Genomic DNA, 144,179 nt, shown 5'->3' on the forward strand with positions numbered 1-144,179 from the left:
ATTTGGTCACTCAATCCACGACTGTTTGTGGGACACTGCTGTGCAAAATACTGTTAAGCGATTCGAGGCGTCTCAAAGACGTGATAAGGAGCTATATCATATGCAAGGATTATTATTATTATCCATTTGTTCCAATTCCATACCCTTTTCCCTACACTTTTTTTTTCCAGTTTTGTTTTCATAGTCTAAGTCTCCTTTGTCTTGTACATTTGTTTTCACTGAGCTGTTCTTCCACATCACCTTTGAGACACAATTGGCGATCAGTATGTTGAAGGTAGCTTGTTTCTTTTTTTCTCCATGACTTCAAGAATAATCTTCGCTTCCCTGTCTCAAAGTTACATTTCCATCTTTGGCAGGTAGGTACCAGCAGAAGGTAGACTTTGTTAATTAGAAACAAGTGTCATTTGTCGCATTAAGTAACATTTACAGTGGAAGATGATGACAGAAATACTGCAGTTTACCTAACATGTGGTTATATAGTCCATGTGGTGCAGTCAATAATCTCATTCGTACNAAAAAAACCCTATGCAAAACAGTTCTGAACAAAGGTTATCGACCTGAAACGTTGACACATTTTCCTCTCTTAATAGATGCTGCCTGACCTGCTTCATGTTCCCAGCGACTTCTGTCTTTATTACCTTTATTTGTAAACTGCATACAAAAAAATATGATGTAGGTAGAGGGCAGTTGGGTGTAAGATGATAAATGGATTCGGTTCTTTATTAGTGAGAGTCTTACTAAAAAGTGGTGGGAGTAAAGGGTGCATTGAATTAGCAATGACACATTTTGAGATCCAAATCTACTGCAGTAGAGGGCTTGGAACTGTCCACCAATCGCTACCAAAGATCTGCAAGCAATGTGAGCTGTCTCTTTCACAGAATGCAGTAATTTAGCAGATTACAATTCTGTGTATGTACCAGCCTCGGAACCAATTTAACATTTTATTGACAGAAAAGTATCTGCTGCTAACAGCATTTTCTTTTTCTTTTGTTAAAAGAGCTCAGGGATTCTCTGTGGAAGTTTCCCATAAGTTGACATTAATAGGCAGTTAATTCTCAATCTCAGTCACAGGGTCATATGCATGGCCGATGATGGGCACATAAAATCTACACCATTGCAATGTTTCCAATGAGATTTTCCAATGAGATGTTTTTTTACTGTAGATCGCAGCAAAATAGCTCAGGAATCTTTATGCTACATGAGTTAATTCAGAGCTAAATGCTTCTGGCTCAGACCTCCTCATAATTTTAAGGGTTTTGTATATGGTGGGTCTTAATCCATCTTATTCTATCAAATGGGTTCAAATTCACATTACAATTATTTCCCATTGGGACTTTCTTTAAGAAATGAATCCAGTCTGGTTTTGATTTGGAGTATAGACATTAATTGTCCTTCTCCAATGACCAGATATTAGATAGAGTAAGTTCGCTCACATCCTTCACTAAATTATTTGAAGAATAATATCATTTTCCTGTCTAAATGAAAGATGAAAAAGTCTTTCCTTTCTTTCCTGTACCAAGGGATTTTTTGCATGCAATAGGGATTTCTCTTTGTTTTAATCCATCTTATTCTCTCAGCAGGTTTAAGGTCACATTACAATCACTACCCAATGGGACTAAGGATCTACTCTGTGGATCAAATATTGGGTCTCCAACCTAGCAAGAATCGTTGATGTACGAGGTTTGCTACAGGAAAGGAAAGAGTATCCTGTCTCCCACTTACACAGGAGAATGAATAGTATTCTTCATGTGGTGGAGAAAACCAGACAGATTCCTGCATTGAAGAAGGTGAGAATATTTGCTCCACCCAAAGTCTGGTTAATGACTTTGATTCCTCTTCATCTGAGGTCATCTCCCAGAGGAAGGGTACCTAGCTATTTAACCGAGTCAAATACTGCAGGAACTCAACTGTTTCTATGGAGTACAGATGTCTTTTGGGACATTTTCTTGCAAAATCCCAATGTCTTATGGATTTACTTACAATTTTTTTTAGCATCCCACACACAACTAAACATCTCAGGTATGAAGACACTTTCTCAACAACTATGCGTTCTTGTAGATTGGAGTTGACCTCATTCATTATTTTGGTCTATTATACAGCAGTAACACTCTGACCCACTGCCATAAAATGTGTTCAGCATTATTTCATTTCATGTTACTCTACCCTCAATGCTCCCAAATGTACACATCAATTCAATCAGAATTCTTAACAGCTCCTTAAAGTTAATATCTAATTATTTGAGAGGACTTAAATGCTTCAATCTAGATTTTTTAACATGACAGTACTTAGAGAGCAGCTTTGATTCCAACAACTTAAAGAGTTATTAGTAAAATAGTAATAATCCTTGCAATAATAAAGTGCTTTGCAAAGTTTTCTGCAAAGTGTGGTGGCTGCCTATTTGTAGGCAAACACCACAGTTTGCTTACACACAGCAGTGGCCCATGGTTCGGGGATTACTGGGAGAAGCTCCCTTCCATGAGGATCTTTTAACGTCCACCTGAATAGGCAGATCGGACATTGGTTTAACATCTCGTTCAAAGGAAAGTACAGCAGACAGTGCAGTATCCCCCCAATTCGATTGGAATGTCAATCTCCATTCTGAGCCAAAGGCTCAATGTGGGGTCTGTACCCACAATCTTTTGACTCAGAAGCAAGAGTGCTACCAACAGAGCCAGTTGGTAGCACTCTTGCTAATAATAAATTGACCAATAAATTGACTAAACGTTAAAGATTGCTGGTGAATGTGCTACAGCATTGCCCTTCAGCTTCTGATGGTCTTCAAGTGACCCCGAGTTTCAAATTATTTTCTTTTATGGTTATTAATGGTCCTCAGCGAAATTAATTGAAGCAGTTTTAATCCAATTCCCGCAGAATGTAAGACTACAAATTTGCCCTCACCATTAACACTGAATCAACACTTACTCAGACAGCGTATGGAGAACAGGAATTGGGCAGATAATTGGTCTGTCACTAGTTTAGCGTCTAACTATTGCGAGCGAGAAAAGTACCAGTATTGGATGTTGAGGCTATTTTAGCTACCTTTAATGCAGCTCCACACAATATGGGTCTAACACAAAGAAATGATTACTGTCACTAAATGGAACCACAATTCAGCCACTTATGGGAGTCGGATTTAGTTAATTTAAGTAATGCTACATATGCCAATATTTGAAAACCTTTAAACCATCATGGTTATAATTTCCTTTCATGCTTTATCAATGCTGCCGAATTTAAGGCTCTATTTATCATCTTTTGTATACTTGGCAGAATTTCCAATGTGAAATGAATGTTCGAACCTCACTAATGCATTTTGATGCACCATAAAACAATATTAATGAGTCATCACAGAAGACTTGATGAACACTGCTAATGTTACTTCTTATTGATGAGTAACTGTAAAGACAGAGAATTATCCTTACTAAGAAAGAAAAGCTCAAAGGATGTGCTGGATTCTGAGGCCAGAAGATTCAAGTGCTTATTTATGTGAAGTACTTTGAGATGATCTCCCAGTGAAGTGAAAGGCGTTATATCAAATGCAAGGATTATTATTATTATAAATGAAATTTATTACCGTCAAAATTATTTTTCAATGTGTACAGTTTTCATAATTTGTAATGTTATAAGTTGTGAACATGGTGATTGCTGTCCTCTGCCTTTCACAGCATCTCGAGTTTGTTGTGCACTGGTGGCAACCAATGTTCTGGTGCCAGAAGGATAATAATAATCCTTGCATTTGATATAGCGCTTTTCACATCTTCGAGACGTCTCAAAGCGCTTCACAGAATACACTGTAAAGTGAATTGACTGTATATTTGTGGGCGAAACGCGACAGCCAATTGTGCACAGCAATGTCCCACAAACAGTCATGGATTGAGTGACCAAATTCTTATTGTGGTTTTTTTTGAGTGATTTTTATCAGACATGTCGGGTAAGGAAACTTGCCAAAGGTTTCGCCCTGCCGGGATACGAACCAAGGTTTCTCGCTTGCCAGACGAGCGCTCTAACCACTGAGCTACAGGACTCACGACTACAAGATAAGTTTGAGTGCGATGCTTTGCTTTAATAATACAAAGTCCCGTGTGATTTATCTTTCATTATGTACACTTTACAGCCCCAGTGTAATAACTCATACTCATTTGCACAAGGCAAGCGTCTGATTCCCACTCGTTACATGGTTCAATTACTGCGAGCAGTAATTTAAAATGCAATGAATTGTGTTAACAGCTAGATGCCAACTCAACATGGTCAATGATGGAAGTATGTTTGTACCAGATATTCGGAACAACTGCTCGAAAGTCTCACAGGTAACCTTCTCAGGTGGATTATATGCTGTAAGCAAAGGATGCAGAGCTTAATTGAATAACGTTTACGATGTTTTAGGCCTGGCATTGTGTTGATTTAGGCCAACATAAAGACAGTGGAGATGACCACCATTTGACTATTTTAATACATTCTAGCTCCTAATACGGTTTCTAAACTATTTTGCTTGTGGAATATGTGTTTCCCGTCTTGATGTGCCAAGAAGGGAGTGAAATTTCTCCTCTACCTGACCGCAAAGGGAGTGAAAAGGCTAATGACAGGACAGTTCATCCCATATCAACCTGTCCGCTCCCTCCGCTCAGCAGGCCGTGGTCTGCTCTACGTCCCCCACCATTGGCGGTCAGACCTTCAGCCTCTCTGCCCCCATCCTTTGGAACTCCATCCCACATTGTCTCGCTCCCTCCCTTGCCTCCTTCAAGACCTTCCCCTTCGATCGTGCCTGCGGCCACCCTCCCTGCCTCCACCCTCCTCAATTCCAGCCCACTCGCACCCAGCTTGGGTCCTCCCGATGTGAAAGGCGCTATACAAGTGTCATTTTGTATTGTATTATTACTGGGTGCTCTAGAAGTCAGAGGGCTAGCCTACTCGATTGCTTACAAAATGGAAATCTGGGGAAGGTTTTTCGGCAGAGGCACCTTCAGTAGAGTGACCCACAGGAAGGAGTAGCACTCGAGCGTCAGAGTGACAGGGTGAGCTCCAACATTCCCCTCAGCATAACCTCAAGTGCATCAGAATGGTAACATCTTGCTAAGGTCAACAACAACAACAAAAACAACAGCATTTATGTACAACAACAACAAAATTACATTTGTTAAAGCGCCTTTCACGTCGGGACGATGTCCCAAGGCGCTGGACAGTCAGTGTTTCGGACCTGAGCTGGGGGTCGGGATTGGGGAGGATGGAGAGCAGGGGGGGAAGCAGGGTGATCAAAGGCACGGTCGAAGAGGAGGATGGCAAGGGAGGGGGCAAGGTGGAGGGACTGCAGGATGGAGTTCCAGAGGGTGGGGGTGGAGTGGCAGAAGGCCCGCCTTCCAATGATGGGGCGAGCAGGCGGGGGACGTGAAGCAGGCGGGAGCCCACCGAGCAGTGGGAGCGGCCAGATTGGTAGGGGGTTAGGAGGTCTCAGAGGTCAGGGGGAGCAAGACCATGGAGGGCTTTGAAGGTGAGGATCAGGATCTTGAACTGTATCCTCTGTGTGATGGGAAGCCAGTGGAGTTGGACAAGGAGCCTGGTGCGGGAGAGGACACGGGCTGCAGAGTTCTGGATGATCTGCAGCCTGAGGAAGGAGGAGTTGTGGAGGCCGACAAGCAGTGAGTTTGCATAGTCAAACCTGGATACTATGAATGCATATGTGAGGATCTTGGCGGCCTGCGGTGTGAGACTGGGGCGGAGCTGGGTATGGCACGGATGTGGAAAGGAGAGTCAAACAAGACGCCAAGATCAAGGTCAAGAGCTGCTTAAGTGCATAAGAAGCACATCACTTTGATTAAGAGAGAAGATCCGCTGTAAATAATAATAATAACAGTAATAATAATTCTTGCATTCGATGTAGAGTCTTATCACGTCTTCGAGTCGTCTCAAAGCGCTTCACAGAAAATACGGTAAAGTTTGGGCAAATCTCGGCAGCTAATTGCACAGCAGTGTCTCACAAACAGTTGTGGATTCAGCGACCAACTTATTATTTTCTTTTAAAAATATTTTTTTTTGAAGGGATTAAAGAAAATGCGTCACATCTCAATGCATGTCTCTATGCCTTCACAGCACAGCACCCACACATTTCAATAGCCTTCAACACATGGGGCTAAGTATTCCCTCTCTTAGGCTTGTGTACTGCTGTGAAAAACTAGATACTGTGAAACATACTTGACTTTGCTGGATGGGAATGATTATGAAATGAAAAATATAAATGTTGTTCCCACTTCTAATTGCTGTACTGATCTCCTCCAGTGAATAATCCTCTGTTAAAAGAGGATGAAAATTTGTTGCAGGACACGCTGATTTGAAGTGAAGGCATTTACCTACAAATTGCACAGTCCCTACACTTTATAGCAAAATCATGTGAAGTGCTTTGAGACGGCCTCTCGATGTGAAGGGGTTATCTCAAATGCAAGGATTATTATAAGTATAGACATTCGATACCTGATTTGCGACGTACAAAATCAGATGTAACCTCCATGCAACCAAAGAATGCAGAGAGGAAAGGAATGAGACATAAAAGCTAGCCAAGGATTCTTTTACCAAATATTTTGAATCAATACGTTCCTAAAGGTGTGCCCAGTTGTAATGACCCTAATGGAACTCATTTGCCTGAAGGTGAATGATCTACCCATCAGTGAAAAGGACTTCTGTAATGTGGTGCTGCAATATGGATGATTCCCCGAAACTGACACCACTTAATGCCAGCCGATGTTAAAGCAGAAAGTGGAATTTCAGAAACAAACACCTTACATCTTCTAGTCGTATGCTGTAGGTTCTCTAATGCGTGAATGAACAAAGATCTTCCCGGACAACACCCGCTATCGGAAGATCAACTCCTCATCTGATTAATGTGGAACCGTATCCCGCCAACAGAAAATAGCCTTAGCATAACAGCCTTTAAATCATGGTGTAATCTGGAATTTCAAAACACATTATGGAATAATACAAGTAAGTAATCATTGCACGGAGAGATGGTACTGATATTCTTTCACTTATGGCATCTAATTTGGCTGGGGTGGTTAGATTGTTGGACTGTCTGCATATTATGATAAGTGTCTGGTCTAATGTTACTCTCCTAACTGTACACAACAGCATTTTAAAGGCAGACTCTTGACTCAACAACAGCAACAGGCTCCACTGCAGCCAGAATTGAGAGCCGAATTAAACACAAAGAAGTGCATCTTCCTGTTGAAATGGCAAAAGCTGATTTCATGGATTACATTAGCATTGATAAAGTTGCTCTGTGTTTTAGGAAGCAAAGCAATCCGAAAATCCTGGGCAAAGTCCAAGATGACAGACAGACAGACAACGAAGAAGTGGAAGTATCCTTAAGCCACAATGGATAGCGATGGGTTCCTGCCTGATCCTTAAGAGATTTCATTGAAAGCGAACAGGAATTAAAATCTTACAGTCAGACTGCAATGATTTTTTTTTAACACCCACAGAGGCACATAAAATAGAGATTAATAAAATAATCCTTAGATTTGATATAGAGCTTTGTCACATCGTCAAAATGTCTGAAACGTTTAAGAACATAAGAAATGCTGGACAGAAAAAAGACCAAGGTCCATCTAGTTTGCCTTCCACCTTCCTGGCGGTCGCATGCACACATGCCCTGAACTACCTATGTACTATAGGTAGTACATAGCCCATAATGTTATTTCCTGAAACTATCTAATCTGTGTTTGAAAGAATCAACACTTCCTGCTTCAACCGTCTCCCTAGGGAGCCTGTTCCACAGGTTTATTATTCGCAGTGTTTCCGTAGATTTGTTCTGAATTTACAGGATGTATTGTAGAATGTAGCGACTGCATTTTGTAGACAAACTCACTGTGAACATAAATCCAAATCAAATTGCTGAGTTAGTAATATTATTGTTATTCAATGTTATTGAACTGCTCTTTACAAGTGTCTCATAGAAACATAGAACATTTACGCACTTGTATGCACTCTGAGATGTGCTGATCACTTAGGCCACTATGGATAGGGAATGGTTTAAACTCCTTATGAAGCACTTTTTATTAAGTGGGACGTCCTCTCAATGTGAAAGGAGCTATATAAGTGTAAACTGTATTCAATTATATTGTAAATATGTGTGTAAATATGCCTTCAGCTACTACACCCCGAAGCTATGAAACTCCCTCCCTCAATCCCTTTGCCTTGCCCCCTTTTTCCCCATTTTCAGGTTGAAGACCTTCCTCGTCGACCGTGCCTACGGTCACCTTCCCCCTCACCCTGGCTCGGCATTGGGCTCCACTCTCATTTGAGAAATGGCTTGATGCGGTGATGGAAAGACAGTGGGGTTGGTATTCTACAAGGATAATAATAACAATAATGCTTGCATTTGATAGCAGTGGCTTATCACGTCTTCAAGATGTCTCAAGGATGAGATAAATGGGGGAACAACCTCCATCGGAGCCTGTCGAGGGATAATGTGATCTCCAATGCATCCAGTGTATCTGGCATTCTAAAGCTATTTACGATAGCGCCTTGGGACGTCCTCCTGACGTGAAAGGCGCTCTATAAATGGAATCTTGTTGTTGTTGTTGATATCTGTGTTACTACGCAGTTTGGGAGTGTCTGGTTATATGCTGATAGTGGACAACCAGCTGGGCAGTTAGGAAGCTGCTGTTCACTACAAAATTACCAACTGCTTCCATTTGATCCTGGCGTAACTATTCCAAGGCTTGTTGAGTCAACTAAAGGCCTTACCGTAGGTTTTTAGACCCAGCTTGCACTCGTCCCATGGCAAAGTCCCACCCAGGAGTTGTAAAAGAGTAGCCAAATGTATTTATTTAACCATAAGAAATGTTTTTTCTTGAATGATACATTCAGTTTCACAAGGTTATATATATTTATGAGTTTCTTATATTATTGGCATTATGAATTTCCACTAACAGTGAAAAGATTGCAACTTCATTACATGGTTAGGATTAATCACTGAAACAGAAGCAATTGGAAATTGCATGAAAACTCACTTGCTTTGTTCAGAATGCCTATTGTCTGAAAGTACCTAACCACTTGGTAATTTTGACCAGTCTTTTACTAATAAAATAATTTGTAGTTCTCGAATAGGGACTGATATATGCTGAGCACATATTAGAGTGGAATGCATTCATCTCTGTCAAGCATTTTCAATTTAATTCCCCGTAACACAAAAGTCCTAGGGGTAGAATCCACTGTGACAGATACACAGAAAATTATGTAGCTTTCTCCCCTATCAGCCGAGGTGGATAACCTGTTGAGCTCTTTGTAAGATCTTGGCTGCCTCCTCTGATTGCACACGATACCATACCTTTTTGTCATCTGCAAACATGACTACTTTGCATTGAGTTTGCAAATCCATGTCACGTATTTATACTGGATTCTGTAGGGGTCACAACATAATCCCTTGAGGCACTCAACTCAATTTATTTTGACCTTGTTCCCTGAAGAACTACTCTTCCCTTCCTTCCCTTAAGTTAGTTACTAATCCGTCTCCATGACTTATCATGAAGGTTTTTTCTATAACTGTGAGTTATAGCACTAGATAAAAGGGATATCGGTCTGTCTTCCTTCTTGGCTAAGGACAGTTATGCAGTGACTCAAAACAGTACAAGAAAACTAACATTTTTGTTTTGTTCATGACTAGAAGATAATCTATCATGATTTCAAGAGCTAACAATATTAATCGGACTAGTTGCCTTAGAAATAACTGCAAGAATGTCAAACCCTGCTCCTCATACCAAAAAAGGTAATACAAAAAAGTCAAATATCATCAGCTATTTGTATGGATCAGTTGATAGTATTTGACACAATGAAATGAACCTTCATTAGTATTGTCAAGGGAATGTAATATTTCAGTAGAAAATCTCTGTCACAGGCTCTTCAGTGGCTCTTTGTCTGAACTCTAACCACCCTTGTCAGTAACACACAAATATTAAGAGAAAACAAAGTGATTTAAATCAGAACGGATCGCAGAAGGGCTACACTGCGTTAATGAACAGTATAAAATGCCACTTATTTCTCCTTTTCAATGTCAATTGTCCTTTGGTTGGAGCACATCCTATGTTATATTCATGCGGTAGTTTACAGAAGATTCAGTTTCAACGAGAAACAACGAGTGAGCCTCACAATGTGGCCTGTGGATAACACTGATGGCAACGTAAGGCGGAGTGCTTTGCTTTCTCACCATCTCACTACCCGTCAGTCTTTTGTTGTACTATTTTTTGGGGGGTTGGTGGGGGGGGGCGGGCGGTTTGGGGGTCGGGCAGATGTCTGACAGATGTGGAAACCCACCACCGTTGCTTAAGAGCATCCAAACCAAGGTGAGATTTCCATGCATCCCACCTACACGTAGAAATACCAGAGAAAGATTGTTGGAATGAAACGCGCTCTCTCTCCCTGGAGGGACGCATCCTGGTTGCCCAATTCCGGAAAGTATTGGGGGCAGGTTGGCAAGAGCCGAGGCTTGTTGACCTGAGTGTAGGTTGGGGTAACTGTTGGAGTCTAACCAGCTAAGACCGAATAGCTTGCCATTGTTGTTCCATCACGATCTGCCGGAAACCATAGTTTGGGTGGGTGGTGGGGTGAGGGGTGAGTGGATAAGGTTAATCGTAATAACAATAATCCTGGTATTTGAGGGGACATCGAGAGGACGTCTGCAGAGGTCCCAAAATTCCACCTACTCTTAGCCTGCATTTCACTGAACCTCCTCAAGTCCCCTCTCAGTCGTATCATCTCCTGGAAAAGCCGATCGACCTAAAACTAAGTAAGCCAGGAGCGTCATTTCACGTTCCATTCCAGATACAGACAATAATAATAATAATAATAATAATAATAATAATCCTTGCATTTGATGTAGCACTTTTCACGTCCTTGAGACGTCTCAAAGCGCTTCACAGAATCTGCTGTAAAGTTACTATTATTATTAATTATTATTATTAAGTGAATTGGCTGTATATTTGCGGGCGAAACGCGGCAGCCAATTGCGCACAGCAGCGTCCCCACAAACAGTCGTGTTTCAGACAATTTCGGTGCATACGTCAGTGGAGCTCTCAGGCTGATCTGGAACTCTTGATCATGATGGCCCCACGGCTTCCTGCTCGCGTGAAGACACCCGGCTGACCACCCCCCCACCCCACCGCCCACCCAAACAGAAAGGGACAGTACAGACGTTCCAGCCACAAAAACATTAGCGTTTCCTTGAGAAGCCACATGCAATATCCAAGGTGCCGGCACCTTGGGACGTCCTCCCAACGTGAAAAAGTGCTATACAAATGCAATTTGTGGTAGTCGTTGCGAACAAACAAGGATTGCTACGTCACCCGCTGAATACACGTAAGTCAACACCTTACGCTTTACCACGTGCCGCACGAAGAAGCACTTTCGAGACTTCTCCACGACGTGCTAAGGCGCCAATTATCGTACGCAAGGATTACTAGACACTTTGACCAAAACACCAAAGGCTTTTTGTTTTCGTTTGGAGGGCAAAGATTTCTGAACGGGATCGAAATAGGGGTGGTCCAACTACTGCAAATGGGCAGTAAGTAGATCCAGATAGAGGTCTCTTTGTGGACAATCTCAGCTGGGACTCCCGACCCGTACGATGGTCATTGCAGCTTCCGGTGATCCACTCGAACCTCAGGCACTGCTCACCAGTGCATTCTAGTGGCTTTAGCGAAGAGCAGCAGTGAATAACAATAATAATAATAATAATCCTTGCATTTGACGAGAGCGCCGTATCGCGGGGTGATACGCTGCAAAGTGAATCGACCGCATATTCTAGTGGGGGCGGAAGACGCCTGTGTTGCCTGCACTGCCATTCTCCGCTCGAACACCGGATACCGTTCCGGTCGAAGTCAAATCCCAGCAAAGTGAGGGAAGAAGAGATGAAACGCCGAGTCGCTTCGTTGCGGGTGAAAACAATAATGTTTCCGGCGGGCGATTAAAAAAGGGGAAGCGTTTATATCGGCCTTTTAAATAAAAAAAAAACCCCTACGTTCTTCTGTAACTGATGCAAGCTGGAAAATCTGCGGCGTTTTGCTATTGTGACCGAGAGTCATTGACAATCACAACCAATGTGCAAGAAAGAGGCTGTTGTTGGTGTTGTCGGGGTTGCATTTGCAAGCAATCACCTCAATCAATCGCATTGCAACAACCACGCTCGTTCGATTACACCCACTGCGCTTCACCCACACCCGATGCAACCATCTCATTGCACCCAGTCACTGCACCCACTCTGATTGCACCCAGTCATTGCTCCCACTCTCATTGCACCCACTCTCATTACACCCAGTCATTGCACCCACTCTCATTGCACCCACTCTCATTACACCCAGTCATTGCACCCACTCTCATTGCACCCAGCCATTGCACCCACTCCCATTGCACCCACTCTCATTCCACCCAGTCATTGCACCCACTCTCATTGCACCCAGCCATTGCACCCACTCCCATTGCACCCACTCTCATTACACCCAGTCATTGCACCCACTCTCATTGCACCCAGTCATTGCTCCCACTCTCATTGCACCCAGTGATTGCACCCACTCTCATTGCACCCACTCTCATTACACCCAGTCATTGCACCCACTCTCATTGCACCCAGCCATTGCACCCACTCCCATTGCACCCACTCTCATTCCACCCAGTCATTGCACCCACTCTCATTGCACCCAGCCATTGCACCCACTCCCATTGCACCCACTCTCATTCCACCCAGTCATTGCACCCACTCTCATTGCACCCAGCCATTGCACCCACTCCCATTGCACCCACTCTCATTACACCCAGTCATTGCACCCACTCTCATTGCACCCAGTCATTGCTCCCACTCTCATTGCACCCAGTGATTGCACCCACTCTCATTGCACCCACTCTCATTACACCCAGTCATTGCACCCACTCTCATTGCACCCAGCCATTGCACCCACTCCCATTGCACCCACTCTCATTCCACCCAGTCATTGCACCCACTCTCATTGCACCCAGCCATTGCACCCACTCCCATTGCACCCACTCTCATTACACCCAGTCATTGCACCCACTCTCATTGCACCCAGCCATTGCACCCACTCCCATTGCACCCACTCTCATTGCACAGTGATTGCACCCACTCTCATTGCACCCAGTCATTGCACCCACTCTCATTGCACCCAGTCATTGCACCCACTCCCATTGCACCCAGTCATTGCACCCACTCTCATTGCACCCAGTCATTGCACCCACTCTCATTGCACCCAGTCATTGCACCCACTCTCATTGCACCCAGTCATTGCACCCACTCTCATTGCACCCACTCTCATTACACCCAGTCATTGCACCCACTCTCATTGCACCCAGCCATTGCACCCACTCCCATTGCACCCACTCTCATTCCACCCAGTCATTGCACCCACTCTCATTGCACCCAGCCATTGCACCCACTCTCATTGCACCCACTCTCATTGCACCCACTCTCATTGCACCCAGTCATTGCTCCCACTCTCATTGCACCCAGTCATTGCACCCACTCTCATTGCACCCAGTCATTGCACCCACTCTCCTTGCACCCAGTCATTGCACCCACTCTCATTGCACCCAGTCATTGCACCCACTCTCATTGCACCCAGTTATTGCACCCACTCTCATTGCTCCCAGTCATTGCACCCACTGTGATTGCACCCAGTCATTGCTCCCACTCTCATTGCACCCAGTGATTGCACCCACTCTGATTGCACCCAGTCATTGCACCCACTCTCATTGCACCCAGTCATTGCACCCACTCTCATTGCACCCAGTCATTGCTCCCACTCTCATTGCACCCACTCTCATTACACCCAGTCATTGCACCCACTCTCATTGCACCCAGTCATTGCACCCACTCTCATTGCACCCACTCTCATTGCACCCAGTCATTGCACCCACTCTCATTGCACCCAGCCATTGCACCCACTCTCATTGCACCCACTCTCATTGCACCCAGCCATTGCACCCACTCTCATTGCACCCACTCTCATTGCACCCAGCCATTGCACCCACTCCCATTGCACCCACTCTCATTGCACCCAGTCATTGCACCCACTCTCATTGCACCCAGTCATTGCACCCACTCTCATTGCACCCAGTCATTGCACCCACTCTCATTGCACCCAGTCATTGCACCCACTCTCATTGCACCCAGTCATTGCACCCACTCTCATTGCACCCAATGATTGCACCCACTCTCATTGCACCCAGTGATTGCACCCACTCTCATTGCACCCAGTGATTGCACCCACTCTCATTGCACCCAGCCATTGCACCCACTCCCATTGCACCCACTCTCATTGCACCCAGCCATTGCACCCACTCTCATTGCACCCACTCTCATTGCACCCAGCCATTGCACCCACTCCCATTGCACCCACTCTCATTGCACCCAATCATTGCACCCACTCTCATTGCACCCAGCCATTGCACCCACTCCCATTGCACCCACTCTCATTGCACCCAGTCATTGCACCCACTCTCATTGCACCCAATGATTGCACCCACTCTCATTGCACCCAGTGATTGCACCCACTCTCATTGCACCCAGTGATTGCACCCACTCTCATTGCACCCAGTCATTGCACCCACTCCCATTGCACCCACTCTCATTGCACCCAGCCATTGCACCCACTCCATTGCACCCACTCTCATTGCACCCATCATTGCACCCACTCTCATTGCACCCACTCTCATTGCACCCAGTCATTGCACCCACTCTCATTGCACCCACTCTCATTGCACCCAGCCATGCACCCACTCCCATTGCACCCACTCTCATTGCACCCAATCATTGCACCCACTCTCATTGCACCCACTCCCATTGCACCCACTCTCATTGCACGATGCGTTGCAGTGAGCTGACGGGCAGATTGGGCCCCAATTGGGGTGTTTTGTTTCGTGCGAAAAAAAATTCAATCTTTGAAGGATTGTTTCTGACAGTTTCTAAAAGCCCTAAAACATAATAATAATACATATATATATATAATCGGCCACTTCTGCTGCTGCCCACAGGACGCAAGGTGTCAGATTGGGCTACTTTTGGGCTAGTGATGGCTGGGCTTTGGGCTACTAACGGCTCCCTCTCGCGCCGGTGACGGTTGGGGTTTGAATTTGAATTTGAATGCGGTTCCTCTCCTCTCTCTGTCAACCGTCTATCTTCCCTCCTTCCTTCCCTCTCTCTCTCTCTCCTCCTCATCTCTTTCTCCTCTCCTTCTCGCTCCTTCTCTTTCTCCTTGTCTCCTTTCTCTCTCTCCTTCCCTCCTCCTCTCTCTCCTTCTCTCCCCCTTTCTCTCTTCTCTCTCCTCCTGTCCCACCTTCTCCTTCTCTTCTCTTTCTCCTAACCTCTCTCTCCTTCTCTTTCTCCCAATCTCTCTCTCCTTCTCTTCTCTTTCTCCCAATCTCTCTCTCCTTCCCTCCTCTCTCTCCTTCCCTCCTCCTCTCTCTCCTTCTCTCCCCCTTTCTCCCTTCTCTCTCTTCCTCTCCCACCTTCTCCTTCTCTTTCTCCTAACCTCTCTCTCCTTCTCTTTCTCCTAACCTCTCTCTCCTTCTCTTTCTCCCAATCTCTCTCTCCTTCTCTTCTTTTTCTCCCAATCCCTCTCTCTCTCCTCTTCTCTCTCCTCTTTCTCCCAATCTCTCTCTCCTTCTCTTCTCTTTCTCCCAATCTCTCTCTCCTTCTCTTTCTCCCAATCTCTCTCTCCTTCTCTTTCTCCCAATCTCTCGCTCCTTCTCTTTCTCCCAATCTCTCTCTCCTTCTCTTTCTCCCAATCTCTCGCTCCTTCTCTTTCTCCCAATCTCTCGCTCCTTCTCTTTCTCCCAATCTCTCGCTCCTTTCTCCCAATCTCTTGCTCCTTTCTCCCAATCTCTCGCTCCTTCTCTTTCTCCCAATCTCTCGCTCCTTCTCTTTCTCCCAATCTCTCGCTCCTTCTCTTTCTCCCAATCTCTCGCTCCTTCTCTTTCTCCCAATCTCTCGCTCCTTTCTCCCAATCTCTCGCTCCTTCTCTTTCTCCCAATCTCTCGCTCCTTCTCTTTCTCCCAATCTCTCGCTCCTTCTCTTTCTCTTTCTCCCAATCTCTCGCTCCTTCTCTTTCTCCTTCCCCCCCTCTCTCTGGAGTTCCTGGCTCTTTGCCAACATCAAAGGTATCTTCAGGCCACGACCTCCACCTCCTCTGGACCATGAGCTTGGACAACCTGTTCGAGGAGATACTGGCCACGGAGCAGAAGGTTTTGGAGAGAAGACAGTTCCTCCAGGGAGGTGAGACTCCATTACTACACACCAACAAACAGCAACGCCAACAAACAAACAAACAACAACAAACAAACAGCCACAACAACGACAACAAACAATTACAAATAAACAACAACAAACAACTACAACAAACAGCTACAGAACACTTACAACGAGAACAATAAACAACTACAACAAACAACAGCTACAAACAACTACAACGACAACAAACAACTACAAACCACCACAAACAAACAACAACTACAACAAACGACAACAGACAACAATGACATCAAACAAACGAGCGCCTTTCCCATCGGAAAGATGTTCCAGCCAAGGGGGTGTTTCAAACCCGAGCTTGGAGTTGGGGAGGGGGTTGGGGGGTCAGAAGGGGAGGAGGGCGGGTGGGACCCGGGCCGAAGGCTTGGAAGAAGAGGAAGGTCTTCGACGAAGAGCCAGGTCCTCAGACGGGACTCAAAGGAGGTGATAGGTTCCCAGAGCCTGGAGCGGGAGAGGACACGAGCTGCGGAGTTCTGAATAATCTGCAGCTCTTGGAGGGAAGAGTTGGGAAGTCCAGCGAGCAGGCAAGTTGGCGTGACGAAAACGTGGATCAGGGTCTTGGTGGCCTGCAATGAGAGGTGATGGTGGAGACGGGCAATGTCGCGGAGCTGGGGATAGGCGAAACGGATCACGGCACAGATGTGGGGTTTGAATGATAGCTGAGGGACGAAGGCCACCGCGGTTCCGTATTGGCTCGGTGAGGAGTCGAATACAGACGTGAACAGTGATAATGTCAGCGGCTCAGGTGAGGAGGCGCTGCCAGGAGCCAAGTAGGAGGGCCTCTGTCTTAACATTCAGCTTGAGGAGGTTGGCTCTCGTCCAGGACTTGATGTATAAATAAACAACAAAAATATTTAGTGAGATTCTACTAAATATTTAGTTCACCAGGTATTTTAATATTCATATGTAACTTGGCAGTGTTATTGGTCTGGCTGACCTTGAAATCCATTTTGAGATTACATCTACAGAGTGATTCAAACTTAATAATACACATAATATTACATTTGTACAAGTGCGTCGGCCTGGCGCAGTAGTGGCACTCATCTTTTACCGAGAGGTTTGTCGGTTCAAGCCCCACGTCGGCACTTGGAATAAGATAGTCTAAGATGACACGCCAATGCAGTGCTGAGGGTGTGCCTCATTGTCGGAGATGCCGTCTTTCGGATGAGGTGTTATATATACTAAGGTTTGTGTTCAGGTGGATGTTAAAGATCCCATGACACTGTTTGAAAAGAGAAAGAGTTTCTCCCTGTGTCCTAGCCAACAATTTCCCCAAATGAAATTGGCCACTCACTTCATGGCAGTTTGTGGGACACTGCTGTGTACTAACTGGCTGCTGCTTTTCACCCACAAAATACATAGTCAATCCACTTTACGGTATATCCTGCAAAGCACTTTGAGACATCTTGAAGTTGTATATCAAATATATATCCATTGCATGCATTATTATATTTATACTAGGGTGACCATATTTTGTAAACCAAATCCACGGACGTATAAAAAATCAAACTCGGCACAATTCCTGATGCTGACGATACTGGAGAATGTTGTTGGTTTAATGGCTGCATTTCCTTGATTTGTGTCTCTGTCTTTAGAATGTTTTTGTGAGGTTTGTTGCTTATCCCAAGACAGGGGACATTTTCCCAGGGACACAATACATTATCCAGCGATTGCCCCCAGATATCAGGGACGTGTGATCACCCTAACTTATACAACACCTTTCACATTGGAGAGAATGTCTCAAAAGAGCCCGATGGCCACTTGGCAAAGCTCCCGGCGCGGTAGCTGGGCGGGTGTGTGTGTGTGTGTGTGAAAGGTGATCAAACGCAAGGCCGAAGTGGTAGCCCTGAGCCAGGTCTTGGACAAGGGAAGGAGTTGGAGGGAGTCCGGCCAGTATGACGTTCAAGAGAGCAAGAAGCAGAGCGGCTGAAGACTTCCCTGCCTCATCCAACCCCCACCCTGGATTCGCCGTCGATCGTGGGGTGCCACGTGAAGCAGAGCTGGTGCTTGCTGTTTTGCTGCAGGGGGTGACAGCGAGATAGCGGAGGGATTTGACCTTTAGAGAGCAAGGATCTTGAATTTGATTCGCACCGAGTCGAGCACAGTTGGGTAAGCTGGCTAAGCCTGGTGTGGGAGAGGACACGGGCTGCAGAGTTCGGGATAAAGTGAAGTGTAGTGAATGTGTGTTTTGTAGGCAAAAAAGCTCTGGCGCTTTTGCAAGCAGCAGTGTCCCACAAAAAGCTGAAAGCTCGCTATAAGTTTGTGTCTACAAGAGACACTATAAACTGCAGGACAAGAAAACAACCCTTTGTGGTTGGAAGAGGACCATTTTCAACAACTCAAGGCAAAATATCATTGCAGGACACAATAAAATCATTTGATTATTAAACTGCATAAAGGATTTCTTTATTAAAAGCCTCAATAGCTGCCACTTGGAAACCGCAGCAGTTCTCAATGTTGTTATTACAGCTACAATAATATTGTTGAGTTAGTAAGGAGTGAAATCAAGGGATGCAGCATAAGAAGCATTTACACATTTAAACTTGCACACCCATAATGTGCTGTAAAAATCAATCCGAAGAGCTGTCATAAACATTAAGCAAATTATGTCCATCACAGCATAAGCATCGAGGAACATTTCTGAGAGATTGATGTACTCGCTCACTAAATCATGCAACAATTTATTATAGACATTGAAAATGCTTCACACTCATCATCTTTGCCATCAGATGAGCACACAAAATCATATGCTTTGGAGAGAGTTGTCATTTTGCTTCATGATTTAATGATTAAAGCTGAGTCAGCCTTAATCCTGTTTTGATGTGCAAAAATACCCGTGCCACAATAGCTTCTCAATCTACTTAATCAGTGTAATTGCAATACTGCTTTTAATTGTCATTGTGTAATTGAAATGCAAACTGACAAATATAATGACCTCTGAAGGCATACAAATGACAGATTCTAATCAATCTTAAAAAAGGTTTTGCATGAATTTTGTTAGTAAAATAGTAACTAGTGCCCCCCCACACCCCCTCCCAAATGAACAAAAACTAATTTGGGGCAATGTTCTTGAAGAATTATGCAGACAAATACCAGAATAAAAGAATACACAATGATTGGCCTCCATAGAGATGTGTTGCAGTGAGAAATATTGAATACAATAGTAACAAACCCTAAGTTCATTTTTTAAAGATAGATTCATAGTTAGTGCACTTTATAAATTTTAATCCTCTCTGGGGAGGCATTTCGAAGGTATACTTTTTTATCAGGGTTCAACAGATGCACACAAATCTTGTGAATTGCAGACATAACTCTGGGATTATGGTCTGAGTTCACTGAACACTCAAGATTTGTTTTAAGTGCCGATCTGCTGACATACGATAAGTCTTTCAATTTTGATCATCTTTTGTTTCTTATCTAGTGAATTTATATTCCTTGCTGTGTCTGTTGCAGTGAAATCAGAAATGATCAGATGTAATGAAAAACTCAGAGAGGTCAAAGAAGAATTATGTGCTAACAGAATGACATTAGAGTTAAAGGTGAGTGTGTTTATTTAAATTGTGAAAACTAAGTTATTTTTAATAAGACATCTGCATATCTTTGAGCTATATAAGGCCCCCTCCCCCCCCCCACCCCTACATTTGTCTGTCCAGCCAGGGTTTCTCTGTTTCAATTCCTTAAAAACTAAATTGCTATTGAGCCAATTTCCACAATTCTGCAAAACTTAAATTTTAAGACAAAACTATTTTACAGAAAAAGACTAGGTGGAATTTTGGGCCTAAAAAAAGTGAACAAGCAATCTACTCCCAGGTCTCCATAGATTCTACTCTAAACCATCTGCTAAGAAACTATTTTTTTTAAATGTTGTATTAAAGGCTATATGCAGAACTGGGTCTTCGTACACTGAGAAAATTGATATTGGCTTACAATAAATAACTTTATTTTGTCAGTTTTTCACACTCACCCATTCACCACAACTGGTTGTTTTCTACTTGTACTTTTAAGGTTATTCCTTAAGTATGAATTTGCATTCCGTACTAGAAACAAAATACAGTACTGCAGTTCAATGTCTGAAAAATATCACAAGTAATCCTCTTTGTGTTTTCAGTTACATTAGAGTTAGCTTTTTTCTCCAATTTAAATTGAATTGATTTTACAATTTAGCAAGGAACAAGTCTATAATTTCATCATAGAAACATGCTCTGGACTGACAGAATATCTCCCACTCATCATTTGAATAATTACAAAATATTGTATTATAATTGTACACTGTACTTAATTATTCTGTTTTATGGCAAAGAATAAATGCTATATCAGCATTTTTGGTTTATTTATTGATATTTTTAATAGGACAATAATTAAATTTTAAAACTTGTCAGTTGGTTCACTGGTGTTCAAAGCTGAAAAATATTATTTTCACCCTTGTTCTGGCTGATATCCATTTTCTGTGCACCTAATCTTGCACTTGTCTATTTTCAATTTCGAGCCCTGCCAAAAAACAATTTTGATCCCCACCAATAAAGCCAAAAAACTTTTCTTCAACACTTCCTAAACTTAAATAAGAAAAAAATGCCAGAGATAAGTGTTCTTAAAATATATGCCACATTTGGATTCACAGTTGATCCCAGAACCTATTAAGGATAGAGCCAAGGAAGTAACTAATGCACTACACTAGAACCTCAAAGGAGTTAGAAAGAGGATGAATATATTTGTCAGATGATGTTTTGAATATTGTTCAACACGACATGTAAAAGGTATATTACCATTAGAAAAGTTATAGACAGACCAACAAAACTGATCAAAAGTGTAAAGGGACTTCGTGGAGTCCTGTAGCTCAGTGGTTAGAGCACTCGCTTTGCAAATGAGAGACCTGAGTTCAATCCCAGGCAGGACGAAACCTTGGGCAAGTTTCCTTACTCCACACACCTAATAATAATCCCTCCAAAACCAAACAATAATAAATTGGTCATTTTCAATCTACGACTGTTTGTGGGACATTGCTGTGTGCAATTGGCTGCCGCGTTCGCCCACGAATATATACAGTCAATTCACTTTACAGAATGTTCTGTGAAGCGCTTTGGGACGTCCTCCTGACGTGAAAAGCGCTATATCAAATGCAAGGATTATTATTGCTGTGTGCAATTGGCTGCCGCGTTCGCCCACAAATATATACAGTCAATTCACTTTACAGAATGTTCTGTGAAGCGCTTTGGGACGTCCTCCCGACGTGAAAAGCGCTATCAAATGCAAGGATTATTATTATTATTATTAACCATGAAAAAAGATTGGAACAATTTGGAAAGAAGGATATAGTTGGAGTATACAAATATAGGGTAGGGAAAACCTAGACTTCTTATAAAATAAACCATGACATTAGTACCAGAGGATCTAAATAGAATTGTAAACATGTGCAACACAGAAGGATGCTATCCGATATGACTTGTCTGTGTTAATGCTTCCTCCCTGCTGGAACTATCTGTTTTAAATCCATTCTCTTGCTCTTTTCCACAACCTTTCATATGAATTTTCCTCAAAGCATTTAACCAGTTTTCTTATAAATCCTTATATGGACATGAACTTCAGGAGACATTTGATAAATCATTCCACAGCAAACTCATTTTGATTCATGGTCTCCATATAACATTAAATTCATCTTTGTTCAACATCCTCTGCAAACTTTGGAGACTGTCACTGCTGTTGACATTATTAGATAGATTCTGCTATAAAAAAAATCACGAGAGTGACACTTCTAAAATATTACACGTTTGATACCATTTGTTTCACGTAAGGTAAATAAAATTACCCCCATACAAACCACACAATCAATGCCACATATTTTTTTCCCTGAAAAGATATTTATTCTCCATTTAGCTGATCATTTCCTTGATTTTCTTGTCTCAGTTCTAAAAAATCATATGGTGCCAACTTTGGGTAGTTAAATTTGAAAGAAAAACAAGTAAAAGAAAGTAAAAAATAACTATGAAATATTTTCTACTTTCTTTTACTTGTTTTTCTTTCAATATTAACTACCCAAAGTTGGCACCATGTGATTTTTTAGAAGTTTCTGGACAGATATTCTACATCATTTTCCTTCTTCAAAGATTAATAATAATCTTTGCATTTGATAGAGTATCTTATCACGTTGTCAAAACCTCTTAGTCTGTTCTTCTGGCTCCGGTCTGCTCCACATCCCCCGCCCCAACCGCCCTATCATCGGTGGTCGGGCCTTCAGCCTCTCAGCCCCGAGGCTCTGGAACTCTATCCCCCAGTGCCTTCGCCGCTTCCTCCCTTTCCTCCTTCAAGGCCGGTCTCAAGACCTTTCTCTTTGACTGTGCCTTCAGCTCTCCTCTCCACTCTCTACCCCCTCCTCGCTCCCTCCCTTCCCTCCCCTCACCCTGACCATTTCCCCCCAATGCTCGGGTCCTGACCCAACTGTCCAGTGCCTTGGGACGTCCTCCCAACGTGAAAGGCGCTCTATAAATTGAATCTTGTTGTTGTTCTTGAAAAATTCATAACTTGTAACCTTATCACACAAAATTGTTAATTTCGTATTATTGCAAAGAATTTTTATATTAAAACAGTTTAAATTTCCCCCACTAATATTTATTGCTTTAATTATTGCCTATGATTTGTTTTGATATAGATTGGTAAGAATATGGAGTCTCTCTATCAATGGTAGTAGAAACTTGATGGGCAGAATGATGGAAGAGTGTAGAATACATTTAAATTACAGCAAAGCCCTGTTACAGTGTGGGAGTTGAGGGCCATAAAATCCCAACCAGCCTTATATAAACACAAGCATTAGCTGATCAGTTCTTCTGCACTATTACATGACTTATAACTTGGCCAGTGACATTGCTCCGCATATGCCTACAGAAAGCTAGCTGCAAGTCCACAGGGCAACCACTTCCTAAGTATAAATCTGCATTATAATGAAGTCCTTTATATTAATAATAATCGTTGCATGTAATATAGAGTTCTTCACAGAATATTCTGTAAAGTGAATTGACTGTACACTTTGTGAGCGAAACACGACAACAAATTGTTTGTGTCCCACAAATAGTCGTGTACTAAGTGACCATTTTTTTTTAAGGAATTATTTCTCCCAGAAAAGCGATCCGCCATTCGATTAAACAGTCAAGTTCTTCATTACTGCTAGGTAAACAGAGGTGTGATGTAAGGAAACTTGCCAACGTTTCATTGCCGGGAATGGATTTCAGGTCTCTCGCGTGTGAAGCAAGTGCTCTAACCACTAAGCTACAGGACTCCACAGTAATGATGCTTTACTGTATTAAATTGAAAACAATGTCATATTGTTTACCTATTATTTGATAACAAAGTTTATCAACTTTAGCTTGATATGGATTTACCACATAGTTGATGATTATTGAACAATTGACTACTTATGAAATTCACAAAGGCAAGAAGCAAAAGATCTTACTTATTTCGATTCTTATTTCTCTACATTCCTATTTTTGGTGACCTGAATGTAACGTTTATTGGATTCTTCAAAGAAAATGTCTGAGGATGTTTAAAAGCATAGAGCAAACATTAATTTGGGTGTTCTGTGAAGGCAGATACCATATAGTTAGAATGTGAATGATAATATTTGCTTTTCATACCTGAATAGTTGCCTCACAAAGAAGATGTTGTTGTGCTGGTGTGAGATATTCGCTGGAGTTTAAATAGCAACATAACCATAATTATTCATTGACCTTTCCAGGCAGGACGAAACCTTGGGCAAGTTTCCTTACTCCACACAGAGCCTAATAATAATCCCTCCAAAACCCAAACTAATAATAAATTGGTCATTTTCAATCTACGACTGTTTGTGGGACATTGCTGTGCGCAATTGGCTGCCGCGTTCGCCCACAAATATATACAGTCAATTCACTTTACAGTGTGTTCTGTGAAACGCTTTGGGACGTCCTCCCCACGTGAAAAGCGCTATATCAAATGCAAGGATTATTATTATTATAGCATTTTTGTACTTTTTTTTCTGATGATGTTATCTGGCATTAAATCCATTTTAGAATATACATTTTTTTTCAGTGAATCTATGCTCTTCACATACTGCAGGGAAACTTGCCTAACTGAAAGGATGAAATTGAAAACTTTGAAACTTTGTACTGAAAAAATTCCAGTGTTCCAAGTTTATGAATAGTTTTCACTGGAATAACTATTAGGGTCGAATTTTATACAATAAATAATAATGATAAAATATTAATCCTTGCATGTGATATATCACGTTGAGAGTTTTGAATTATTTGGATTTTGTGGATAGTAGAGCTGGGGATTGCAATAGTCAAGGCCGGAGCTGACAAAATGGATGAGGGCACCGGTTGCATTGGTTCTAAGGTACATTATTCGTGAATCTTCCACACCCTGTGATCCCACTCTGGGTCGCAGTAGTTATAGGAATAGTGTCTTTGTAACTTCGAGACTATGGGTAAAAAGAAATTAGTTCATGTTGTTTGGGGCACCAATTATACATTCCTCTCCACGAATGGTTTTTCCTCCGGCCCCCGCACTGTCTCGTGCGGTGTCCCTCAAGGCTCTGTCCTCGGTCCCCTCCTCTTCACCCTCTATATGCTCCCCCTTGGTGACATCATCCGCAGACATGGGGTTCCACATGTATGCGGATGACACCCAACTCTACCTTTCCTCCTCTACCCTCAACTCCACGACCACCGATGTCCTGACATTGAGTCCTGGACGAGAGATAACTTTCTCCAGCTCAACGTGCGCAAAACTGAGGCCCTCCTGATTGGCTCACGTCAGTGCCTCCGCACCTCTGGCGCTGACAGCATCAGCATCCAAGGCTCCACTCTCCACCTCTCAAAGCAGTCAGGAACCTCGGGGTTCTGTTCGACCCTGAGCTGTCCTTTCTCCCTCATATCTGCGCCACAACTGGCACCGCCTTCCATCACCTCCGGAATGTCGCCAGACTACGGCACTACCTCACCCCTCACGCTGCTGAAACCCTGGTTCACGCCTTTATCACCTCAAGGCTGGACTATGGGAACTCTCTCCTCGCCGGCCTTCCCGGCCCTCCCTCCACACTGCAGGTCATTCAGAACTCTGCAGCTCGTGTCCTGTCCCGCACCAGACACCGCGACCACATCACTCCCACCCTCGCCCTCGCTCGCCTCCACTGCTCCCCATCCCCCAGAGGATCGAATTCAAGATCCTCATCCTCACCTACAAGGCCATTCACGGCCTCGCTCCCTCCTACCTCTCCGACCTGCTATCCCCCTACCTACCCGCCCGTACCCTCCGTTCTTCTGGCTCCGGTCTGCTCCACGTCCCCCGCCCCAACTGCCCTACCATCGGTGGCCGGGCCTTCAGCCTCTCAGCCCCGAGGCTCTGGAACTCTATCCCTCAGTGCTTTCGCCGCCTCCTCCCTTTCCTCCTTCAAGGCCGGTCTCAAGACCTTTCTCTTTGACCGTGCCTTCAGCTCCCCTCTCGACTCTCTACACCCTCCTCGCTCCCTCCCTTCCCTCCCCTCACCTTGACCATTTCCCCCCTGCTCGGGTCCTGACCCAACTGTACAGCGCCTTGGGACGTCCTCCCGACGTGAAAGGCGCTCAATAAATGGAATCTTGTTGTTGTTGTTGTTGAAGTGGATCAAGTGGAATCGAAGGGTTCACATGGGTGATACTACTGATTCTATGACAAATTATATCACGTCTTAAAGGGACATGAAGCTCATGATTTTTACCCAGGTAAATGTATCTACTGGTGTCGGAGCTTCAAACATTATGTGGAAAGGATTTAACTGAAGTCTCGCCAAGTTTGGTGATGTTTTTTTCAGGCCGATAGTCATGCCAGTGTGTGTAGCGCTATTGAATAATAGTCTGTGATAGTCTATAGATCATTCTTCATATGAGTAAACTGCATCGCTGTCAGTGAGTAGTATTTTATGTATGTTATCACTTTGGTCTTTGCATGAAGACTTTTTAGATTGAAGAGTTTGTTGACAGATCTGTAAAGGATACATAGTCCAACATCAAGATTTATGGTGGCAATAGTATTTTCAAGCATATCGGTGAAGAAGAATCGACATACATATGTGTGATTACATTTTTGGCATTTGCACACCACTTGGATGTTCAGAAACTTCAAGAAGTCAAGGTTTGTAAAACTGATCATGGAACGTTACACACAATGACAGTCAGAAAAGTCAAAAATGGATGGCAGACTGATATTGAATTATGGTGTGGAAACCTATCTTTAAAATGGATTACTATTCAAAGGCCTTCGACTTGTTTGATGATTCCTATATGAATGCGTTCTGCGCTGATCGACAGAGTACGTGTTGGAAACCGAAAGATCTTACAATGCAAAGGAGCTAAGTAATGTATATGGTGGCATTAAGGGTGAGTTATTCCAAAACAACCCTAAGCCAACACACCTTTCCTATTTAACTTTGCCGAAGATTGTGTATAAATTAAGGTTAAAAAATAGTTAGCACCCGGACAGGGTTGAATTTCTTCTACAAATACAGAGTCACTATGCTTGATAGTAAATCATGTGAAGCGCTTTGAAACATCTTGACAATTTGCTAAGGTACTATATCAAATGGAAGGATTAATATTAATGTTATTAATTTTTTCTTGTAGAGAGTAATGAGAATTTGGAATGAACTTCCCCAGAAACTATAAATGAGAAATCGGTTGACTGATTTAAGAAACAGATGGATGCATAATTGAGGAGTAGAAATATTAATGCATATGGCAAAAGTGGGATTAGGGAGAATGTAGTATTTGCGCAATGGAATTATCTGTACTGAATGATCTTGATGGGCCAAACGGCTCTCTCCTATACCTAAATTCCTTTATTTCTGTGAGGACTCATCTGTCTAAATGTCCACTTCATAGTATCTACTACTCTGGGAAACCCACTCTTGACATTAACCTATTGATGCATTTTCGATTGTTATGCTCAATTCTATAACATCTATATGAGTGAAATAGCTGTAACGAGCGACATGCAATCTTCTATGGTTGATGGAATAATGCCATGTAATTCTGAAAAGCAAGCAGTGTATAAAGTTCCCATAACATGAAACGTAATACTGTAAGTCTAGCTGCTGCCACCTTCACAGTAAATGACAAAGCAGTAATAATTATGCACTGAGTTTCCATGTGACTACAGTTACTCACATATGGCAGTCAGATTTTATCTGCTAAGCTTTAATATCCTACACATAAAGCACTGCTTTTCTGAAATAGCCAAATATATCGTTCTCAACTGGTGAAATGTGTTCAGAGGGTAATGCTGCCTTTTTTTCCCTTTACTCCACTTTTATTTTCTGGGTGTATTTAATCCAACCTCTGGTACTATAAGTATCAATTGGTAAAAAAAAGGACATTTTGAACGATTCAGTGTTGAAGAAGTGTTGAGAAAGCAGAGAGAAATTTAAACAAGTGGACTCAAAACATCTTGAGCATATTCATGGTTGTTTTCAGATCCAGTTCATCTTGAACTCTATTTCCAGTTTGGTCAGAGAGCAAATATAAAACATTGAACATTACCATGATAATATTTTAAAAAAACAATTTCAGTAAGGATCTTAGATTTCTGGGAAAGATATCTAGGAATCTCAAAAATATTATGTACTGAATGAATGTTTTGAAACTTGAAGCATTAACATTTAAAATGTTGAATTAATCAAAATACCTGTTTTTCAAAGAAGTAACTAAAATCCAACCAGCCTGCTCCCTTCCCTCCCCTAATCTGAAACATAAAAAGAATCCTGCACGCTCAGGCTGTAATTTAGAAAGTAAATTATCTGTGATAATTGAAGTGTTTGGTGGTAAATACATCAGAAAATCAGAAAATAGCTTCAGCGGAAGGCAGAAGCAACTAAAGTACAATATTATTAACGTTCCAGCTTTCTAGAAAAAAGATGCATTGAGTTAATTGTAAACAACCATTGAAATAATTCCAATAAAACACAAGATAGGTGACCACTTTATACTGCTAAATGAAAAATATCAATGCACAAGAAGGACATAATGGGTATTTACTGTCACTGAATGCCATGATAGGTGCCTTAGATCCTTCTGAACAAAACTCAGTGCACATGTAATGTTGAAACATCTCAAAGCCTTTTACAAGTAAATGCAGTCAAGTGAAGTGACTATCTATTTTAGGTAAACACAGCAGCCAATTTATGCGCAATCCTGCAAACAGCCAAACTTCAAGAGCTAATGAAATTTCACTGGACAGCGAATCTTACTATGCAGTGTTCCAGGGCACTGCGGATGACAGCACAGCCAGCCTGGCTCATCAGCAGGACCTGGAAGGGCAGACCAGACACTGGGGGCAAGGAGTCATCCCAGTTAACTGCAAACCAAAGCGCTAGGTAGGATGATCATAGCTGGACAAGCAGCGGGAAAGCTTGCCAGACAATGGCAATCAATGGCAAGCTATGCGGTTTTAACTGGTTAGGCTTCAGCAGTTACCCTAATATCCAAGCCTTGGCTCTTGCCAACCTGCGCCTAATACTTTCCGGAATCAGCGAAGCAGGATGCGTCCCTCCAGGGAGAGTGAGCATTCCATTGCAACAATCTATCTCTGGGCTTTCCATATGTAGGTGAGAGGCATGGAAATCTCAGCTTGGGTTGGATACTCTTAAGTATGGTGATGTCAGACATCCGGCTGATCAAAAAAAATTACTTTGCTTAAAACTTATTTTTGTAACATTTACATCATACATATTAATCCTTGCATTTGAAATAGAACATTATCAGGTTTGAACATCTCAAAGTGCTTCACGTTGTATTCTTTAGACTTCAGTGATTGTATTTATAGGCAAGCAAAGTCACACTAACATCAATGAAGTGAATAATGAACATTTTTTCTGTGGTAGATTGGGGGCTAGGACACCAGGGTAAACTCCCTTCTCTTCAAATTATGCCATGAATTCTTTAGTATCTACTTTAAGAGGCTTTCCAATCTATTCCTGCTAATTTGACTTGAAGCTATAATCTTCGTAAATTCTGTAAGGCACTTTGAGACGTCTTGATGATGTAATAAGGTGATATAATCAAATACAAGGATTATTACTGTAACTAAAAATAGAAATAAGATTTCAAAATAATGTTCTTTTCTAGATATTCAAAGAACATGGAAATGTTTTTCACTTGTATGGGACAGCCTCCCGAAAATATTACTGTTCAAATTGAAGGGAAGATTTGTAATTGTTTTGGTAATTATGTAGATCTCTGCAGCATAGGTATCAATTAACTGATCAATTTGTGTCACTGTATTTCACCAAAGAAACAGGAGTTCTCAGAAAAAAAATTCCATTTGGAACTACTAAAGAAACGAGAGGAAAGCTTAAAGAAACAAAGAGAAGAGATAACTAGAGAAAATAATATCTACCTCGAAGCACTTGTAAGTTTTTAATTCTTGTGTTTAATGCATTTTCTTGATTATTGCAGTTATGTTTAGCATATTATATAAGACCAAAGACCATAAGGCATAGGAACAGGAGTAGGCCATTAGGCCCTTCGAGCCTGTCCCGCCATTTAATAAGATCATGACTGATCTTCTAACCTAATTCCATTTACCCGCCCTATCCCCATATCCCTTAATCTCTCTATTCTTTAGAAATCTTATGAACCTCAGTCTTGAATATGTTCATGGACTGAGCATCCACATTTTTTTGTAGAGAATTCCATAAATTCATTAGCCTCTGAGTGAAGAAATGTTTCCTCAACTCAGTTCGAAAAGGCTGACCCTTAATCTTGAGATGATGACCCCTAGTTTTAGATTCTGCAACCAGGGGAAACAGTCTCACGGCATCTACCCTGTCAAGACCCTTAAAAATCTTATAGGTTTCTACAAGATCACCTCTAATTCTTCTATATTTTAGAGAATATAAGCCTAGTTTACTCAACCTATCCTCATAGGTCAACCCCCTCATCCCAGGAACCAACCTAGGGAATCTATGCAGCACCCCCTCCAAGGCGAGTATGTCCTTTCTTAAATAAGGAGACCAAAACTCCACACAATATTCTATTGGTCTCACTAAGGCCTTGTACAACTGCAGCAAGACTTCCTTACTCTTGTACTTTAACCCTTTTGCAACAAACACCAACATGGCATTAGTCTTCCTAGTTGCTTGCTGTACCTGCATAGTAACTTTTTGTGATTGGTGTACAAGGACACCCAAATCCCTCTGAACACTAACACTATCTAGTCTCTCCCCCTCTAAAAAATAATCCGCTTTTTTATTTTTAACTACTTAGGTGACTAGCTTCACACTTCCCCCGTTATACTCCATATATTGAGAACAAAACCATAAAACTTTAAGACCATCCATGGCTTTGCCCCTTCCTACCTCTGACCTGCTGACTCCCTACCAACCTGCTCGCTCCCTCCACTCATCAGGCTCCGGTCTGCTCCACGTCTCCCGCCTGACCCGCCCTACCATCGGTGGCCGGACTTTCAGCCTCTCTGCCCACACACTCTGGAACTCCATCCCACGGTCCCTTTGCCTCGCTTCCTCCCTTGCATCCTTCGAGGCCGGTCTCAAGACCCTTCTCTTTGACCGTACCTTTGGTCTCCCTCCCACCTCTCTGATTTCCCTCACCCCTACACCACCCCTCCCCCATGCTCGGGCCCTGACATCTGACTGCTCAGCGCTTTGGGACGTCCTCCCGACGTGAAAGGCGCTCTATAAATGTAATTTTGTTGTTGTTGTTGTTGACTGCCAGTTAGGAAACATTTTGTGCCGGTATATTTTAGCCGCAGAAATTTAGATATTGTGTGCTGTGTGACACAAAATCAGTCCTCAGATACTTTCATTAATATTTAAATTGAAAACGAATGCAGAAATGTACACTATATTCCCCGTCAGTTCATATATTTCTGCATATCTTTGTTTTTGTACTATGTTTAAAGAAAAGTCAGATGGTATAGGGCATTGGTCCTCCCATTAAAGAAGGAGTGATGCAATGGTTTTTCTTCTCTGCAGTTGCTTTAATTTTGCATTTCTGATCTTCATTATACTGTCCGATGGTATCCTCAAGTAGTCTGGCAGGTACTTTTGTGCAAGTAGATTATTAATATCATTCCCTGGCTGAGCAGAAGAAGGTAAATTGACTATGGCCATTGGTGTCAAACTTGAGAGTAGCTCTAGTGGAGGCTTTTTACACACCTGCTCCGCCAGGGAATGATAATAATAATTCTTGCATTTGATATAGCGCCTTCGAGACATCTCAAAGCGCTTCATAGAGTATACTGTAAAGTGAATTGACTGTATATTTTGTGGGTGTGTACACACCTGCAGAATTCTGAAGAGGGGAAGAAAAAATGTTTGTAGAAAATCATGTTGGTGCTAACTGGTACAAAAATGCTCAAGGAAAATTCAGTATTCAAAATTCTAATTGATTTACCTCAGAAGAAAAGGCTTCGGCTCTTAGAATTTTTGGAAATAACTGATCCGGTATGTTTTTCATCATTAGAATTGTACTTAATTCTTTCTTGTAGAAAGAAAAGAAGAGGAAATATACTGAGGAACGAGAGAAATTTGTTAGCGAGATTTCAGAATTTAACACCGAGTACGACCTACTAAGTAACAGAGCAATTGTAATTGAAATCAAAGCAAAGACAAAAATATGTGACTTGGAAGCAGAAGCCAGGTGCCTGGAAAGTGGTGAATATATTTTTTTTAATTCAATTTTAAGCATTTTAAATATAGTCAGAGCACAATTCATAAGATAGATTTTAACCCACAAAATTTCTACTGATTTAAGTCGATTTCCACAGGTGTAGAGGGTTGCTTAAAGATTGTTTTGTGGGTTAAAATTTTCAATTGAATCACAATTCGAAACATATAGGAGCGTAGAATGTATATGTTTGAAAAAGACAGCAACAAGAAATTTATACAGTGGCCCTCAAGCAGGGCAGCTTCCCAGAGCGTTTGACAGTGGCAGGGCACGACGCTGAGCTGGGGGTGGGGGTGGGGGTGACTAGGCACGGTTGAATAGGAAGGTCTTCAGGCATGACCCAAAGATGGGGAAGGAAAGGACAAGGCGGAGGAATAGAGGAAGGGTGTTCCAAAGTTTCCGGGCATAGTGGCTGAAAGCACGGCACGAGGGACATGGAGAAGGCTGGAGCCAGTCGAGCGGAGGCAGCAGGTTGTGGGTTGGGGGATAAGCAGGTCGGAGAGGTAGGGAGGTGCCAGGGCATGAAGGGATTTGAAAACAAGTGTGAGGATCTTGAAATCAATCCATTCGATAATGAGGAGCTAGTGGAGCCCTGGCTAGAGCTGGTGTGATGGTCCAGAAGGCCATTCTGGACCATGTGTCCAGGCTTAATGTAAATAAAAATTCATACATTACTCCATCCTTTGTATTCTTAATTGATTTGTTCACAAAACAGCTGTCTAATTTTCGGCCTCCACCAACTCTCTAGGTGAGCTATTACACATGTTCACCACTCTCAGTTAAAGTTAAAGTTAAGCTACATTCTTCTGAGCCCATTTGCAGAGTCTTTGACCATGTCAAACATTTAGATTTAGAATCAGGGCTCAATTCATCTGTATTTTTAGGATCTTGAATAAACCAATAAGATCTCCCTTGAATCTTTCTTCAGTGTGAAAATTCCTAGCTTATGCAGCCTCAATTTGTAATTCAGGTATCTAATTACAGATATCATTTTTCTTCCTTTTCTGTTACTCTTTCCTTCTGTCAAGATATCGGTACATTAATACAGCAACCAGATTTACGCATAATATTCAAGGTGAGGCTGAACCAGTGCTCAGTATGAACCCAGTATCATTCCTGTGCCAACGCCTTGGGACGTCCTCCCGACGTGAAAGGCGCTATACAAATGTAATTTGTTGTTGTTGTTGTTGTGACATACATTTTGCCCTTTTAGCTATACACATTGATACTTAAAGCAACACAAAACATTTAGAATTTGGTTGACAGTGTGGCAAACTAAAGCAGTCAGCATCCCATAGCTGAAAATCTCATGGAGCATTACACACAACAATATTTTTTAATTCTCTTGATCTGTCATTATACAATTTGTGCATAAGGCACTGGTTTAACAGTGCATTTGATTTGTTCAGTGAAGTAGAAACTAACCTGCCAGTATAAATTTTGTTTGTATTGAATCGATGTGTTTAACTTTCTAGTTAATGTATATAGTTAGCACTGCTGCTTCTTACAGACTACAGCAAACAGATTGAAACTTCATCTGAATAAATTAATATTGCACAGTTATTAAGCAGAATTGTATGCGCAACATAACATTTTGATTGATATCTATTTGCAGTAATCACATGGGTTTGTTAAATAAAGCCACAGAGTTATAATTCTGACTATAACTTCTTTACTCATCTATTCACCTAGCGTAGGTCGGCAATACAATTGGAGAAAAATCCCCAAGAGACACTTTCCTTTAGCAATTCCCTCCATCACTGTACACATACAACTCTTGAGTCTCAAATTCATATCCTCTGAGTTCCCCATCTGGTCTGGAACCAAGAGATGTCAATAACCTTTAGTTATCCCTATCAACACTAGAATCTGTGTGCTGTTTTTTAACCATTCTGATGCAGTTTGTTTTTAATATTAACTGACAGTGAGTGTCAGCTAAGTATGCGTGCAACTCAGTGTTATTCTATTGGCAGCCAATATTTGTTTCTCAATTGTTCTGGTCTAGCTTTCCTTTTAGAATGATTTAGGTAATATAGTATTTCAGTTCTCCGCTGCTATAAGCTTGTTGTGATGACTAGATTTAATAAATGGTTTTGGACTGGTACTTAAAGGTCAGTCTGGCCCAGTTCAATATTGAGCATGTTTTTCTTGAATCTTATCAAATATTGGTGCACAAGATGCAGAAATACTTGACAAATTATAAACTGTTTTCATAGAAGATAGTTCTACTTCAGGTCTTAGGGTCAATGAGCTCTATACTTTGGAAGATGAGTTGCCCTACCTCATTTAGCAGGAGCATAGAGTCAATTTCGCCCCCAATTTCACCCACAAATATAGTCAATTCACTTTACAGTCTATTCTGTGAAGCGCTTTAAGACATCTAGAAGATGTGAAAAGCGCTATATCAAACGCAATGATTATTATTATAATACATTTCCTACATCTCAAAGGTGATTTTGGAATTACTTCCTCAAACATTATACTTTTTCTTACTTATCCAATACCTCATGAGTCATACAAGCTATATTTAATTCAGTAAAGGATCCTCTCTTGAATACAATTAATAGGACAGAAAACGTCAAAAGAAACTTAATAATTTATATTCTCAAAACCTCAAGTTGAATTAATTGTCCTTTGTCACATTATTTAGAAGTAGGCTTTATTTGGCTGGAGCAATAGTTATTGTAACGCCATGGGTGAGGAGTTAATGGCAACCTTTTGAAAAGACCTATTGCTTTGTTCTTGGTAGAAAAAAACAGAGATTGATAGATAGTAGTTTGATGTATTCTTATTCGTGCCTCCCATTTTCTGGTGAGACTTATATTATGAAAAGTTACCCAGAGTGTGTAGAGTATAAAAAATGAGTAAGCAAGGTAGATTATTCACCTTCAGGTGTAAAAGCTAACATTTTCTAAGTCACTGCATCATATCTTCCTTCTCGGTGGTTTCATCTCCTCAGGCTACAATTACAAAATCTCTGTGCATTTTAGTCATACCATACATAGTTTATCTTTACAGGAAAGAAAAATAAAATATTTATCTGGGTATTCAGTCATAATAGTTTTTCTCTCAGTAAAAAAGCCACATTAGTTGTATTTAGAGCTTAATGGTTTTAATAAAACCAAAATTCACTGTAAAACACTGCAAAACAACAACGTTAAAGAATGAAATTCAAGGAAAAGGCAATAATAGTCTCAACAATAATTAAGTTTAATGGTTTTCCATTTTGTGGTTTCAGATATGAAATGCCTTGAACAAAAAAACGTTCAGCTGAATGCACTCAAACTGCAGAAAAATGGGGTTAAAAAAGAGATTCTGCAACTTCAGGGCAAATATCAAGGTTAAACAACTATAAACTGTCTCCTACTCTCGCTCTGTCTCCTACTCTCGCTCCTGTCTCCTACTCTCGCTCCTCCCCCTGGTTCACCACCCACCTCCGTTCACTGAAGAGCCAGGTGCGGGCCGCTGAACGCACCTGGGTCAAATCCGGCCTAATGGTCCACTGACAAATCTGGCTGGACCTCCTCAAAATCTACCGCTCCACTCTAGCCTCGGCCAAATCGTCCTTCTACTCCAGAATAATCCTGGAGGCGAAGGACAACCCCAGGCTACTGTTCTCTACCACATCCCAACTCCTCCGTCCCCCCCGCCACCCCGCGCAGGTCATCTCCTCCAACCTTCACTGCGAGGAGATGCTGGATTTCCTTGAATCCAAGATCAAGGGAATCCGCTCCGCGGTCACTTCCCCTCCAACATCCGTCCACCACCCACCCCTTCCCTCCCACACTCCGACTCCTACCCATCCTCCCCTACACACCTTCGTACCCGTTTCCCCATCCTCTGTCACCAAACTCATCCTCTCCCTGAAACCTACCACCTGCTCCCTTGACCCCATCCCCACTCCACTCCTTATCTCCCAGCTCCAACTCCTTGCCCCACATATCACAGACCTTGTCAACCTGTCCCTCTCCTCTGGCTCTATTCTCATTCCCTTAAAAACTGCCACCATCACTCCCACCTTAAAAAAGGTGGGAGTGATGGTGGCGTCGCAGCTATCAAGCTACCGGCCCATCTCCAACCTCCCCTTCCTATCCAAGGTCCTGGAACAAGTTGTCGCCTCCCAGCTGCGCTCTTTCCTCTCCAACCATTCACTATTTGAACCCCTTCAATCGGGTTTCCGTGCTGCCCATAGCACAGAAACTGCCCTGGTCAAGGTCACCAATGACATCCTGACCATCTGTGACCAGGGCTCCCTCTGCCTCCTCGTCCTCCTCGACCTATCAGCAGCATTCGATACAGTCGAACATGCTATCCTCCTCCACCGCTTGTCCTCCCACCTAAACCTTCAAGGCCCTGTCCTTGAGTGGTTTAGGTCGTACCTCTCCCACCGTCTTCATTTTGTCTCCACAAATGGTTTTTCCTCCGGCCCCCGCACTGTCTCGTGCGGTGTCCCTCAAGGCTCTGTCCTCGGTCCCCTCCTTTTCACCCTCTATATGCTCCCCCTGTGGTGACATCATCCGCAGACATGGGGTTAACTTCCACATGTATGCGGATGACACCCAACTCAACCTTTCCTCCTCTACCCTCAACTCCACGACCACCGATGTCCTGACAGCTGTCTGTCCGACATCGAGTCCTGGACGAGAGATAACTTTCTCCAGCTCAACGTGTGCAAAACTGAGGCCCTCCTGATTGGCTCACGTCAGCGCCTCCGCACCTCAGGCGCTGACAGCATCAGCATCCAAGGCTGCACTCTCCACCTCTCAAAGCCAGTCAGGAACCTCGGGGTTCTGTTCGACCCTGAGCTGTCCTTTCTCCCCCATATCTGCGCCACAACTGGCACCGCCTTCCACCACCTCCGGAATGTCACCAGACTATGGCACTACCTCACCCCTCACGCTGCTGAAACTCTGGTCCACGCCTTTATCACCTCAAGGCTGGACTATGGGAACTCTCTCCTCGCCGGCCTTCCCGGCCCTCCCTCCACACTGCAGGTCATTCAGAACTCTGCAGCTCTTGTCCTGTCCCGCACCAGACACCGCGACCACATCACTCCCACCCTCGCCCTCGCTCGCCTCCACTGCTCCCCATTCCCCAGAGGATCGAATTCAAGATCCTCATCCTCACCCACAAGGCCATTCACGGCCTCGCTCCCTCCTACCTCTCCAACCTACTATCCCCCTACCTACCTGCCCGTACCCTCCGTTCCTCTGGCTCCGGTCTGCTCCACATCCCCCGCCCCAACCGCCCTACCATCGGTGGCCGGGCCTTCAGCCTCTCAGCCCCGAGGCTCTGGAACTCTATCCCCCAGTGCCTTCGCCGCCTCCTCCCTTTCCTCCTTCAAGGCCGGTCTCAAGACCTTTCTCTTTGACCGTGCCTTCAGCTCCCCTCTCGACTCTCTACCCCCTCCTCGCTCCCTCTTTTCTCTCCCCTCACCCTGACCATTTCCCCCCGCTCGGGTCCTGACCCAACTGTACAGCGCCTTGGGACGTCCTCCCGACATGAAAGGCGCTCAATAAATGGAATCTTGTTGTTGTTGTTGTTGTATTTACGTTTTACTGCAGTCATTAATTGATGGCATGTACGAGTTAGTGAAGCAATACTTTTTTCTGATTCTAACATTAATTTTATTAAATGTATTAATTTAGGAGATTTTTTAAAATCCCTTTTAATCTAATCTATATAATGTGAAGCTGTTTAAAACTGAGTATCCCAAAGAAATTTTTAAAAAGTTTGAAAATATAGCTGAAATTATATAATATATTTGACCTCCCACCTGAGTATTGGGTTGGCAAAGCCTTAAGATAGGAATATTAAATGCACTTCTAATAGTCATTCTAACACTGCTGTGAAGAATAGTTGTACAACCCTTTCAACTTACTGGCGTAACTCTTGGTTTCTTCAATGGAAAATCACATTAAAACTTTGGGAAGTTTACGTTTACGTTTTGAAACTGTCTTCTAAATATATTCAATTCTTTCATTGTAAATGTTTCAAACAAGTGAATTTACCACTACTGTCACTAATTACCATATTCAAGAGTTGATGTTTCTCACAAATGATTGATTCCTATTTGCCTATTAACCTTCACATACTATGGTAATGCAATCAATGGGGAAATCAGTGTGGATACATATTCCTATAAGGCAAGTTTTTCTGTCAAGCTGTTCTTGGAACACATAGTAAAACCCTCATCCAAATGCTCACTGAAATGTCTCACATTGACAATCAAAGTAAATTTGTGTTGCCAAGAACAATTTGTCTGTTGCAATGTAGTTTCATTGTTAAAATCACAAATTTGTCAGGAAAGATATTTCCTACCTTAATTCCTACAAGTTTAATATGAATGTTTGTTTAGTTTGCTGGAAGGCTTACTTATGAGGATGTCAAAAGTTTGATTCAGCTGGACTCCACATTACTGCCATCTCAAATAAGGCACTGAATATTAGTTGGGAGCAGTCCCAAATGTGTTCCAAGTAGTATGGATTGTCTGAGTTGGATACCAGTTCAGTACATATAGCCATGCAACTTAAAACCCCTTGGAGCTTACACACCTCTTCTACAATCAATGAGCTGTCTGTCCATCTTTCTGTTTGGCTACCAAAAATAAAGGAGATTTTCCCTGTGTCCTGGCCAACAATCCCCCAGATAAAATTTTTCATTGGTCCTGGCTGTTCGTGCGACATTGCTGTACTTAAACCGATTGCTGTGTTTGCCTAAAGAATACAGTCGCTACACTTTACTGTAAATTCTGTAAGGTGCTTTGAGATATCCTCTCACATGAAAGGAGCTAAGGATTATTTATGATTTACCAAACTATCAATGCCCAAAGCTGACTCTGACTCAGTCCTCCATGATCAAGTCTTCAAATGGTGCCATCAGCTCTAATGACCAGTTTAGCTTTGGCAGATGCAGTTACTTCTAGGTCCAGTCTGTCTTCTAGGTCCTGGCCAGAGTGGCCAGGTTTTCCAGTAGATATTCAGGGAATGTCAGTGTTTCTAACAGCTTTCAGCTTCAGTTGATGCTTTGATTCAGGATCTGAATGATGATCCATTCACCTTTGATGATCCATTCATTTTTGATCAATACTTTCCAGTAGCTAATGTCTTCTGGCAAGGAGGCTTGTTCACAAATTCTAACATATGCCTTATTAGTGGTAAAACATAGCCCCCCCCACCTGCCTCTCCTCTGAATCTTGTGAAGAATTAGTATTATATCCCCAGTCATCAAAACATATTCCAATGTGTAGCACACCATTCTTGCAAATATTGACCATGTGTTCTCTTCCATTTCTGATTGTAGCCTACAGGGCTGTGTACAGCACTAATATGAGATAGAGAGGGACTGGCTGGCTATTATTCAGCAGCATTGTTGTCTTTTGTCCGAGGTGGATTGACTGGTTCAAAGAGACCAGTTCCATTAAAGTAAATGGACTCACTCAGTCCCTCCCCCATCAGTGAGAGCGCTAAAGAGACCTAACAGAACTGAATGCAGGTCCCAGGGCTCCTTAAAATGCAGTCCTTTCTCATCAGAGTATAATCAACAAATCTGATTTAGCAACTAATTGTGAGGCAACCACAATCAGCAAATTACTTTTAGCTAGAGACTTCAGGATAAAATCAATCAGCATGGGACTGATAGTGAAACTGCTGGACATGAGTGAGATGGGTAGAAAGATAGTACAAGAACAAGGTGCCCGACAGGTCATCAGTAGCAAAACGTAGTGCAATTTAATATGTCTGATTAAATTCAGAAATCATAAAACAAATGTTTTAAATGCAACTAAATTGCAGGTAAATTATCAATGCTGTGTACTGTGCAAATCACTCTATGAATGCTGGAGTCAATGAGAGTACTAAAGAACTGGTCTGTTTCATGTTGCTTGCAATCAGGACTTCTAGGAAGGTAACACGTGTACACGATTGATTCCGTTCTTAAAATAATTGGTAGTGAATTTTGGTTAAAATTTAAAAAAACGAATATCTTAAGGGACACCGTTTTCTGGTAAAAGAAAAAAAAGTCCTAAAGTTATAACATCAAAATATCCATGTTAACCACGTTTTTTATCGATTTGATTTTGTGAGTTCTATGATTTTTGCAACACAAACAGATCAATGTAACGTTAAGAGCTTTTGATATGAAGTTATTGTAAACTTATGTTCCAGATTTTAAAGATGAACTGGCTGCAGCTTTTTCTCACACTCAGACACAAGAAGCAGAAAAAGCACAGATTTGTCAAAAACCACAAACAGATCATGAGTTTTTAAGGTAAGCATACTTCTGTTTGAATCAGTGCATGTCCAACTATGATGTGTACCCACAAAGTGATTTGGCATAGAATTTATTTTAAATGCCATTTGTCCAGTCTGGTGACTACCTTTCGCCTAATTGATTGGGAAAAGTGGATGCAATGGATTTTCTTCTTTGTTATTCAAAGCCTCCACACATCAATACAGTGGACAAGTACTGTGCAGAAGATAAACAAATGAGAAGCTTTCCTTTTTGCAAGAACAACTGTCTTCATCTGTTAGTGCACTTCCTTAAATGTTTTTGATTAAGGCACACAGGGAAGCACTGCCAAAACATTAACATAGCTTAACTTTGTCACTCAAGGGAGCAATTGGGAAATTTAATCATTCCCAAGACGGAATTGTTCCTACTAATTACCAGTATTTTATTACAAGTTTTGAGGTCTTTGTCTCAACATTGAGGTAGGGTTCTAATCCAAACCAGAACTTGTCTAGCCTTGTCTTGTCTAGCTAGACAGACCAGCTGATGATATGAGAGCTGGCCATCTTGTCAACAACAACTTGCAGTTTACGTTGGCTTTCATGCATAAACAGACTTCAAAGTACTTTCAAAAGTGGTGGGGATCACCTTGCAGGAAGGAAAGAAGGGGGAGTTTTTGGTTTTGCAAATATTCACCAGCAGTCAGAGGCTATTAATGTGCTCAGGTTGGAATACAGTATGTGTATAAAAACCTTATCATCCCAAGTGTGAAATGGTGTTACAAGCAGGTAATATTAACACTGTGCTATTTGCTTATTACAGTACTTCAAAATGGTAATAAGCAGTAGCGAAACATTAGAGCTTAAGAACATAAGAACATAAGAATTAGGAGCAGGAGTAGGCCTTTCGGTCCTTCGTGCCTGCTCCACCATTCAAATAAGATCATGGCTGATCTTCTCACCTAACTCTGGTTAGCTGCCCTATCCCCATATCCCCTAATCCCTCTATTTTTCAAGAATCTATCAGTCTCAGCCTTGAAAATGTTCAAGGACTGAGCATCTACAGCTTTCTGGGGTAGTGAATTCCATAAGTTCACTACCCTCTGAGTGAAGAAATGTTTCCTCAACTCTGTTCTAAGAGGCTGACCCTTAATTTTAAGACTGTGACCCTGGTTATAGATTCTTCTACCAGGGGAAACAGTCCCTCTGTGTCTACTTTATCCAGCCCTTTAAAAATCTTATAAGTTTCAATAAGATCCCCCTAATTCTTCTGTACTTTAGAGAATACAGCCCCAGTTTATTCAGCCTATCCTCATAGGTCAGTCCCCTCATCCCAGGAACCAACCGAGTGAATCTAAGCTGCAAGTCTGAATCTAGGGCAAGTATGTCCTTTTTTAAATAAGGAGACCAAAACTGCACACAATACTCTAGGTGCGGTCTCACCAAAGCCCTATACAGTTGCAGCAAGACTTATACTACTAAACCTTTCGAAATGAACGCTAACATGCCGTTCGCCTTCTTAGTTGCTGCTGCACCTGCAAACTAACTTTTTGAGACTGGTGTACAAGGACACCAAATCCCTTTGAATACTAACACTATCTAACTTCTCCCCTTCCAGAAAATAATCTGTTCTTTTATTCTTGCTACCAAGGTGAATAATTTCACACTTGCTAACATTGAATTCCATCTGCCACCTACTTGCCCACTCCCCGAGCCTATCTATATCTTGTTGCAATCTTTTTGCATCATCCTGAGAGCTCACTCTGCTACCTAGTTTAGTATCATCCGCAAATTTAGACACATTACATTCAATGTCCTCGTCCAGATCATTGATGTCAATGGTAAATAGCTGAGCCCCAAGCACTTTACTAATGTTAATCTCCCTAAGTTGCTTGCTAACATTGTCTTCTCGGTCCTCTATTTTTGGTATGTATCCAGTGTCTTCTACGGTGAAGACTGTAGAAAAATACTTGTTTAATGACTCTGCCATGTCTTTGTCCCCTATTATAATTCCTCCGGTCTCTGCCTGTAATGGACCCACATTCACCCTCGCTAGCCTTTTCCTCTTTATATATTTGTAAAAACTCTTGGAGTCTGTTTTTATGTTCTTTGCCAGTTTGCCCTCGTAATCTATTTTCTCCCTCTTGATCAATTTTTTGGTCCTCCTCTGTTGTTCCCTAAAGTTCTCCCAATCCTCGGGTTTACTACTCATCTTCGCTGTTTTATAGGCTTTTTCTTTTGATTTGATACTTTCCCTAACTGCTCTAGTTAGCCATGGCTGCACCACCTTTCCCATGGCATTCTTATTCCTCAAAGGAATATGTGCTCGTTGGGAATTTTGCACTATCTCCTTGAATGTCTGCCATTGCTGGTCTACCGTCAAATCTTTAAGTTTAGTCTCCCAGTTTATTCTGGCTAAATCCTCTCTCATACCAGCAAAGTTGGCTCGATTTAAATTGAAGACTTTTGCTTCAGACTTAACTACTTCCCTCTCTAACTTAACGCTAAATTCCATCATATTATGATCGCTTTGCCCTAGAGGAGCCTTAAGTTCCAGTTTCATTACACAAAACAAGGTCTAATATGGCTTGTTCCCTGGTCGGCTCCTCAGCATATTGATCTAGAAAATTATCTCTAATACATTCTATAAACTCCTCTTCTATGTTACCTTTCCCAATTTGGTTGTCCCAGTCTATGTGCAGGTTAAAATCACCCACAATTAGTGTCTTTCCTTTGCTACATGCTCCACTAATCTCTTGATTTATACCTTGAGCGATACTTTGACCACTGTTTGGGGGTCTATAAACTACTCCCACTATAGTTTTCTGCCCCTTGAAGTTACGTATCTCTACCCATACTGACTCTACATCTTGCTTTTCAGATTTAAAATCTTTCCTCTCTACTGTTTTTATCCCATCCTTTATTAGCAGGGCCACTCCCCCTCCTCGTTTACCACATCGCCTATCTTTCCTATATACCACGTAGCCGGGAATATTCAGTTCCCATCCCTGATCACCCTGTAACCATGTCTCGGTGATGGCTACTAGATCATACCGGTTTGTCTCTATTTGTGCAACTAATTCATCTATCTTGTTACGAATGCTTCGTGCATTCAGATATAGTGCCCTTAATTCTGACTTCCGGCTATTAACCCTATTCACCAGCACTCTATCACTGTACTTCCTTTCCCTGCTTGACACACTTTGCTCTTCTCCCTTGTTAATCTGCTCTCTTGCTTTTGTTGATCTCAAGTTTAACTGTGGTGGACTATACTTTACTATGTTTTTACCTCCCCCCCCCCCTTAGTAGTTTAAAGCCCTTTCTACCTCCCTATTTATTTGCGTAGCCAGGACATTTGTCCCAGCCCTATTTAGGTGGAGCCCATTCCTTTGGAAAAGCTCCCATCTTCCCCAATACTCGTGCCAGTGGCCCATGAATTGGAATTCCTGCTCTCCGCACCACTCTTTTAGCCAGGCATTCAGATCTATGATCTTCTTTTGCCTGTACCAATTAGCTCCTGGCTCAGGTAACAGTCCCGATATCATCACTTTGGAAGTTCTATTCCTTAGTTTAATTCCCAATTCCCGGAACTCGCTCCTTAACTCGTCCCTACTGGTCCTACCAATGTCATTGGTCCCTATATGTACCATTACGATTGGATCCTCTCCCTCATGCCTCAAATTTATCTCCAGCCCGGCGGTGACATCCTTCACCCTGGCCCCAGGAAGACAACAGAGTCTTCTTGTCTCCCTGCTACGGCTACAGAAAACTGTATCAGTCCTCCCGACTGTCTCATCCCCAATAAGAATTACATTTTTAACCTCCTGCACAGGGGTGTTGGGGTCAGTTTGCCCATCTTCCTCGCAGATTTCCTTGTCCACACAGGTTGCCAATATTTTATACCTGTCAGACAAGGCTAAAGTCTGGGATTCTTCAGCCCCTCTCATTCGGGAACGCTTGCCTGCCCGCCTGACTGTCACCCAGTCATGTCCGTCGCTGCTACATTCTTCTTCCTTGGGACTCAGGGGAGTGTCCGGCTCCAGGATAAAGCTGTCTAGGAAGTTTTCTCCATCCCTAATGCTGCGTAGCGTCTCCACCTGAGACTCCAGCTCAGCTACTCTCAGCTGGAGCTCTCTGATTTCCAGACACTTGCGGCAAACGAAGTTGCCCGGACTTAAGGCGCCCTCCATTGACTCCCACATGTGACAGACCTCGCAGTTTACCTGCCACACCATCTTCACAAACTTTATATAGATACAAAGATATATAGCCTGCCCCCACTTCCCCCTCTGCACCTAATTCCCACTCTCACCAAATTCCCTCACACTCTGGCCTCGCCTCACTCCGGATGTAGCTCACTCTGGGCTCTCGTAGGCACAGTGGTCTGAATAGTCTAATTGTATGCAGAAAAGTTCTATATTAGAAAGTTATGGAGTGCCCAAGATATAATTGGAATAAAGATATAAACCTTGTTATCAGAATTTTCTTCTCAGTTCCTGTAAAATTTGCAGAGCTTATTTTTGTCGAGTGTTACAACGTAATGAACCAAGGATCAATACTGAACTTGTGGCATGAATCAAATGAACCATTTCCTTCTCGTAAATCATACAAAAGATTTTTTTGATTACAGCAATACAAGGAGCTGTACATTTGCTTAAAATCACCTAAGGCATCATAGAAATTAATGGTTTGGAGAAATTGGTTGATGTGAAAATTAATTTAATGTTAATTTCTTCTGGGCGTGACCCATCAATCACAACAGTAATATTCTGGTACAAACTGTTTTACAGAAGTAATACTTGAATCAAAACATTTACATTTTTTTATGATTGAAGCTGGTACTGTTTTCACAATATTATCCTACAGTTACATAAGACTGCTCAATCTATTCATTCACTAGGGTGGAAATGCGTCATTTCTACCTTTCTCTTCCTTGGGATTCCCACACGAGTAGTCATTCTGTCACTTGTTCTACTTTCCAGAGGTAATCTACCAAACAATCCATATTCCACACAGTTAGAAAGTCATGTTGCTGACAGTACTTGGTTCAACTACAACCACAGTGGTATGAAATAATGTTTTTAATTAGAGTACTGTCTGCTTACCTGTCATATCAACACTGACCACAAAAGATATTTAAGCAAGTACAAATCTTAAAAATTTAATATTCTTTCCAATTACAGAATTTTACAATTATTTCTGTATTGTAATGAAAATTCTGCTCTGTTGGCAACAACAACAGCTTGAATTTATATAGCACCTTTAATAAACATCTCAAAGCACTTCACCGAGATAAAAGGAAAGCACTGAACAGGAATGTGAATTTAAAGGTACTGTCCAAAGAGATATGTTTAGAATGTTTGAAAGCAGAGAAAGGAGAAGCAAAGCAAAAGGATTTGGGTTGAGGATTAATCAACAGCTTCAAACCAAAATTAATTTACTTATAATTGGATTCTACAAACATGGATGAAAATATGCTATCAAGATTAAAAAGAATCATAATGTTAATTTCTTATAATTTTTGCATACAAACATAATTGCGAAAGACTAGTTTCAAAGTGAAGAATATACAGTATTTTCTGTTCTCAAAATGTTTCAGGCTAAAGAACGAGTTGGAAATGCACAGAGAAGATGACTTGGAAAGCGTTTGTGAAGCTCTTCGAACGGAGATACAGTTCCTGCAACTGGTAAATTGTGTTTGTGTAATTCCCCAAACTATTTGGCATATATTATTTGCAACTCAGCTAAATATTAAAATGTTCATCCAAGTAATGCCGGCCTTCCCGGCACCTCCCTCCACACTGCAGGTCATTCAGAACTTTGCAGCTCGTGTACTGTCCCGCACCAGACACCGCGACCACATCACTCCCACCCTCGCCCTCGCTCGCCTCCACTGGCTCCCCATCCCCCAGAGGATCGAATTCAAGATCCTCAGCCTCACCTACAAGGCCATTCACGGCTTCGCTCCCTCCTACCTCTCTGACCTACTATCCCCCTACCTACCTGCCCGTACCCTCCGTTCCTCTGGCTCCGGTCTGCTCCACATCCCCCCCCCAACCGCCCTACCATCGGTGGCCGGGGCTTCAGCCTCTCAGCCCCGAGGCTCTGGAACTCTATCCCCCAGTGCCTTCGCCGCCTCCTCCCTTTCCTCCTTCAAGGCCGGTCTCAAGACCTTTCTCTTTGACCGTGCCTTCAGCTCCCCTCTCGACTCTCTACCCCCTCCTCGCTCCCTCCCTTCCCTCCCCTCACCCTGACCATTTCCCCCCTGCTCGGGTCCTGACCCAACTTGCTCGGGTCCTGACCCAACTGTACAGCGCCTTGGGACGTCCTCCCGAAGTCAAAGGCGCTCAATAAATGGAATCTTGTTGTTGTTGTTGTTGTTGTAATATTGCCTCTTATGATATTACACAATATTATTATAATGTATGTTTTTAGACAGATGTCTTAAAAGTGGTAGTGAGACAAAATTAGTAAAGGATATACCAATACATATATGGATTGTTAAACAATATCAAACAGTACTCTATAAGAATAAACTGAGATGATCAAAACTGGGAAGAGGTATCTAGTCCTGTTATAACAGTGTGGATATGGAGATGAGATAGATGGTCTAGAGTTTTGTTTAATTATTTTGAGGACTGGGGAGTAATTATGTACAATTTGCCTCATGAGAAGAGAAAACAGAATGAGGAAGAGTCCATGAATCTGTAGATTTTTGCATTATCTTGAAAGAAGTGGACTTGGTAAAGTGAAGACTTCATCTGAAGAATGAAGCCAGTGGCAACAATTGCTTGACAACAGTGGTAGGACAAGAAGAAAGGAAATGGAAAGCAGGGGTGAAAAAATTCAACACCAACACAAATTTATGTCGCACACTTCACATAATGTAGTGTCTCAGAATGCATTTGTAGGAGCAGGGTTGGATGCCAAGCAGGTGGAAGAGGTCATTGGCCCGTTCGAAGAGGTAGATAGGATGTCAGGCGGGCGTGAAGACAGAAAGAGAGGGAATGAGACAGAGTAGTAGAGGGATGGAGTTCCAGTGGTTAGTGGGCATAGGATCTGAAGGCTCAGTCACCGATGGTTGTACGGAGAGGATGGGGGACTTGCAGGGTAGCTTAACCACTTCATTGATCCTTCTACTTTGCGTTACTGCCTTGTTACTTTACTCCTTTTAGAAACTATCTCAGGGCAAACAGCAACAGATGAACAACTCGCGTGTCACTTCACAGTGGGGAACATCTGAATTGTCAAATGAGCAAGAACACGGTCTGAGCCAACAACCATAATCTGACAGAAGAAGAGAGGTAAATACGAACTGAGGCCTTGAAACGTGGGAAATGATGTTCTTCTGAAGCCTAAGTGGTTTTGATAGGAAACTGAATGGGATTCGGTGAATGTACGACTTAGGCGTTTATATGATTTATAAAGATAAGATTTATGCATGTTTTACTGTATATGCAAAAGAAAAAAAGGTGCTTTTTGATGTAAAAGTCCCAGCCACACCGTAGAGTGAAGCTCAGATATCGGTCCTCTGTTTTTCCTTCCTCAGGATCCATAATGTAGACGTGGCATTAGCCACATGCTGGGGTGTGCCTCAATAACAAAAATGGACTCTGCCTCATAGCCCCAATAAAGATGCTAAACTCATTCGAATCATGTTTATATTGCAGAATAATTAAGAATAGGTCAGATAGAATTAATTCTGAACAGCCATGAGCTGTTGATGCTGATTTTCCTCTGTCCAGCTCACGGCCATTGAAGCCAGTTCCAACTGAGAACAGCAAACTTCACACTGGCCTTAGAACCTGGATAATCCAACTTGCTACTTTTGATTTTAGCGCTACACCTTATACTACAAGGTCTTTGAATCCTGTTAGCTTTAACTATTGTTTACAAAGACTAATTTAACTTTATAGTTATTTGTTCTACTGAGTTTAGAAGTCACAGGACTTATTTGTGTTATACTGATAATGCTTATTTTTATCTACAGGATCAATATTTGGAACGTCATCAACAGATTATACCGCTGTGATGCATTGCCAGAAGGATTAACATAATTGTTCAAACGTTTTAAATTAAAAATACCGTTCGGCTATTTTCAAAAACACTGTGTGTTGTTTATAGGTGTATACACAACATGGAGTCCTGTAGCTCAGTGGTTAGAGTAGTCGCCTCGCAAGCGAGAGACCTGGATTTGATTCCCGGCAGGGCGAAACCTTGGGCAAGTTTCCTTACTCCACACGCCTGATAATAATCCTTCAAGAAAATTAAATAAATAAATAGTAATTTGGTCACTCAATCCACGACTGTTTATAAGACACTGCTGTGTGCAATTGGCTGCTGTGTTTCGCCCACAAATATATAGTGAATTCACTTTACAGTATATTCCGTGAAGCGCTTTAAGGCATCTAGAAGATGTGAAAAGCACTCTATCAAATGCAAGGATTATTATTATATAATAGTTGTTTATAATATAATATTTTTATGTTATTATAATAATACTTTGGATTTGATGTAGCCCCTTTCACATGAGAGGATGTCTCAACGAGTTTCACAGGATTCACTGCAAAGCATAGTAAATGTATTTCTGTAAGTGAAATAAAAGCTTGATGCAATGACATCTGTAATATAGTATTCAAAGTCTTGACTAACACAGGTACTCATACCAGTTTAAAATCAACATTACCATTCTCACATAACCAAAAGTTTAAGGCTAGATACTGCTTTTATTTTCACTTTGTTGGCTTCAATGATTTGATTGATGGTTTAAGTTTTTGCCCCCTTTCAGACCCATTTAAAGCTTTGAGACATCTTCTTGACTTGAAAGGTGCAATATAACATAAATGTAAATTTTTGTTATGAAGGGATGCTCTGTTGTTTCCTGCTTTAAGGAGAATCTATCTGACATGAGCTATACTTTCAAGTCTGACATTCCATGCAACCATTAGCACAACATACACAATGGGATAACGCTCATTAGTTTCTTGCCTGTCAGTTAAGGCTTTATAATTAAATCCATCAGCAAAAGAATATGTGCAAAATATTTTATTTCCTTGTAGCTTTCTGAAACTTATATCACTAAATTGAGCATTTCTTCAAAAATATTACAGATACCAGTTGGTGTCTTGTACCCTGTGGCGTCGCACACCAATTATTTCATTACCTGAGCTTTTTTCTTGTTTTCAATGATTTCAACAAAGCAGGCTGTTCATTATTTTCATGTTAGAAAACAAAAGTACTTTTCATGTATTATATGAAATAAAAGATGACTAAGTAATGAACTAGAGGCATCTGTTGATGTTTTGGAGGTATTTTGTGTCTGAATAATTAACTTAGGAGCTGATGGTTCCAGTGTAATTTACCTTAGTACTGCAGTCTGTTATTTANTTTTTGTGCATAATGGGTTTCAAATTATCAGATGACGATCTGTAAACATTATGCAGGGCTTCAGTAACAAATGCTTTTCATATTTAATATTGCCTTTGCCAATGTGCTCAAACAGAAATAGAAAATATTACATCTTAGTAAGAAGTTGAGGCATTTTCCCTGTTCCTGTCTTTTTATATTTACTTTGAGCACCAGTCTATTTTTTTAAGTCATTACCCAGCTTTATAGAGATTACTTTATCCTGTTTTACTTCTGTCACTATTCCCTTAGCTTTTTTTTATTTCCTATGTCTCATCTTTTCTTTCCTGTCATATCTGCCTTTTTGAGGATGTCTTCTTTATACCACAGAGAATTTGTGGTTGAAATCAGTTGCAAGAGTGGTTTAATGTGTTTCTCCCTCTGATTTTTTTCCCTCTCCACAGAATCTTTGATCTGTATTCCCATGTCTGTCTGCTTCTCTCCCACTTGAATTGTCATTCTACAATGTGCACTTACCTGCCTTTGAACGACTAAAAGCTTCAAAATAAGTCAAGGGCTTTGAATTCTTCAAGGTAAATCTGGTCATGCCATTCCTCCAAACTATTCTTGCTGATTTCTGCCAGAGCCTAAGAACCGAGAGAATCTTACAGCAAAGACTGAGGCCATTCGGCCCATCGTTCCTGTACCGACTCTTTGAAAGAGCTATCCAACTAGTGCCACTCCCCTGCTTTTATCCTGCAAATTTTTCCATTTCCCTTTTGAAAGCCATTATCGAATCTGCTTACACCACCCTTTCAGGCACTGATGAAGCTACTTCTGCCCCTATGTGACATCAGCTAACGATCTGGGTATCGAACCTGGAACTTCTTTGGTCTGAATGATTCAGTTATATCATTTGTCACTGTGTTTTACAGCGAAATCCTGTGAAACCCTACGAGTTGTTTCGATGACTTGATCAGGGGCTATATCAAATGCAAGGATTATTCTACACAAAGCAGTGGATAATTTAACTGAGCTATTGGGGAAGCTCTTAATGATTATAAAATTTAGCAACATGAACTTACAAGAAATGGACTCAATGTATAGGTTTTTACATGATGTATTTCAGCTCAGGCGGACTATTAGCTGGATTTCAATCAGCAAGGCATGGCAGATATTTTTGAAATGTTAAAATGGAGCTGGATGGGTTAGAGAAATATGATGTGATAACGCCATCTTGTGGCAGTGAAATGCTCTTCAAATTAACAGCCCTCACTCAATATTAATGAAATAATCATAATCCTTACCTTTGATATAGCACCTTATCATGTCATTGAAACATCTCAGAGTACTTCAAAGCATTTTATTGGAGCATGCATATTATCGTGGAAAGGGTTGATGCAACATTTTGTTTTACCATATGAGTGTGATTTGCAGCTCTCCGAGACACGTATCTTGTGTGAAAGACGATACTGTATATAAATGTAAGTTATTATTATTGATTATTCAATTCACAGAATATAACGAATGGATCCAAGGTCGATGTCTAACTGAAAAATATGTTTTTCAGTGTAAGTACAGTTTGACATCCAAAGTTGCTCTTTCAGCCATCTGCATTTTTATTGCAAATGAAATTACAGCAACAAATCTGATATTGCTTTAGTATCTGCTAACGTCATGATTCTGCTTGGGTTGTTTCTCTTCACTTAAAAGTTTTATTAAACAGTTATAAATAGAAGTAGATACAGACATAGGCATAAGTAATTGACTACACATTATTATAGAATGATCTGTTTTCATGTATCTTAAATAATAATAATTATCCTTCCATTTGGTACAGTGCATTATTATGTTATATTATGTTAGCGCTTCACATGATATACTGTAAAATGGTGTGACCATGTAGAGCAGGGGTCTGCAACCGGTCGATCATCTCTAGGTGGCGCTCTCATGTATGATCAAAAAGAACAAGAGGAAGGATCGATGGAACTACATAGTTATTTCGTCCAATTGAAAATGAAGCCAGAGGCACAAAGTACTTTGTACATCTCGAAATAAAACTATAACTTTATTATTTAAACTGCGGTAAATCTTCCCTCCACAAGCTGCAGGTTATTCAGAACTCTGCAGCTGGTTTCCCATCCCTCAGAGAATAGAGTTCAAAACTCTCGTTCTCAACCCTTTAAAGCCCTCCATGATCTTGCTCCTCTCTGACCTTCTAACCCCATATCAGCCTGTGCACTCCCTCCTAAGTCGGACACCGACGCAATCAGGTCCCCCGCACTTCCCGCCCCACCATTGGAGGTTGGGCATTCAGCACCTCTGCTCCCACACACTGGAACTCTCCCGCAATCCCGCCACTTCACCCCCTCTCTTGCCTCCTTCAAGTCCCGTCTGAAGACCTTCCTCTTTGACTACATCTTTGGCCACCCTCCCACCCTGCTCTCCACCCCTCTTGACCCCAACTCCCAGCTAGGACCAAAACTACTGACTGTCCAGTGCCCTGAGATGTCTTTCCGATGTGTAGGGTGGTATACAACTGTAACTTATTGTAAATACCGGTCATTCCTCTGATTTCATTGAGCATTCAACGAGACGACACCTAGTGGTGATCGGCCCCTGGTGTCGAGTCACAGTAAATGTGAAATGCTTTGAGACATCCAACATGAAAGGTGCTATATTAAATGCAACTCTTATTAAGTGAGTTCATATGAAAATGCATAAATAGAATGTTTTCCTTTAAATTCTCGATTACATTTTTGACAAATCATTAATACAATATTTACACAATCGATTGCTTTTGTTTCCAAAAACTTACAGAGACTCTTAAGACTATTTACACGTTGCACAAATCACAAATCATTGCATGGGTCTCTGTTGCAAATGATCGACTTCATATTCACATAGTCATTATTTTGCATATGTCCCCTTAAAAGAGACGGACCTTTTTTACGTGGCCTTGGAGGACCATCCATGAACACCTGTTTTGGCACTGCGTAGTCATCTGCGATTGAATTGTATGGATATTCATAACCAAATGAGTCATTGACTGTACCTTGCACTTTCCACGCTTCGGTCAGTACCTTTGCTTCATCATAGAGTGAAAAATCATTTTGAGATGCAACTTCATCGTATATGGGCTCTTTCGTCTCCTGTTCGGTTGTTTGTTTCTTTAACGCCTTTAAGTCTCCCGCTGCTTGGTATCCACTGTGCACAGCACCGTAAACGGTTTTGGAACAATCAGACATTACAATAGAAGGAATTTTCTTTTGAGCCAGGTTAATTTCAGCAGTGTCACGGATATGGGTTTTGGTGGAAGACCTCACAAAATGCTCGTTGGTTTGGTGTGGTGGGCTTCCCCCTTTACTGTATGTAAAGCTATTTGTTTGCTGTCTGCCTACTTGTCTCGGCAAGGACTTACTGTTGCTTGGTCGTTCCAAGGGCACTGTCAGATTAGCGCCTCGTGAGCTGGGTTTCGAATGGAACATAGTTCTGTTCTCCATCGTCTCTGTGGATAATTTCGAACTCAATTCACCACGCGGTGAATTTAAAGGGCTTGTTGGGAAGCTGTACTGAAACCTGACTGGTGATTTCCTCAGTGGAGAGCGAGCCTCATTATCTGACCCATCTTCACAAGACAGGTGATGTATGCCTTCGAAAACATCTAACACTGCGGAAGGTATTTTTTTAGATAATTGGTACTTATGTTCCTTGGGATACCTGCACATTTCTGACAACTTGCTGACAGACTGTGGACTGCCTGAATGTGGCTTGTAAGTGGCGGATTCAACGGTTAATGAATTGTCGTTTTCTAAAGAATCAAAATGATTTCGTTCTTCATCGCTGTTTTCTCTCTGGATTTTCACAGCAGCGTTTACTGAACAGACGATCTGTTTTCCGTGTTTGGTTTCGAATTCAAACTTGCCTGGACCAGATTTGGAACTTCTTCCAGATTCAAATGAGAATATTCTCTGAAAAACACACACATTAGGATTGTGAAAAAATAAGTAAACGTTTCTGATATTACCTGACGTGAAAGGCGCTATACAAATGTATTTTGTTGTTGTTGTTGTCGTTGGACCACCATTTCACAAACACAAACACTTATTATCACAAGCAGCCAACGCAAAAATATTCTTCTGCTCGGATCCAGTGGTGTCATAGCATTTTCACTACTCTGCAATGTAATGCCACCTAGAATTGTAATTGTAAAATAGTACAATTCTAAGAATAGACACTTACTCACAGTGAGGTTTTGAAACTGGTATGATTCGCTCTAAATTTCCCACGTCACAGGAAAGGTATATTTGTGGGTTTGACTGCTTTGCCTGCTTTGACTATATCTGACCCTAATATCTGTCCAAACCGAGAGATTGTGAAACTGCAGAAAAAATAAAAAGGTTGCCCGGTTCCACATGGGGGTAGTTTATTAAAATTATTCAAAATACAGTGCAACCAAAGTCCAAATCTTCCACTTAAAATGCAACTTTCTTTAGCCACCGTCTGAATGATTCATCCACTTTATGGACAGAAATTTGACATGCTAACTTGGAAGAAATGGCTTCTTATTCTGCTAGAGAATTTAAAACATATTCATTTAGTGAAAGTTCCCCTTTACAATCTCACATTTTTTTTCCTGCTTAAAGACATTAAAGATCCCATGGTGCCATTCTTAAAGATAAAGGAGTTTCTCCCAGTGTTCTGGCTAACAATCCTCCACATACAGCAACAACAGCAAATTTGCATTTATAAAACTCGTTTCATGCAGGATTACATCTTAGGTTACACTTGCCATTGGTTTTAGATAAAATTAGTCATTCGCTTCATGGCTGTTTGTGGGACGTCGTTGTGCATAAATTGGCTACCACGTACACTTAGAAATACACAGTCAAATCACTTGATAATAAAATTCTGCGAAGCGATTAGAGATGTTTCTATGTTGTGATAAGGCGCTATCTCAAATAGTTTTATTTTGTCGTCAGCGTAGTGTGCGTCCACAAAACCATCAACATATATCTAAACCAGACAGAGCTGTACATGTGTATGCCACCTACAAATGGAAATGTTTCTGTGTCTGGAATCCATTGCTATATCAAATGCAAGGATTATTATTGTTATTATTTGTTATAAACCATCAATTCATTATAATTTTGTTTTAAAAATGAGGCTTACCGTGTCTCCGCCAAATCGCCTTAGATACCGGTAAGGCCATTCGTACACCACTTCTTCGGAGACAATATTTTTTAACATCAACACTTCCTTGTCTAGCGTTAAAAAGTACATTCCGCTGAGTTCACATCTTTCCGATGCGTCTGTGCTTCTTACTGTGACTGTGTAATCGTTTACTGTCGAGGAGAAGAAGAAACCATTTTAGCAAGAACACATTTTAACTAAAAACGTAACTAAATGTATGCGAGTCACTGCCAATATTTGCATAGTGATCGGTTCTGTCCTCTCTCCCATCACTGCACTCCCCATTTATCTTTCCCTACTCTCTCTGGCAAACCTCTGGTTTCATGCCAAAATGATCATTTTTTTAAGCCATGGCCTGGACTGTTCATTCCGCTCAGCAAACGCTGGCCTACTTCATGTCCTCCACCTGAGCCACCGCCTCACCATCAATAGGTGAGCTTTCAGTCATTTTGCTCCTACTCTCTGGAACTCCATCATGGAGTCTGTCTGCCTCACCTCCTCCTTCCACACCTTTAAAGCCTGCCTTTCAGACCTATCTTTTTGACCACTTTTTGACTATTTTCTTGACTTTTCGGTCACCTTCCTCAACCCCACCCCAACCCCAGCTTGGACTTGTGGTCTGATGTGTGAAACACCTTGAGATGTTCTCAGGACACGAAAGGCATGATGGAAGTTGTTGCTGTTGGACAGTGGGTGAGGGGTGGGAGTTATGGGCGAGGGAAGAGGAGAAGGGTAGACTAAACATTGTTCAGGTCAATCCCAGTGTCTTCACCTACAAATGCACACTTTTCAGTAAGGATCACTGGATAATGATCAGGAGTGAGAATGCTGGTTGATTTTATTTTCTGGTCCCAAAGCCTGGAGATGGAATCCCTACTGCCACATCACCTAAGAACAATCATTTTTTTTTAAGAGATTTTGCAATGGTTCAGCATCACACTTCTCCTAACCCCCTACCATCCTGCTCGCTCCCTCCGCTCAGCGGGCTCCGGCCTGCTTCACGTCCCCTGCCTCGCTCGCCCACTATTGGCGGACAGGCATTCCACCACTCTGCCCCCACCATCTGGAACTCTGTCCGCAGTTCCTCCGTCTCACCCCCTCCCTTGCCACCTACAAGCCCCATCTCAAGACCCCTTCGACCGTGCTTTCGATCTCCCTACTTCCCCCCTGCCCCGCCCTCCACCCTCTCCCACCTCGACCCCAAGCTCGGGTCTGTAACTCTGTCTCTCCAGCGCCTTGGGACATCCTGTTGTTGTTGCTACATTGACCCACTTTGTCGTGCTCCGCCACTGTCAAGCGCTCTGGGACGCTACCCTGCTTGAGGGGTGCTATATAAAGGCAAGTTGTAGTTGTTGTTTGCCACTTGGGGTCTTGCCAAAGCCACAATCAGCAACCAATGTATTCAGAGATTCAAGCCCACAGCCTGTGTCTCTACCAATACATTAATAAGTACCCCTGATATATTTCTAGCTAATTATATAGGAGTTGTTTGTGTTGGGTATATTTCACTACAACTCACTCTACTGGAACTTTGAAACAGAGAATTTAAATATCTGGGGCAAAGAGGAGCGTATTGCAACATGCTACGTGTCAGAATCCTTGTACATATCCGTCCTCCTAAGCTGGAACAGCAGGGATGTAGATATCACAGAGGCTCACAATTGAGGGCTTAATTCATTTGCCGAACAAATACAATAAAAATATCTAATAATCACCTATGCCTATTTATACCCTGATGTTTCAGGCACTTTTTTCTCAGACACAGGAAAGAGCGCTTGGTGCCGAGGCTTGTACGAGAGCTACGGTAGGTCATTTATCTTAAACCGCTGAACGCATCTGTGTGAAATCTGTCAAACGGGCGCAAGTTCAGCGCTGAATCAGTAGGTGAGGCCAGCTACAAACTTGACTTGGTGTGTTCAATTTCTCTTGCCTTGACACGAGATTCCCTTGACTGATGGGTCACGCGCAATCAGAAATGTCCTTGACCTTCCCACCAGTCCTGTCGAAGGGTGACGTCAGGTTGGCATAACCAGTACAATGTGCCGTTTCCCCCTTCTGAAGATTGTCACCTTGTCGCAATTATTTAATTCTGCTCTGAATGGGACTTGCTTCATTGCTGTTTTTTGACCAACATCAAGGGCGCTACATTAATGCCAGTTATTGAATTAGGAGGTTGTGTGTTCAAGCCCCATATCTGTACTTTGAGCTCCTGTAGCTCAGTGATTAGAGCACTCGCCTCGCAAGCGAGAGGACCTGGGTTCGATTCCCAGGCAGGGCGAAACGTTGGGCAAGTTTCCTTGCTCCACACGCCTCCGTTCGCCTAGTAAGTAGGAACCCGGTTGTTAATCGGTTGGCAGATCTCTTGTCCGGGTGTAATAATCCCTTCCACAATAAATGCATTTTTTTATTTAGAAAGTAATAATACAAAGAATGCATCTGGTAAAAATCAACCCAACTTTAGAAGGGAAACGTAACACTGGAAGATTGGTAGTTTACGAACTGTTGTAAATGTTGCACAAACGCATTTAGGTGAGCCAAAATATTACTCGCTTCAAATTTAAGCACGGTGGAAAAAAAGGGAGAAAGCCTCTCACTTCAATCTTAAAGATTTTCTAAGTATTTTCAGAGCTTTGCAACCTTTGATGGAAATAATTGCCACTACAGTAATCTATTTTAAAATAAGGTTAAATTGTTACAGATATAAACTGTTTCCTTCATTACCTCTTCCTTCCTTATGTTAGAGAGACAAATGGCATTATTTTCCATTGAGGTCGACTGAGCCAGTGAAAGAGTTGCAGACAAATGTGTTGATGGTCGTATGTGATTGTATGGTCAGACTCATTTATGCAAGTTTTTAAGTAACTTTGTTTAATTGCACTTCTGTCCTCTAACAATAGAAAACGTATTTCTCTCTCCCTCTCTCTAAACCCATTCATTAACTCATTATTTAGAAAATGTAACGACTGGAGTCATAATTTAAAGGATTACACAAAGTAAAATGCACATATTTTTGATAGCTCCATGCACACATGCAATTTATTTTCTTTCTTACCTTCTCAAATCAATATTAAGATATGCAACATTTCCAGATTTTAAAAAAATTACGTTTTTGTTTTAATGATAAAACGTTTTAAAAAATTAAAAGCTTCGAGAATAAATATCTTTATTGATGAATCCTTATTGTTTGTCACTTTTGCTTGCCTATGTTCATGCATTGGGTAGTGAAATGTAACTTTTGCCTCAGAATTGCTTATGACAAAATGTACAAACCCAAAAGGCTAAGAGAGTCATTGTCAAGAGTGGCAGGAAGTGGTTTTCATCAACGTAAACTAAACAGAAGACTACAGATAGAGTGAAGCATTATTTGTCAGACCGCTGAGCTGGTAAACAATTTGTTTTTACTGAAGTTAAAAAACTTCCCGGTTTCAAATGGCCATAAAATGATATTGATTTAAACACGCTCTAAACCCAGTGAGCAGAATAAACTTTGGACATTAGGTTCCCTTTGCTGATGTTAGCACCGGAGCAGCTGTTGTACGACAAGTGCACATTTATATTTATCCAGTGTTTACGGTCCAATCACAAATTAAAAATATGTTAGCCACTGCACGACATGACTGAGGATTCACTGAGTTACAGAGGTACATAGAGTGATATGACACAGAACAGAAACAGGCCAGTTATGACTGTGGTTTATATCCACACACAGTCACCCCACTATTCCCTTCTCTCTCGTGTATACTTCATGTTTTCTCTTAAATGCATTGATGCTATTTGCTTCAACTAGTTTCTGGAAGCGAGTTCTGCAATCTCATCACCCTCTGAATAATAAAGTTCCCCTGAACTCCCTTAGTAGATTAGATCAACTATTGGCTATGTTACACTTAAGCCATCGAATTGTGGACTCGTCAACAAATAGAAATAGCCTATCAACTTTAATGAATCTTTTCACAATTTTCAACACCTCTGTCAGGTTCCAAAAATATTGGGTGTAGAACGAGTGTTTATAGCAGCTCCCACTCCCCCCTTATTGTACACTTCACTAATGTTGGGTGAAACGTTGGGCAAATTTCTCAACTCCACACGCCTCTGTTTACCTAAGTAGAACCTGGTTATTAGTCGATTGGTGGATCGCTTTTCCAGGGGTAATCCCTCCAAAATAAATAAATAAACAATAATAATAATTTGGTCACTCAATCCACGACTGTTTGTAGGGCACTGCTGTGCGCAATTGGCTGCTGGGTTTCGCCCACAAAATATACAGTCAATTCACTTAACAGTATATTCTCTGAAGCGCTTTGAGATGTCTTGAAAACGTGATAAGGTGTTATATCGAATGCAAGGATTATTATTAATGTTATATATATAATATATAATAGCTATATATTATAATGAGGATAATACAGTGGGAATAAATGAATTTATGCACAACATTCTCTAAATAACTCACATTATAGAAAAATTTCATTCCGATGGTTAGCTTAAGAGAACATAGCTTACGTTTGCTTGTGAGACATAGCTAAGTAAAAATACATTTGCGATTTGGAAAAATAAAATAATCCATGCTTTACCTCCTGCTTGTGTACAGTAGAGTTCATTTTCCTGCATCCTTATTGTCATCCCATCTGAATAGTCTTCTTGGAAATACTAAAGGTGGGTTTAACAGTGAAATGTGTGATTATTATTTGAGGTGAGGGGGGAGATTCATCAACAAAATATAAACAAGAGCACACTTTCCCCATCCTCAACTAAGGGATACAGAGCTAGAGCGGGTAATTGGACTTGAGGTACCTCCGCATGATCTTATAGAATAGCGGAACAAGCTCGAGGCCTCTTTCGATGTTTATTCTTGTGTCAGCGAAGCAAAATAGTGAATTATAAGACTTATTGATCAGGAACGTAGGCCCAGAAGGAAGCCATTCAGTCTGTCAAGCCTATTCCACCAATTTTCATACAATGCAATGGAAATAAATAGTTTCCATGCGTATCGCGCCTGTCACAGGGCTGGATGGGCACCCGAGCTGAGGGCGGGTAGGGATTCATGGCATTTCTTTTCATTCCATTTTGCTGCCTTTTCCCCTTTATACCATTGCTTTCCAAGCAGTGTTTTTCAAGCGCTCTGGGACGCTAACCCACGTTAAAGGCGCGATATAAGCACAAGTTGTTGTTATTGTTGTTCCAAGGATCTTATCAATCTCCAATCTGGTCTGCCTCCTCGGCCTTCTACAGCACTGCATGTCATGTTTGCGCAACTCTCTGTCTTTGTATATCCCAAAACACGCAAGTGTTTGTGCCCACAAGTCAGAAAATGTTTCCACTTGGTTTCTGTAGCTTTTCAACATCTTTTTTTAACGCTTAGCACATATGGCCGCAAATCAGAGCTATTTGTTCACAAAGTACTCAGTGTACAGTACTCAGCAGAGATAACTAAAGATATGCGGTCGCAACCAAATTTTCCGTACACTGTTCTACATTGCTCTGCACCGGCATATTTTCCATTGAAGTAATGGCTTTACAAGACCAATAAACCATGTTCAGTTATATCAAGCTGATGCAATTAAGTCGTTTTTAGTCATTAGAAAAACAGTTCTCGGGTTGTTTTGGACAGTCAATGTTATCCTCATGTTTTTTGGTAAAATGAATCACACTGCAGCTTAGCAAATTGTCCACAATTTTGCATATGCTGAATGAAACCAATACATGTTTGGCTGAATGATACACTCACCAACATTTGCATGTCTTGACTTCACACCCTTTTGAAAAGCTTTTGATTCAGAAACAATATTTTACTGCTGCACATACACATGGGTGACATTACCAAGGAAATGCTCCATTTCCTTTCTCTGATAAGGGACAAACAACAACAACTGAACCTGTCACCGAATACCTTAAAATATATTAATACATGAACCACTGGATACATGGTCTTTGGATGATGCACGCAATTTAATATTGTCTTTGGTTTTACCCTTTCAATGATATTGAGAAAGCTTCATGGTCATCTGCATAGACTACTAATGCAGAGCAATACCAATCCTCCACACCTCGCTAAAGAGAATAGTCTTGTTTGGAGATTGTATGACTGAACGGAAACATTCTCCAATGGAAGAGGTGACGGGTAATTCCAGGGATAAATAATAATCCTTGCATTTGATACAGCGCCTTATCACGTCTACAAGACGTCTCAAAGCGCTTCGCAGAATATACTGCAAAGTGAATTGACTGTATATTTTGTGATCCACCAGTACTTCAACTCAGGAGGTCGTCTTGATGAAGCGCTTCACAGGATATACTGTAAAGTGTAGTGACTGTGCGTTTTGTAGTGAATGAAGAATTGGTAGATCCTGACTTAAATGCTGTATCAAATGCAAGGATTATTATTATTATTACCAGTGGTTTATTTTCCAGCTCTCTCTCTGTGCTTTATCTACACAAGTTTCGTTATTCAGGTATTCTAACCTATGGCCAGGATATGGTCTAGTTTGGTGTGTCCACAAATGGAAACATGTGGAGTCATGTAGCTCAGTGGTTAGAGCACTTGTTTTGCAAGCGAGAGACCTGAGTTCAATTCCAGGCAGAGGGCGAAACCTTGGGCAAGTTTCCTTACTCCACACACCTAATAATAATCCCTCCAAAACCAAAAACAATAATAAATATACAGTCAATTCACTTTGTTCTGTGAAGCGCTTTGGGACGTCCAGAAGACGTGAAAAGCGCTATATCAAATGCAAGGATTATTATTATTATTTATTACAATCAAACTGCTACCCAGTTGTATTCTATTTCAAAAATAAAATCCTTTTGTACAGTTATCATTGCCAATGCAGACACAGTATGAAAACATATTGGATCTTGTTTCGCTAATTCTTATACACGCTCAGATGTGCCGCTTTGATTTCTGTTGAAAAAGATCATTGTATGTGAATCCCTCTGGAATCCAACCTTCGTCTATTTTTAATTACAAGCGACTATAATTTATAACATTACTGTGCCACTGTAGAGAGATTTAATATCTGTTTTGTTTCACATTTAATTACTTAAGAATGGTTATATTCTGCACACAAATATTTCTTAATCTCCATGCTCCACGCTCCTTGCCCACTTAGGCAAAGCACTCATTGATATTTTGCAAACTGGATGAACGTTGAACAAAGTTATTTCTCTGTGCATTACTTTGTCTGTAACAGGACTAGAAAAAGTTCAGAGCGAAGAACTCTTTTGAAGACTTGATGTGGAGTTAACTTGATGCATGTTTTGCAAAGTTTCTGCCACTGGAAGTTTGTGTGGTAAGGATATCAAGGCAGCTGTGTTGTGAATAATCCCAATTCTTTTTACCTTGTTCACAAACTTCGGGAAATGTTTCCAGATAATTGTCACTCTTTGAGTAAAGACATTTTTAATTTCCCTTATTGTTGTTCATCAATTATTTCTTGACTTACTTTGAACTGTTGATCTGGACTTACTTTATCTTTACTATTTAATACTTAGGACATTTTGATGAGGTCAGGCTCAGCCGTGACACCCTCTACAGCTCAGTGACCTTCTCAATTTGTTTTTTCTTAAAACAAAAAAAGGGAGCAAAATGGAATCCTCCTTATTTTATAAGTCTTTTCTGCTTCGCTTAAGAGGCATACGGCATTTGACCTTCATTTGGAAGTTTGCTTTCCACAGTTCTTAAATAATGCTTTCCAAATTAAGTCTGAATTTGAGATTTTTTTCGCATTTGATCTTGAGTTTGACCTCAAAGCTGCCTTCTAGCGATAAGAGAAAATGAAGTTTCAAGCCTCTGATATTTTGGTCTGGGATGTTTGTGAATTTGGGCACAGTCTGGATTTGGGCACAGTCCTACTGTACATCCTCCCAATGTGAAAGGCTCCATAGAAATGTAATTTTGTTGTTGTTGGTGGTGGTGTTCTACACTGTACACCACTTGCTTGGGGCAGCCTGTGACCTTGTTCCTAGTGTGTGCTGTACTTATCACTCGTTAATAACTTACCTCAAAAGTAGTCTCTTTGAGTTTTTGTACCCATTCAATGCAGTCAGATTTATCAGTTGCAAATGTGTACATTTTGGTTGTTGTCTCCACTGCAAAGACCCCCGATTCCTTCGGGTAGTTTTCAGAAACCACTTCAAATATACTGATGCACTCGCTCATTCGAATGAGCTTCCTGTCCATCCTTTTTGAACTCTGCCTTTCCGACATCGTCGATCCCTCTTTATACTCACAGTATTCGAGGCGCGCAACAGACTGACTGCTTTGCGAGTAGAGCGAGAGCCAAACCTTTTTCCATTTCTGCAATAACAAGGAGAGCAAAAAAAAAGAAAAGGCTTTGTTAACTCTAGTCCATTTGCCTTCATATGTTCTACCTGCATCTGTATTTTCTGAATGTTTGTTTAAAGTTACAATGCATAACAATGGCATTTATACAGCGCCTTTCAGGTTGGGAGGATGTCTCAAAGTGTTTAACGGTGCTAGGTAGACACCCAGAATGAGGTGGGAGCAGAGGCGGTGGGGAGGGGAGAGATGACCGGAAAACACTGTCAAAGAAGTACGTCTTGAGACAGGTCTTGAACGAGGGAAGGGAGCGAGCAAGTTGGAGAGACTCCTCCTGGAGTTCCACAGAACATTGGCTGAATGGCTTGAAGCCCGCACGCCAATGGTAAGGCGTATAGAGAGGGAGAATATGAAGCAGGCCGGTATTCGCTGAGCAAAGGTAGAGAATTACATTCATCGAAATCACAAATGTAACATATCATTGCTCTGCAGCAACAAACACATTCACGTTAGCACATCGTAAGTGTTAAGAAGTGGATCTTGTCTTTGGTCAGCTAGGTGTCTAGCACACACAGAAACCTGTCATCGTGCTTAAGAGAGCCCACCCCAAACTGCTGTAGAGTTCCACAAATGCACGGAAATTCCCATGTGTCTGGAACGGAGTGGGCACTGTCTGCTCGGATGCACTCATCCCTGTTCAGCTAATTAGGTTGGCAAGAACCAAGGAGCGTGGTTTCCGGAGTTTGCGGAGGAGGAGGAGGAAGGGTGGTGGGGGAGTTTGCGGAGGAGGTGGGGGGTGGGGGAGGGGTCACTGCTGGTGAAATGGATTTGATGGTGGCATTGACAAGTGAGACTGCATGTCACAATTAGCCCATGCTCACCCTTAAAGCACCCTGACAGGTCATTTTAGGTGAAGGGTACTGGATAAATGCAAGTTGTTGCGTTGTTTCCATTGCAATGCCTCCAGCAAAGCTTTGCTTAACTTATTTCCCAATCACACGTACCACTGCATCACTGCATCCCTTAAATCCAACGCAACCAGTCACTATGCACTGCAAAGTAACTCATTGCAGCCAATTTCTCGGAGGTATTTCCACGTGACACAGACATATCAAACACAAGCGTTTTTATAATAAACCATGAGGATGTGTATCACTGAGTCGCAGAAATGGAATCGTACCCAAACCAAAACACCTGTTAATCTTCTCGCTCCGCCGGCAATGTTAGCGGTAAAACAAACACACACACACACCTGCACTGTGGTGCTATAACTGCGCACCCAAAATAGGTCGCTTTGCTTTCCTTTGTTCCATTTAAAGGACTGTACTGCGCCACATGGTTCTTACGGCAAGGCTGGTGTTTACACAGTTAACTTCGCATAAGTCAACAACAACAACAACTTGCATTCGTAGAGCACCTGTCACGGTGGTTAGCATCCCAGAGGGCTTCGTATCAGCTGGGACCAATCACTTAATATGATTTATAGCAAGTATAAGTTACGCCAAACTTACATAGAACATAAACGCTTGAACGGGACTTGGGCACAAGTACGACAAGGGCAATGATACGAATTACAGGGATCAGATTTATGCAAGTTTTAGGTTAGACACAGTATCGTCGATTTTTTTTACATAAAAGGTTCTTTTTCGGTCGGTCGGGGGGGTTGGGGGTGTGGGTGGGTGGTGGAGGGGGAAGGGGAATACCAGTCAGGTCTTGTCTGTAGAGTTGCCATACAATGCCTTCACGCTGAAATCTCCAGCAAAAGCTTTACCCTAACTCATTTGCCAGACACACACACACATACACACCACTGCATCCCTTAAACCCTACATTCAACAAAGTCTCTGCCCTTCAAAATAACTCATTTCGAAGCCTCTGCAAAATGCTCTGTTTCGGTTTTATTTTTCTCCCCCACTCTCCCCTCCCTTCCCCCATAAGGAGATGGGTTTTGTTGAGTCAGTGAAGCTTAAACAGTAGGAGATAACTAGATCCTTGCTCTGTGCAGACAGAAAGCGCTGCTCACTGGGCTCTGGTGCGGGTGTTGTGTGTTATGCTGTGCGTGTGTCTGTGAATAAGTTACCTTGATGAACTTCTGCTGAAGTGTGTACACCAGCCCATGTTTCACCGCCTCTTCCATGCTGAGCACTCGCCAAATCCCTGGGTGTCGAGTGTGTTTGTGTGTGTGGTTTCTTTTTTGTAAGTTTAACTGCATTTCAGACGGATGTGCTTCATTTCCGCTCTGATGAGTTTCCATTCGCTAAACAAATGCAATCGCAGTCACACCCGTTCACCACCTCTTGTAGTTGTTTGTTTTTGCATGTTATTTGAGGGCAGTGGGTTAAGCATTGAGCGAATGCAGCACCAAGACCTTAACAGTGATTGCTCCTGTTGTCAAAATGCATGTGCGGGGGGTGGGGGGGGGGAGACAGACACTTGCACATCTGTATTTAGGTGTGATAATGCACTACATCAAATGCAAGGATTATTATTATTTTTATTATTATTGTTGTTGTTATTAGTACCTGCAAGTTTCATGTATGTGTAAAGCGAAACTTATCCCCCCAGCTGGTTTTCGATTTTCCAAACTTTTTTTATTTAAATATTACAGGTATAGGTCAAACCTGTCTTTAACAACCGCTCGGGTCTGAGCCAAAGTGGTCTTTTCATATAACACCACCAACAAAATTACGTGCATAGCTCCTTTCACTTCGGGAGGACGTCCCAAGGAGCCGGACAGTCAGTGTTTCGGAGGGTGATCGAAGTCACGGGCGCAGAGGAGGGTCTTAAACGGGTCTTGAAGGAGGCGAGGGAGGGGGCGAGGCGGAGGGACTGCGGGATGGAGTTCCAGAGGGTGGAGGCAGAGCGGCTGAAGGCCCACCCGCCAATGGTGGGGCAGTCAAGGTGGGGGACGTGAAGCAGGCCGGAGCCCGCTGAGCGGAGGGAGTGGGCAGATTTAGGAGATTAGGAGGTGGAGGGCTTCGAAGTTACATTTGATGTATAATACTTGCTTAATAATCCTTGTATTTGATACATAAGGGTGGCTCTAAGTAAGGGTTTGCTGGTGTGCGTATCATTTTTTAAGTGTTTAAAAGAAAACTCCACTCGGTCAAAGCCCTAACAGCTAGGATGGTCCTAGCTGGACAAGCAGCGGAAAAGCTTGCCAGGCAGTGCTCTCAATGGCAAGATGTGTGGTTTTAGCTGGTTAGACACCAGGAGTTACCCCAACCCACAATCAGACCACAAAAGAAAATGCATTGAATAATACAGTGCACGTACGCACTCATTAATTAAATTAATGTTAATAAATTAATAAATAAATGAAGGACAACTCCAAGTCGTTACTGTTTGCGGAAGAAGTCCATAATGGTTATCGGGTGTTTCTTTGACTGTGTTTCGCAGAAAGCTTGGCCCCTGAAATAGGGTTGTCGTTGCAAAGGCAATAACAACAACAACAAATTACATTTGTAAAGCACATTTCACACACAGGGAGGGTGTAAAAGGATCAGCAAAGAGTGGCCACTGGTTGCTTTAGACAGGTAGTTCCTAAATAGAGGTGGTTTTTGGATGCAAATTCTGTCTGGGCTGTTCCAGAGAGTGGTTGCTGAATGGAGGTGGTCCTTTGAACGGATTTGACTCTATCCATATCCAAACCAAGCAAGGTGGAAAAACTGTTAGACACACACAAAGCAGTGAATTGCTTAGTGCACTTACAGGAGGAAACCATGACTCTGAGAGGGTAACAGGGGCTGCAGTTTGTTTAGTGGTTTTGGCGTCAATTCAGTGCAAAATTTGTCATGAGCTAACACAGACCATTGCATTGCAGTCACTGCACCTCATATGTTGAACATCTCCGAGCTTTTTAAGTAAAGTCAAGTGAGGTGACTTTTTTTTTGCATGTTTTTTTTGGAGGAGTGGCAGCTATTTTGCATATAGTGAGGTCCCACCAAATGCTGTGAGTTTGTGACTGTTTGTAACGCATTGGAGCTTACAAACTGGCTGTTGTGTTTGCCTTCCAAACACACAGTCACTATATTTTGCGGTAAATCCTGTAAAGCGCTTTGAGGCGTCATCCTGGCATTAAGGGCGCTATATCAAGTGCAAGGATTATTTCTTTATTTATTGTTAGTAGGTTCAAATTGTGGTCTGCGCAGAATAGTTTGAGTGTTGAACTCTTTCTCAGATGTACATGCAGAGCTCTCACAGGATTTTCTTCATTTACTTGTGTTCCGTTTGATAATGTTCCTTTAAGTTTGGTAATGATTCAGTTTGTAAGTGCACTGCAAGATGCAATGGTGAGCCCCAAGAATAAAATTGGTCACTCACTCAAAATTGGGGGAACATCGCTATGCGTGAAACTGACTGCCGCATTTCACCTACAAAATACCATAGCCAATCCACTTTACAGTATAACATGTGAAGCGCTTTGAGACGTCTCAATTACATGATAAGGCGCTATATCAAATGCAAGGATTATTAGTAATATTTACCCTCAGCTGCACACGTCCTATTATTGCATCCTATCACAGGTGTGCACTTCTCATGGTTTGTGCAGAGCCACTTTGTACAAGGAGCCCGTAAATCACCAACAGGAACTTCTCTGGTTTCTGCTGTGATCATAGGTGATGGGTGGCTCAGGCTGGAGAGGGCTCAGCCCACCCTCAAATCTATGTACAGCTCAACTATTTAAGAGGAGCTGCGAGAATAAAGCCTTGAGGAGAACCACTGCCATTATCTGCCCTTTCCCCATACTCCTTTACTCAGCGATGGACTGTCTACAATAATATGATAATAATAATCCTTGCATTTGCCTTACCACGTCTTCGAGACGTCTCAAAGCGCTTCACAGAACATACTGCAAAGTGCACTGACTGTATATTTTATGGGTGAAATGAGGCAAAGAATTGCGCACAGCAGCGTCCCACAAACAGCCGAGGGATTGAAGCGACTAATTTATGATTGCTTGATTTTTTTTAAGGGATTATGATTAGTCAAAAAAAACATGGAAAATCCTGATTTTGCTACAGTCATAAGGTTTTAAAACCGGTCAAAATTCCTGCAAGAACTAAACTGCCAGCTGCTTGCTTCACACGTGCAAAAAAAAATAACAGCAACATCACAGAGCAAACACAGCAACTATAGCAGTCTGTCCTCAGTGCCCAGAGCCAACAGTCAATGGTGAGCTTTGCACTAGCTCACTTTCTAAGGTAGTCGAGAATGCATCGATCGAAATAGATTGACAGAGAATAATGGTACATTCCTTTCAAATAAAGCAAGTGTTATTTTGTTTATTTCACGTTAGATGCTGCCGATTGTACTTACAGTGCTTGTCTTGGCTCACCTCATTGAAGGTAAGAGTGTTAATATGGAATGACGTTGATGCATTGGGTGAGTTTAACCAGTAAAAAAACACACAGCTTGTTGTCGAGAGCACTTGTCTGGGCAAACATCACCCGAGCCGTTAGAACCTTGGCTTTGCAGGGTTAACGGGAGCTGAGTGGGAAGAATCCCTGCTCCAAGTGACTGCTCTGCCCCTCGAAGGCCTGACGATGATCTCCTTTTTTCCACTCTCTAATTTGGCTATGGAGTGCCCAGTAAACTGAACCATGACGTGTCTAGTTGGGCCGAGTGGTCTGTTTCCGCGCTGAACAATTTATGCCTATCCTCCTCTCCCCGGTGCGTAAAATAAAGTGAGATTGTGCAGAATAGTAGAAAGATCTTAAATTCAGTCGTAATTTGGAGGCTGTTTTCCTGTCGTTCTCAAAGAAAGAATCGGTGGGATTTTGTATCATTTTGCAATCATATGCCGTAGCTCCAGGATCCTTTGTGAAATGCACGTTATTGTTGTTATTGTTGGTAAACACCACTTACAAAATGTCTTCTCTTTACAGCTGACAAGGTGTGCTACCCAAGACTAGGCTGCTTTACAAATGAACCACCATGGGGTGGAACAGATGAGAGACCATTTAAAAAGCTACCCTGGTCTTCAGAGGATATTAATATCCGCTTTCTGCTATGGACCATGAAAGACACAACAAATTTTCAGGTATTATTACATCTCAGTGCTTTTACAATGCAATGTTCTTCATAGAATAATATCCTATAGCTTAGCGAAGCGCTGTACTTTGAATAGAAAGCATTCACACTGGGCTTTCCTTTGTCTTTTGTCTTTGTGAAGAAACTTGAATTTCAATTCATTCTTCACAGGAAATCACTGGAACAAATCCTTCATCGATAGAAAGCTCTCATTTTGATGTGACCAGGAAAACCCGCTTCATAATTCATGGTTTTATAGACAAGGGGGAGGAAGGATGGCTCTCTGATATGTGCAAGGTATTGGACAGAACAAATATCAAAGGGCAGATTTTATTCATGTCCTCTCACAGTAATTAATAGCGAAATTTAATGTCAATCAATTTGTCCTCACTGGAGCTCATTTATCCATCCAATTTATATCTTTTCAAGGCAATGTTCAAAGTGGAAAATGTGAACTGCATCTGTGTGGACTGGAAAGGTGGCTCGAGAACCCTATACAGTCAGGCTGTGAGCAACATCCGGGTTGTTGGTGCTGAAGTGGCTTATCTTATTGGCGTGTTCGAGGTAAAATAAACAGCTCTATTATAAAAAATAATAATCCTTGTATTTGATATATTAATAATACTAATCCTTACATTTGATATAACGCCTCATTACATCTTCGAGACATCTCAAAGCGCTTCCCAGAATATACTGTAAAGTGAATTGACTGTGTATTTTTATACAGTAACGCAAATGTTACCTTCAATGACGTGCCTTATCACATTGTCGAGACGTCTCAAAGCGCTGCACAGGATATATTGTAAAGTGGATTGACCGTGTAACGAATCATAATCAATTACAACATCCAAAGCAATGGTACGGTTTGCATTGTAACATTTTCTCTCTTTCGTATAACTAGAGTCAGTTTAACTACTCACGCTCCAACATCCATGTTATTGGCCACAGCTTGGGCAGTCACGTTGCTGGAGAAGTAGGAAAGCGATACGCAGGATTGGCTAGAATTACAGGTAACTATCATCAGTGATCGCTTTTCAGAAGGATGAAATAATAAATTGACCAGAAGTGCCATTTATGCCTCTGTTTCCTTCCCTTAAACTGAACTGTTTGCCTCAACGAAGCCCTCTGAACCTTGTGAGGAAACAAACCGAAATTCAACATGAGCTGCGCTAAAATGCCAAGTGTTAGCGTCAAAAGTCATTACGCTCAACCGTAGAAGGGTTGTGTGGGTGGGATGCACCATGTGTAGGTGGGATGCACCATGTGTAGGTGGGATGCACCATGTGTAGGTGGGATGCATAGAAATCTCATCTTGGTTTGGATACTCTTAAGCAACGGTGATGGATTCTCTGCCTGCGTCACCCGGATGTCCCCCACCCCCTCCAAACCTACCCCAGTAATCTGGACTATTTGGAGGCGTGGATTCAAACCCACCATGAATGACAGTGATTTGAAATTGACCACATACATCTCACTTGCTCACTAGTAAAGTGTACACTGCAAAGTGTAGCGACTGTTTTGTGGGTGATTAGTAATCTCAAGAAAATTGGACAAGAATTTAAGGAAAAGTAATACTGAAGGTACGGGGGTGGGGAGGTGTTGTATTTGAGCAGATAACTGCGGTCAAGAAGCTTGCACTAGCTCAGAAATGATGGCTTCCTTCTGTGTGTTGCAAACATTCAATAATTTTAGGATTTTATTCCCTGCCGCAGGTCTGGATCCAGCTAGCCCTTTCTTCAAAGATACTCCCTTGGAAGTAAGACTGGATCCATCAGATGCAAAGTTTGTGGATATTATTCACTCTAACGCTGCTCCACTGTTTCCCTATGTCGGTAAGGTTTGCTACTGGAGATTACTGAGTCCTCTCAGAAGTTACTGTTTGATTCTTGCTGCTTTTCTAATTGCAACTAAATTCACTTTGTAGGTTTTGGATTACTCGAGCCAACTGGACATATCGATTTCTACCCGAATGGTGGAAAATTCATGCCGGGCTGTGACAAAAATATCATATCGACAATCATTGATCTGGAGGGCATTTGGGAAGGTACAGAAGCTCCCATTCGAGCCCATGCTTCAGATTGCAAGCGCCTCTCTTCCGTATGTGATGTTTGTTAGATTTATAATGATTCCCCCACTCTACCATTGCGACCTCCTCAAACCATTTACTCAGCGGGCATTGGCCTGCTTCATATTCCCCGTCCTACCCGCCTCACCATCGGTGGTTAGGGATTTCAGCCTATGTACCCCCTGTTATCAGCTGTGCCAATCCGGAGTCCTGCAGCCTCCCACCTCACTCTTTCAAGATCCGTCTCAAGACCGACCACTTTGACCACACTTCTGGTCATCTTTCCCCTTCCCCACCCTTCTCGGTTCCCACACCCCAGCTCAGGTGCCAGGACTGTTAAGTTCCTCGGGATGTCCCTCTATGCTAAGAAACCACAACAACAACAAATTGCATTTGTACAGCGCCTTTCACGTCGGGAGGATGTCCCAAGGTGCTGGATGGTCAGGGATTTGGACCCGAGCAAAATGTAAATTGATATGTATTGTAAATATAAATATACTTACCTATAAATATATTTACATGTGATATTTATATTACAATATAAATTCACATGTAATTCTAAACTTATATCATATTGTATCTGTCATGCAGGTGGTCAGAGGTCTGATAATAATAATAATAATCCTTGCATTTGATGTAGCGCCTCATCACATCCTTGAGGCATCTCAAAGCGCTTCATAGAATATACTGTAAAGTGAAGTGACTGTATATTTTGAGGGCGAAACGCACAATTTAAATGATCCCATTTGAACTTGATCGAACTCAGTGGGAAACCGCACCAACTCTTAACTATTTTCAGGGACTCGGGATTTTGCAGCATGTCACCACTTGCGATCTTACAAGTATTACAGTGAGAGCATCACAACCAAAAAAGGATTTATTGGTTTTCCATGCGACAACTACGAAGACTTTTCAGCAGTAAGTGTCCCCAACTATTGGTATTCTTCTCTGCGTCTAAAGGTGGGCCTAGCTACCAAAGTGTGCGAGATACGGTTTCAAATCCAGTCTTCCTTTGTGTGCCTTTCCTTCTCTGAAACAGTCTCCACTTCACATGCTGCTCATAGTCCTCAAGGAGTGTATTGTTCCCAAATTCAAATGGCTCGCGTACCATTGTGCACATTCCAGAGTTAGGACGTGCTTCGATAATGAAGAATTAACACAGGGCTGGGAAGTGGGGGTTTAGGAACAGTGCACTGTGACAGATCAGTCTTCAAGCACCTTTTCAATAGTAGTCTTACATACCAATATTTATTTAAAGTAATGAAAACAGAAGTCGCTCGGAACACCCAGCAGGTCAGGCAGCATCTACGGAGAGAGAGGGAGGAAAGTGAGTTAACGTTTCAGGTCAATGACCTTTCGTCAGAACCCCAGTTCTGACAGAAGGTGATCGACCTGAAATGTTAACTTACTGACCTCTCTCTTCCTAGATGCTGCCTGTCGATGCGACGAAACAGAGCAGGTCGTTTATAGCACAGCTTATTTGTGACGTCTGTATGTAAAGATTTCCTCTGATTGATGACTTTCACAAGAGCTGTGGACTTAAAAGCAAACAGATGCATCGTGTCAGGAAACCACTTACAGGAGCTTAAAATGGACAAGCATTTAGTCATTGTGAAATATATTCCACAAGTATTCCGTCGCACCAGTTTTAGCTTAAATGGCATTCAGCAGCTTATCATGTTTTAACTATTGTGTCTGTGAACCTTCACCACCAGCTAAAGCTGAATAACGTTATTATCATCAGTTATTCCAGTGGCTGCTCTTTGTTGCGGCTGATTTGCCATTTGGAGCACTTTATTTCATCCATGATCCTGCTACAGGGATTTTGTATTACTAGAAAGGCTGCATTGACTGATATGCAAATGGTATCTGATACAGAAAAAAAATATTTATTGGCTCTAAATGCTCCTGTGAATGCTAAGTCAAATGGTTCTGTGGCCGTATTGATAAATATTAATAAATATTGTTTGATAAAAGAAAGAAGTAGTCAGTGAAACGTGGCTTTATAATTTGCGACGATTTGTAGCAAGGGGCAATAGCCCATAGACACTTTGGGTTGCCAACAGGGAATACCGATGATAAGCAGAAACCGGTCACACCAACCCACGTCATTCCCGCTCTATACCCCTAATACCATTCAGCCCCTCGAGTCTGTCCGTCATTTTATAGGATCATGGCTGATCTGTACCTCAAATCAAGTTACCCGCCCTTGCCCCATATCCCTTAATACCCTGACTTGACAAACATCTATCCTCCTCTGTGTTGGAAATATGAATGGATCCAGCATCCACAGCCTTTTGGGTACTGCCTCCTGATTTCACTCCTAAATGGCCAAGCTCTAATTTTAGGGCTACATCCCCTTGTTCTGGATTCCCCCACCAGAGAAAGCAGTTTCTCTTAATCTTCTGCGTCAGAGTGACAGACCTTCAGTTACCAACGGAAAGGTTTCTTGTCAGAAACTTGGAGCCTATATTAACGACTCCTATTATGAATCACTGCAATTTAGACCCTAAAGTCTGCTTTGTTTTCATAAAAACACAGGGATCGTGCAGCAGTTGTGCATCTGAAGGATGTCCATTAATGGGCCACTTTGCCGATATCTATCCATTCACAAACGGCGTTGCTCAACCCAAATTTTATCTGAACACTGGCGATGCTAAACCATTTTCACGTACGTATATATATATATATCTATATTTCGAATTCACCAAGTAATTTTTTTTGAATAAAATTGCTTTTAAGACGTGTTACTTGGTTGAAATGTTTAATAGAGAAAAGTAATTCACTGCTTCCGATTATTCACAACAGGCTGGAGACATATGGTAGCTGTTAAAATTACCACCACTTCTAATGTTAACGGTTTCTTCAATGTCGCCCTGTATGGTTCCAACAGCAACACACGACAGTATCAAATCACGAAGTAAGTTTGCGGTTACATCAACAGTTTATCAAGGTCCCGGCAGAAGATTTGATAACCTTTATTGCCATTGATGTATGACAGGACGGACGGTTCAGTCGGTTGGTGTAGAGAGGAGACGGGGGAAAAAAGAATTGAAATCCGAAACAAAAACAGAAACTGCTGAATTTCTACAATAGGAGGATCAGCGTGTGAAATGAAAGATATGCTGCACGTTCATGATAGCTGCTCACCAGAACTGATAGAAAAAGCCCTTAGCTCAGGCTAAATTTAACAAAAAATACACTCAGAGGAATTTCAAAGCGAAGCTTTATTAATTTCCTTTTGCTCTGGCTTTTTCGTCCTATTCACTATTTTCTTTCCTATCGTTGAAGTTTCTCCCGACCAGTATTCCAGTACCTGATGAAGGTCCAACACTAACCTTTCAGCGCCTTGGGACGTCCTCCCGATGTGAAAGGCGCTCTATAAATGGAATCTTGTTGTTGTTGTTGTAACCTGGCTTTCCCTGCCTAGCCGTGGACTTCCAGTAACTTCCAATTTTATTCTGCGAAGCGCTTGCAAACGGCTCAATGACTTGATACGCCGCTGTATCAAATGCAATGATTATTATTGTTGTTATTATTATGGAATGGAATTCAAATAATAATAATTCTCGCATTTGATATAGCGCCTCATCACATCTTCGAGACGTCTCAAAGCGCTTCACAGAATATACTGTAGAGTGAATTGACTGCATATTTTGTGGGCGAAACACAGCAGCCAATTGCGCACAGCAGCGTCCCACAAACAGTCGTGGAGTGAGTGACCAATTTATTATTTTTTTAAAATTTGAAGGAATAAGAAGGACCATGCGGCTTAAAAGCTCATTTGATGATAGAGCAGAGTGGGGTGGGTGGGTGTGTGGGTGGGGGCCATGAAGGAAGCCAGAGTTGTCAGAGTGGAGGACAGTCAGGTGACAGATCACCGAGGTGGGATGGGACAAAGTCACGGAGACATTTGAAGGTGGAGACGATGAACCGAAAGTTGATCCGTAGGGAGATAGGGAGCCATTGGAGAGGGGCAAGAATGGGGATGATGGGATGGGATGATGGGATCACAGACCATTACTACAACAACACTTTGCATTTATATAGTGCCCTTCATGCCGGACGGTGTCTCAGAGCATTACATTGTCGGCCATATCTGGTTAGAAGGCTGTGACTGGATAATTTATTTCGTTTTGCAGATCTTATTTGCAGTCTGGAAAAACATACATCGGTTACATTGACGTGGAAGTGGATGTAGAGGAGATCACTAAAGTCAAATTTCTCTGGAATAATAGCGTGATAAATATTTTTCGCCCAAAAGTTGGAGCAGAAACTATAACGGTGATTAGACGGTCTGACAACAAAACGTAAGTTTATTTAGGGTAAATACGTAAAAATCCTCATTATTAATTTGTTCATAAGCTTACAATTTCACAGTAGATATGTACAAGTCACTTTGATCATTCAGAGTTATATCATCAGAGAACTGGCCCTTGCGTTAACCATTGATTTACATATTTATCAGTTTGTAAACTGAGATCTGTGTCTGTACAGTGCAAGAGTTATATGGATTCATGAAAGTGATTTCATTTCTTGTTCCCATCACAAGGCAAACTATCTGTCTTTTGCCATCGATTTAAGCCACTTTCACCAATCCGATAATTGCACAAAGTGTGTAAAAAAAATTACATTTTTGTGCTGCTGTTACGGGCTTCAAAGAGGAAAGCATTGCGACTTGGCATCGGTGATCGTTCAGGTGATTCTACAAGGCACAGCCCAGGACTAGTTAATACAGAACAAAGCCCATTTGAGCATCCTTTCCTCTCCACCCACACCCTGACTGAGTGTGGATTTGCTGACAGTGTGAATCTACTGTGTGAACCCGTCTTCCAGACACTAACAAATGGCAACTTCCAGGTTGTTAGGTCACTGTTGATGGTACTTCCTGTGCCTAACCTGCGTACGTGCAGGAAGCAGTGTTGATGTTGTGGATGCCACCACTCAAGCGCAGAAAGCTCTGCTGATGCCAAGGATGTGACATTGGCACAACGTGGCATCCCAGAAGCCAGACTCTTTTATAATGCAAGTCTGAGATATTGACCGAATTGATTGTGCTGTAACAGGGTTTCTCTGTAGGAGTCAAGACTAAAGTCGGTTGTTTAAATGCAAAAGGTGGTTTAACAGAAAGACGGTCAAGGTGGGGATGGGGAGCGATATTGTGGAAGGACGAGGAGAAATAGGCACTAAGAAAAATGTCTATTTTTTTGCCTTCTTTGTCCGATCCGGTCTTGGCAGATAACGTGGAATTCTCTTTTATTTTACAGCTTTAAATTTTGTGGTTCTGGGACTGTCCGAGAGGATGTGCTGCAAACGCTCCTGCCCTGTCCAGGTTTCTGAGACGGTTTTGTGGCAATGTATTTCATCCACACATAAAACACCGATTAAACTGATATTGCATTTTGAATTGGTGTTTGTCCCAATGACATGTTAACCAGAATGCAAACGATACCACATTCGATACAGCATCTTATGACATCAAAAAGTACCTCATAGAATTTTACTGTAAAGTGTAGTGACTGTGTAGATAAACATAGCAGCCATTTACGCACACAGCAATGCTCCCCCCCAAACACCATGAAGTGAACGATGATTCTTGTTATTTGGGGGATTATTGGCCAAGGTGTCTTGGTAGAAATTCACTGACACAGGATCTTTAATGTCCGTCCTCCTGAGCAGGCAGATGGGACCGAGGTTTATTGATAATAATTCTTGCATTTGATGAAGTGCCTTTCACTTGAGATGTCTGAAGGACATCTCAAAGCGCTTACTGTAGAGTGTAGTGACTGTGTAGTGTGTAGGCAAACATTTAATCTGAAGCACTACCAGCTCTGACAATGTAGTTCCTTCTTGGGAGCAAAGAATATTGGCCACAAAGAATATTCAGCCCATCAACTCTACAGTGTTTTGTTCCCCAGCTAACTTTATGCCGCTCAGCTTGCTCACTCTCCACAGCCTTTATATATTTCTCGTTTCCCATTTGAAATAATTGATGGACCTTGCTTCAGTAACCGCGGGAGACATCATGTCCACAATCCTAGCTCAGAAAGCATTTGATCATCCCTGTCTGTATATATCCCTATAGATTCCAGTCGTGCAACTAATGTAATATTCATCCAACTTTTTTTTTAGAAAGAGGTTAATTGACGCAGCATTAACCGTTTGACCTGGAACACGTACCCGCCTTTGAATGGAACAAAAACAAATCCTTCTAATCTCGCGTCTCGTTTGCGGCTCTTTAATTTTGTAGCCACATCTTCTAATTCTGTGTTAAGTCCCAAATTAATTAACCTGATTTCATCGACTCTCAGTATTGCTCTCAGCATTTCCAAACCTGAAGCACCTCTTCTCTCAGTCTTTTCTCCAGTGACGATCTGTCAGCCTGGCTGGGAACATCCTTGGCTCTGAATCAAAAGGTTCTGTAATCAACCGTCCCCCACCCACCCAGCAAGACTGTGAGCTCACCTCATCTAAGATGACACTCCAATGCAGTGCTGGGTGGTGAGGGGAGGAGGCAAGGCACACTGCATTTTCAGAGGTGCCGTCCGGCAGATGAGACTTTAACCCGAGGTCCTGTCTGCCTGTCCAAGTGGACGTTAAAGATCCCATGTTGCTATTCGAAAAAAGAAGGGAGTGGAGTTTCTCTGATATCTTGCCAATAATCCCTCAGATAAAATTGGGCCATTCTCTTGATGGCTGTTTGTGGGAAATTGCTGTGCGCAAATTGACTGCCTCGTTGGCCTACAACTATTTTGGTTTGGCCAAAAACGAATAAATGTTCTTGATTGAATGTTTCTTGATTTATGCCCACAAATCACGAAATATTCAAGCAAGAAAAAACTGGAAACAGGACATTGATTTAAACCAGACTCACCTAGACTGGTGCGAATGTTCGGCGGGCCAATTCTTGATGGCCCCCAAGGGCCACATCCGGACCGTGGGCCATGGGTTGGCCACTCTTGGCCTACAGAATACATAGTCAGGCCATTTTCCAGTGAATTCTGTGAAACACTTTGAGACGTCCTTCCAACAAGAACATTTTTCTCTCCTGCCTGAAAGGCTGGTGGAAGCAGATTCAATAATAACTTTCAAAAGGGAATTGGATAGATCTTTGAAAATAAAAAAAAATTGTAAGGCTATGGGGAAATAGCAGGGGAGTGAGACTAATTGGATACCTCTTTCAAAGAGCCGGCACAGGCACAATAGGCAGAATGGCCTCCTGTAGGATTGTAGGATTCAATGATTCTATGAATGACGGTTTATCCTCAAAGTCCTGATATGGGACTCACACACAACCACAATCTCCCGACTCAGAGGCAAGAGTTCAACCAACTGAGCCAGGCTGACATCAACATAAAAATACAAAGTTACTTTTGTATAGCGCCTTTCTCGTTGGGAGGACATCCCAAGTCGCTGGACATTTGGACCTGAGCTGGGGGTTGGGATTGGAGAGGCGGAGGGTGGCCAAAGGCATGATTGAAGAGGGGCTTCATGAGACATGCCTTGAAGGAGGTAAGGGAGGGAATGAAGCGAAGGGAGTGTGGGATGGTGCTCCAAAGGGTGAGGGCAGAGAGGCTGAAGGCCTGACCGCTAATGGTGGGGCAGGCGGGCGGGTGGCGTGGAGCAGGCCGGAGCCTGCTGAGCAGAGGGAGCGGACAGGTTGATATGTGTCGAGGAATGGGTCACTTAAGCATTTAACAGCTCCACTGTAGATAAACATCTGCACTTGAGTTCTCAGTATGAGAGAACTACAGCACAGCTTGTAAGGCGGCTGAGTATGACATCTATAATTTACAATGTACTTAAACGGCCAGTTACTGCCAATAATCTGGGTCTTTTGAGTGATGGTTATGCCCTACTACACCCTGACTGATCACCACTCAATCAGCACACGTCAATTCTGGCATAATGCCCCTACAAAGTTACATCAATCAACAGCGTTTAAACAGGTGTCGTGTCTCTGCGTCACAGTTTTCCTCTCCCTGTGGAGAAGTGCCAGACCTCTGCTTAGCACCTTCCACCGGCAATAGTGGTTTGCAGTGCCACGGGTTGCACTCGTCATTGGAATAGAGTCGCTCGTTGTAATAGTTGCTGACTTTCTCCCCAAATTATAAGATTAAATCTTGTAATGCTAAAAGACGGTTGCAATTGCCACACCGGCGATTCTTAACAGGAGCAGCCTCACCTACGATAAACCTCTGCGCTCAGATTAGGCATTTCAGCCTTCATTCACGCCCAATTTTTAGTCAACGCCTCATTTCGTCACTGTCTCCTGTAACCCCGATAAATCCATCTGTTGTTTCTTTTGTGTGTGTGTTTGTGATCGGAGAATAAATCGAAATTTGATTGATAATCTAACCCGGTGTGTATGAGCAAGAGGAACGCCACCTGAATGCAAGAGTTTAAGGATGAACTGAATACAGTGTCAGGGCAACGGCTGAGATGCTTAGCAAAACTATCGAGCGACACAAATCCCAAACCCATTGTTGTGGTGGTGGAATCGTGCTTTGCTGTGATAATAATCCTTGCCTTTGATATAGTACCTCATTACGTCTCATGAGACGTCTCAAAGCGCTTCGCAGGATATGCTGTAGAGTGGCTTGACTGCGCATAGAGGTAGATAAGTCCCTCCAAGTCTCTTCCATTCTAGATAATTGGGACATGTCCATGTGTAGGTGGTAGACATTATGCAGAACTCTTAGTCTGGTAGGATACTCTTAAGTACGGCGATGGGTCTCCACAAGTATAAGACCAAACAAAAAATGGCCATTAAAGTTAAAAGTCAGCAAATCGTTTCCATCATTCTTTGTCCAGATTTCAGAATCTAGGCTCAACTCTGTTTGTTCCTATTATTCTTCTCGCTACCTATAACATACAGTCATTACCTTTCACAATGTATCCTGTGAAACACTCTGAGTCTGTCTTAGTTCAATCGTGACCGTAAGCGCAAGAGAAAATCAAAGCTGCAATTTCTGCTGAATACAGCTTAATATCTCCGTTTTTGCAGTTTGGCGATATCAATGCTTGTCAATGATTAATCATCAAAGCCGTTAAGAGACGAGGCTGAAGTTGACAGATGTTTTCTGCAAAGCTAGGGCAGCCCAGAGTTTTCAAGGATTTTCAAGGTATTTACTCCATTTGTTAAAAAATTGCACCGTAGAGAGAAGCCAAATGAAATTTACCATCATCAGTAAAACACGGAAAGTGGAGTTTTCCTCCCTGCTGTGAGTTGGGAGGGAAATAAACTTCCCGCCACATCACAAAAATATTCCGAAAATACGCAACATCAGGGATGCATTTTCAGTGCGTGTACGTATTATTTGATTCTAGTGCCTATAACATCGCAAACCATTTCACAAAGCTTCTGCAAATTGTAGGCAAATATTCCAACAAATTCGCACAGCGATGTTCCACATACAGCCGTGAAGTGAATCACCAAATTAAGTTAGAGGGTTGGTAGCCAGGCCTCTGGGACAAATGCCCTTCTCTTTTCAAACAGCACCATGAGATCTTTAACATCCGAGTGTCAGCCTGGCCTATAACCTCAAAGTCCTGATCTGGGACTTAAATCCCCAACTTTATGGCCCAGAGGCAAGAATTCTTCCAACTGAGCTCGGCTTCAGTTCATATAATTTTAATAACATTTGATAAGACCTCTACACCAGTCAGTGACTTCCTCTAACATAATCTTTGAGCCCTGACTGTCCAGCGCCTTGGGATGTCCTCCCAATGTGAAAGGCGCTATACCAATGTAATTTTGTATTTTGTGTTGTATTTATAATACCTCTGAATGCTGTATCACACGATTAGATTCACAGTCACAATGATTCTTCTTAAGGCAAAGCAAAATTCACACCAGCTGTTTCAATCATTCCAGTACATGTGTTGAAAACCACATCCTATTTAATATAACCAACAGGAAATAAGCCACATACACACACATACACACACAAACATATAATATAAACCAACATGTGTGTGTATGTGTGTGTGTGTGCTGAGGTGCCTTATGTTTTGTCTGTTCCATGATAATTACCTCAAACAATGAAGCAAGTTCGAGGCAGTTAAAATAATAATAATCCTTATATTTGAGTTAGTTGTTTGACTGTTTGTGGGACACTGCTGTGCGCGTTTCGCCCACAAAGTATACAGTCAATTCATTTTACAATATATTCTGTGAAGCGCTTTCAGACGTCTCGAAGATGTGATCAGGCGCTATAACAAATACAAGGAATATTATTATAGCGCCTTATCATGTCATTGAGATGTCTCAAAGCTCTTCACAGGAAATGTTGAAAATTAAATTGACTATATTTATTTACGAAAAGATTCAATGCTATCAGTTTTAGAGGTAGAAGGGATGTTTTGGGAAATTGGATAATAATAATCTTTGCCTTTGATATACCGCCTTATCATGTCATCAAAACATCTCAAAGCTCTTCACAAGGTTTACTGCAAAGTGTAGTGACTGCCTATTGTGAATGTGGCAGCCAATTTTGCACACACAGGCAGGTAAAAATGAATGATCATTGTATCTCTGGGAGTGTTAGCCAGGACAGTGGGAGAAGCTCTCTTCCCTTTTCGAACGGAATCCCTTTCCCCCACAGGAACAGGCACAATCCATAGTTTAACGTCTCGTCTGAAGTGCGGCACCTCCAACAATGCAGCACTCCTGCAGCACCACAGTGTCAGCCTAGACTAGGAATCCAGGGGCCCAAAGTGGGGCTTGTAGACTCTGAACCTTCTGAGTTAGAGGCTATCTTGCCAGGCTGACACCTTGGGATGGTTTGGTCTTTCTTCTGTCGTAGAAACATAGAAACAGGAGTAGGCTATTCAGCCCCTCAAGCCCGTTCCGCCATCCTGCAAGATCATGGCTGATCGGTACCTCAAGTCCAATTACCCTATAACTACACCCTATACCCAATTACCCTATATCGTGGCGGTATTGTGGCCCTCATCTCCAGGGCATCACTAGCCCTATCCCCCTACTCCACTGGCTTATTCCCCTCTTTTGAAAACCTTACCCTCCGCCATCCCTCCCATCTCTCACTACAAATTCTCCTAATTTACTGGCCCCCCAAATCCTCCACCATCTTCATCTCTGACATCTCCACCCTCCTAGTTTCCCTCTGCTTCTGCTCCGACCGCCTCATCATCCTAAGCGACTTTAACCTCCACTTCACCCCCCTCCTTCTCCTCTCTCCTCTTCTCTCTCAACCTCTCCCTCCACATCCACTCTGCTACCCACATTCACGGCTACCCACTCGACCTAGTGATCAACCAGGGCCTCAATGTCTCGGATGTCACATCACCGACAAGGCCATCTCTGACCACCATTTCATCTCCCTCAACTCCTATATCCTACTCCCCACTGCCTGCAAACCTACCACCATCTCCTACCACCTGTGGAAGAAGATCTCCCTCTCCACTGCCCTGGAGTCCTCTGAACTCCTTCCCGTCTGGCCCACCTCCCGTGCCAACCCATCATCTGTGCTTAGTCTCCTGCACAGCACCCTCTCCATCACACTCGATGCCCTTGTCCCCCTCACCCCGAACTGCATCCTATCCCCGATCCTCACCCTGCTTCACCAGCCACCACCCACCCCCCACTCACTCAAGGGCCAGGTGCGGCTGCTGAATGCACTTGGCTCAAATCCGGCCTAAAGGTCCACCTGCACATCTGGCTGGACCTCATCAAAACCTACCGCTCTACACTCACCTTGGCCAAATCGTCCTTCTACTCCAGGTTAATCCTGGAGGCGAAGGGCAACCCCAGGCTCCTGTTGTCCACCACCAACCAGCTCCTCCGCCCTCCCCGCCACTCCTCGCAGATTCTTTCTTCCGACTCCCACTGTGAAAAAATGCTGGACTTCCTCGAGTCCAAAATCGAGGGAATCCGCTCAGCTGTCACTGCCCTCCCAACTTCCATCCCCTCCCAACCCCTGTCCCACACTCCGACCACTATCCATCCCTTTTTCTACACCTTTGAACCTGTCAACCCCTCCTCTATCATCACCACATATCGTCCATGAAGCCCACCACCTGCTCCCGGGACCCCATTCCCACCCCTCTCCTTAAATCCCAGCTCCACCTCCTTGCCCCACACTCACCGACATCATCAACCTCCTCCCTGTCATCTGACACTGTTCCTACCCCCTTCAAAACAGCCACTATCACCTCCATCTTGAAGAAACCTTCCGTTGACCCATCACAGCTATCCAGCTATTGGCCCATCTCCAACCTCCCTTTTCTGTGCCTCCCAGCTTCGCTCTTTCTTCTCCTCCCATTCCCTCCATGAGGCCCTCCAAACAGGTTTCCATGCCGCCCACAGCTCTGGTCAAGGTCACAAATGACATCCTGACCATGTGTGACCAGGGCTCCCTCTGCCTCCTCGTCCTCCTTGACCACTCCGCCACTTTGGACACTGTGGACCATTCAATCCTACTCCACCGCCTCTCCTCCCACCTCAACCTTCAAGGTACTGTCCTTGACTGGTTCAGGTCCTACCTTTCACACCGCCTCAACTTTGTCTCAGCTAACGGCTTCTCCAGCAGCCCCCGCACCGTCTTGTGCAGCGTTCCTCAGGGCTCTGTCCTCATTCCCCTCCTCTTCACTCTCTACATGCTCCCCTTTGGTGACATCATCCACAGACATGGGGTAAATTTCCACATGTATGCGGATGACACCCAACTCTATCTCTCTGCCTCCACCAACTCTATCTCTCTGACTCCAGAACTACTGGCGCCCTGACCGACAGCCTGTCCAACATCAAGTTCTGGACAACGAACAACTTTCTCCAACTCAACGTCAGCAAGATTGAGGCCATCCTGATTGGCTCGCGCCAGCGCCTCCGCACCTCGGGCACTGGCAGCATCAGCCTCCACGGCTGCACACTCAATCTCACTAAGTCAGTCAGGAACCTGGGTGTCTTGTTTGACCCGGAACTGTCCTTTCTCCCCCACATCCGAGCTATGACCGGCCCCGCCTACCACCACCTCCGCAACATTGCCAGACTCCGCCATTGCCTCACCCCTCAGGCTGCCCAAACTCTCACCCACGCATTCGTCACATCAAGGCTCGATTACGGGAACTGCCTCCTCATCGGCCTTCCCATACCCCAGAGGATCTAGTTCAAGATCCTCATCCGCACTTTCACGTCGCCCCCCCCACCCCCCCCCTCCTACTTCTCTGACCTGCTGACTCCCTACCAACCTCCCTTCAGTGGATCCCGGCTGCTCCATGTCTCCTGCCCGACCCGTCCTACCATCGGTGGCTACATTCAGCCTCTCTGCTCCCATACTCTGGAACTCCATCCCATGGTCCCTTCGCCTCGCTTCCTCCCTTGCCAGTTTCTAGACCCTCCTCTTCAATCGAGCCTTCGGTCGCCCTCCCACCCCTCTGCCTTCCTTCACCCCTACCCCATCCCTCTCCCCCATGCTCGGGGCTTGACCCTTGACTGTCCAGTGCCTTGGGACGTCCTCCCGATGTGAATGGCACTCTATAAATGTAATTTTGTTGTTTTTGTTGTTGTTACCCGGCCTTGTCCCGTATCGCTTAATACCCCGACCTGACAAATATGAACCTAATCTGTCTCAGATTCTTACACTAAGGTCGAAATTGCATGATTAGCTATTTGTAAATAGCGAATGCGGAACACTAATTTTCTAACTGGCTCAGTCCCCCTCTGGGTTAGGGGACGATAGGAACACGGTGAGTTCAAGCCTCATATGGATGACCTGAGCTCCCAGTTTAGGCTGACACTTCAGTGGGGTCTAGAGGGAAAGCTGCACTGTCAGAGACGCCAACTTTTAGGCGCGACATTAAGTTGCAGTCCCCCTCCGCCTGTTTAGGTGAAGGTTCAAGTTGTCGTGACTCTAGTCAAAGACAGTACAGCTTCCCTGTTCAGCAATCCACCAGATTAATTGTTCATTCACCTCCAGATGGCTTAAGTGTTCCGAGATGCTACCTCATGCGAAGGGCACAATATAAACGTTGTTGTTAACCTACAAAGTGACTGCCACGTTCACCTACAACACCAGTCACCATTTTGCTGTTTCTAATTTCTTCATCTCCCCTCTCTCCCTCGTCTTGACTTTAGGCCAGCAACCGACAGAGTTTGTGTCTGGCTTCTGTAACCATCCGTTTGTGGTGTATGAGCTGTTTCCTCCACCCTCCCCTTAGACCTGCACTGGCTCCAGTGTTATACCTTTTTAGTACGATTCCTCTTGCTCACCCTTTGCAATGGACAACTTTCTTTTCACTGGTTTTATCTTCCAGTTTTCGCAAATTGCTCACAAAACGCACAGTCAATTCACTTTTCAGTATATCCTTTGAAGCGTTTTGAATCATCTCGAAGACGTGATAATCATAATAATAATGATAATAATCCTTGCAGTCGATACAGGGCTTTGTCACATCTTCGAGACGTCTCACAGCGCTTCACAGGATATATTGTAAAGTGAATTGACTGTATATTTTGTGGGCGAAACGCAGCAGCCAATTGCGCACAACAGTGTCCCCACAAACAGTCTTGGATTGAGTGACCAATTGTTTTTGAAAGGAGCTATATCAAATACAAGGATTATTATTATTATTATTATTATTGCCTTCATTGCTTTCATCTCGCTGTATTTTGCTTCCAGTCAAAAGATTTTCTTGTCCTTTTAACCCCTGCAAATCGAGACACATTCAGCTGTCCTCATTCTGCACTGTCATCTGGTGGAAGAAGTGGGTTGTGGCACCAATAATACAGCGGCACTTGTACAATGCAATTGATGTTTGAATAGGCTTCATGTTGGGAGGATTTCTCAAAGCACTTTACTCTGCTGGCTGGGCACCCGAGCCTGTGGGGCGAGGGAGAGAGGGTTCGGGGAGTTGGGGGAGCGCAGTCAAAGAAATGAGTCTTATGTGGGGGTGGGGGCGGAATTGAAGGCAGAGAGGAGAGAAGGTGGGGGCGGAGAAGAGAACGACTGCGGAATAAAGTTCAGGCCGTTCAACCCAATTAACTCCGTGCCGGTGTTTATGCTCCACGTAAGCCAACCCCGACCCCCTCTTGGTTTTTGTTTGCTAAAAACAACAATATAGAATCTTCGATTCTGGGCTGAGAAGGTGCTGTGACAGAGCTGAGTTTACCGAGGTATAAAATGCCATGTTTAGTAACCAGATTTGTTCTGTAGGTTTATCTTCCGGTTAAGATCTGCCTGTTTGATCGGGGCCTTCCTTCACCTTTGCTGTCGTTGTTGACTCCTGTGTTGATGGACAGTCATTGTCATTCTCCCATTGGCATCGGTGAGCAGTAGCTGGTTAGATCATTGCGCTCCACCGCCTCCGCCTCCTCTAGTCTGGCTCCGGCCTCCTGCTTGTCCCTCGTTCCCTCCGCTCCACCATCGGTGGCCGTGCTTTCAGCCGCTACACCCCAAAACTCTGGGACTCTCGCCCTCAATCCCTCCGCCTTGTCCACTCCCTCCCCACCTTCAAATCCTGCCTAAAGACCTTCCTTTTTGATCGTGCTTGCGATCACCGCCCCTCCTCTCTCTCTCTCCCCCCCCTGGCTCGGGGTCAGACTCTGCCACTGTCAAGTGCTCCGGGACTCTACCCCGATATAAATGCAAGTTGTTGTTGTTGTTGTTGGGTCAGATTAACAGAGGTGTGAGTGGGCAGGGATCTTTCACACCGTTTGCCGGCTTTGGAATTGGGGAGAAATTGTGCAGAAGCAGCTGATGAAATGCATGGAGTGTGCATTAGGGCGGATGTAAAATGCAAGGATTATTATTGTTATTACTAATCTCCATGGAAGATTTAATGGGCCAAGTGACATTTCCACATCCCATCCTCTTCAGAAGTCAGTAATTTTGCCAATCCTTAGTAATTGAAGACAAGCTAGCCCAGCAACAACCACTGTTGGTCTTTACAGCACTAACAACATCCATCGGAGTCCTGTAGCTCAGTGGTTAGAGCACTCGCTTTGCAAACGAGAGACCTGAGTTCAATTCCAGGCAGAGGGCGAAACCTTGGGCAAGTTTCCTTACTCTACACACCTAATAATAATCCCTCCAAAAACCAAAATAAAAATAATAAATTGGTCATTTTCAATCTACGACTGTTTGTGGGACATTGCTGTGCGCAATTGGCTGCCGCGTTCGCCCACAAATATACAGTCAATTCACTTTACAGTGTGTTCTGTGAAGCGCTTTGGGACATCCTCCCGACGTGAAAAGCGCTATATCAAATGCAAGGATTATTATTATTATTATCCCCTTGTTCCTAAAGTGTATCATTTAACACGTCAATCACGAGTCAGGTTTTACGCTTCCTGGGAACCCAGGGTTTGGTTCTTTTACAACTAGTTCAATGGATTGATCCCTCCAATCAATGAAGCACTTTGCGGAAAGGCAGACCAGTCACTGGGGGCAGTCATCCCACTCAGCTCCTGTTAATCCCGCAAGCCAAAGCCCTAACGGTTTGGGTGATCCTAGCTGGACAAGCAGCAGGAAAGCTGACCGGACAGCGATATCAATGGCAAGTTGTTAGACTCCAGCAGTTAACCCAACGCACACTCTGGGGCACCCAAGCCTTGGCTCTTGCCAACCAGTGCCTAAAATACTTTCCGGAATTAGGTAAACAGGATATGTCCATCCAGGGAGAGAGTCTGCATACCATTCCAGCTTTGTTTGGATACTCTTAAGCACGGTGATGGGTTTCCGAATGTGTCAGACACCCGACTGACCAAAATAAAAAGGACTTTGCGTGTACTGAAATTTCACCTGCAAGATCACAATGTGTATCACAATGTAACCTTGGGCAGAATTGTGAATATCTCTGAAAATCCAGCCTCAAAATCCCCAAATCCGGAAATCTGAGATGGTAGAAGGACGGTAGAAAACTGCTTTTACAATTAAGTTGGAGTTTAAGACGTTTTCTGCCTGATCTTAAAGTTTAAGAAGAAAAAACCTTAAATAATAATAATAATCATTGCATTTGATATTGCGTCTTATTATGTCGCTGAGACGTCTCAAAGTGCTTCGCAGGTTGTACTGTAGAGTGTGTATTTCGTGGGCGAGACTGGATCAAATTTTGTGCCTCTATAGTCTGAAAACTAGATTACGGATGGAAATTTCACCTGTCACTGCACTTGACAGCCCTTTGAAGCCTCTTAATAATATAATAATCCTGGCATTTGATATAGCGCCTTATCACGTCTTCGAGACGTCTCAAAGGGCTTCACAGAATACACTGTAAAGTGTAGTGACTGTGGATTTGTGGACAAAATGTGGCAGCCAATTATCAGTATTATTTTTTTGAAGGGATTACTATCGCCAGATGTATCAACAAGGATTATTCTTAGTTACATTTAACTCAGGGTCAGTCAGTAATCAAGCTCGGACCTGACTTTCTAAGTCGGAACAGTCTCTAATTCATGTTAGGCCATGGCTTCACCATCGTCACTGATGGAAATGTCGCACAAGTGTACGCAACAGTTGAATCTTTTTCGATTCTTCAACAAACGCAGCCTCTGTGCTCAGAAAAATCAGAGCCCGTTAACGGATGATCTTTCAGACTGAACTTTGGGGTTTCCTTCAGTCACTTGAAAATCGCGTTGACAAAGTGAGCCGGGGAACTGTGTCAACCTCACACAAAAGCAAGGCAGAGAACACTTGTGGGCTTTGTGTGTCGATAAGAATGATTTTACTTGTGGCTTAGTTTACATTGTGGCTGTGTTGGGAGGAATTTGAGTGCAATTTCACCTACAATAGATTTCGCCACATGAGTGCGCCATTTCTTTTTATATCCTTCCTTATGTCCACTTGCAAATTCTCAGCGTTATAAGCGCTCAGAAATTTTCACACAGAATGAAAAAGCTGGCTAACATTTCCAAGATTTAGTTTGCTAAATTGTTTTCTATTTTGTTACAATGCTATGTTATGTTTTTATATCATTTTATTATAATATAATAATAATATTCCTTGCATTTGATATATCGTCATCACGTGTTCACAGAATACACTGTAAAGTGTAGTGACTGGGGATTTTGTGGACGAAATGCAGCAGCCAATCGTCATTATTATTTTTTTGAAAGGATTATTATCGCCAGAAAAGCAATTCGACAATCGACTAACAACTGGGTTCCCACTTACTGCTAGATAAACAGAGGCAGTAGAGTAAGGAAACTTGCCAAACGTTTCGCCCAGCCTGGGAATCGAACTTGGGTCCTCTCGCTTGCGAGGCGAGTGCTCTAACCACTGGACTTCAAAAATATTCCATTCTCTAGAACTGCATCCTGGAATCCTTGATATCTGCTTTCCGGCTCATGATATCACGTGGAGATACACAGCGAATCACCGTCTCAGTCAACTCTCAGTCTCTTTGGAAAGTAAGTACAATTCAGATTCTTTGCATTCATATCAGAATCACTTTAAACTTCCACTGCAGGAAGATTATTGATTTCTTTTAAAAAGATTATAGATTGTTTCACCCACTGAATATACTGTAAAATGTATACTGTAAATACAAAATATAGTCAATTTACTTGACAGTATATTCTGTGAATATAAAGGCGCTATATCAAATGCAAGGATTATTATTATGTATAACAGCCCAACAGCATTTTATTATTTCTAAAGTGTCAGATCCATAATGGTTCCAGAAAGAATATTTTCTTAATGGGGAGAAATTAAGAACTGTGGAGGAGCAAAGAGATTTGGGTGTCCTTATCCACAAATCACTCAAAACTAGTTCCTAGGTGCAAAAAATCATCAAAAAGGCAAATGGAAAGTTGGCCTTTATCTCTGGGAGCCTGGAATACATAGAGAAAGAAATGATGCTTCAGGTGTATAGAACGTTAATCAGACCTCATCTGGAGACTGCGTTCAGTTTTGAGCACCACACCTCAGGAAAGATATATTGGCCCTGGAGGGGGTGCAGCGCCTAAAAGGGTTAAGTTATGAGGAAAGGCTGCGTAAACTTGGATTGTATTCCCTTGAGTTTGGAAGGTTGAGGGGGGATTTGATTGAGGTGTTTAAGATGATAGAGGGATTTGATAGGGTAGATATTTCCTTTATAATAATAATAATAATCCTTGCATTTGATATAGCGCTTTTCACGTCGGGAGGACGTCCCAAAGCGCTTCACAGAACACACTGTAAAGTGAATTGACTGTATATTTGTGGGCGAACGCGGCAGCCAATTGCGCACAGCAATGTCCCACAAACAGTCGTAGATTGAAAATGACCAATTTTTTTTTCTTATTGTTTTTGGGTTTTTTTGGAGGGATTATTTGGTGGTGGAATCCAAAACAAGGAGACATAGTCTTAAAATTAGAACCAGGCCATTTAAGAGTGAAATCAAGAAGCATTTTTTCACTGAAAGGGTGGTAGAAATCTGGAATTCTCTCCCCCAAAAGCCTGTGGATAATGGTAGGTCGGGGGATTAAGGGATATGGGGAGAAAGCAGGCAATTGGAATTGAAAGGATTAGTTGAGGCACAGATCAGCCATGGTCTAATTAAATGGTAGAACAACAAGACAATAACAACAAGATTCCATTTATAGAGCGCCTTTCACGTTGGGAGGACGTCCCAAGGCGCTGTACAGTTGGGTCGGGAGCCGAGCATTGGGTGGGAACTGGTCAGGGTGAGGGGAGGGAAGGGAGGGAGCGAGGAGGGGGTAGAGAGTCGAGAGAGGAGCTGAAGGCACGGTCAAAGAGAAAGGTCTTGAGACCGGCCTTGAAGGAGGAAAGGGAGGAAGCGGCGAATATTGATCGCAAGGATTGGCAACAAAGTGGTATACGCTGCAAACCTATTTTAAGGATTGTTCTATTTCATTCAATTGCGAATTTCGATAATTCAGAAAAAAAAGAGTGCCTTTCCATAAACCTTTAATCATTTCCTGTCAGCAGAATGAAGTATCAAAATTGGCTCTTTGAAAGCCTAGGAAAGCAATTGCAAAGTATTAAAAATAAAAAAAAAACGTTCGACCATTTTAGAGGCTTTTTCGAGAATCCCTTGCTGGGCGTGAAGCAAAAGTACACGGCCAAAAGTACATAGCCTGCAATAACAAATGATTTCACTGGACCATAAATGTCAGGATAATTTTATACTTAGGACAGGCGGAAAATAATAACGCTAATAATCTTTGCGTTTGATACAGCAGCTTTCACGTCGGGATGATGGCGTCTCAAAACACTTCACAGGATTTTACTGCATCCTGCAGCTATATGTTTTTAGGCGAATGCAACAGTCGATTTATGCACAGTAGTTTTGTACAAACAGTATTGAATAATAATAATAATCCTTGCACTCGATATCGCACCTTATCACGTCATTGAGACACCTCCTAGCACCTCTCAGAATATACTGTAAACAACAAATCTGTTTTCGAATAATGCCATGCGATCTTTAATGGCCACCCAAATAGGCAGCCAAGACCTTGGTTTAAGGTCTCACCTGAACATTGGGACCGCCTGCAATGAGGCATTCCCCCCTCGAGACAACTAACTCAAGGAGTATTCTCAGGTACATAAGGTTTGCCCAGGGGGTCTGACAGCTCATCTGCAAAGACAACAACAACAAGATTCCATTTATTGAGCGCCTTTCACTTCGGGAGGACGTCCCAAGGCGTTGGACAGTTGGGTCAGGACCCGAGCAAGGGGGGAAATGGTCAGGGTGAGGGGAGGGAAGGGAGGGAGCGAGGAGGGGGTAGAGATTCTAGAGAGGAGCTGAAGGCACGGTCAAAGAGAAAGGTCTTGAGACCGGCCTTGAAGGAGGAAAGGGAGGAAGCGGGGAAGGCACTGGGGGATAGAGTTCCAAAGCCTCGGGGCTGAGAGGCTGAAGGCCCGGCCACCGATGGTAGGGCGGTTGGGGCGGGGGATGTGGAGCAGACCGGAGCCAGAGGAACGGAGGGTACGGGCAGGTAGGTAGGGGGGTAGTAGATCGGAGAGGTAGGAGGGAGCGAGGCCGTGAATGGCCTTGTAGGTGAGGATGAGGATCTTGAATTCGATCCTCTGGGGGATGGGGAGCAGTGGAGGCGAGCGAGGGTGAGGGTGGGAGTGATGTGGTCCCGAAGCCTGGTGCGGGACAGTACACGAGCTGCAGAGTTCTGAATGACCTGCAGCTTGCGGAGGGAGGTTCCAGGAACGTCGACGAGGAGAGAGTTCCCATAGTCCAGCCTTGAGGTGATAAAGGCGTGGACCAGAGTTTCAGCAGCGTGAGGGGTGAGGTAGTGCCATAGTCTGGCGATATTCCGGAGGTGATGGAAGGCGGTGCCAGTTGTGGCGCGGATATGAGGAAGAAAGGACAGCTCAGGGTCGAACAGAACACTGAGGTTCCTGACTGCTTTGAGAGGTGGGGAGTGCAGCGTTGGATGCTGATGCTGTCAGCGCCTGAGGTGCGGAGGCGCTGACGTGAGCCAATCAGGAGGGCCTCAGTTTTACGCACGTTGAGCTGAAGAAAGTTGTCTCTCATCCAGGACTCGATGTCGGACAGGCAGCTGTCAGGTCAGCTGGTGGTCATGGAGTTGAGGGTAGAGGTGGCTGTCATCCGCATGTGGAAGTTAACCCCATGTCTGCGGATGATGTCACCAAGGGGGAGCATATAGAGGGTGAAGAGGAGGGGACCGAGGACAGAGCCCTGAGGGACACCGCACGAGGCAGTGCAGGGGGTGGAGGAAAAGCCGTTCGTGGAAACAAAGTGAAGACGTTGGCAAAGGTACGACTAAACCACTCAAGGACAGGGCCTTGAAGGTTGAGGTAGGAGGACAAGCGGTGGAGGAGGATAGCATGGTCGACCGTATCGAATGCTGCCGATAGGTCGAGGAGGACGAGGAGGCAGAGGGAGCCCTGGTCACAGATGGTCAGGATGTCATTGGTGACCTTGACCAGGGCAGTTTCTGTGCTATGGGCAGCACGGAAACCTAACTGAAGGGGTTCCAATTATGAATGGGTGGAGAGGAAAGAGCGCAGCTCGGAGGCGACAACTCGTTCAAGGACCTTGGACACGAGGGGAAGGTTGGAGGTGGGCCGGTAGCTTGATAGCTGCGACGCATCGAGGGAGGGTTTTTTCAAGGTGGGAGTGATGGTGGCAGTTTTTAAGGGAATGGGAACAGAGCCAGAGGAGAGGGACAGGTTGACGATGTCTGTGATATGTGGGGCAAGGAGGTGGAGCTGGGAGATAAGGAGTGGAGTGGGGATGGGGTCAAGGGAGCAAGTGGTCGTTTTCAGGGATAGGATGAATTTGGTGACAGAGGATGGGGAAACGGGTACGAAAGTGTAGGGGAGGATGGGTAGGAGTCGGAGTGTGAGAGGGAAGGGGTGGGTGGTGGGTGGATGTTGGAGGGGAAGTGACCGCGGAGCGGATTCCCTTGATTTTGGATTCAAGGAAATCCAGCATCTCCTCGCAGTGAAGGTTGGAGGAGATGACCTGCGCGGGGTGGCGGGGGGGACGGAGGAGTCGGGATGTGGTAGAGAACAGTAGCCTGGGGTTGTTCTTCGCCTCCAGGATTATCCTGGAGTAGAAGGACGACTTGGCCGAGGCTAGAGTGGAGCGGTAGATTTTGAGGAGGTCCAGCCAGATTTGTCGGTGGACCGTTAGGCCAGATTTGACAGGTGCGTTCAACGGCCCGCACCTGGCTCTTCAGTGAGCGGAGGTGGGTGGTGAACCAGGGGGAGGAGCGAGAGTAGGAGACAGTATGGGAGTGATGGGGGCAAGAGTGTCGAGTGTGGAGGAGAGGGTGTTGTGGAGGAGGGTGAGAGGAGAAGAGGGGTCAGTGAGGGTTGAAGGCCAGAGGGAGAGGAGTTCAGAGGACTCCAAGGCAGCGGTTAGGGATTGTGGGGGTAACTTCTTCCAAGGGCGGTAGAAGATGGTGGTGGGTCTGGTGGAGGTGGGGAGGGGGTGGAGGTGGTGAAGGAGATGAAGTGGTGGTCGGAGACGGCCTTGTCGGTGATAGTGACATCCGAGACACTGAGGCCCCGGGTGATCACCAAGTCGAGTGGGTGGCCGTGACTGTGAGTGGGGGAGTTGATGTGGAGGGAGAGGTTGAGCGAGGAGAACAGGGAAGAGAAACCTGAGGAGATGGAGCAGGAAGGGGTGAAGTGCAGGTTAAAGTCGCCCAGGATGATGAGGCGATCAGAGCAGAGGCAGAGAGATGTAAGAAGTGTCGAAATATCGGAGATGAAGGTGGGAGAGGTTTTAGGGGGCCGGTAGAGGAGGAGGATTTTAAGTGAGAGGAAGGAGGGGTGGGAGAGGGTGAGGTGCTCAAAGAGGGGAAAGAGCCAGAGGAGTAGGGGGATAGGGCAAGTGGTGTCCTTGAGATAAGGGCAACACCACCGCCACGGCGGTTGGGGCGGGGGATGTGGTGGGAGGTGTAGCCGGGTGGCGTGGCCTCCGTGAGGGGGAAGGTGTCGCCTGGGGTGAGCCAGGTTTCCGTTAAGGCCATGATATCAACGTTCTCATCAAGGATGAGATCGTTGATGACCAGGGCCTTGTTACAGAGGGAGCGGACATTTTGCAGTCCGATGTGGAGGGAGCGGTTGACAGAAGGGTGTGTGGGAGGGGAGGGGGGTCCAGGTTGTGAGGCAGGGGTGGGGGGAATGGGGATGAGGGAGGAGAGGTTGGCTCCCCGGGTCTGTGTCCGGGGTGGGTGGCGAGTGTGGTGGGGAATGGGGCAGTCGGTGTAGCTGCTGCTGGACAGCCAACGCCGAGTGCCACGGTGAGCCCCGTGTGGCTGCACTCCCTCCCGCCGCTCCCCGTGTGGCTGCACCCCCTGCCGCCGCTCCCCGTGTGGCTGCGCTCCCGCCCACCGCTCTCCGTGTGGCTGCACTCCCTCCCACCGCTCCCCGTGTGGCTGCACCCCCTGCCGCCGCTCCCCGTGTGGCTGCACCCCCTGCCGCCGCTCCCCGTGTGGCTGCACCCCCTGCCGCCGCTCCCCGTGTGGCTGCACCCCCTCCCGCCGCTCCCCGTGTGGCTGCTCTCCCTGCCGCCGCTCCCCGTGTGGCTGCACTCCCTGCCGCCGCTCCCCGTGTGGCTGCACTCCCTGCCGCCGCTCCCCGTGTGGCTGCACTCCCTGCCGCCGCTCCCCGTGTGGCTGCTCTCCCTGCCACCGCTCCCCGTGTGGCTGCTCTCACTGCCGCCGCTCCCCGTGTGGCTGCACTCCTTGCCGCCGCTCCCCGTGTGGCTGCACCCCCTGCCGCCGCTCCCCGTGTGGCTGCACTCCCTGCCGCCGCTCCCCGTGTGACTGCACCCCCTGCCGCCTCGTGCTTAAATACCTGGGTAGGTAAGCCCAGTCTCCTCCCCGCGCTGTCCTACCGCCGCTCCCCGTGTGGCTGCACCCCCTCCCGCCGCTCCCCGTGCGGCTTGAAGGACTGAATGGCCTCCTCGTGTTCCTATGTTCCTACTCTTTTTCAGGTGGAGAAATCGTTCGCTGTTAGGGTGTTTTTGTGACGTGGTTCATCCTGACAATTACTTTATTCACAATTTGTTCTGCAAATGAATGCAGCTTAGCGCTAATGCATACTTTTTTAAATTGCTGCAAATCCAGAGTCTTTTCAGTCCTTTGAAAACCTATTCTTCAAACCACAAAGCAGCTCATGACTGTTCAGATATGTTTCTAAAGCCAAGTCATGACGGCAAATAATATAACAGTTTGATTGTTTAAAGACTTGAGTGAGGCTTATGGAAAATGCGAGCAGATAATAGTGGGCTTTCTGACGATTTAACTATGAAATTAACTATTGTGGGGAGAATGTGCTAACCTTCTCACTATGAGGTGACAGCTTAAATGTTTATGATAAAGGACATTATTTTATTTCGAAGTTGCTGTGGTTAACAGCTTGATACAACACTTTGGGCTTTTCTCCTCTAAGTAGGCTTACATTTCACTCATTTTATTATTTCTAAGGTGTCAGATACATAATGGTTCAAGAAATTGTAGCCCATTGTTTTGGTAAGTCACATTGCTATCATGACAATGCTCCATTAAAATAGCCACTGCTCTGTTTTATATTGTGGCGGCAGTATAATTTCAGATGATATTGCGTGCGACATCTGATGTTGTCATGTTTGTCACACGCTTGATTGTCGCTGCTTTTGTAAAGGTTACGTATCATATAAAGTCTTGCGTCTCAGAAGATTTAATCGCAGTGGATTTGAACCCTGGACGCTGTCTGGATGAAAATTGCTTTGTGTTCCTTCACCTCACAGCGTTGCTCATCAGTGGAACTCATGCCGCGTTACTCTGATGATTTAATATTAAATGGCTGGCTTCCAGGATTCGGAAAACAAAAAAAGGAAAATGACTGTAATTCGTGTCGGTGAAAGATGTTGCAATTTATTCATACAATTTCCTCCCACACAGACATAAGCTTGACACTGATTATTTGAATCAAAATGCCAGCTGATTCAAAAAAAATCCCTGGTCTCCGTCTGTGGGCCAGTTTGCAATGATGACGGACTGGTTTAAAACTCTCACCATTTGTTAAGTCAAAGGTGAAGAGTCCAGAAGTTGAGACGATTTTCTGCTTTGGAATGGGATTCTTCAGATCGCACCTTTCTTTCCTCTTCGCCCGCACCTTCGGTTAGTCTCCTGCCTGACTTGGTGTCAAACGGCAGCATTGTAAAAGGGTATAACTACATCTCAGGAGTCCTGTAGCTCGGATGGTTAGAGCACTCGCCTCGCAAGCAAGAGACCTGGGCTCTATTCCCAGGTAGGACGAAATGTTGGGCTAGTTTCCTTACTCCACACGGCTCTGTTTACCTAGCGGTAAGTAGGAACCCGGTTGTTAGTCGATTGGCGGATCGCTTTTCTGGGGGTAATAATCCCTTCAAAAATAATAATAATAATGTGGTCACTTCAATCCCTGACTGTTTGTGGGACGCTGCTGTGCGCGATTGGCTGCCGCGTTTCGTCCACAAAATATACAGTCAATTTACTTTACAGTATATTCTGTGAGGCGCTTTGAAACGTTTAGAAAACTTGATAAGGCGCTCTATCAAATGCAAGGATTATTATTATTATATTAAATGCAAGTTGCTATTGTTGTATAATGTTGGACTGTGCAAGCGAATAAATAGCACTGGATGTAACAGGAAGAATGGGTTCATGTTATATATGAACATCACACACAAAACTTGAAAGTATTCGGTTGGAATGTCAGGAATGTGCCTGATGTTAAGCATATCGTGGGAACACATGCATTTCAGCAAGTTTGAACCCAGTGAGAAATATTAGTGTTTGTGAAACAACATGGATATGTTATTATTAGTAAGCTATTCCATACTCCACACCTAGCAGTCAGTAGGAACCCGGCTGTTAGTTGATTGGCGGATCACTTTTAGGGGGTAATAATTCCTTCCTCCCAAAAATAATAATAATAATTTAGCCACTCGATTCACGACTGTTTGTGGGACACTGCTGTGCACAATTGGCTGCCGCGTTTCGCCCACAATATACACCACTGTATATCATTGCAGGATACACAGTGAATCTTGCAAAGCATTTTCAGATGTTGCAAAGGCGCGATAAGGCGCTATATCAAATGCGAGGATTATTATCATTATTATTATTCGAGACGCAGATTTCTGGTACGTGGCAGAAGTATTTGGAAGATGGGCGCAAACGGCCCGGGGTGTACTTAGAGAAATAAATTTGAGTAAAGCAATGAATCATTTATCCAACCGCAAGTGTCAGCAACTTGCTCTTTTTATTGTGTTGTTCTTAAGAGGCTCGTAGCAGACGAGGCTATTTCAGTGCACGTTGACCTGCTCGTGTCTTGCAAAATTCAGCAGCTGTGCACGGCTTTCACAACAGCCAACGTGGAAATAACTATTCTAAGGTCAGTCAGACATTCCTCTCTTAACCAAAGCGCAGCAGATCGAAACGAAGGAGATTAATTTCATTCATTCATTATATTTACACGGCGCCTTTCAAGTCGGGAGGACGTCCGCAAGGCGCTGGACAGTCAAGGGTTTTGGACCCGAGTTGGGGGTTAGGATCAGGAGGGGTGGAGGACGGGGAGGGTTAGGGGTCGGAGGGTGATCGAAGGCGCGGTCGAAGAGGAGGGTCTTGAGACATGATTTGAAAGAGGCCAAGGAATGGGGCGAGGCGGATGGACTGTGGGATGGAGTTCCAGAGGGTGGAGGCAGAGAGGCTGAAGGCCTGACTGCTGATGGTGGGGTGGGCCGGGCGGAGAATGTGGAGCAAGGCGGAGTTTGCTGAGCGGACAGGTCGATAAGGGCTTAGCTGGTCACAGAGGGTGGAAGGGGTTCCAAAGGGTGGGTGGGTGCAGAGAGGCTGAAGGCACATCTCAAGACCCTGGGGTCACGAGCTGCGTTCTGATATCTTATAGTTGTGGCTGAATGGAATAACTCCACACAATGCAAGTTAGCCGTGCAGTCTATAACCCTGTGATCGCTCTCCTGCTCCATTCTGAGTCATTTGACATTGAATGACCGTCAAGACACCTACTCCGTTCCCAGCTCCGACTCCCGGCTTCTCCGCAACAAACTCAACATGAGAGAAATATTTCACGAGGACAACGTTTAATACTTGAAATAAAAGTATGTACAATACTTTAAATATTGTATCTACAAAGCGATTCAAAAAAAAAAAGAAACCTTCGATTTGGTTACTTAGAGGCGCGTGGGGCGGGGGTGGCGGGTTGGGGTGGGGGTGGGGTTGGGGACGGGGAAGGGATGATCCCGAAGATTCGAAGCTTTGCCCATTTTACTCGCAAAACCGGTTGGGGTGAGGGATGAGGTGTCATTTCATTCAGTGCATTGTTTAAGCACAGTAAACAACAAGGAAATAGATGCTAGCAAGAAGCAGTAGCGATAACACTGAAGCCATTGGCATAGGTTTAGCCAGTAGTATTCTACGGTTAGCTTTCACGCTGATTATCGTGTTTATTTCCCTCCGAAAAACCAGAGGGGGAAACGTCGTTTTACATTCAGAGAGCACGGAAACCTCGCTCGCTCGCTGATTCGCGTTTACGCCCGGCGGGTGTATCCGTTTTCCGTTTGAAAGATGGCGATTCTTGGCATTTTCCAGTGGAGACGAGTGGCGTGGAAAAATGATCGAGGCTTTGTACAGGCTACAGACTCTGTAGTTACCAGTAAAATCCCTAACTCTCTCTCTCTCTCTCTCTCTCTCGATCGATCGCTCGCTCGCTTCCAGATCACATCGAGAGCAGGCGTTTGGGGGTGTGGGGTGGGAGGAGGAGTGGGGGGAGATGGGGTGTGGTGAAAGGGTGGGGGGGAGAGGGGGGGCTGGGGTTGAGTGAGGCCCCCACCCCCCTCACCCCCCCTGCCTCCAACCCCCTTTAGTAATTGAGGAAATCGATGCCGGCCTTCACACACTTGGACGTGGCCACATCGATGGCCATGGCTTTGATCTCCGTGTCCCCGAACTGCATGAGCGTCTGGATCTCCCTCCGGACGGGAGGGGCGGGGCTCTCGGTTCCGGTCAGATCGAGGCGTAGGGTGCCGCACTTCCTGACGCCCTGGTCGGTGATGAAGTGGACATCGTCGCCCTCCGAGCAGTAGATGTTGATGACGATGACCAGCTGGGAGGGCTTGGCCGGGGTGTAGCTGCGCTTGACGGTCTCCCCCAGGGCCACCGACTGGTCGGCAGCGATGAACTTGTCGAAGACGTCGGTGCACCAGCGGGTACCGTCCTTGACCAGCAGCTTCTCGGCCGAGTGCTTGCCCTCCACAAAGCGGTTCAGGACCCCCACCCCGTAGGTCAGCGGGGAGCGCCTGACCTTGATGACGGTGGGGTCCAGGCCGAACAACACCGCCCCCTTCAGGATGGTCAGGCCCACGTCGTGCGGGATGATGACCCGACAAGTCTCGGAGAGCGACGACTGAACCGCCTGCTGCAGCAGAGGAGACTCGGCGAATCCGCCCACCAGGAACAGGAATTTGATCCCCGACACCTCGGGCTTCTGGAAGAGATCGCCTGCGGTGAGGGGGGGGGTCGGGTGGGGGCAGGGGGGTTGGGGTGGGGGGAAACACACACACGACCGGAACAATGTCAGCATAAATAATAATATTTATTATTATAATCAGTAGCTGTTGATGCAGATGACCATCCGTTATATTAATTAGTATTAATTATTATATTATTATATTATGATATTATTATGTTATATTAATTAATATTAATGTTATGTTATTATTACTAATTATAATTAGTAGATGTTGATGAAGATGACCATCTGGGAGGGTATAATTATAATCATAAAATAATGTAAAATCATATAAGTAATAATGATAATAATAATTATAATAATAATCCGTGCATTTGATACAGCGCCTTATCACGTCTTCACGACGTCTCAAAGCGCTTTACAGGATACACTGTAAAGAGAATTGACCGTATGTTTTTTGGGTGAAACGCGGCCAATTGCGCACAGCAGCGTCCACACAAACAGTCGTGGAATGTAACGTAGTGACCTTATAACCTGAGTTAATAATAATAAGAATCATAGTAAACCTTACATTTGATATAGCACCTTAGCTTGTCATTGAGGCGTCCCAAAGCGCTTCACAGAATACGCTGTCTGCGTGTTTTGTGGGCGAAACTTAACCGGTTCGGGTTAACTTGTAAATCAAATATAACTGTGCAGCATTAACCGCTCTTCAAACAAAAAAAACAAAGACAAGATTTAACTGTCAAATAACTGCTGCGTTCGTTTCATTCCGCCCCCATCTCACGCCCACACTCACTTAGATGCTGGACAATGTGGTCCACGGTGGGTTTAAACAGAGCGTTCATAGCATCCGGGTTCATCCTCAGCATACCTTGAGAGGACCACTTGACAAAATTTACACTGCAAGACAACACAACCTACGTTGATATAACACCTTTCACATCGAGAGGACGTCTCGAAGCGCTCATGACAAGACAACAGGAAATCATAAGGAATTGAATGCAAGATTAAGTAACACTATTGATAACATTTGCATTTGATAGTGTGCCTCATTGAGTTGTCCAAAAATGTCTCGAACAGTTCACAGGACACATAATAATAATAATAATCCTTGCATTTGATACAGCGCTTTTCACGTCGGGAGGACGTCCCAAAGCGCTTCACAGAACACACTCTAAAGTGAATTGACTGTATGTTTGTGGGCGAACACGGCAGCCAATTGCGCACAGCAATGTCCCACAAACAGTCGTAGATTGAAAATGACCAATTTATTATTGTTTTTGGTTTTGGAGGGATTATTATTAGGCTCTGTGTGGAGTAAGGAAACTTGCCCAAGGTTTCGCCCTCTGCCTGGAATTGAACTCAGGTCTCTCGCTTGCAAAGTGAGTGGTCTAACCACTGAGCTACAGGACTCCACAAATAATAATAATAATAATAATCCTTACATTTGATGTTGCGCCTTTCACGCGGGAGGATGTCTCAAAGTGCATCATGGCATTTACTGTAAAGCGCAGTGACTGTGCATTTTGTAATAACGATAATAATCTTTACATGTGCTACAGCGAGATTCATGTCAGGAAGACGTCCCAAAGCGCTTCTCAGAATACGCTGCAAAGTGTAGTGACTGTGTATTTTGCGGGCGAAACGCGACAGCCAATTGCGCACAGCAGCCTCCCCACAAACAGTCGTGGGTTGACTGTCCGGATCATTATTATTTTGGGGGTTTGTGCGTTACCTGCTTTTCCGTAGAGCGTGCTCCACACTGTGGCCTCTGAACTTCTTGTAGTAGTCAATGAACGAGAAAGGGAGGTTGATATTCAGTGGATTGATTCGCCCGGGAGCTGCTGCCCTTTTGCGCGACTCGAAGGCTATCATCAAGTCCACCCACGCTGCGGGGCGCTTGATCTTAAACTGATCGATGAAATCCTCCCCGAAGATTTTACACAGGAGCTTTTCAAATTCATAGTCCACCCCTATGGAACCGTAGGGACCTCCTGAAAATGCAGACAGACAGAAGCAGGTTACTCACAAATGCCACATTTCTCAGGTAGCAATAGTAATATTATTAATAATAATAATCCTTGTGTTTGATTATAGCGCCTTATCACGATGGCGAGACGTCTCAAAGTGCTTCACAGGATATTTTGTAAAGTGAAGTGACTGTATTTTGTGAGCAACAGCAACAACTTGCATTTATATAGCGCCTCTCACGCTGGGCAATGTCTCGGAGCGCAACGCCAAGCCTGGGGGAGGAAAGAGGTGATTCACAGCAAACAAATAATAAGTCTTTTTTGAGCCATATTAGTCTCTAATTTTACTATTAAATGGCTCGTGTTACCCGTATCTGCTCTTAATATCCAGTGAGAGATACCAGTAAATTAATACAATGCACGCCAGTTAATATTTCTACCATCTAGATGACCGACAAATATCTATCAAGGCTAGATGACAGATAAATACTGTTTGTTGCATTCATATTAAATTCGTCGGGATGTGAATTGTACTGTGTTGGGCTTATATATGCGGTTAAGCTCATAGTTAAATGCAACCTTGATGCCTATATTAGAGGGAGAAGGGACCAGAGGTGTAGAGGAGAGAGTACAGGCTCATGTGAAGCATAAACACTAATTGGGCCAAATTTGCTCATTTCCGTGCTGTAACCTTCTGTGTAATTCTATGTGAACTGAAGTGCTCTAAGGGTTATTTGTTCAGTTGCTTGAATCTGCAGCACGTTGTGGAACCCACTGAGCTTGTTGTTAGAAAATATAGGTTTTTTTTCATGAAATCAATTAAGTGCATAGAGGAAATTTTAAGAACTTTAGCTGTATCATTTAGATAAAATAATGGTAGGTTTGTATGCAGCTTTTCTTTACGTTGACCATGAGGGATGACCTTATTTGGAGGGTTTGCTGTAAATAATATGTTAACAGGCCATCCTGACCTCATTCGGTCTGGTTTGAGCGAAGGACTAAAAGACGGTTAATGGTTTGCAGTTTGTGCAGAACAACTCCAAATAAGGATCAGGTCCGGTATGAATCGGCTGTGTGAAACCCTGGTCAGTGCAGGGATGAGTAAGGATGTTCTGAAGACAGCTGTGACGCACGATTAGGAAACCAACACACCATTATTAGAATTACTTATGCCGAAATGAGGGTATTGTAGTAGCACAGGTTTAAGACTGAGATGACGAGACTTGCCTCGCTATGTGCTCTTCTGTTCAGGGTCGGAGAACTGGGCAATATGATTCTGTTTTCTTTCACCCTGTAATTATTGATTGAAATCGATTCTGTTTATATTCAATAAACTCTGTTGCAGCACTTTTGAACTCATATTTTGAACTCAGGGATCGGAAATCCCAACACGTACCTGAGGCCTTATAGAGTTCTTTCAGGTGTCCTTCGGGTAGTTTAATCTCATGGACAGTCAGATCCACAGTGCCTCCTCCACAGTCAACCACAAGGTAGCGATCACCTATTAAAATAAATTCTCGTTAACGGGCTTGCAAGGAATCGCTTTCATCAGCCGCAATGCATTCAATCAGACCCTACTAAAGCCAAAAGCATCCTTCAGAATTTACCACTTGAGTTGGACCAGATTATTCACAGTAAACATTAGTTCAAAACTACTTCTTGATGGTGAGCAATGCAACAAACATATTTCCAACATACGATTTTACAACCATTTGACATACACTGTATACATCTTCGGTAATTGAATGGACATATGTGTGGATATAGTTTTTAAACACTCAAAACTAACTCAAGTTTCTTTGACGTATCATGTTAGGGAAACCATTATCGTGAACTTCCCTTCATGTCTAATCAGTCTGAAATTCCACCAAGTCTTAGCCCGTAAGAGTGTAAGAATGGTGCGGAAAAATTCTTAAACTCAGTCTCAATTTTGGAAGCCAATTTTGTTCTTAAAGTTCTTAACCCGAGGCAGCTTCCAAATTCAGAACCCAATTGAGGATTTCTCCATATGTATTAAAAGCCAAATAATTCAGCTAAGGCAGAATAGTGAGGCTCTGATGTACGTCCATTTAGTTGAGTGTGTGAGTGGAATCAATCAGAGAAACACTCTCAGCTTACGATGCATTTAACCGCATGCACATCCCTAGCTGCTGTCCCAACAGGTGAGTGTGAAAGTATAGGGGAGGGGGGGGGGGGGTGTGGCAGTATTTTACAGGACCGTGTCATAAAAGCAAGTGTGCAAAGTTAATGGAAGCGAGTTTTCCCTCCCTCTCCAGAATTACTTGTTAAAGAAAAATGAAAGGTTAAAAAGGTGCGACTGGGCAAGCTGTAAGTCTCCGCAGTTAACCGAAGCGGGTGCAGGGTGAGTTGCAGTGAAGTGAAAACGGGGTGGTTTTTTTTCTTTGTCTCGTTTCCGAGCGCGTGTGCGCGCGCGTGAGTGAGCGAGTGAGTGAATGTGTGCGCGGACCGCGGAAGGCGGAATCTGCAGGTTTAACAGAAAGAGTAAATACTGCACCGTTGCCAGCGAAGGGAAAATCTGCAAGTGCCAAAGCATGCCAGACAAGAAGACGCTACCTTGCTCCAATTCTGACCAGATTTCGCCTATGACATTTTCCACCAAAAATGTGCGGCTCTGACGATTACGCCGTGTGTATTCTTTGGCTAGTTGTTGATAGAGAGAAGATAACTGAGCATAGTACAGAAAACAGAGTCGTCGTCAACCTGCAACAATTTAAGTTACTAAAAAGACGGGTTGGTTCAGAATTCAATGATTAATGTTTTTTGGGGGGGAGGGGGTTGGGGGGTGGTGGGAGGTGCGGGAGGGCTGGGGGGAGGCTGGATTTTAAGATGCTTTGCTTTCAGATAATTTATTTTATAAGGAGAGGGTTATTATGCGAGAGGCACAGCCAGGGTGATGGATAGTGAGAGTGGGTTATGAGACGGCAAATCTAATAAATGGTTTCAGATGACCGCACAAATCATACGATTCGAATCATTGAATGGCTGCGTGTGGAATACTGTGAAGTGCAAAGGAAACCATCATCCTTCCCAGAGGAATGGGGCACCATAAAATTCATTCCCCACCCCCCCGCCATAAATATCTATTTATGTAAAGATATTTTCCGTAAGGCATTTCCATTCTCGTTCGCTTTCAAAAACACACGGTCACTACACTTTACAGTACTGTATATCCTGTGAAGCACTTTAGGACGTCCTCCCGATGTAAACGGCCATATACCAAACGTAAGGCTTATTACTATTACTCTCGGGCACACATGGGATAATGAAAATGTATCACAAAGTTTATGTTCTTTAAAGTGCAATTCAAAATCTGTATTATGATCCCGTCCTGTCTTTATCGTTTTGCTCTGGTGGAACTCAATAACTATTGTATAAATGGCTAAACATGAACAAATAAGTGTGACGGATAATATTCGGTAGCCAGATCCACACCAATTGAAATGAATAAAATTAGATTTTTTTCCAAAGACCACAAGTAATCCTAATAATAATAAACCTTTCATTTCATGCAGCAGCGCCTTTGGCTCTGTCTCAAAGCACTTCATAGGATCACTGTAATGGGTACTGACTGTATTTTTGTAGGGAACAAAGACTAACTTTAAACCTCGTATTAAGTCTACTTCACTGTATTAAAACTATGAATGCGAATTAAATCCACATTAGCAAACTGTTCACAATCTCTCTTGAATTTCTTAATAGATTCTGAAAGAACGTTGCGTTTATTTATCGATATTAACAACTGTGCTCAGAATTCAGGTTACATTTTTGCAGCTCCCCAGGGAGGAATTTCAAACGGGATCATACAATGTTTTCTGCAACATGTAATGCTTAAAACCCTCTTTTAGCGTTTTCTTTCTTTAAGTTTGTTTGAAGGTGAAAGAAAGTCATGCAGAAAAAAAATCGAATGAAGCAGAAAACGCATTCAGAAAGATATTGGCCCGGTTCGGATTATCCTCGATCATTGTAAGTCAAAAACATTTCTACGTGCTGTCTAAGTTGCGAGAAACATGACAGCAACATGCAGCATGCAAATTTCACCAAACGTTCTAAGGAATTGCGTCTGCCTATCTCTCGTGATCTTAAATATTCACGGCATTTATTGTAAGAGGGCATTAATTCTCCCTCACTCTGAAACGATCGGGAATTTAGGATTTTTCTCTGTTTTGACCCCAGCCCCGCATCAAGCTAATGTAGGGGTAGTGTTTCGGAAGTCCTAAGGAACATCAAAGAAGAGGTCATTCCTATTGTGTGAGTCCAGGTAGTCAGCGTCTCTACGAGTTGTTTGGGCTGTTGGCGTAACCAAACCCGATTATCCCTCAATTTATGTCTCACCCACAAACCTTCCCAGCAAGATTCAAAACATAATTGATAACGGTTGATACAGCAACTTATCACATCTTCGACATCTCAAAGCGCTTCACACAATATACTGTCAAGTGAACTGATTGTATGTTTTGTGGGCAAAACAAACATGGCACCCATGAATGGGAACCCTGGCTGAAAGGACTTGTAGCATTGGGCTCCTGGCTCCCCATTCCCCCAGCTCACGCCAAATCCCTCTGCACCCTCACCCCACCCAAACCTCCGCGACCACCTGCAACCAACCCACCCGCTCCTTCCCTCCGCTCAGCATGTACACCCGCCTGCTTCCCTTTCCCCGCCCTATCTGCTCCACCACCCAGCGGTGGGCAAGTTTTCAACCGTTCTGTCCCTGCTCTCTGGAACGCTATCCCAGAATCTGCCAATTTCTACCCTCCATCCATCCCCCACTTTCAAAGCCTACTTCAAGACGAATGCTTAAAAGACCAGATAGCAAAAGGTCAATTGTTTGTTTTTAGTTATAATAATAGTAATAATAATATTTCTTTCCCCTTCCCAGCCTCCCAGCCTCCATCCTCCAGCCTCCCTTCCCCCACCCCCGCTTGCCCCCGCTCTGGTGGCCATCCCACTGTGTAAAATGCTTTGAGACGTTCTCCGGACATGAAAGGCACTGTGCAAATGTGTAAATGTCAATCGTATTGTGTTGATGTTTGTGGCTAGGAACGCACTAGGAAACGCTGCAAACTTTGGCACGTTGTGACCTCTGCGCCAGCTGGGATCTCAGAATAAACCGGGGCTTGAAGCCTTCCTGGTGTGTGCAACTCCATCGAATTGAGTTGAACCATTGGACTGAGAAAGATTTAATTTGAATGCATTTGTGTAAGCCATGGCATCAGGCCTTTGTATAATCATGCAATCCACATCGCGATGACTATGACTCGTCTTAAAACCAACAATAATCCTTGCGCTTGATATGGTACTTTGCCACGTGATCGGACATCTCAAAGCGCTTCCATGGAAGTTGACAGAGGAGCGTAGCGACCATGTATTTTTACAGTTGAACACGGCAGCCAAATTTGCCGACAGCCGTGAAAAGAGTTGACCGACTTTATCAATTCAAGCGAACATAGATTTGAAAAGAAAATCAAAACTGCATTGTAAACTTACGGAGCACAGCACTGGGACATAACATCTATTTGAGCGCAAATTTTACATTGGCAGCCGACGCAGCCAGCTTTCAATGAAGCCTTTCAGCCCACGCTGGCTGATCAGGGGCTATAGCCGAAAGAACCTCAAGGTGGCAATCACATCCCTTTCATTCAGAAATCCTCCCGGCAGGAAAGTGCAAGTTCCGAGAATGAAACGCTATACTTGGGACAGCGGACCCTTAAAAGACCAGATAGCAAAAGGCCAATTGTCTGTTTTTAATTAGAATAATTAGTAATAATAATATTCCTTGCAATTGATATCACGTCTTCGAGACGTCTCAAAGCGCTTCACAGAATATAAAGTGTCGTGACTGGGTATTTTGTGGACGAAACGCTGCAGTTTTCACTTTGTTGATTATTGATCGAGAATGGTTCCTTTGTTAACTTCTAAAATTGGCACTGGGAACATCCAAAGAATCCTACCAAGAGTTATCATGCGCTGTTTGCTAAACAACAACAACTTGCATTTATACAGCACCCTTCGAGCAGCCTAGCGTCAGAGTGCCTGACAGGTGCCGTGTCTGACACCGGGCCCGGGGGGAGGGGGGGGCAGAGGGGAGGGGGGCAGAACAGCTTAGAGATAAAAATTTTAGGAGAAATATATTATTCAAGACAAATATTCGGATTAACCTTTTTTTGTTTCGCAGGCATTAAAAAAAATTAACGTTTTAGTATCGCGCAAGCTATGAAAAGAAGGTCACGGTTCCTGTAAAAAGAAAACCCTAATAAAATAACTTCCGCTGAATATAGTGCGCTGAGCACGTGAGGCAAACGTGATGCCTTGTTAATAATTTTATGCGGTGTGTCAAGGAGGATCCAAAGTGCCACGCAGCTAAACTGCAGTGGAAATATTACTTCCTAAGCTTAGACACCAACAGAAGACACCGACAGACATCCTTAGTCGAAAATCCCGCTGCACCAATCCCAATTAAAAGAAAGGCATTGCTGTTATTCAGAGTGACAAGCGAGTGACGATACCATGGGTTATTCCAGATCCCATCGTCTCGGTGGGGCTGTATCCGTTGACCGCCTCCTTGCCACTCAGTTCAATCATTTGGTGTAGACGGAGTTTCCTGCAGTAGATAGAGGCGGCCTCGGGCTCCAGGGCAATGATCAGCTGCTCCGGGAATTCGGGAGATGCCAAGGCAGCCTGTGGGCACAAGTCAAAGAGGGAGGAGGTCAGTTGCGTGGCAATGGTTGGTAACGTGTTAAGCTGTCTCACCCTGCCACTGCTTAGCTCTCCTCAAATGAAGAACGTTATATAGATGCAAGCGATAATGTATAAAGCGGAGGGACAGAGGGAGAGTGTTCCAGAGTCTCGGGGTGTGGCGGCTGAAAGCGCGGCCACCGATGGTGGAACGGAGGGTATGGGGGACATGCAGGAGGCCGGAGCCAGTCGAGCGGAGGCAGCGGGTTGTGGGTTGGGGTTGGGGTAAGCAGGTCGGAGAGTAGGGAGGTGAAGGGATTTGAAAACGAGTGTGAAAAGAGCCTTTTGAGTGACAGATAGAGAGGAAGCGAGACATGGGGGTGGATTTGGGGAAGTCGTTTCACAGGGTTGGGTGGGGGTGAGGGGGCTGGGGGGGCGAAACGACCAATACCTCAAGCACTGATGGTGGAGCTGAGGGGCGTGCAGGAGAGCGAACCTGAGATCGGGAAGGCGAGGGAGAACGTGAAGGGATTTGGAGGTGAGAGTGAGGGAGACGATGGAGACTGATGAGGACAGGGCGGGGGTTATGGGGGCGGTGGGGGAGGGAAGGGTGAGCGGAGTACAAAACTTTGCATGGCGAAGGGTGCGAGTGGCCTAACTGTGGTTGGTAGAGCTGGGGAGGAGGTCAACAACAACGACAAATTACATTTGTATAGTACCTTTCACGTCAGGAGGAACTCCCAAGGGCATTGGGCAAGCTGATTCCTCAAAGTAGATGCACGCACACACACACACGCACACACACACATGCAAGGACACACACACACACGCCTCTATATAATTGCGCTCGTCTGAAGACAAATAATAATTAATAGTTTTACTGCGTAGCTTTATTCCCTGAAACACAATGTAGCATTTTCTTTCAATGCATCAGTCGCTCTTTTTTGAGACAAAAGCCATGGAGGAGGCTGGAGATATTCTGGCAACCTTTCATACACAGCCTTTGTGTTTCTATACTCCCGAAAAAGGAAGTTTTGTGAAAAAAAAGTCACATTTTTTGTGGCGCTCACGTAAAAGCTTTTGAATCCATTGTCGCGGTTTGGATGCAAGGTTGCCACGCAACCCGTCTTTGTTTTTTCACGAGAACACAACCAAATCGATTCAATTCAATCAACAACACAAACACACACGCACAAAGATGTTACGTTAAAATTAATTATTATTTCAAAAGGTTTCTAACTCTTGCTCATCCGGGACTCATATCAAAAATGGCCACCTTTGTCACTGGGCACAAAACTTGGGATGACTGATTGTTTTTGTTAATAACAATAATAATAATAATAACCTTTGCATTTGATATAGCACCTTATCATGCCTTCGAGACGTCTGAAAGCGCTTCACAGAATATATTGTGAAGTGAATTGACCGTATAGTTTGTGGGCGAAACGCGGCAGTGTCCCACGTTCAGTCATGATTGAGTGACCAAATTATTCTTCGAATTTTTTTTTGAAGGGATTAATGGCATTCCGCCAATCGACTAACAACCAGATTCCTACTCACTGTTTGGTAAACAGAGGCGTGTGGAGTAAGGAAACTTGCCTAAAGTTTCGCCCTGCGAGGCGAGTCCTCTAACCACTGAGCTACAGGACTCCGCAGGACTTGTTATCACTATGTTACCAGGTCACCTCAGTGATGGTGTAACACAAGCGACTCTTAACAGGAGAACTTTTCTGCCATGTCCTGGCCCAATGAGTAACCGATAAGTAACAGTTACTTCACTTGAGCTGATCCAAAAGGCTGAGAAGCTGGTCACTTCAATGCTCCGTGGTTGGATCAACCTTTGCATTGGTTCAGTGTTTTGCTGTGCATAACGTGCTTAGAGTATTAGGAAGCCACCCTCTTTCTTCAATGATGGAGCTTTGTTACACAGCTTCCCCGCATCGTTATTTAAATAAATATTTACACACTCAAGTGTTTTACGGCAATTGCTTAAGAAGTGAAGTGATTGACTGTGCACCCAAACCATAAAGTACATAGCTGATTTATCCGGGTGGCGGGAGGGGGGAATTATCAGCCAGGACACCAGGAGAAACTTCCTTCTGAAACTCTTTTCAGCAGAGCCTCTAGATCTTTTAACGTCAAGGTTGACAGGATCTTGGTAAATCGTGACATCTGAAGGCCCACAATTCTGTCCGTTGCACTGCACCCCCAGCACTGTAGTGGAACGTCAGTCTGGAATATAGGAGTTCAGAAATGTCCCGATATGGGGGCTTGAACCCACCACCTTCTGACTTGGAGGCGAGAGCGCTACTGACTGAGCCAGGCCGGTTCCTGACCTGTTTCGAACCCACCTTGTAAGCCGCATGTCTCATGAATTGCTTCGCTGGTTGTTTCCATATTGCAGGGACAGTGATGACCCATCTGACATCGGCATTGTCAAACTTCGTCCCCGTCTGGTCGCTGAGTTCCTAAAGGTACAACAACAACGATTTCATTATAATGACCCTTGCATTTGACATAGCGCCTTATCACATCATTGAGTGGTCTCAAAGCACTACACGGAACATATTGTAAAGTGAATTGACGGTGCATTTTGTGGGCGAAACATGGCAGACAATTGCGCACGGCAGAGTCCCACAAATAGTCGTGGATTGCGTGACCCAATTTTTTTTGAGGGATTATTACCCCCCCAGAAAGCGATCCACCAATCGACTTAACAACCGGGTTCCTACTTACTGATGGGTAAACAGAGGCGTGTGGAGTAAGGAAACCAGCCAAAGGTTTTGCCCCGTCCAGGATCGAACCCGGGTCCTCTCGCTTGCGAGGCGAGTGCTCCAAACACTGAGCTACAGGACTTGCCTTTCGTGGAGGATGAACGTTTCACAAATGTGATGGGGATCACAGAGTTTGGGAGCAACGGAGTGTTNGTGTGTGTGTGTGTGTGTGTGTGTGAGTGTGTGGGGAGGGGGAGGGGAGTGGGTGGTGTGGGCGGGGGGGGGGTGCAAGGAATTTCTGGGTGTCGATGAAAACCAGAGCCAAAAGAAAAAAAGAGAGGGCTTTGAGTCCTTTGCTCAAAGTGTAAGAGCCATATTTGTGGCTTTAACGGTAAGTTAAAGTGTATTTTAGCATTGATTATGACTCAAAGAAAATCTTCGCTTTCTGAACAGCTACAGAATACTGAATGGCATCTGGCAGCTAATGCGTTTTACTTGTAGTTATTTGTAAAGCTCGAGGCCCTTACGAAGGGGTTCCACGGACTTGGAGCACAGTAAACAGCTTCTATTTATAAACCCGTTTCCTGTGGGCCAGTGGGAGATTACTGGGATATAGAAATGGGAAGATAAAAGGGTAAAGGAACACTTTGTGGCACGAAGGCCAATTGCGGCCACTGAACTGAGTCGCGTACTTCCCCTTATTAGCAAGAGTGCCGGTTACAGTGGGCGGCAGTGAAATCTGGTCCAGAGCAGGAAGTCCCTTGCCAAGTTTGAAAGGCAGTTTTCTTTGACAGGACCCATTGAGTTTATTAACATTCCACACTGGCGGTTAGCACCGCTGCAGTTCCTTTTTGTGCTCTGTGCCAAAAAACCTGAGCCCAGGCTGCTGTGCTGGTGTTGTGTTGTGCTGGTAGGTTGCGTCAGAGCATAGAACAGAGATATACATTGGTGGGAATACATTAGATAATAAAAGTAATGATCCTTGCATTTCATATAGCGCCTTATCGCGTCTTCGAGACGTCTCAAAGCGCTTCACAGGATATACGCTGTAAAGTAAATTGACTGTATAGTTTGTGGGTGAATCGCGGCAGCCAATTGCACACAGCAGCGTCTCACAAACAGTCATGGATTGTAGTTATTATTATTATTATTACTTGTAGGAAAGTATAATAATATATTATCCGAATGCCAAGCAGGCGAATGTTTCTCTGAGGTTATGGATTGCTGACTTACCTGCAGCGCATGGTCTTTGAAGAACTCTAGAGCGAAGGCAAAGATCTCCAGGGCCTTGACCTTTTTCCCATTGGCAGCCTCCAGGTCAGTTTCAATTGTGAGGCTCTGCAGCGGAGGAGGAGGGGTGGTGGATGGGGGAGGAAAGGATTAAAAGAGTTATTTGCCTGCAGTTCCATCAAATCACTAGTGTCTACGCTGCCTAAGAACTGAAACTCTTCCCAAGCTCAGCGAGGTTCCTGCTTACAAAGACATACGCACACAAAATATATAGTCACTACACATTACGGTACATTCTGTGAAGCGCTTTGAGACGTCTTGAAAACGTGATAAGGCGCCGTATCAAATTCAAGGATTAATATTATTATTACTATTATTATTAAAGAGCAATGGCTTTTTTACGGGCGACCGGTATTCTGCTGTTGTGGCTGATTGGTTTGGCCGTGGAGCAGTTAATGGATCTTTTGGTTCTCGAGAGAAATTAACTGTCTTGTGCATTGAAAGGCACTGGGGTACTGATCAGTATATAAAGGGTTAAACGGCATGACACATCCCTACGGAGGCAGGAGGAGGTAGTTGGGGGAGCAATGTCGTCCACCAATGGTGAGGGCAAAGTATGCGCATACACACAGATGCACACACACACAAACAATACACATACACACACAAAACACATAATAATAATCCTAATAATAATAATAACCCTTGCATTTGATATAGCGCTTTTCACGTCGGGAGGACGTCCCAAAGCGCTTCACAGAATATACTGTAAAGTGAATTGACTGTATATTTGTGGGCGAACGCGGCAGCCAATTGCGCACAGCAATGTCCCACAAACAGTCGTAGATTGAAAATGACCAATTTATTATTTTTTGTTTTGGAGGGATTATTATTAGGTGTGTGGAGTAAGGAAACTTGCCCAAGGTTTCGCCCTCTGCCTGGAATTGAACTCAGGTCTCTCGCTTGCAAAGTGAGTGCTCTAATCACTGAGCTACAGGACTCCACATTTTGTCCATCTTTCCTCCCCATTTTGGGAAGACAAGTTTGCAGGGCTATGGGGAGAGAATGGGGGAGTGGGATTGATTTGGAAGCCCTTTTAAAAGAACCGGCACAGACACGATGGGCCGAATGACCTCCATCTGTGCTGTATAATTAATTCTATGATTCTGTGATCTTTCCTCTCTTTCCTCTCCCCTCCCCTTCCAAACCTCCCCTTCCAGAGAATGGGGCAGAATGGCTTAAAACTCGTCCACCGATGGTGAGGGCAAAGTATGCGCATACACACAGATGCACACACACACAGACAATACACATACACACACAAAACACATAACCTACACACACACAAACAGACGCACACACACACGTACACACACACAGACAACACACACACAACACATACACACACACACACACATTACACACACGCACAGACACATACACACAACAAACACAAGATAAACAGAACGAAAGGCACTAGGGTAGAAGGCTGAGATCTACAGGAAAAGTCTCATCAGGAAATGGGAATGTTCCAGACCATGTATCCTGAACAACTGCAAAGGTCAACGATACTAGGCACCACATTTGGCTCAAACCCCTGTGTGTTCGTTCACCTTAGAGCTCGACCAGCCCAGACAGAGAGCAGAAAATGTTTCCTGTTTCTCTGATGACTGATACAGATGCCAAGGGGAAATGAGATTGGGTATTTTCAATCCAGCTCCCAGTAGACACATAGACCACAGCACAAAAGCTATCCATAATTTAGCACTAATTAAGGTCGCTGAAAGGGGTCAGGAGCATTATTACTACAGGAAATTGCTAATGCAGGGGAGTGGTGGGGGCGGGGGGAGTGGGGGGGTGGTGGGGGGTGGGGGGAATGTCTCCTCGGAGCTTCGGTTTTGGGCAAATTATTGGACCTGGGGATCTCCACAGTATTTAATAATGATAATAATAGTCCATGCCTTTGATACAGCGCCTTATCACGTCATTGAGACGTCTCAAAGTGCTTTGCAGAACATACTGTAAAGTGAATTGACTGTGTATATTTTGTGGGCGAAACGCAGCAACCAATTGCACATGGCAGCGTCCCACAAGCAGCCGTGGATTGAGTAACAAAATTTCGGGAGGGATTATTAGCCCCGTAAAGGGTTACGCCAATTGACTAACAACCAGGTTTCCACATACTGCTGGGTAAAGAGGCGTGGGTTTGGAGTAAAGAAATTTGGCTCAGGTTTCGCCCCCGTCAGGGAATTGAACCCGGGTCCTCTCGCATGCAAGGCGAGCGCTCTAACCACTACGCTATGGGACTCCACAGGATCACGAATCTTCGGTAGGAGGAACAGGGGGATCTTGAAGAAAAGGAAGTTGAATTGAATCCCCGCACGCAGGACTGTTTGACATTTGAAGATTGGCAACGTGAGCAACATATTGGAGCCTTGACGAGTGTCTATGGAACAAGGTTAATAATAATAATCCTTGCATTTGATATAGCGCCTTATCACGTCTCCGAGACGTCTCAAAGCGCTTCATAGAATATACTGCAAAGTAAATTGTTTCAATATTTTGCGGGCGAAACGCGGCAGCCAATTGCGCACAGCAGTGTCCCACAAACAGTCGTGGATTGAGTGACCCAAATTATTATTTTTTTGGGAAGATTATTACAACAACAACAATTTGCACTTATATAGCACCTTCTACACAGGGCAGCGTCTTAGAGTGCTTAAAAGACGTCTTATTATCCCCGGAAAAGTGATCCGCCAATCGACTACCAACCGGGTTTGTACTACTACTAGGTAAACAGAGGTGTGGGGAGTCAGATAAGTTGCCCGATGTTCTACCCCACCTGGAAATCGAACCCAGATCCTCTCGCTCGCAAGGCATCTGCTCTAACCGCTGAGCTACAGGACTCCACACCTACCTAATATCTAATAACCCAACAACTTGATTTTTGCTCCATAGCTAACCTTAATAATGGTGAGTCCATTAATCATGCCAAATTAAAGTCTCTTTAGCTGTGGCCGGACTCTCTATGAGCATAACAACTTTTAAGAGAGTAGATAATTATTTGGGGAGGACAAGTTTGCAGGGCTATGGGGAGAGAGCGGGGGAGTGGGGTTGATCAGGGCTATGGGGAGAGAGCGGGGGAGTGGGGTTGATCAGGGCTATGGGGAGAGAGCGGGGGAGTGGGGTTGATCAGGGCTATGGGGAGAGAGCGGGGGAGTGGGGTTGATTTGGAAGCTCTTTTCAAAGAGCCGTCACAGACACGATGGGCCGAATGGCCTTCTTCTGTGCTGTATAATTCTATGATTCTATGATATAGTGACAACTGCCCGCTGGGTTAGCCCTGATAAGAGTACGGGTCGCTGGACGGACTGAGGTCACATTAACGCGTGAACAAACACTGCGGCCATCTTCGCTATCTCTCTCAGCCCAATCCGTGTCTCTGGCCGAAAAAATAAGATTTAGTTACACTTTCAGTCTCAACAGTTGAATCAAAAGCAGATGTTCTGAGAATTGTTCCGTCCCTGAACTTTTCAAGGGGGAGGAGGGAGGGGAACGAGGGGTGGGGGAGAGAAGAATGGGAATAATATTGTAAGAAGTGTTTCCTCCCAGTGACAAGTAGCTGTTTTGCATTCAGCGAACACACGCACACATTCCTTTCCAGGGCACTCGTTCTAACTCACGACTCTTAACGCTCTACCACAAGGCACAAGACAAGGGATTTTGCATTTAAATAGCGACCGCTGTGTGTGTCCGACGATGCTTACGTTTTTTCTTTCTGCCCTTTGACAGCCTTTGCTTAGAAAAGGAAATGAAAGAGGAGAGAAGCGGGGAGCGGAGAGGAGAGGGGAGGAGAGAGGAGGGGAGGGGAGGAGAGGAGAGGGGAGGAGAGGAGAGGAGAGGAGAGAGGAGGGGATGGGAGCGGAAGGGAGAGAGGGGAGGAGAGGGGAGGGGAGAAGAGGGGAGGGGAGAGAGGGGAGGGGAGGAGAGGGGAGGATAGGAGAGGGGGGAAGAGAGGGGAAGGCAGAGAGGAGCAATAAGATAGCAACTTACACTCGACGTGTGCAGCTTCATCTTGAATTTCTCAAAGTACAGCCATTGCTTTGAATCGTTGGGGTCCAGGTCGTGATAGAAGTCTCTGGCTGCGTACCCAAAGCTGTGATAGGTACCCTCTGGCGTCAGGAGGATGGTCGTGGGGGTCTTCTGATTAGATACCCCGGGGTCTCCACCTTCCCATCGTCTGAACAAGAGAGAGAGACGCAAAGCACACCCGCTCAGCCCCATCGTTTCACCCGTCCACAAAATGCAACAGCAACAACAACGACGACGACTTGCATTTATATAGCGGGGTGGTGTCCTGGAGCGCCTAACGCTGGCAGAGTATAAAACCCCCACCCCGAGCCAGGGCGGAGAGGGAGTTGGGGGAAGGTGACCGTAAGCGTGATCAAAAAGGAAGGTCTTTGTGGGGGGACTTGAAAGTGGAGAGGGAGAGAGGGAGGGAGGGAGGGAGGGGGCAAGGCAGAGGGATTGCGGGAGAGACTTCCAGACATTCGGGGCATAGCGGCTGAAGGCACGGCCACCAACGGTGGAGGGGACGAGGGACAAATAGGAGGCCGGAGCCAGCTGAGCGGAGGCAGTGGGTGGAGTGGGGTGGGTAGGGGGTTAAGCAGGTCAGAGAGGTGCCAGGGCACGAAGGGACTTGAAAACGAGAGAGAGGATCTTGAAATCGATCGGTTCGGTGATCGGGAGTCGGTGGAGCCTGGACTAGGACTGGGGTTATGATACACAGTCACTCCATTTTACGGTATATCCTGTGAAGCGCTTTGAGACGTCTCGAAGACGTGATGAGGAGCTATATCAAATGCAAGGATCATTGTTATTATCGGGATGTTGTGAGAATCCTTTTTTTTCATTAAATCGGGAGACAAGCTTCGCCCGCGTCTACGCTCACCTCCCCCCTCGGTCAATTTACCTTACGATATATTCTGTGAAGCGCTTTGAGACGTCTCGAAGACGTGATAAGGCGCTGTATCAAAGGCGAGGATTTTTGGGGGTTATTATTTTATTGATGTACTTATTTCAATTCGATCCCTTTCCACGAGGCAACCTCTCCATTGCACATCCTTCCCGTCAAATGCTTCTGCCGCACTTTGCAGTTGACGCAACAAACAAAACATCCGGCTAATTTCTCACAGTGCAAGAGAACAGATATTTTTAGCTGTTGCTCGATTTCCATCATCCCTTCCCCCACCCCTTCCACTCTCCCATCCTCCTCCTTCCCTCCCAGCCTTTCCTGTTTGAACTTTGTCCGAATGCTACTCGCCCCCCTCTCGCACTGTAACTCTTCCCTGACCTTTCCCATGTAAAGCAAAGTTTTCTTCTAGCTGAATTCCAATAAATCAGCGACACACAGCGAGCTGCTAAAATAAAGCTCTGATGATGTAGCCCAGATGCTTTCACAGAGCTCACATGGTTAAACGGTTACTTAGCATACAAACCCACGGTTAAGGGTGACTTAATATCGTTTAATGTGTTGCTGACCTCTCCTTCGGTCTAATCAGGCTTATTTTGAAATGACGAGACCAAGCTTTCAGCTTCCTTTGGCATAACACTTTCAACAATTTTCTTTCCTGTAGAAAAGGAATCTGACCTCCGCTTTCGCTCCTCTGATTAATTAAGGTGGTTGTTTTCGCTCTGCGATTCGATGTGAGGGCTTTGAAACATTTGTATTCCACTTGAGATTGAAATGGGTGTGGAATTCTGCTTTTGCCCTGTTAACCTGAAAGGAACATCTCATAAACTATATGAAGCAGCCTGTGTTATTCACAAGGCGCTGCATCAAATGTAAGAATTATTATTATGATGAGACATGATTCATTCGCTTTTGGAAGGCACAAAAGCGAAGCAGTCCAGAGATATCTTTAACGTGGGGGAGGAGGCTTTGTGCTTGCCCCGAAAATTTCTTATTCATTCTCGTTCCCAAGACTCTGTTATTTTCTGAGAAGCAGCCAGAAAACCGGCAGTGCCTCTGCATTGCAGTACTTACCTCATAATGTGAATTGACTCGGAGTCCCTGGTGAAGCTGTACGCATACCCACTGGAAGTGGTGCCAAAATCAATAGCGATGACCACAACATACGCCTGATGCAAGGACACGGCTTGATCAGAGTCTTTCTGTAAGAATAAAGCGGTGAAATAAAGTCTTTTAGGATTGCCGTTTGTAACGCGGAACAATAGCTAGTTTATGGGTGGGTTGGTAACCAGAGGACACAGATTTATTAAGATAGTTGTCCAAAGAACCAACGGTTGGGGATTTTTTTTTCACACAGCGAGTTGTTTGGATCTGGAATGCATTGCCTGAAAGGGTGTTGGAAGCCGATTTGATAACAACTTTCAAGAGAGAAGCAGATAGATATTTGGGGAGGACAAGTTTGCAGGGCTACGGGGAGAGAGCGGGGGAGTGGGGTTGATTTGGAAGCTCTTTTCAAAGAGCCGGCACAGACACGATGGGCCGAATGGCCTCCTTCTGTACTGTAGAATTCTATGATTTTATATTACGGTTAACGTTCTCCTTATGACCCAACTTGTAACTATCCTCCTGGCAGAGGAGTATGGATAATAATAATAATAATCCTTGTATTTGATATAGCGCCACTCAGTGGCTGTTTGTGTCACGTTGCTTGAACATTTCGCCCATAAAATACAGTCACTTACACCTTATAGTATATAGTATATGAAGCGTTTTAGACTTCTTGACAACTATTATCAGATGGAAGAATTGTCATGATACCCAATAAATTACATCTGATTAATGAAGATTATATTAATATCTGTTTATATTATATATTCCATCCCTGAAGCTGTTCTGTCTCATTACATTAGGTTAAGATACCATAAACTATAATATTCACGTTGTCATTAACATCCTCATTAAGACCATGATCCTGACAACTAATAATTATCTACTGACTCAAAACTTGAGACAGTGAAACTTAACAATGAATGCGATGTGCAGGAGAAAGTCATGTAACTGCTTACCGTAGAGATTGAGGGACTGAGTGGGGTGATCCCAGGATCGCCCAAGCTCTTAGCTGGAGATGAGAAAGCTGAAGAGACATTATCTGGCGAGAGATAAACATCAATAGGTTGACATTTGGTTCGTAAACCGCAGGTATTTGAAAGTGAAACCAGCAGGTAAAACTTTAGCAACAACGCGAACGGCCACAATGTGCACTTACAAAGCAGCTTTCGCGTAGATTCTGCAGCCCCGAATCAGCTGGTTCCACACATGGAAAACCGTCACTATGCTTAAGACTCGTCCGAGTGTTTTACACGTTCAGTCTGGTATGGATACTCTTAAGCATAGAAGTGACTGTATTGCCCACAGGGCAAAACCTTAGGCAAGTTTCCTTACTCCACACGCTTCTGTTTGCCCAGCAGTAAGCAGGAACCCGGTCGTTAGTCGATTGGCGGATTGCTTTTCCGGGGGTAATAATCCCTCCAAGAAATTTAATTATAAAAATGTGTTCACTCGATCCATGACTCTTTGTGGGGACTCTGCTGTGCACAATGTTTCGCCCACAAAATACACATTCAATTCACTTTACGATATATCCTGTGTAGCGCTTTGAGACGTCTCGAAGGCGTAATAAGGAACGATATCAAATGCAAGGATTATTATTATTATTGGAAGCCCCCGTTAACTGAATGCCCCTCCAAATCCTGCTGATGAGCCTGGCTCGCTGGGGTATCATCAACAGTTCCTTGGAGTATTGTGATCCACCTGGCTCAGGTAGCACGAGCGCTACAGACGACTGACTCGATTCCGATTTGCCAGTCCATTTATCAGCCTCATCACAATTGCGAACCAAAGTTGTTCATTTCAATGCCGGGGTTTCTGCACTGGGTTGATAGCTGTGACCAGCGGATTGAGAAAGGGAGGTTCCTCCAAGCTGCTTTCCGGTTTCATATTTCACTTGGAAGCCAGCGAATAGTTTATTATTTCTCGTCAGTTTCCTCTCAACTGAGCCCTGGACTGGACAACCACGGTGCTTTGCAATCGAGAGTGTTGACACGTAACAAGCGAGCGGATGTTTCCCGCTGTGTAAGGACACTGTACAACAACAACTTTCATTTGTACAGCATTTTTCATGCGGGGTGGCATCTCGGAGCGCTTGGTGGAACTGGAGAGCTTTAAAGCGTCCAAAATCTCTGTTTTTTTTTATTATTAATCCGTTTCTAACAGCAATGGGCAGCCACAACTGTTAAGTTTCTTTGGTGTCAGCCTAGCTCGGTCGGTAGCACTCTCTCGCCTCTGTGTCTGACGGTCATGGGTTCAAGCCCCACATCGGGACTTTTAATTTGCATCCCCTAAGATGACGTTCCATTGCAGTGCAGGGAGTGTGTTTCATTGCCAGAGGTGCCGTCCTTTGGATGAGATGCGTAACTGGGGTTGCGTCCGCCTGCTCAGGTGGACATTAATAATCCCGTGGCAAAGAGTAGAAAGTTTTTTTCCCGGTGTGCTAGCAACAATCCCCCGGATAAAATTGATTGTACAGTTCCTGGCTGTTTAGGGGACAATGCTGTGCGTAAATTAATTACCGCGCTCACCTGCAAATACACAGTCACTACACTTTACAGTAAATCCTGTGAAGCGCTTCGAGATGCCCACCTGACGTAAAAGGCGCTATATCAAATGCACATATCAAATGACTATTTATTATTCAACTCCTTTGTGCGCATTTGTCTCTCATTGTGCCCTTAGCTTGGAAAATGAACCACTGTACCACTGGCTTCAAATATTATGATCCAACTCTGCAAAGAAAAAGAGGGGAATAATGGGGCTCACACAGCACTGTCAGCTCCTAACGGGGATACGGGCCAATGTGGTAAGTCTTGAGGCAGCCTTGGAAAGTGCGTCGGAGGGGGACGAGTCGGAGGGGCTCCAGGATGGAGTTTCAGAGAGAGGGAGCAAAATGGCTAAACGCCCACCCGCTGATGGAGGGGTGGAGAGAGCAGGGGGCCAGATGCAGGCTGGTGTTCGCTGATTGACGTAGTAGTTAATTGGTCCATACCCTCGTTCCATATAGAATAACAGACATTGTGGCAGTGCTTCAAGGCTAGAAGTTAATCTCCAAACAATCTCCAAGTCCAAACAATGCCACGGAGTTCACAAGTGGGGCTTAACCAGAAATGAACAGCTGATCCAAGACTGTAGCAATATCCCTCTGTGTCTCTCCTGCTGATCACTGCCTCACACCCCAACTCATGTTACATCCCCACGTCTGACAAGCTAATTCCTGCTCCCTTTCACATAGGCTCTCTTCGTCCATTGCATTTGCTTATTAGACCTTTGACTCCTTCGGAATAACCAATGAATCAATAACCAATGTCATTGAGAAAGATAGGCAACTCAATAATATGTTAACCATGGGGCTGACATTTTTTTGAAGGAAAACTCTAATGCAGTATATATAATAATAATGATAATAATAATCCTTGCATTTGATATAGCACCTTATCATGTATTCTAGATGTCTTAAAATCGCTTCACAGAATACTCTGTAAAGTGAATTGACTGTATATTTTGTGGGCGATGTAGCTGTAGTGTATGACAAATCTCTGCATTTGCTCTCGAATTGCCTTGAACTGGGGCTCTAACATACGAGATTTGCTTTGGCTCAGCATCCAGTGAACGTTTACTGCATTTGTATTCATAATAATAATAGCCCTTACATTTGACACAGCAACTTTCGCATCAGGAGGACTTCTCAAAAAGCGCTTCACAAGATATCCTCTGAAGTGTAGTGACCATGTATCTTCTGAGTGAACCCGGCAACCGATTTACACACAGCAATGTTCTGGCGCTGAACCAAACGCAAATTATTTGCTAGGAATCCAGCAGTGTTTCTGTAAGAGACCGGCGTTCAACCTGTACCCAGTGCTTTCAGTTTCAGAAGCTTTGTTCTTCAGGAGCATTTCCAGAACTGTCAAGAATAATTGGCGTAACCTTGGATCAAATCACCCATCCGAAGAACAAACCTCCGAGCAGTTTACAAACTTCCTCTGGGATTCCCCTCCTCGACAACTATTATTTCATTGTGTTTGGAATGCACTAGTGAAATTACCCAACATATTTGAAATGCTCAATGGTTTTTTTATTGTGGAGTCCTGCAGCTCAGTGGTTAGAGCACTCACCTCACAAGCGAGAGGACCTGGGTTTGATTCCCGGGCAGGGCAAAACGTTGGGCAAGTTTCCTTACTCCACACGCCTCTGTTTACTTAGCAGTAAGTAGGAACCCGGTTGTTAGTCGATTGGCAGTTCGTTTTTCCGAGGGTAATAATCCCTTTAAAAAAAATTGTTCACTCAAATCCACAACTGTTTGTGCGACGCTGCTGTGTGCAATTGGCTGCCGGGTTTAGCCCACAAAGTATACAGTCAATTCACTTTACAGTATATTCTGTGAAGCGTTTTGAGACGTCTCGAAGACGTGATAAGGCGCTATATCAAACGCAAGGATTGTTATTATTAGTAGTAAGTTTGGATACCTTGTTCTGAGAGAGATTCATAGAACTGGGTTAGAGTTTGTATGTGATAGAATTTGGTTGCAATGGAGCATAACAGTGATATTTTACGAAATTGGGGATCTAAGTTATGGTATTTCTTAACAATTTCCTTAATAATGTGAAATTGTAGAATTTCTGAAACATCGAACGTACTGAAGAATGCACATTCAGTGTTTACAAATATAATTATCCATTTCTTGTCAAGAAATCTGTTTAAAAACATAGACCCCAGTATGTGGATTTATTACTACTACTAATAATAATAATGCTTGCATTCACATCTTCGAGACGTCTCAAAGCGCTTCACAGAATACACTGTAAAATGAATTGACTGTATATTTTGTGGGCGAAACGCGGCAGCCAATTGCGCACAGCAGCGTCCGGGAATCAAACCCAGGTCTATTGCTTGTGAGGCGAGTTAATCACTAAATAATCCTTGCATTTGATGAAGCAGCTTTCATGTTAGGAGGTCGTTTCAAAAACGCTTCACAGGATTTACTGTAAAGTGCAGTGACTGTGTATTTCGTAAGGCACGTATTTATATTAGCGAATGCCTACGTTTTACAACTGTGGTCATATCTGATTATTCGTGTCCCACAATGTAATCTGCACTGCTTCTTGTTAAAGCTGTTAGAACAACAAACAATCATGTTCAGATTTATTTACGATAAAGCTGGTAAAGCTTAACGCCTTGAATTTTCTGAACTGGCACTTTTCCTGAACAGTGTGGGAGCAGAGGGGGCGGTGAGAAGGGATGGGGATTGACAGATTCTTAACAGAACAGACTCCTTTATTCCATTCAATGTAGCTTTGGGCTGGTGGACTTTGTTCAATCTATAATTAGATTACTTAAGATCGCTGTCATTTATAAATGGATTTGTGGCCTTCTCTTTCATTTGAGTAGCTTGAGCAGTTGTAAGAGAATAGACAGAGAGCACTTTCCTTCTTTCTTTCTTTCTTTCTTTCTTTCTTTCGTTCTTTCGTTGGCTGCTGCCATCAAACAACCTGTCTGGAAATTCAGTAGGTCGGTCGATAATAAAGTCTGCATCAGGATTTTGCTTTAGTGCAATATGTCTTGTCTCGCGATTCCTGGATCTCTTGCCAATCGAAGGTGCATCCACTTTTGTTGCACACTTTGGCATAGTTTTGCTTTCAAGACATCGTTGGGGTGGGGGCAGGGGGTTACGGAGGGAGGGATTCAGCATTTAGAAATTGTGCTATTAAGCCTCCCAAATCTTTACCTAGCAAAAACAACCTGAGATGCATTAATGCCCAAAGATTTTATTAGAAAATTAGTCACTTGTTTCATGGCTGTTTGTGGGGATATTGCTGTGCTTAATTATCCTACCACGTTCGCCTATAAATACACAGTCACTCCATTTCACAGCAATTCCTGGGAAGCGCTTTGAGACGTCCTTGAGTTTGCCTTCCACTCTAGGAGCACGCCTCGAAGCATTTTGCAGGATTTTACTGCAAAGTGTAGTGATTTTGTATGTTGTAGGTGAAAACGGCAGCCAATTTGCACACAGCAATGTCCCACAAACAGCCACAAAGTAAACAATGCATTTTATTTGGGGGATTGTCGCCAGGGCACCAGGAGAAACTCCCTTCTCTTTCCAAGTGGTGGCCTCGGCAGTCCAATTCCTTAGCTAGGTGGGTCTGCAGTATTCCAGGGCACTGCTGATGACAACAACTTGGATTTATATAGCGCCCTCCACGCCGGAAGGCGTCTCAGAGCACTTCACAGTAACGGATCCCGGGGCCGAGCCATGGGGAGGAAGGTGACCAAAGCACAGCCCAGCCTGGCTCATCGGCAGGACCTGGAAAGGCAGACCAGTCACTGGGGGCAGGGAATCATCCCACTCAGCTCCTGTGAACCTTGCAAGCCAAAGTCCTAACGGGTAGGGCAGTCCTAGCTGGACAAGCAGCAGGAAAGCTGGCCAGACAGTGATATCAATGGCTAGCTATGCGGTTTTAGCTGGTTAGACTCCAGCCGTTACCCCAACCCACACTCTGGGTCCCCCCAAGCCTTGGCTCTTGCCAACCCGAGCCTAATACTTTCTGGAATTAGGTAAGCAGGATGCATCCCTCTCGGGATAGAGAGAGAAAGCATTCCACCCCAACAATCCATCTCTGGGATTTCCATGTGGAGATGGGATGCATGGAAATCTCAGCTTGATTTGGATACTCTTAAGCATTGGTGATGGGTTTCGGCATATGTCAGACACCCGGCTGGGGGGGGAAAAAAAAGTAGTGCCATGGTGTCTTTAAAATCGACTTAAACAAGCAGACGGTACCCCATTTGAAGAGCGGCACCTCCAACAACACGACATCCCCCCAGCATTGCAATGTAATGTCAGCCTAGACCATGCGAGTTTAAACTTCCCACAACCTTCCAACTCCAGAGGCAAGATTGCTACCAACTGAGTCAGACTCACATTTAACAGCTTATAGTTTTAACAAATAATAGCGACATTCATAGCACAATGAACTCAGGCTCTCGGTATCGTTCCCCGGGGGTTACAAAACAACTCGCTGAGCAGAAGACGTCACATAGGGTTGACTGGGGTGAATGGTCTCCTTTCTGTGCTGAAAGTATCTGTGTGTTTTTTGTGCGTAGGCAAGATGCACTATTTCCCTCTGACCCTCTCCATGAAGTTAAAATCCAGACCACTGCAGTAAGAGTCACGTGGCACAACAAGTACCCTGCAGAATGAGTCACATAGTGCAGGACGGGAGAGCTGCCAGGGAAATTCAATGCTGAATTGCTTCTGTAATGCAGTAACTCCTGTACCTGTTACACTGCACAACACACACAGGTTTCCAGACATCAATCAGCGCACTGCTGGAGTCCTGCTGCTCAGCGATTAGAGCACTCGCCTCGCAAGCGCGAGGACCTGGGTTCGATTCCCGGCAAGGCGAAAAGTTAGACAAGTTTCCTTATTCCACGCACCCGCACACGCCTCTGTTTACCCTGCAGTCTGTAGGAACCCGGTTGTTAGTCGACTGGCAGATCGCTTTTCCAGGGGTAGTAATTTCACAGAGTTTCCAGTCAATTCATTTTACAGTATATTCTGTGAAGCGCTTTGAGACGTCTCGAAGACATGATAAGGCGCTATATCAAATGCAGGCATTAGTATTATTATTAGTATTGTTGCAGGGTTCAGATGATGCTGATAAACTACACGCGTCTTACAGCACAAGAAGCAGTGGCGGGAGCCAGGAGCCTATCAACAACAACAAATTACCTTTGTATCGCACCTTTCACCTCAGGAGGATCTCCCAAGTTGCTGGACAGTCAGGGATTCGCACTCAAGCTGGTGGTTGGGATCGGGGAGGGATGGGGTGCGGGGAGAGTAGGAGAAGGAGGGTGACCGGAGGCATGGTCGAAGAGGAGGGTCTTGAAGGTGCTTGGGAACCATTCACAGACGCCCTCAGGAAATTTCCTGATTTTCCATGTGAATTTCTATGGCTCTATGACTGTGCAGAAGCAAGACTTCTTCTGGTGGAGTTGAAAAGCCTGTAAAGAACTGTGCAATACTATTATTTGGTGATTTTCTACTTCTTTTTATTGCTGGTTTGAAGCTATAAAAATAATAATCCTTGCATTTGATCTCGTGGAGTCCTGTAGCTCAGTGGTTAGAGCACTCGCTTGCAAGCGAGAGACCCGAGTTCAATTCCAGGCAGAGGGCGAAACCTTGGGCAAGTTTCCTTACTCCACACAGAGCCTAATAATAATCCCTCCAAAACCAAAAACAATAATAAATTGGTCATTTTCAATCTACGACTGTTTGTGGGACATTGTTGTGCGCAATTGGCTGCCACGTTCGCCCACAAATATGCAGTCAATTCACTTTACAGTGTGTTCTGTGAAGCGCTTTGGGACATCCTCCCGACGTGAAAAGCGCTATATCAAATGCAAGGATTATTATTATTATAGCGCCTTATCACGTCTTAGAGATGTCTCAAAGCTCTTCACAGAATATACTGTAAAGTGGAGTGACTGTATGTTTTGTGGGGGAAGTTCCATTTTATCAGCCAGTACATGACAATAATATTTCACATTGTCCCTTGCAAGATTATTTCCTTTTCCCAGTGAGAAGTAGCCTTATTTTGTGATTTAAATAGCATGTGTACATTGCTGAGATTCCAGTCATATATTTGGAGGTCTGAACTGCCAGATATATCCCACCGCAGCTGTTTAACTGCAGCTTTGTTAATCGCTGTTGGACATTTGGTTAAATATCTGAAGTCAGACTCTGCCACTGTTAAGCGCTCTGAGACGCTATCCTGCGTGGAGAGCACTATATAAGTGTATAAGTCAGGAATATCTCATGGTCTATATAAGTGTTGAAGCCAGGAATATCTCACAGTTGTAGTCTCAAGAGCATTGTATTAAAATGTACGAATGTGCAGGATTTTGGAACACAGCCTTATGTTATGATAACCTCCTTCCAAATTAAGACTGTTTTCCAACATCCAACACAATCTTACATTTTAAGACAACAGGAAAATAACACAAAAAAACGATCTTTGCATCTAATCTCTTTGCAGCAAACGAAATTAAAAATACCCTTTTCTGTTCCTGGTTTTTGACAAGACACAGACTTCAATATTGTGCTTCTGCATAAAAGTACCATCGTAATTATTGTGAATGTGGAGCGGGGTCTGAAATGCAAATTGGTATAATTGCCCATAGTTTAACTGCACACAGATGCCCTGAATCAGGTAATTCACCATCAATAAAAAGCATTAGGGTTGATTTGCAACGGTTTCGTTAGCTAATATCCCAACAGAGCCAGTGTAGCATTAGTTATGAATGTTTCGAGATATATGGTGAAAACTGACAGGGTCTGGCACAGAGCTTGGGGTTAGCGGCAGTATCTCCTTTTCCATGGGATCGTGCACAAAGTTTGAAAGCTCTGGGACTAAGTTTCTCTCTGTCGGAACACAATGATATCACTGTTTGATCACTGCACTAATAGGCTGACCTGACTCACAGGGTGATATTTAAATCTCACCTCTAACCTTTTGGACTCAACAATTGGCTGCAATGTCATGATGGCCTTCAACTGATCCTTAATCATTACCCCTTTCTCCTACTTATCCTGAGCGTGCCCCTGAATCCTCATCCCGGGACTGAGCAACCTGTGCGTTATGCGTTGGTTAATTGTTCGTAAGAATCCTTGCCGTTTTCTGATAACACCGCTAACATTGAAAAGCCCCAAAGTATTTTGCATAGGAATGCTGTCGAGTGTCGTGACCGTACCTTCTGCCTGGATCTCCCTCCCTCACTCCCTCCACTCATTCAAGGCCAGTTTCAAAACATACCTTTTTGACCGTGCTTTCGGTCATCTTTCCCCCTTCCGCCTCCTCAAGCCCTCAACCCATAAGCCCAGCTCGGGTGCCCAGCCGGTGTTGTCAAGTGCTTTGAGATGTCCTCCCGACGTGAAACGTGCTGAGTTAAATATGCTGTACACAAATTGCATTGCATTGTGCAGCTGAGGCAATAATGGTGCACAACAACTCCTGGTGCCATTGTTTTCCATTCCCTGCTTTTCACCAGTCACTCGGTGCTAACGTATTATTAACCTGTTGAACTGAAAGGATGATCCGCCATTTCTGCTGCACGCCAACAGTGTCGTAATAATCCTATCATTTGATACAGCGCCTGATCACGTCTTCGAGACATCTCAAAGCGCTTGACAGAAATATACTGTAAACTATATTGACGGCATATTTTGTGGGCGAAACGTGGCAGCCAATTGCACACAGCTGCGTCCCACAAACAGTCGTGGATTGAGTGATCAATTTATTTTTTTATTTATTTTTGGAAGGAATTATTACCCCCTCGAAAAAATGATTCGGCAATCGACTAACAACTGAGTTCCTAATTACTGCTGGGTAAACAGAGGTGTGTGGAGTAAGGAAACTTGCCCAAGGTTTCGCCGCGCCCAGGAATCAAACCCAGGTCCTCTCGGTTGTGAGGCAAGTGCTCTAACCACTGAGCTACAGGACTCCCCATTAAACCGAGGTGACATCTGTGCCTGTTCACGTTGACGTTGAAGATCCCACTGCACTGTTTGGGGGAAAAAAAATGGGAGTTTCTCCCAATGTGCTGGCCAACAATATATAAATATATATATATACAAAAATTAGTCATGGCTCACTTCACAGCTGTTTCTGGGATGCTGCTGCGCTCAAATTGCCTGCCACATTCATCTACAAAATACAGTCACTTTAAAATCCTGTGAAGAGCTTTGAGGATTCCTCCTAATGTGAAAGGCGCTGTATCAAACTTTATTGTTTTAAAGGGCAACGTAGATATAACGGGTGAAATTATGAGTAGCCCAGAGCACGGACACGTTGGGGACCATAGGATGATGGCTTGCGACACCCGTGACTGGTAAGATGGAGTCCTATAGCTCAGTGGTTAGAGCACTCGCCTCGCAAGCGAGAGGACCTGGGTTTGATTCCCGGGCAGGGCAAAACGTTGGACAAGTTTCTTTACTCCACACGCCTCTGTTTACCTAGAGGTAAGTGGGAATCCGATTCTTAGTTGATTGGCGGATCGCTTTTCTGGGGGTAATAGTTCCTATTTAAAACAAAAAAAACGTTGGCCACGGGGCCTGTTGCACACGAAGGAAAGAGACGTTAGAATCAGACAGCTTGCTTTTCCTTCGGGAAGCAGGGAAGGGCTGGCTTTCACTAAGCCGCGAGCAGCCAGCTTCCCCTCCCCACCCCACCCGCCCTCCCCCCTTCCTCGGACAAGTTAATGAGTCAGCAGCGAATGCACAGCAGCAAAATGAATTATTCAACCCCATGTTTTAGAGGGCAGACATTTGAATGAAGAACGAACCGTGAAGGTTTTTTTTTGCTGTTTCGCTGATCGCAAGTAAAGCTTTGCCAATAAGAGCTGATCTCATCCCTGTCAACTTAACGTCAGGCCATAAAATACATTGATTTGTAACCTTACTGGACTGTAAACCACAGTCCACGACATTTGTCTACCTCCTCCCCACCCCCTCGAACGTCCATCAGTCTATCCCCCCGCTCCCTGGAGGAACATAATCATTTAGAAGCTTGATCAGCCTTCCTCCTTTAACATCATCTTTGTTAACCCTTCGAGGGTTGCCGTAGCGTCTCGTGTCTCTTCACCAGCAAAATCACGGCTCAATCGGTAAAATCTGGGCGCAGACCCCAAACATGGAGGCGACACATAAAGAAAAACGGGCGACTTTAGTAAATCAGAGATTAACAGTGGCTCAAACATGATACTACTACTAATAATAATAATAACCCTTGCATTTGATACAGCGCCTTATCACATCTGCAAGGGATCTCACTGAGTTTCACAGCATACACTGCAAAGTGTAGTGACTGTGCATTTTGTGAGTGAAACGCGGCAGCCAATTGCGCACAGCAGGGTCCTACAAAACAGTCGAGATTGGAGCGACCACATTATTATTATTATTATTTTTGAAGGGATTATTACCCCCGGAAAGCAACCCGTCAATCGACTAACAACCGGGTTCTTATTTACTGCTAGTAAACAATGGGCCGAAAAATCCTGTTTCTGTGCTGAAAATTGCTTTTTTTAAAAAAAAAGCCAATACCCTGTGTGGACTGAGTGGTATGGTAAGAGGACAGGAGGTTCACAGATTTGGTCTGGGGTCTTTGCTGATTTTATTTGATCTCTGCTGAGATGGCAGTAAAGGAGGGGACAAAATTCACACATTTGCAGGACATTCGGGGAACATTTTGCACCAATAAACGTTGCTTTCACGTGTTTCTTTATAACCTTTTGGGTTTAAGTCCACCTTTGAGACGTCCTGTCAACGTCAAAGTCACTGTACTGAATCCAAAGGGTCTTATTATTATTATTATTATTATTACATAAGAAGGGAAGCTGACAATTTTTTCCAATTCAGCTTTAAATTTACATGCAGAGTTGACGGTCTTGTATCAATCATTTTGACACGAATTCCCCGCAGATTTGTGCAGAGTGCTGGTGGGGGGGGGGGGGATTTGACTACATATCAACATGCAGTATAAATGCAGGTGGTACCAATCGATTTGAGCTCCACTCAGAAATGTGGCTCTGGAAGGTTGTTAATTGGGCCGTGCATGAAGTTTTAAGAGAATATTTTTAATAATTCGCTGTATCGTACATCATAAAGCTAACAAACTGACACCTCTGCCAGTTATCTCCCCATGAGCTTACGTAAACACATCCAGGGCTCTCTCTCCTCAGCCCTTGTCCATCACAATTTTAGCAAGAATAAATCAAGGTTCTCGTTCCAAATCGTTCGGCTGTCGGATGCGCTGTTGTTGCTTTGCTCCTGTGTTCAGAGGTGCTTCCCTGCACGAAGGGTGCTATATACATGCAAGTTAGTGTTGTTGCTTCCAGTGATACATACAGAGAAAACACTAATTCACTCTGAGAAATGGGATATTAATCTATCACTGTAGACCACAGAGTAACAGGCAGTTTACACAGTTGCTCTGTCTTTCCCCTCCCCCTCCCTTTCCACCTTCAAAAAACATCATAAGATCCATCCTTTCAACTGCGCTGGCACAGTTGAACTAGTAAGCATATATGTAAGGTAAATGCCAAAAGAACTGAAGAGGTTAGTACTTTTTTTACAAACACACACACACACACAAAGAGAGGATTATTAGGTCATGGATTGCCAATTGTTAATACAGTTGAGGCAGAATCTGTATTAGCTTTGAAGAGGGAATCAGGTAGGTATCCGCTAATGAGAAATATAAAATGGTGTGGGGGAAAGACAGGAGAACGGGATTAAGAGGGTGGTTCTTTCAGAGGACCAGCACAAGCACGGTGGCTTAATGGGCTCCTTCTGTGCTGTACATTTGTATTGTTCCATCGACATAGAAAGACGCAAGAGATGTCCATCATTAGCAAGGCAGGAACCCTTCCCATAAATTACCAACAGGATGTTTGGAGACTAATGGGTAAAGAAACGAGTGGTGGAAGAGGGGGAAATGTGGAGAGCTTGTTAGATAATTGGCTCAAAGACAGGAAACAGAGGGCAATCGTAAATAGGTTACAAGCTGAGTTTACCAAGGACCCTAGCTGGGCTGCTTTAACAAGAGCACAGAATGCAAAGCAAGAGTTTATAACCCGGTATAATTATTGGTCCAAATCCATCTGGAATACCATGTGAAGTTCCTGGGTGTCCAATTTATAGGACTTCTGTTCCTGCCTTTGAGAAGATACGTGTGTGAGAAACCTCTGCCATCTGGATCTCAGCAATCCAACTGATGTGGAGAGATTTAAAGAACTTAACTTTGTCCTGTTTATGAAAAGAGAGTTTTCAAGCGACTTCATTGACATTTTTGAGACTAGGAAGGGATGTCTTATGGTCTGGCCCAGACCACATTGTTGCCAGCAGTATCAGGGGATACAATTTGGAACGTTATGTGGGAGAAATCCGACCTGGACCAAGGTTTACTTTATCTACGTTACATTTTAGAGCCATTATGGCAAATTGTTGAGTTCAGTCTCGGCTGTAAAATTTTTCTAAACTCCAAGCCCCTTGCACAGGAAAGCAAGAGGGCAAAAGAATTTCAGAACCTTTTGTTCGAATCCCATGTATTGCACCTCATTTCCTAGAAATTTACAGAGCAGAGGGCCGTTCGACCTATGGAGTCTACACTGGCTCTCAGAGCAAGTTGTCCATTCAATCACACTGCTTGCCTTATCCCCATAACACTTCAAGCCTTTTATCTTTCACATACCCATCCACTTCCCGCTTGAAATCCACAATGGACTATGCTTTTACCATCTTACTTGGCAGGGCGTTCCTAACAAATCTGTGTGAAAAACATTTCTGCTAAGCTGCTCTCCTTGCGCTCTTATATCTGGGTGATATATATCTAGATATATCTAGATATTAGATATATATCTTATACTAAATAGGAAGCTATTTCCACTGGTTGGTGAGTCAGTGACTCCTCTAGTCACTGACTCCTCTAGTCACTGACTCACCAACCAGTGGAAATAGCTTCCTATTTACCGAGCCAAAACCCTTGACATTTCTGAACCACAATCNTTTTTTTCCTTTTCTCCTTATCAACGTCATTTTAGTTTCTACAGAAAAGAACCATTTTTAGGTTTAAAAAAATGGAATCAAAAACGAGATCACGCGACAGCTCCAGTGGATGCAGATTTGCATCTCATTTCTAAAAGTAATTCCGTAGAGCGGAGGCAATTTGACGTTGGGCACTCGAGGGCAAATCTGACTCATTTTCATGTCCTCTTGCGTTGGCACAGCACTCTGCCAATGCTAGAGGACATGAAAATGGGTCACAGGGTCTCCATCAATTTGACACTGATTTGGGTTTTAAATCGGTCACTGTCGGGAAAAATTAAATCGTTCATTCACTTTGCGGCAATTTGTGGGACACTGTTGAGGCAAGTTTGCTACCGCGTTTGCCTATGAGTACACAGTCACTACACATGTGTAGAGTTTTGAAACGTCCTCCCTACTTAAAAGGCATTACACCAATGCAAGGATTAGGATTATTATTATTATTATAATAAAATAACCGTTCTTTTAAGTTTCCGAGCATGGTTCCATTATTTCTGGGAATAAGATTCTTTCACTCAATAGGATATTATTACTAATATCTTCGTTCATTCATTAGGATATTATTGCCTTTAACCTCAAATGGTCAATAACTTGTCAAGCAGACTTCATTTGTTTCATTTACTTGCGTGATTATTGTTACACTGATTCTAAATTTTTATTCCTATTATTATAGTGTAAAACAGCATAGTAATACATTGTAGAACCTGTAACCTGAGACGTGCGTATCGTGTTTCCGTATGTGAAATGTAATCAACTTTTGCTATGCTTACAAATGCCACCTTTGCCTCATTGATTGATGAATCCCAGGAAGTCCTCACTGCCAGAATTGATAGTACCTTAGCCTCTGCTACATTTGGCAGCGTTCTCATCAGTGGGTCAATAAGTTGAGGGTTCAAGCCCACTGGCAGAACTTTTGAGCTCACAGTCTAGGCTAACACTCCACTACAGTGCTTGGGGAACACTGGGTTGTTTTTGTATTCAGACGAGACATTGTATTTTTTTGTGTCTCGCGTATATCAGACACACGGCTGCCCAAAGAGAATCCATTTGACGAGCCATTTTAACGTATTTCTTTGCTCCAAATCGTCGGGTTTTAAAGTGACTGGATACGCCATAACCAATGGCTGGACCTTTTCCGCAGTTGGTTACTAAAAAATAATGCAATCTTGCGATTCAGAATTATGCAAGGGCATTGCTTTCTACTGAGGCAGAGGATTTATTTATAATTTCAATAACTATCTATTGCACTGAGAAAAGGTGCAGAGTCAGAGGCTAACATAACAAGAAGAAAATTAAAGGTACCATACTTACTGTAATCTAAGGTGTCCATCTACTAAACTCACAGAAGCTGAAAGATTTGGATTTTACTGCAATTCTAAGTCATCATCGATTGTAAGGTACTTTTCAAATGAAGTCACAAAGTTCAGTAGGTAAAATTAGTACTAAGGCACCCAACTCCAACAGTAAGACATTTATAATAATAAATATCCTTGCATTTGATTATAGCACCTTATCAAATCTTCGAGACGTCTCAAAGCGCTTCACAGAATATACTGTAACGTGAATTGAGTGTATATTTTGTGGGCGAAATGCGGCAGCCAATTGCACACAGCAGCGTCCCACAAACAGTCGCGGATTGAGTGACCATCAAGTTTCATCAAGTTGGATTAGAACTGTCATTGAACACGCACGTACTTTGGCATCATTCACCCACATTGATCTGTATATGCCTTCTTTCAGATGAGAGGTTCAACCGAGGATCCCGTCTGCCTATACAGGTGAGTATTAGAGAACCCATGGCACTGCTCGAACAGAGGAGGGAGTTTGTTCTGGTACCTTGGTCAAATATCCCCAAGATACAATTGGTCGCACACTTCATGTCACTGCCATGTCCCCTACAAAATACATAATCACTATAATAATCCTTGCATTTGATATAGCACTTTTCATGTCTTCTCAACGTCTCAAAGCGCTTCACAGAATAGACTGTAAAGTGAATTGACTGTATATTTGTGGGTGAAACGCAGCAGCCAATTGCGCACAGCAGCGTCCCACAAACAGTTGTGGATTCAAAATGACCAATGTATTATTTTTTTGTTGTTTTGGAGGGATTATTATTAGGCGTGTGGAGTAAGGAAACTTCCCAAGGTTTCGCCCTGCCTGGAATTGAACCCAGATGTCTCGTTTGCAAGGCGAGTGCTCTAACCCCTGAGCTGCAGGACTCCACGATCATAGCCTCTGAGAATCTTACAGCACAGAAGAAGGCCATTCGGTCCATTGTGCCTGTGCCGGCTCTTTGAAAGAGCTATCCAACTAGTCCCACTCCCCCGCTCTTTCCCGATAGCCTTGCAATTTTTTTCCTTTTCAAGTACTATCCAATTCTCTTTTGAAAGTTATCATTGAATCAGTTTCCACCAGCCTTTCAGGCAGTGCATTCCAGACCGTAACAACTCTCTGCTTAAATCATTTATCCTCATCTCCCCTCTGGTTCTTTGACAATTATCTTAAATATCTTTACAGTAAATCCTATAAAGCGTTTGAGACGTTCTCTTGACATGAAAGCCACTCTATTGAAATGCAAGGATTTATTATTACTTTATCAGAGTAAAATGTTTGTGAGATGCAGCGATGGTGCTAGTCTTATGTTTATGTAACTCTATCCTTGAGTATTATATTTTATACCATCCCTCAGTTGGAAACCGATCACGTAGTGAAGTCCCAGTATTCAACCGATTTTTTGGAATCCTTGAAACATGAGTCGGCAAAACTATACAGCTGCAATGTCATAAATCCTCAATGTCATTGACTTGTGATAATCGATAAATGCTTTTAAGCAAATTTATGTCCAAGACACAAGCTGCATATATTACAGCAAACAGCAACCCTCGCTATGAATTCAGCCAAAATATTACTTTAATTAATTATTTAGATTGAATTGATTGCCATTGTCTTTAATCTTTATTTTAAAAACACATTTTCAATGAAAAAAATGTGTAGTTTCTCTAATGGATCTGACTGTTCAAAGGAAATCAATTAGTACAGGAAGACACATCATTACACTATACATTAGCTTTGCAATGGTTTCCTTCTTGCTTCTCCCCACAATTTGTCTTCTGTTGGCATTTGTCCATCTCCCCGATAATACAATAATCAATTATGAGCCTTGTGTTTGATATATCCTTTTCATTTCATGCTGAGAATGCATTTCATAGCGCTTTACAAATACTACTTCTTTACAGTGGGTGAGCCAGTCTTGGAATGAACCAAACCTCATTTGATGATCTCCCAATAAACAACGCTAATACTTTTTGCGTTCATTATAAAATGCTGCAAAATTTACCTCAAAACTTCTGCTCTGGACAGTTCCTTGAGCTTCGATTTTTATTCATTTTCTGGGGGGATATTATTTTGTCCAAACCCTTCAATAATTAACAAAATCAAGTTGAAAACATGGCAAATTAATTGAAAAGTTCTTTCACGGCTGTTCATCACTCAGTCTTGAGGTGTTAAATTCGAGTAACAAATCTTTGTTTTAAGGTTCCACTGGGGTAAATATTTGGGTCGATTTTGTAATTTTTCTTTGTTAAGAAATACGTTAAGAATTACCGTAAAATCTGCCCTGTTTCTGCATTGGATGATGCATGGCCTTTGCTTTCCTGACCTACTCGAGTTTATTGCTGAATTATCTGTGGAGTGGTCGGTATCAAGAGAATAGTGCAGTCTTGGAACAGTACAATTCCTGACGCATGTTTTTTTTGCTAATCACAGTGGAAGGTCACCTTCAGCTCTTGGGAGGGACAGAATGTAAATGCAGGTATCCAAATGCTCATCTCTTTGAAAACAAAGCTAGTAAAATGAGTTGTGGCAGATTAATTGTAGCTACACATAGTCATGAAAGATCATTAATCACAACTTTTCACTGTTTAGCGAGAATCAGCAATATTAGACCCAGTGCCAGTTATCCTTGGAGCATAAATAGGGCCCATATGTTGTCTAATTTCAATGCATGCTTCAATTAACAGCATCAGTGTTAAATAGCACATCACATGGTAAATTTCACCCCGATACCTTATGAGGCCAAAAATTTCACAGAGTGTTAGCCTGTAAGACCACCCAAGATAAGACGGAGCGGAAATGTGGTAAATGGCGCTACGTAAATGCAAATTGAATTCTCTTGTGAATTCTTAAAATTCTGTTTCATTCGGGAAGCCAGACTTTTAAGAATTGTGCTAACATGTGTTGCAAATTAAGACAGAATTTAAGAATTTTCCACAGTTCTGCACGCTGTTAATTTTGAGACCAAACTGTCTCACAGGCTAAGATTAGGTGGAATTTCAGGCCCTTGTTTGTCTTATTTTCATATGATTAGGGATAGAATTCAGAAAACACTTCAATTGCATTTATAAACTGCGTTAATAATATACCAGTCATTGAAAGTGTTCAGCGCAGTTGACATTTTGACACTTTTACCTCTATTCCTAGCCAATGGAAAAAAAACACTTGGTGAAAGCAAGAAAAAAAATGATCATAATCATTGCATGTGATATAACGCTTTTCATGTCGGGAGGACATCAAAGCGCTTCACAACATTTACTGTTAGGTGGAGTGACTGTAATTTGTAGGCGAGTGCAACAGCAAATTTGTGTATAGCAATGTCCTGCAAACAGCCATGAAGTGAATGATTGACTTTATCTGGACTATTGTTGACCAGGACACCAGGAGCTCCCTTCTCCTTTCAGATAGTGCCATGGGATCTTTAATGTTCATGGACATCAAGTTTAATGTCTCGTCCTAAGACATTACAGCAACTCCAACAATGCAGTGCTCCTCCATCACTGCAATATAATGTCAGCCTGGACTATATATGAGTTCCAAGTCCCATGATGGGCCTTTAACCCACAAATATTCTGACTCATATGTGAGAGTGCTATCAACAGGGTCAGATTGATACTCAAAAGAGAGCAGGTTTATCGCAGGAATAGGCCACTGAACCACCATGATTTTCTTCTGTTCTGTTGCCTGGACCATTTGTCCACCATTTTTGTTTTCTGTGTTCATTGCTGATATTCCTTACATTTTGACAGAGCACCTTGCGCTTCAGGAGGACGTTTCAAAGCGCTTCACGGAACGTCCTGTTAAGTGTAGTGACTGTGTATTGTGTCGGTTAACCCCGTAACCAATTCGCACACGGCCATATCACGATTCTTGCCGGGTTACAGCACGAAGCCCCTGGGGTGATCCATTTATGATATATTCATGGTGCTAAGAGAAGGTTTTGCAACCTCAAGTGTGGCTTGCACATTGCTTTCTATCCATGACTATTAATTGACGGTGACCATCGTACACCATTTGCCTACAAATAGTCTCTTCTCATCAAAATTAAAATCCTGCGATGTGCTTGAGATGTCTCGACAATGTGATAAGGCGTGGTATCGAATAACAATAATTTTTAAAATCCTTGCATTTGGATATTGCGCCTTATCACATTGTTGAGACGTCTCAAACGCCTCACAGGATTTACTGTGAAGTGGATTGACTGGGTATTTTGTGGGCGAAACGAGGCAACCAATTGCGCTCGGTGGTGTCCCACAAACAGTCGTGGATTGAGTGACCACATTTTTTTGTTGGGGGTGGTGGGCGGGGAGGATAGGGATTATCACCACCCAGAAAGCAATCCGCCAATCAATGCAAGGTTTATTATTATATCCTACTGTCATACCACACCTCTACATCAGTGAAGATAGCCCAAGAAAAGTAAGTGTTAACATTATTGAAAGGCTACCAGTGGATCTTTCAAATCACCCTTCTTCTCAAAGACAACCATGTTCTGGAGCTAACCCCCTGAGGTATTATCCCAAAGAGGAACCTCCTCTGCAGTACTGACGATTAAAGGAAACAGCAATTACTGTTGTGCTTCGTCAGTTGTTTCCATCAGATGTTTCTGCTTATTTCCCACTTTAGTTTCTCTTTCTCAATGGACCCCAACATTCAACGTGACATATTGCTCTCTGATCTTCCAGGTGCCACCAAGGGCTTCAAAGCCTAGCACATATTATCTCTCCTAAAAAAAGCCGCTACATTCTTTCCAGAGGCCCTAGTGTGGGAGCTGTGATGTCTAGACATTGATGTAAAATGGCATTCGGCATCTCTGGAGAGTAGACTCCTCCTAAGGTTCAGTAGGAACTATTGCAGATGTTTCAACAGCACACGACATTTCAATAAGATAGCATCTTTTTTTTTGTCCTGCCCCCAAAAAGTAGTTCAGCATGAGTTTGATGAACCAGAAGAAAAGACTGAGAACCCAGCTCCTATTCGGACCTTTCCAAATCAACTCTGTAAGGACATTCGAGTGGCAGGATCTGCTAATCTTCCATTTGACATTGGTTTGCAGAGGGTTACCCCTGCAGCAGCCTAAGCGTCACTTAACAGAGGCTACGCCTTGACAAGACAAGAGGTGAAGAATAAACTAGTGATTTCTGCTAGGCTAAAACACAATCTGCTATAGGATTCACTTTAAAGTAGCCCCGACTGAAATAACCCACCGTGACTGTCACTGTCGTGCGTGCACCTTTCCATTACTAATCAGAGGCTTTCAAAAAAAAAAGCAACGCACTTTCTTGAGTTGCTGCAGGGGCTTCCAGAAGTCAACGGAACCTCACACAATAGATCTTAACATAAGGGCGAGCTCATCTGCTTTCTCAATAGACCATGCAATTTGGAATTTGTTAATTAAGAAACCTAGAGGTATATATTTTTACAAAAAGTGTGTGAACAAAAACAACAGCAACAACACCCCGTGGAACTGTGGCACGGAAAAAAAAAGAAAGATTGCATCTTAACCCGCAACAGCTAAATCTGCTAAAAATAAATGTTAACTGTGTTTTCAGGACCACATCATATCCTCCATGGGACTGCTGAAAAGTAATGGCGAGCAAGTCTCTCTCTCTCTCTCTATATCTCTATCAATCTGCAGTGAAACAGTGGCTGTGATCAGGATAGCACATCCACTACTGGTCCTGCAGATTAAAGAGTTAGCAGTGAAAGCACAAGCAGCGAGTGCAAACCTCTCTGATCTTGACAGCATCACCTCCACCAAACCATACACCCCCCCCACACACACACACGCCACTGCAGTCATTACTGTATTGCACGTCCTCCCGACGTGAAAGGCGCTATACAAATGTAATTTTGCTGTGGTTGTTGTTGTTGTAGTATTGTACTGCACAGTAGTAAGCATTTACGATGATGTCTATGTGAAAAAAAAATCTCTACCTACCTGCTGGCGGGCCTTCAGTTACAGACTCCTTCTCAGACATTGTAGTGAATCCAAGTCAAAAGAAAATAGCTCTGCAATGCTCAAAACTGTTTAACCATTAGCTGACAGATGCTCTAACTCTCCCACCCACCCGCTCACTCTCTCACTGTGCAATCTGGGCCATTGAAAGCTGCCTGACTTGCAGCTTGATCTACTGACTAAATAAAACCAGCTTTCCCTTGCCCTCCCCCCACCCCAACCCTCTCCTCTAAACGTCTTTTCAGCAGATGGCGTATAGCAGAGAGAGAGCGCCCCCGAGTCTTTGACCCCCGTCCCCCACTTCGCTAAAAGCCCTGCTTGTAGAATTTAGCCCAAACACAAGGGTCGACGTGAACTGCTCCCACTCCTGCTCCTCATGTTTCTGCAGAGCTCCTCCTCCCGAATTTGCTCACACTCTGTCAGAACAGCAAGGGAAGGGCTTCCCACACTGCAGTAGATGACTAAGCAGCCACAGCGGCAGTAGGAGCAGTCTTGGGTGGATAGACTGGAGCGATAAAATGCTTAGCAACCCTAAGTGAGCGTGCAGATTGATCAGATTAATCTAAAACTCTGCCCTATATTTCATCATTAAGCTTGTCGATCCTAACTTCAATTTCAACTTTAAGCTTGTCAATCCTGACTCGGTTTGGCTTTCAAGTGGACAAGGAGGAAGGCTCGGAGATTTTAATCGCGCGGTGGCAAATAATGATGATTCGGTCACTCAATCCACGACTGTTCGTGGGACCCTGCTGTGCGCAATTGGCTGCCGCATTTCGCCCACAAAATATACAGTCAATTCAATTTACAATATATTCTGTGAAGCGCTTTGAGACGTCTCGAAGACATGATAAGGCTCTGTATCAAATGCAAGGATTATTATTTATTATTATTTCATAGTGTTAAACTGCCAATAGAACATACGCCCACAAAATATTCAGTCAATTCACTTTACAGTGTAATCTGCGAAACGTCTCAAAGACGTGATAAAGCCCTATATCAAATTCAAGGAATATTATTGTTATTATGATTTATTATTATGGCATTTTATGGCAGAGCATACAAATATGAAAGGCGCGATATAAATGCAGTTATTCCAAGTCACGCTCTCAGTTCCTGCCCAACCTGCACCTAATACTAATAATTAATAATAATAACAATAATAATAATCCTTGGAATTCCACATCAGGAGGACTTCTCGAAGCACTTCTCAGGATTCGCTTTAAAGTGTAGTGACTGTGTATTTTGGTAGGCCAATGCGACAGCACATTTGCGCACAGATGAACTGAACAGGGTGCATGCGTACGGCAAAAGAGAGTGCACACTCCATTGCAGACAAACGGAAATTTCCACACATAAATACAGGAGTATCAGCAGTTAGGTTTGGATATTCTTAAGTATGGTGATGCGTTTCCATGTGTGTTAACACACCCGGGTGACTCCCCCCACCAAAAGTCTCGCCCCTCTCTTTTAAATGCCCAGGAAAGATTTCTAACTCAGAAAATGACGGGTGAAATAACACACAGCTAAGCATCTAACCCCCACTGGTTTCCTGTTTCAATGCCTCGCCCCAACCCCCCCCCCATTCCCTGTCACTCAGCAAACATTCCGATCATATTCCAAAGGGTTACTCTTCCTAAACCCAGGAATTACTGCACTCAGAGATCAAACACTGACTGGTAGTAAGAGCAATATGAGTTCAATGCTCTATCTCCCCACGTCGGGACTTTCAATTTACATAGTCTAGACTAGCATTATAATATTAATAATAATCCTTGCATTTGATACAGCGCCTTATCATGTCTTCGGGACGTCTCAAAGCCCTTCACAGAATATACTGTAAAATGAATTGACTGTATGTTTTGTGACTGAAATGCGGCAGCCAATTGCGCACAGCGGCGTCCCACAAACAGTCATGGATTGAAGTGACCAAATCATTATTATTTATTTTGAAGGAATTATTACCCCCGGAAAAGTGATCCGCCAATCGGCTATCAACCGGGTTCCTACTTACTGCTGGGTAAGCAGAGGCGTGTGGAGTAAGGAAATTCCCTTACGTTTTGCCCTGCCGGGAATCGAACCCAGGTCCTCTCGCTTGCGAGGCGAGTGCTCTAACAACTGAGCTACAGGACTCCACGCATTCTGCTACAGCTATGCTGCTGGAAGCACCATCCTTCGGATAAGACACCAAACTGAAGTATCGTCTGCTTATTGAGGTGGGCAATAAAGATCCCGTGGATCTACTCAAAAAGAGAAGGGGGTTAATTAACTTCCTAATGGATTTCCTTATCCCCCATTCATTTCATGTCACATCCATTTGTGGGACATTGCTGTGAGGAAACTGGCTGCTGGGTTTGCCTATAAAATACACAGTCACTGCATCTAACAGTAAAACAACCACAACAACTTGCATTTATATAGCCCCCTTCACATGGGGTAGCATCTCGGAGTGCTTGACAGAGTGGCAGAGTCTGACCCCGAGCTAGGATTAGAGAGAGCGGGGCGGGGGGGAGCATGATCAAAAAGGAAGGTCTTTAGGGGGGATTTGAAAGAGGGGAGGGAAGGGAGCAAGGCGGAGGGATTGAGGGAGAGCGTTCCAGTATTTCGGGGCATAGCGGCTGAAAGCACGTTAGCCGATGGTGGAGGGAGGGACCAACAGGAGACCGGAGCCAGCCGAGCGGAGGCAGAGGGTGGTGGAGTGCGGGTGTAAGCACATCGGATAGGTAAGGGAGGTGCGGAGGCATGGAGGGATTTGAAAACAAAATCCTGTGAAGCGTTTTAAATAACAGTGCAAGTGCCAGCTTGGCTCATTAGTATTCCTGGAGAACTATTTGCTTTCTAAGGGTAAAATTGAGGTCAGTGATCTTATCACACCCTGAACATCAAGCATAGATGAGTGAAAGATTCCTCTCTAGGTCAAAAGGAATGATGCATTTTTCGAAGGACGCATTTTTAACTCCAGCCCTATGTGATGGAATTGAATGTAATGGGTCATGCTAAAATATTCAGTGCATAATTAAGGCTGATCCACCACTAGACGTTTGAATTTTTTATGATCTCAGAAAAAGAGAAACCTTTTTTTTATATACACACACACCCACTGCTGTGCTCAATTGACTGCCACGTTTCGCCCACAGAAATATACAGTCAATTCACTTTATAGTATATTCTGTGAAGCGCTTTGAGATGTCTCAATGGCGTGATAAGGTGCTATGTCAAATGCAAGAACACTCATTTGCGAGGTGAGTGCTCTAACCACGAAGGTACAGGACTCAAGTACACCTTCTCATACCTTCCTTGAGAAAGTGCAAAAGCTTTTACAGCAGCATTTGCTGGTTTAGCACCGACTGAACCCGACATCCCCTTTTGCACGTGACGTTAGCCAGAAACTTCTCTGAACTCGCACTGCAAAGTAACGGCACAAAAGAAGCTGAAGTGTAACCCTAGAATAGAAAAAAAGGATTGAATCAACAAAAGCTCGCTTGTTGGAATGGTGCAGCCTTATGTTAAGTCGCATTGATGAACTTCAAAATGGCTTTTCTGTTCAAGAAATTAGCGAAGG

General features: G+C 43.7%; 4 protein-coding genes across 9 annotated transcripts; 2 read left to right on the forward strand and 2 right to left on the reverse strand.

Moving 5' to 3' along the window:
• Window positions 1-1,754: 1,754 nt before the first annotated feature.
• ccdc172 (coiled-coil domain containing 172) lies at window positions 1,755-48,256 on the forward strand. 5 transcript variants are annotated; one of them, XM_042336975.1, is made up of 9 exons: window positions 1,755-1,787; window positions 19,748-19,833; window positions 29,582-29,698; window positions 31,799-31,964; window positions 35,216-35,317; window positions 40,143-40,245; window positions 45,805-45,892; window positions 47,381-47,509; window positions 48,196-48,256. In XM_042336975.1, exons 2-8 carry the CDS (start codon window positions 19,759-19,761, stop codon window positions 47,489-47,491), a joined length of 762 nt encoding a protein of 253 aa, XP_042192909.1. In that variant the 5' UTR covers window positions 1,755-1,787; window positions 19,748-19,758; the 3' UTR covers window positions 47,492-47,509; window positions 48,196-48,256. The 5 variants fall into 5 exon arrangements, with proteins under 5 accessions (XP_042192909.1, XP_007907351.1, XP_042192907.1 ...); XM_007909160.2 differs by lacking the exon at window positions 1,755-1,787 and adding an exon at window positions 16,087-16,261; XM_042336973.1 differs by lacking the exon at window positions 1,755-1,787 and adding an exon at window positions 16,087-16,261 and having other exon boundaries at window positions 29,588-29,698.
• Window positions 48,257-52,290: 4,034 nt separating this feature from the next.
• Window positions 52,291-65,178, reverse strand: LOC103188956 (docking protein 1). Its single transcript, XM_007909158.2, has 5 exons — window positions 65,099-65,178; window positions 62,740-63,036; window positions 59,315-59,390; window positions 54,723-54,895; window positions 52,291-53,521 (listed from the first exon to the last, which is right to left on the reverse strand). The coding sequence occupies exons 1-5, from the start codon at window positions 65,153-65,155 to the stop codon at window positions 52,403-52,405; spliced, it is 1,722 nt and encodes a 573-aa protein (XP_007907349.2). The 5' UTR covers window positions 65,156-65,178; the 3' UTR covers window positions 52,291-52,402.
• LOC103188957 (pancreatic triacylglycerol lipase) lies at window positions 56,467-76,523 on the forward strand. Its single transcript, XM_007909159.2, has 13 exons — window positions 56,467-56,547; window positions 68,318-68,366; window positions 68,907-69,061; window positions 69,223-69,348; window positions 69,481-69,615; window positions 69,953-70,061; window positions 70,764-70,883; window positions 70,976-71,095; window positions 71,916-72,034; window positions 73,658-73,787; window positions 73,925-74,036; window positions 75,259-75,426; window positions 76,384-76,523. Exons 1-13 carry the CDS (start codon window positions 56,479-56,481, stop codon window positions 76,454-76,456), a joined length of 1,485 nt encoding a protein of 494 aa, XP_007907350.2. The 5' UTR covers window positions 56,467-56,478; the 3' UTR covers window positions 76,457-76,523.
• Window positions 76,524-99,414: 22,891 nt separating this feature from the next.
• Window positions 99,415-141,066, reverse strand: hspa12a (heat shock protein 12A). 2 transcript variants are annotated; one of them, XM_042337090.1, is made up of 12 exons: window positions 140,603-141,066; window positions 119,681-119,763; window positions 118,689-118,816; window positions 116,696-116,882; window positions 112,646-112,750; window positions 111,050-111,166; window positions 108,530-108,701; window positions 104,577-104,663; window positions 103,399-103,503; window positions 101,768-102,026; window positions 100,829-100,932; window positions 99,415-100,058 (listed from the first exon to the last, which is right to left on the reverse strand). In XM_042337090.1, the coding sequence occupies exons 1-12, from the start codon at window positions 140,640-140,642 to the stop codon at window positions 99,421-99,423; spliced, it is 2,025 nt and encodes a 674-aa protein (XP_042193024.1). In that variant the 5' UTR covers window positions 140,643-141,066; the 3' UTR covers window positions 99,415-99,420. The 2 variants fall into 2 exon arrangements, with proteins under 2 accessions (XP_042193024.1, XP_042193025.1); XM_042337091.1 differs by lacking the exon at window positions 104,577-104,663.
• Window positions 141,067-144,179: the final 3,113 nt, after the last annotated feature.

The sequence above is a fragment of the Callorhinchus milii genome, unplaced genomic scaffold, assembly GCF_018977255.1.
Source record: "Callorhinchus milii isolate IMCB2004 unplaced genomic scaffold, IMCB_Cmil_1.0 Scaffold7, whole genome shotgun sequence".
NCBI classification, from domain to species: Eukaryota; Metazoa; Chordata; class Chondrichthyes; order Chimaeriformes; family Callorhinchidae; genus Callorhinchus; species Callorhinchus milii.

Bases quoted from the DNA above. Each gene is read 5' to 3' on its own strand.
- hspa12a (XM_042337090.1), bottom strand. From the start codon at position 140,642: ATGTCTGAGAAGGAGTCTGTAACTGAAGGCCCGCCAGCAG. The intron at 119,764-140,602 runs GTAGGTAGAGAT...ATCTCTCGCCAG, and splicing joins AACTGAAGGCCCGCCAGCAG to ATAATGTCTCTTCAGCTTTC. The intron at 118,817-119,680 runs GTAAGCAGTTAC...TTATTCTTACAG, and splicing joins TCAGTCCCTCAATCTCTACG to AAAGACTCTGATCAAGCCGT.
- LOC103188957 (XM_007909159.2), top strand. From the start codon at position 56,479: ATGTTTCAGGCACTTTTTTCTCAGACACAGGAAAGAGCGCTTGGTGCC. The intron at 69,062-69,222 runs GTATTATTACAT...CATTCTTCACAG, and splicing joins AAGACACAACAAATTTTCAG to GAAATCACTGGAACAAATCC. The intron at 70,062-70,763 runs GTAACTATCATC...TCCCTGCCGCAG, and splicing joins AGGATTGGCTAGAATTACAG to GTCTGGATCCAGCTAGCCCT.
- ccdc172 (XM_007909160.2), top strand. From the start codon at position 16,183: ATGAGCTTGGACAACCTGTTCGAGGAGATACTGGCCACGGAGCAGAAG. The intron at 29,699-31,798 runs GTAAGTTTTTAA...TCTTTCTTGTAG, and splicing joins ATATCTACCTCGAAGCACTT to AAAGAAAAGAAGAGGAAATA. The intron at 40,246-45,804 runs GTAAGCATACTT...AAAATGTTTCAG, and splicing joins ACAGATCATGAGTTTTTAAG to GCTAAAGAACGAGTTGGAAA.
- LOC103188956 (XM_007909158.2), bottom strand. From the start codon at position 65,155: ATGGAAGAGGCGGTGAAACATGGGCTGGTGTACACACTTCAGCAGAAG. The intron at 54,896-59,314 runs GTAAAGCATGGA...TCTCCTCGACAG, and splicing joins CTACTGTACACAAGCAGGAG to TAAACGATTACACAGTCACA. The intron at 53,522-54,722 runs GTAAGCCTCATT...TGTGTTTTTCAG, and splicing joins GGCGATTTGGCGGAGACACG to AGAATATTCTCATTTGAATC.